We start from the raw sequence: 144179 nt of genomic DNA, 5'->3' as shown, positions 1-144179 counted from the left end.
AAACCAAGGGTTTAGTTGGGGTGTATACTTTCTGTTAGGTTGGGTCTGATCATTACTGTAAGTGTTAAAAAAATGGCCCCTGGGTCAGGGATTTAGACCCACCCTAAAGCAGAGTAAATATTAGTATATACATGTACTAGTAAAAATGTACAATGTACATGTAAGTGATTTAATGAAAGATTCAAAATTTTAAAGGTAACCATAAACCCTGGATTTACAGTAAGTGCAGAAAAAAAAATGAAAATGGATGTTTTTTTAATTACTTTAAAACCTAAATTATATTGAGAATATTCTGTATATACACTGTGGCATAATGCCAGGAATTCTTTTGAGGCATTTTAAACACTACTGTGTACAGGGTTATTTCACTCTAGTAGATATATGATTATCAGATTTTTCAGCGGTGCAGTGTTGACATATATAGGTAGTATATAAGTAATGCATGTCTAGATAAGAATCTTAAAATACATGTACATTGAATATATTGATTTTTCAATAGAAGTCTTTGGACTGAATTTTTAGTCTACAATGTATGTTCTAGATATTAACAGGGAAGTGTGCATGTTGGTTTATAGCTCATGAAAGGTAATTTCTTAGAAATTCAACAGTTTAGGTAATTAAGACTTTTGTTTTAATCCCTAAAAAATGGTAATGAAAATAAGGAATATGAACTGAATTGGAATTAAATTAAAACAAAAGTTAAGTGTTAATCCTAATGTTTGTTAAACTTTATTGTCTTTTAATTAATTACATGTTAAATTCAATTTTTAAGTTATCTTTAAATTTGTCAGTTAAAAAAAATTATGAATCTAAAATGAAATTTAAACTATATAGTGACTACAAATGCTTGAAACTTATCAAAATGTTTTTTTCCCTTTTCAGATTTTCTTTTCATTTGGTATGGCCAAGTTAATATTGAAGAATATGTTAATCATGTTAAAGCCAATTCTTACATAGCTTACTAAAATGGAATACCTTTATGGAAAATGTTTAATGTATCCAGCTGGACTACCGCAAAGTGTCTTAACGCGCCACTGGATGGGAATTACTTATTTCCTGTACACCCAAGGAAGACCAAAGGGATGAATTTGATAAAGAGTGACCTACGGTACTCTTAAATTACATGGAATACAAAAAAAATATCAGTCTTGGATATATTTGAGTTGGAAATGAAGGAATGGTAAGTCTATTATTCATACATTCAAGGTCAATTGATTTTTTTTAAAGAATGGAGATTAATTGGTTTTCACTCAACACAATTACAAATCTCAAAAACCCGTACTTATCTAAATTGAGACTGCTTTTTTGTACACAATATTCTTCGAAAAGGCTTTGTGATCACAAGTTGTTTGCAACTTATCAGAACTTTATTGTTCCATCAACACAGAAAGTTTTGAAAGAAAATCAGTACATGGTATATTGAATGATACAATTCTCGTCCATTGTACCAGTTGGAATGAACAGAGAGATTATATAAAGCAAAGCCCAGACTCTGAACCTTACTAAAAATATTAAAAACTTACGAACTGGCATTTAGATATATTTCATGTCCATACTTGATAATTTAAAAGGTGTACATTATTTTCAATAGGAATCTTTTTTGTGCCATTTACGCTTAATTTGTTTTCAGGTATTGATCTCATAAAAAATTTGATCATGTGATCTAGCTGATGTCTTCATGACGTCACTGTTTTACCTAAAGGAAGTAAATTGGTGTTCACACTGATCAGCACGCTGATATCTGCCAGTTTACTTTATCAGTTGAGTTTAAAGGTATGATCAAAGTTTCCATGTAACCTTTTTGACTTACATATACAAATTTAAATATCTTGTATGCCAAGTTATACATGTAAGAGAAACTATGCAAGCACCAATTTCCCTATATATTGAAGTATGTGACGCCTCAGTCTAGAACAAACACATACACTTTTGTTATGATAGGGAAGCAATATAATGAATTAGAACTTAATTAAGCTCAAAGCATACTAAGTGTATATACCTGAGTAGAGATGAACTTTAATTTTAGCAGTATATATTTTGATGGACTTTCCTGTACCAGGAAACTGAGACCATATTAAGGCATGGAAATGAAAAGTTGGCAAGGAACATATAATGCCATTAGTTGTAAATTCATTTGGTCATTTTGTTCAGGCAAAGTGAATGTACCAATCATTTTGATTAGAGATTATCAAGAAAACAGTTGGTTTAATTTCCATTTATAAAAGTTTATCTCTTGTTGGCGGCCATTTTATTATACCTTGCCGTGATTCCTTCATTATTCACCATGGCAAGTAAATTTTGTTTTTATGATAAAAAGTTTGGATTGATTTTCCTGCATATATTTCTGCGCAAAACTTATTTCGAGTTTGTTGTTCTGAGAGGAAAATTTACCTCCTTAGCCCAGAAGATAATGGCTAAGGGAAATAACTCGGAGTGAAAATAGATCATTAGGAAAACTATCTACTGTGAAAATAAAAAAAAAATTACAGCTGCATGCATGAGTTGGGGGCATGGATTACATCTTGCAGACTTACTGAGGACAGAGCAGTATATAACTACACATATATGTACAGTACAGTACCCGCAACGTTATTTTTTACAATCCTATCGTATTATGTATCAATCCTATCGTATTGTACGTGTATACTGTCCTATCGTGCGTTAATGCTATCCTATCGTGCGTTAATCATATCAGTTTAATTGCTCAATTTTAACAGTTTTTAGCTCATCTGAGCTGAAAGCTCAAGCGGGCTTTTCTGATCACATTTTATCTATTGTCTGTCTGTCTGTCTGTCTGTCCGTCTCTAATCATTAAATCCAAATTAAAACCAAATGAAGATCAAAGAGATTAATTGGTTTATGCATAAGGTGAACTCCTGGCGAGGCTGGCCTTATTACAATTAAAAAAGGACATGTGCTATTAATACCGCCAAAACACTCTTAACTAACTATGACATATAAGCAATTGACCAAATGCTTCATTAAGAGTGTCGGGTTCTAATAAGTTTAAGACATGTCTGGATGTTAGGATGCCGTCATTTTTTTGCACGTAAACTTTTCGCATTTTCAACATCTTCTCAAGAACTACTGGGCCAATTTCACATAAACTTGGCACAAATCCTCTTTAGGCAAAGGTGATTTAAAGTTGTGAAAATTAAGGGCCACACCCTTTTCAAGGGGAGATAATTAGAAATTAATGAAAAAATTTGAGAAAATTTAAAAAATCTCCTTCTCAAGAACAATTAAGCCAGGAAAGCTGACACTTGTGTGGTAGCATCTTCAGGTAGTGTAGATTCAAAGTTGTGAAAATCATGACCCCCAAGGGTAGGGTGGGGCCACAATGGGGGGGTCGAAGTTTTACATCAGAATATAAAGAGTAAATCTTTAAAAATCTTCTCCTCAGAAACTAATCAGCCAGGAAAGCTGAAACTTGTCTGGAAGCATTCTCATGTAGTGTAGATTCAAAGTTGTGAAAATCATGACCCCCGGATGTAGGATGGGGCCACAATGGGGGATCTGAGTTTTACATAGGAATATATTGTGTAAATCTCTAAAAATCTTCTTCTCAGAAACTAATCAGCCAGGAAAGCTGAAACTTGTGTGGAAGTATCCTCATATCCTCAAGTAGTATAGATTCAAAATTGTGAAATTAGAAAGAGCCATTAAGCCAGGAAAGCTGAAACTTGTGTGGTAGCATCTTCAGGTAGTGTAGATTCAAAGTTGTGAAAATCATGACCCCCGGGGATAGGGTGGGGCCACAATGAAGGGGGTCAAAGTTTCACATAGGAATATGTAGAGTAAAACTTTAAAAATCTTCTTCTCAGAAACTAATCAGCCAGGAAAGCTGAAACTTGTGTGGAAGCATCCTCAGGTAGTAATTAAGATTCAAAGTTGTGAAAATCATGATCCCTGTGGGTTGGATGGGGCCACATTGGTTGGGGGGTGTTGTGTTGTGTTAAAGTTTTACATAGGAACATATAGAGTAAATCATTTAAACACATCAGAATATAAAGAGTAAATCTTTAAAAATCTTCTTCTCAAAAACTTATCAGCCAGGAAAGCTGAAACTTGTGTGGAAGCATCCTCAGGTAGTGTAGATTCAAAGTTGTGAAAATAATGACACCCCTGGGAGCAGGGACGGGCCACAATGGAGGGGGGGGGGTCAAAGTTTTACATAGGAATATGTAGAGTAAATCTTTAAAAATCTTCTTCTCAGAAACTAATCAGCCAGATGATTCTTTGTAATTGTTAAGACTTTGGCCCCAGGACAATTCTTCGGCCTCACAAGAAGGTTCAGAGTTTGATGTAGGTTTATATCCCATATATAAACAATTGTTAAGGATCTTTTTGAGAACTGCAATACTCAACATGTGATATGACTATAAAATCATCCTGTTAGAAAAAGGACTAATGATTATATAACATAAGAATATCCAGGGGGGAAAATGGATTTTATTTATTGTACATTGTCCAGATAGTTTGTATTATGACTCCATTAAGCTTATTGTTCCTCAGGTGAGCGATGTGGCCCATGGGCCTCTTGTTTAACTTCTTCTTGAAAACTACAAGGCCAATTATTACCATTTTTCGTGCAAAGCAAGGAGTCTTAATTGTGAAATTTATGGCTCTACCTCCCCTGGGGGCCACAGATGGGGCAAAAACAAAAGCCAGACAGGGTCAGGCTCTAGAGTCACTTTAGCCATATAGTGAAAATGTTGTAAATCTTAGAAAATCTTCTATATACATGTATATTTAAATAAAACTGAGTTCATGGTTGTGATGTCTACAGACTCCTGTACCTAAATTGTGAAATTCATGGCCCTGGGACAGGGCTTTAGGCCCTAGGGCTGGGCCATTATAGCCATATAGTGAAAATGTATTAAATCATAGAAAACCTTCTTTACTCCCACACATGTGGGGAAAAACTGAATGCATGGTTATGCCCATGAACTCCTCTACCTGAATTGTGGAATTAATGGCCCCTAAGTCAGGGGTTCAGGTCGTAGGGGTTGGGGTACAATATAGCCATATAGTGTTATTGCATATAATGTTTAAAAATCTTATTCTCCACAGACACAGTATAAAAACTAACTGCATATGTAGAAAAAAATCATCCTGTCATCTTTATTAATATTTTACAATTAAACAAGTCACTGAATTAACTATGATGGGTAGTGGCGGGAAAACTTTTATTGTTTCTATGAATTAGTGGTCATTATCTGCGCATGAGCTCGAGGACGAAGGATAATTCATGTCGCCTGCATGTAAGGCAAGGGTTATGGATGGAAAAGGGGGATATGTACTATTTCTCTTATTATTTTATTTTGCTCAGGAATTTCAATGAAAGAAATGGGTTAATTCACATGTTTAGAAAAGAAAAAAAAATGAAGCTGTCCATCAAAGTTATCATAAGATATTGTGAAGCATTTGAAAAGAGTTCAGGGAAGAGGATTATGAAAGTTAATGGAGTTATCTTTCCTTGCTTCTTTATAAGGGAGTTATCTTCCTTTGCTTGTTCATATTTAGTAATTAATCATTAAATATAATGTAATTAAGAAGTTGTATGATCAAAATAGTTATGCAAGTATTTTATCATTTGAAACAAAAACAGAATTTAAATTTTTTGAAATAAACAAGTAGACTGTTAAAAGTAATGTAATAAATAGTATACAGTGGAAGATTGTATTTGCTGACAAGGTCGTTGTATCAACCATAGAACTTACAAAAAGATGACTTCAAACGAGACTGTTGATAGTTGATTGGATAAATTAGATTTTTAACTGGGTTTTCCAACAGAAAAATCCAGTTATTAAAATGGTGAAAATGGCGGGCGGGTGGGTAGGCGGCTGCCAAAAGGGTACCCTCATTGTACGGATAACTCCTCCTACAGTTTTCAAGATAGGAAGTTGTTCTTTTGCAGATTAATTGCACATATATCAGAGGTGTGCATATTGCTAGGATTTTGATTTCTGATAATTTATGAAAAAATACCAGCTTTTGAACTTAGTCATTTTTTAGCTCACCTGAGCTGAAAGCTCAAGTAGCTTTTCTGATCACCTTTTGTCTGTCGTCCGTCTGTCTGTCCGTCCGTCCGTCCATCTGTAAACTTTTTACATTTTAAACTTCTCTAGAACTGCTTATCCAATTTCAACCAAATTTGTCACAAAGCATCCTTATGGGATGGCGAATATAAATTGCAGAAATAAAAGTCCGATCTGTATTCAAAGCGGAGAAAACCTTGAAACTGGAGAAAAAGGGGGGTGCATTTTTAAAAATCTTCTTCTCAAGAACTACTGTGTTCAATTCAACGTAGTTTAGCATAAATTATCCTTATGGGAAGGAAAATATAAACTGCAAAAATTAAGGTCCAACTCTGTTTCAAATCTGTGTTATTACGCAAATAATAATAAAGAAAAGGCGTGTTTCAGCTTGGGTTTGGCATCCGGTAAAATGGGTAGGCAAGACTTGGCCTGGGCAAATCAAAAGATTGGCAGTTATTAATCTGCCAATCTCATTAAACTTTCAGGATATTTGATGGACCAGTAATATTTGTATTCGCTGTAAATATTGCCGCAAAATAATGCGTATTTGGAATTGATGATTGCCGATCTGCCCCAGCTTTTATTTTGCCCCGGCCCGGGTTTGCATACCCATTTTACCAAGACTCGTATTCCATACTTCTAAAACGAGGTTCTTTGTTTAAAGCAGCCATGACATTATACGAAAAAGGGTCAATCTTACTATGATGAATTTGCTTGTTATGCAACAGTTCGCGTATAAAGGGAAATTTTTGAAACATGCAAAATATATTGGTGCCGATTTTGTGAAGTAAATTGAGGCAAAATATTTCAATGCGTTGACAGTTTTCACAGATGACGTTGGTGTTAGCTTGTTCTGATTTTCGTTTCGTTTTCATTAATTATGCTTTGTAACCTGGGAACTCTCGTCTGTATTTCGTGATTTTTACGTATCAATTCAAACAGAGACTTCAGTAAATCAAACAGTTAACTGTTTACCTGCGCAAATTAAGCAAAATCTGATGCATCAAGAAAGTACTGAAATACAATTCATTCTATCGGTAATTCGGCATTATCTTTTGCGTAATGGTAGATTAATGCAATAGGTTTTGTTGAGATGCTCGGCATTTTCTCGAGTTTATTCAGTTTAAATAGAGTTTGATATCGCTGACGGAAATATATAGGTATATACATGCATGTATATATATGATTCATTTCGAAAAAATAAATTGTGTTCTTTATTTTTTATAGTGCATGTTTCTTGTGTTTAATTGCTTACAATTTCTATTTACTATCCATATTTGAGTGTTAAGCATCGAATTATAAGCAAGATACAGAGATTTGCTCACAATTCTATGTTTGTACACAGATCTTAAAAACTAAAGATTAAAAAAGTTAAAAAAAATTGTCAATATTTATTAAGAAAATTTTCAAACACTGTTCTTCCAGAAACCAACTTTAACAACTTATTGTATTGTAAACTTAACCTTTTTTTGTCATTATTACTCCTACTGTACATGTGATCCTTGACTGTGTTTGTGTACATTTGTATAAACTGATTTTGAATCTCAAATACCAGTGAACTGGTCTTGAGTGAATAAAAGAATTGAAAATCTAAGGCCCTTCTTTTTTTCCATTTTAAATTCTGAATAGGAAATACCAAGTTAAAAATCTTAAGCTGAATGTAATAAACTCATGTGAACAAAATATGACTCAAACCTAGGGGAACTGTGAGCTCTGTATCTTGCTTATAATAATTCTACGATTGACGCTGAAATTTTGGTTGAACATTAGAAATTCTATATGAATTAGAGTATGATAAATACTTGTACAAACAAAATAAAAGAATGATATTCTGTATATACCTACTCTCTGGGGCCCCCTCTTTATACAATAAATAATGTGAAATCTACATCAATTTTGAAAGTTTTTCAGACACGAGTAAATAAAAATCTTTAAAACAGTTTCCATAGTTCTGACACATTTCTGTTGCAGGGATGAAGTAATTATCGCTATTCCTAAGAAAATATCACAGCGGAAAATTATCCTGGTTTTTACGCGAGGTAAATAACATTCATTTAATTATAATGGAGAAGACATTAAATTTTTGAATGTTTTTAATTTGAGGAATTGAGCACATTGAGGTACAATTTTCTTGTTCACATCTATACATGTAGGATTTTTAAAATAAAATACAATAACTATTATATTTTTTTAAAAATACAATAACAAGTAAGTAGTTGATGAAAAAAATGTACCTATATGCTCTCATATATTTTTGATCGCTTTACAAAGTGGGGGGGGGGGGGGGGGGGCGAACGAAAATATAGGGAATTGGAAGTTAACAACTTAACAGTGTACCCGTACCAAATGTTTAGTTTTATATCTTGCGTAGGATTTTCTTATTCTGGTAAAAAATAGTATTTCATGAAGGTACAGTGTCAAAGATTATGTGTATGCAAAAATAAGTGTAAAATTTGAATACTTGACAATATTTATTTTTTGTTATTCTACCGAGGGACCATATGGCACAATATCTTTTGAACGCCCATTGTTGCTCAGGTGAGCTATGTGGCCCCATGGGCCTCATGTTTGGCAAAAATATTGCATATAGGATACTCCATTTCACTGAAAACGGTAGGTAGTGTTTATCAATTCAGGGTTGACATGGATTATGGATACAGTTCACATAAAAGAAAACCCGGTTTGCTGTCACATTGACAGCTTTTCACTTGTTTTTCAAAAGATTTCAGGTAGGGAGGTGGATGTCATTACAATATTATAATTTTCTACTTTGTAATGAAACTCAACTAAATGCATTTATGAGACTCATCCACAATTTTGTGTATGGGCTATGGTACTCGGGTGACCGTTAAGGCATATTGGCCTCTTGTTTTTTTTTTTATGGGGGGGGGGGGGCAAGTGAAAGGCAGTATACCTCATGTAGTCCTTTTGTCACATCATAGTATATGTTCATATGGAGCAAATATCAGACAGAAATTTCAGTGTGTTTGCTATTGCACCTGACCATTTTATAAGCAATATAATTCATTGCTATAATAGCATGTCATTGTATAATTTCTTTTTTAATTGGTTTTCTTTGGTATAGAATGGAGAATAGCAATGGAATAAGCATAGTGGGAGAAAAAAATGGTACAACTGGCCAAGGATACAATGTCACAGAAATAACCCCAGTGGTTATGAATGTGGCTATCCAGCTGTCGCCACAGTGGTTGTGGTGGGGATGCCAACTTCTTCTTTTTCTGTTTAAGAAGGTCAATATAAAGATATCTTTTGAAAGCAAAGTAGAAGAAAAAATTAATTTGTACATGTATTGACATGAATAAATTGCTATTAAATATTTATTTGATAATAAAAAAAACAATTAATGGTTCACTCTATGCCTATAGATCAAACTATAATATTATTATGTGACTAGATTGTATGATTATGCATTCATCACCAATAGTATGCATGTATGAAAAGTACATTCTGTGGTTTCATCAATTTTTGTTAAACATCAATTTTTGTTTGTTTTAGTGTTAATTTAGTCCACAAAATTAAATAATAATTCTTTGTTCAGAAGTGAATTTTCTACCAACACTTTGTAATGATAGGATGATTGGCCACAGATTTATGAATTAGCCTTGCCACTGTGATTTTCATAGAATCCAGTAAAGTTAATACCCACGAATATTAATGAAGTCACTGTACTAATAAATAATAACTATCATGTATTTCTTTCTATCAGATGATTGGCTAGGGACCTAAGAGGCTGACCGGATGCTAAAACAATACAGTCCACTTCATCATCTTCAAACTTATTGACTTTACGCAACTTATGCTTATAACTTTTGGACACAGAAATTCTTTGTAATCTGTTGAATTACCGGTATTGCATGTGCATGGTCAATGGCAACTAAAATGTGTAAGGTCAGGTTTTTATCAATTTTATTGTTTAATTCAAAAGAAAGAATGTCAAAAAACCGAGGTGACCAATACCTACTTATTTTAAATAAGATCTTTGGATTTCGACATTTTGTATAGAATGCAGTTGGTTTTCATCATTTTCAAGTCATAATGCTCAAAACAGAGATGAATTTCTCTTCTGCTGTATATTTTAGGTTATATCATTTAAGATTTAATAATCTTATGAAGTTTAGCACTATAATCTAAACAGTTTATAGTTTGCTCTTAATTTATTTAAACAAATATAAAAAGGGTCAATGAGAGATACAATGCTTTTTCAATCACCTGACCTACCCCTCCCTCCCCCTCTCTCTCTCTCTCTCTCTCTCTCTCTCTCTCTCTCTCTCTCTCTCTCTCTCTCTCTTCTCTCTCTCTCTCTCTCCATGTATGTACATCCAGAAAATTTTTCTGCATGTTGTAAAGGACAGACTTTGAAGTTTAATTAAATTTGCATGCAAGATAGTTTGATAACATATCATCATGTTCTGTAATATTGTAAAATTACTAAACTGTTCTTTTTCTTAGTATGAAAATTATAAAAAGCTACAAGTTGTTAAATACATGTAGCTTACTGGTAAATGTCATATACAGTAATACACGGTTATAACGAAGCGCCAAGGATAGGTGATTTTGCTTCTTTATAAGCGTAATTTATTATATCCGTCAAGTTTACACAATGTGATATAGTCACAGGGAATGAAAATCACTTCGCTGTAAGCGTCAATTCATTATAAGCGTGTTCTCTTTAACGGTGTTTTACTGTACTGGTACTGGAACATATGTATTGTCTCTGAATTATTGCTGGAAAAAACCCAAGAAGGGCCAATTGCTAGCTAAATTATTAATAGTGCCATTGTGTTGAGTAAACTTTATGTGAAACCTAGACCTGCAGTGTTTTGTTAATTAAACATAGATAATTATACGTACTGTATTTACATTCTGTATATAGTATCTGGTATGAATACAAACCTGAAAAGAGACGCCATTAATCTGAGTCAGTACAATGTACTGTATATGTACTTAAATTGATTTAGCAGAAATTATAAATTAATGCATTTCATGTTAATTCCTCTTTGAAGTAATTCAAATTCTAATTAACATATGATTTAATCAAATGTACCGGTATAAAGAAAATTAGATTCATATGCATTAACTTGTGATTATGTGATAATCCTTTTCAGGAAGTTGATAGAAACTGCTATTTTATGAACATTAACAGTACCTGTTATCTGAATTTGTAGTTTAGTTAATCATTGTGAAGTTGCGCTTGTTGTTCTTGAAAATTGTGATATATTTTACAAGATAGGGGAAGCAATCGTGCTAAAAATTCAAGAAAAAAACCTTAAGGAAGCTTGTTTGTCAACAAATTCAGATCTGTTTTAAAATTTTACATCTGATGATACTGGCCAAAAATTATTTATTGACTAGGCCAGCATTTTTTTATTTTTAGGTTTACAAACCCGCCGCTCGGTTTTCTGAGTTTTTAGAAAAAAAATAAAATTACAAAAAAGATCTTTTTTTTCTCCCCGACAGCAATTTTTTCCTAGTAGGAAAAGTGTATCGTCATAGTTATCACAGAGGCATAAAATCTGCTCTTTTTGTGTCATGATAGCCTAAAAATTTCTTACGCATCTTTTTCTCGTGCTACATTCTTCAGAGAAGCTTCTACAAACACTCTGTTGTAAGTTTCATACTTTGAAGTTTTACCGACAGTGTTGACCAGTGGCTAGACGAGATAGTCACACCTCACTGAACATGGCTTCGATAGTTACCTGTGCAGCTGTTTTCAAGTACATCACTGTAACACCCCTGCGAATGTGTTTGGGATGTTTTCTTTATCGTTGCTAAGTAAGTAATAAATCCAGAGGTGCTCGATTGAAAGTTCACGAGACTTCACCGAGATTTGTTTAGTTTCTGTGATATTTCAAGCGGAAGTATAAGTGTTCGGATAATATTCTCAAAATACGTAAGTACCGGTCGTTTTTCATATTATATCCTACTTTGATTTATGTTTAAGCGAGAAAAGCTTTCAAGATGTATGTCTTATTTCACCATCTAGCAGTTATTTATATTAAACGATAATATTCAGAACAGAGTTATCGTTCGGCTTCAACCACGTGTAGAGTGGTTGAAAATATAAACACTGGGTTGCTTAATAAAATCATAGCCATGCTTGATGCTTGTGGTGTGCAATACCATGTTTTAAAAAAGAATAATGGGTGTCTGTTTTGCATTAAAACTTAGTATATCGAGCCATTTTCAAGGAACATTCTGCATAAAATGGTAAAGTCTGTTTCACTATTGATGTTATTACTAGGTCAGGCGCGGATCGAAAATTAATCCTCAGGAGGGATCTCTTTTAAGCATGTTAGTTGTTGCAACAGCAGACAAAAACTTATTTTTGTATAGTCACATTTATTTCTAGAACACATTCAATTCACCAATTAATGAAGATAAAGTTTAAAATCAATAAACCTCTAGATTTTATATTTGACTACAAGAACGTAAATACTGTGAAATAGATTTTATACACGAGGTACGATTTTTTCTGCGAAACTGAAAGGGTCAAATAAAACCACGTGGTCTAAAATTTGAATGACAATAACATTCGCAGGGGTGTGTAAAATGATTCCCTTTCTTTTTGTGTTGAATTGGCATATGTATTCATTGGCTTTTTTAAACATTTATTGTACAGAGAGAGAGAGAGAGAGAGAGAGAGAGAGAGAGAGAGAGAGAGAGAGAGAGAGAGAGAGAGATGTATTAGAGATATTATAAATTTCTGCAGTAACTATTCTCATGAACACATTTTAAAGTGACCTGCCTTGTGAATTAAAAAAAAAATCATATTTTGCATATTATTGTTTGTGCATTTTCCGTTATTTTCAATTAAAATTTACCATTTCATAATTCATTGCATAGTTGTACTTTGTACATGGAAATTCAACAGGATAAAATACATGCACACATATAGTTGCAGTGATTTTATAGAGTCTGTTCACATTCACAATGTTATGTTTGAGTTTTCTCACATATAAACACCCAAACGAATTTTGTAAATAAAATGTGAGAGATCAATGAAGTTGAATATTTTTTAACTAGTCTACTGCAGAAAACATGAAAGTAATAAATATTTTGTATAGTAATAATTATATACTAGTATCATACAGGAGAAAACATTATGACTTTATGTACATGAAATTTACCGGTAGGTTTTTTTTTATAAAATGAAATGTTGACATGTTCGACAATAGTCTGACTAGTAACTTTGAATCTTGGGCTAGTAACTTTGTGGCCAAATTTTGTAATTGCACACCCCTGACATTGCTATAAGTACATGTAATTCCAAAGCTGTATGTCTAATATTCTATTGTACTATTTCAGTGATATGTTACACAGATGACATACTTTTCACATGCTACACTTGATGCAGTTACACATCACTATCATGAAGTTGTCATTCATCATATTATTAGAATAAAGATGATGTCATAAAAGGGTTTTTTTCTCCTTCAGAACTTTACAATTTTGTGGTTCGTAAACCTAAAAATAAGAAAATTGTGGGTCAAAAGAGATTTTTATTTTTATTTTATTTCCTCCTCCTACGGAACTTTATCATTTTGTTGTTTGTAAACCTAAAAATAAAAAAATGCTGGCCCTAGTAGTAATTTTAAAAAAAATATCAAAATAATTTTTGAATAAAATTTGAATATTTTTCATTTTCTTTATAGTTTACAGAGCTCTTTATCTATGAGAAGATTAATATAGCCTATAAATGGCCATTGTCATGCAACCTTCTTAATTTTGTATCAACTCTTTGTCAAGTTGGAGCTAGATTATCTATGGTTTTCACAGATCCTTCATTTCCTGTAAAACATTATTTGTAATTGTTACTAAAAGATAGCTTTCTGGTTGTAATTGGAGTGGATTTGATTATTTGTAAATTAACTGGAATAAATGATGTCTTTTGTATGTGTGTTTATTTTTTATTTTAATTTTAAAAGAGACGAAAGAATTCTGTTAGCTTATCTGATGTACAGTGCGTGAGCATTTTCAATCACCTGACTCTCTCTCTCTCTCTCTCTCTCTGGGTTACACGTACCTCTATACATTCAAAGTTGAGCCAATATCATAGATCAAGGCATCTTTGGCAAATTACAGCCAGCTTTATAAGTAAAGGGCTTATAAAGTTGAAATGAATCCATAATGAAATCATTAAAAAAGACATTTTTAAAAAAGCTATTTTTTTTAATTACTAAAACAAGGGATATTAAAAATTTTACAGAAGCTTCTCTAATTTTTTTTTATATTCAAATATTTTTTCACTTAAATCCCTGATCCACCAAAAATTTGGCCCCAAGTGGAGTGAAAATGTTGAAATATATAATTTTATTTGGAAAAAAAAATGAATGAATTTATCGAAGAATAATATGATGGCTACAATTTTTTTTAAGGAATGTAAACGTTTAAAAAGAGGAGGCAGCAACATGTATTTAGATTCCTTAGAATACAACTTTTTTGTTAAAACAAGACAACAAACACCGATTTCTGCATCTTAAATTTCTTAACACATGGTGTATGTTATTACATGTATGCTAATCGTTATGATTTTTGATTGAATATTTTTAGGGCTTGAGCCTTGTAGGTATAAAATTGAAAAAATAACCAGTGATGCTTTGTTGATGCATACATCTGTATGTGTGTTTTGTTGGGGGGGGGGGGGGGTCACTCTATACAAAAGCGAGATACTGTTTATACTGTCACATAAGTGTAAGTTATGGCCTCTTGGACAGACATCCTCCTAAGATTTACACCTCCACCTGATGCCTTTATTACGGAGTGTTGGTCCACTGAGAGTAAGCTGACCCACTGAAATATGGAGTACATGTATATCACTCTCGTAAAAACGCTGGCCGAGATTTTTTTTCGCAAATCTCCCAATGCGGCCAGACGCCATATAAATCACCTGCTAAATTGGAATTCTGTCATATCACTGAGGCACGGTGTCAACGAGGAGGGTGTCAAGATTTGTTATTGAAGCAAGAATCCATTTCTTAGCCTTGTAACAAGGGCTGCCCCCCCCCCTTTTCTCGCAGCAAACTTTCTATTAAAGGCTAAGCTATATATGCTATGATTTACGTCAATTTTGAATGACAGTGAAAACGCATGTGTTTGTCTACTTATAAAAGTTATCCTTAATCTGTAAATTACAAGGGTGAATTCCATCTCGTTACAAAGATATAGATTTTTAATTGTTTATTTTCCTGCCAGGAAAATATACCTTTTCATGAATATTGATGAAGGAAGAGCAAACCGACCTCATTGCGCATGTCCGCGGAGAACTAGGTGGTCGTTATTGTTTGCCTAATTAAATATCCAATTTGATTTTTAATATGCTTAACAGTTGTTAATTTGAAATACATACATGTATAATGAGTAAAATACGCTTGCCATTTACGATACCCTTACTTCTGCATTAACACTTATAGGATCTATAAATAGCACATAGGGGAAAAACACAGGTCTACGTCATTTTTTTAAAGGAAGTATTGATATCTACTCACAGGCTTGTATTTTTTTCTTTTGTTTGTACTCGTATATCTGACAAATTTATGCTTTACTGAAAATATCCTTTCCTTTGTGAAACTATCACAATTATGAAGATGTTGACCCTTCACCAGTTTTGGTATGATAGGCTAAATTTAGCTGTCGATATCACGTGATAGATTGATATTCACGAGGAGGCATTACTTTACTGGCAGGAAAATAAATATTTTTTATTGTTTAATATTTGATATATTTGTTACTTGATCGAATTGAGCATTATAATTAACAGAATAAAGGTAACTTTTATTAGTAATCAAACACATACATTTTCCCCTTTATTCAAAATTGACGCAAATTATAGCGTGTATAGCTTTAAAATTTACACATTAAAAAGTAAACATAAATGGTAAAATTGAATTGAAAAGAATGAATTTAACAGTGAAATTGATATAATATGAAGTTATGACACCCCTCCCTCTTTTCATGATTTTGAGAAATTGCCAATTGTTATGTTAAGATATTTTGGAATCAGATGAGTTTGCGCCCCCTCCCCCAACTATCAAAAGATGCTGCGTGCCTGCATATATATACCCCCCTGGAAAATTAAATAATGTTAATGGCTGAAAATCTAATCGAATAATTAAAAGCAGTGCAGTTGATTAAAAATGGCAAGGAACTTGTAAAAGGCGGGAAAGAGGAATGCAGAATTTCTAGATGTACATGTAATGGGTTAGTTATTTTTTTTCTGTCCCATATTAATCGTGTAAGGTTATTACAAGGGTTGGATGTCGTTATGTGAACCTGTTAATTTTCATCTGGGTGTACTGAAGAATAGTAAACAGTATACAGTGTCCTCAAAAATGTTACTGGACACATTAACAGGTTCACACAACGTATATATCCAATCCTTGCAATGACTTTTCACGGTTGAATCCGGTGAAGGTTTTTTAGGGGGTGGAGTAAAAGGAAAAGGATATCTTTAATCTTTGTTACAAATTGCTTCTCAGACGAAAGAAATTAATTTAAACATGTGATTAAATTGTTCATACATTTTCAAGGGCGAAATAATAAATTATTTTTCCATTCTTTAATGCAGGTGTGTAATAAAATTATAACAGCGACATTTTTCATCACGCAGGGATACAGAAAAAATGTTAAAGAGAGAGTGGGGGGGGGGGGGGGGGTCCGAGAATTATTTTCAATAATTTACTATGTAAATACCAGAAATTTAATATTATATTCTAGTGTGTGTTTGGGAGGGGGGGGGGAGGGGGGCTCACACTAGATCGGTGCATGCTGATGTATAAAACTAAATACATTATGTACATGTACCATTTAATAGGTATTTTGTCTACCTGATACATGTGTCAAGATGGTAGTCATGGTACTTATTATAGGGAAACGCAATTTTAATTGATATTAGAGAATCAGATACCAAAATGGGCATTTTTCTCAGTATTCTAATCAAAGTCAAGAAAGTACTGATAGGAAGTTTCAAACTGAGAAGACATCCGATTATAGCTTTCAGTCTCTGTGAAGGATTTTTAAAATTTAAAGTAAATTAGTAAATTAAGAGTGATCTGTAGCACAAGGTATTTCATAATCAATAAAAGAACAACTTTCTGTTTAAATTTACAGAATTGTATCATTGACAAGTTATTATTTTTTTTTTTATCTCAGATGTTCTTATGCCAACAGAAAAAAAATACACCAGCGGGCAAGAACTCTTATATAACGCATAAAATGATTGAATAATTAAAAACAATTTGATTTATTGTAAAACTGACTTTTATGAATATATAGCAAAATAAACGCCGATAATTTCAAAGCAATGTAATCGATTTAAAAAATGGCAAGGAACTTAATTGCATTGTACGAGGCGGTAAACAGGAATGCAGAATCGGCGTGGCCTTGGAATTTAGGCAGTTGGAGCAAGTGTTAGGGAATAAAAGTAAATATTTATGTTGACATTCTTGTTCTAGACAGAAAGGTGCGCATCCAGCCGTAGAAGTTTAACTGGTGAGCGGGCTTCTTTTTCAGGAGCGTTTGAGAAATGAAGGTGAAAGTTTTATGGGGAACAGCTTTGTCATCTAATTCATATCTAACCTTCGCCACTCAAAACAGCGGCTATATTTAGACATCAAAAACAAGGTTCGCTCTTTCTCTGGTTAAACATACTTTATATATCCTTGTATAAAAGTTTCAAGAAACAATTTTCATAATAAATTACAGGCATACAAAGAAAGTATAACAAATCTAGGTAACTAATAGAAACGTCATCATCACATTTCAACTTGTCATTTCTTGCCGTAAGATTTTCAGTGTCTGTGCATTAACTGATCATGTATACTTGTATGGCCTTAATTTTGATGATTATAAATGTTTAAAAATACAAAGAATTGGTAAAATGGAAATGTCTGTTTTTTGTGACATGAGGGAGTATTTTTTAGAAAGTGCAAGAAGTTAGTAAGTTGATAATGAGAATGTGGGATAATGAAATTAAGCAAAAATGAAATTAAACCAAAGGCTTTCATAGTATCTTTTTTCGTGTGTTGTATATACATTTTAAGAAGAGAAAATAATTATGTACATGCTAAATTGTTTGTGAGTTTTAAAATTTTCTCGTTGCAGCTATTTGCTCTTCTATAGATCTAACGCAAAATATAAAAGTTTTTACCCAATCACAATCTCTGTTTATCACACGTGATATAATTTAAAGCGCTTCTATCCCTCTCACGCGAGTTCAATAAATTAAACTAAACACAAAACTCTTTTTTCGTGAGCTTCTCTAACTAAAATAACAATATGTTCATTCTCCATGCGTGATCACTTCTTTTTACCAAATACTTCAGATATACTGAACCCTTTACGGTGAGCATTACTAAATTCTTTGTATTGTATCGTGTTTTCGATTGGCTGGCGTCTGGGATTCTGCGCCTGCGCACTGAAGCCAAACCCTTCTGTTGCAGCGGGGTTTGTTACTCCATCACCGTAGAATGAACTCTGGTAATTGTAATCCGGGGAATTCTGTTGAGCGTTGGGCTGATAGTAATCAACCTGCTGTTGTTGTTGTTGTTGTTGGTGTTGACGCGGATGTTGTTGAAAACTGTCATAGTAAGGCGCCGTCGATATTACACTTGGAACCGTTGTTGTGATTGGCTGCGGTTGATAGGGCGGCATTGTGGGATAGGGTTGTTGATAATGGGGTCGAATGTTGTAAGCCTCTGTCACTATCTGTGGATGCTGATAAACCGGCGGAGTGGCTATTCTCTCGTGACGGAATCCTTTTTTATTATCGAAATGATGGATTTTCGGAGGCACTTGTGTGGGATAGTTATTGTTATCGGGAATGAGTTTCGGGGGAACTTGAGTTGGATAATCTGTTGTTAATTTTGGTTTAGAGTTCATTCCCCTACCATTTAAATTAGAATTCTTCCCCATATTCTGTGTGGGCACATTATTTGGCTTGAGATTTTGTATCTCAAAGATTCCATGTTTTCTTACAGTATTGGGATGACTTCTTTGCGACGTTGACTGAGGTCTCTGAGCTGGTTTTGGAGGTTTTTGAATGCGGGGTTGCACCACTTGATTCAAACGCGTTTCACCTCGCCGTGCATTTCCTGTGTTTTGATGACCGACATTTTGGTGAAATCCACCCTCGTTCTGAGGTTGGTCCTGAGGGGGAGTGGGTGGTAGACGGATCCCCGGTCCAGTGTTAGATGATTGTCGAATCTCTTGCTGTCCTTGCGGTGGCGTCGGTGGAAGACGTCGGTTCTGGAATCCCTGTCTTTCTCTTTCCATTTGTTGCCTCTGAAGTCGCTCTCGTTCTTGTCTTTCTTGTTGTTGTCTGTTATTTTGTTGCTGCTGTTGCGAATTTTGTGGTGGAGTCGGAGGCAATCTATTTTGTTGTTGTTGTTGTTGCGAATTGTGTGGTGGAGTCGGAGGCAATCTATTTTGTTGCTGCTGTTGCGAATTTTGTGGTGAAGTCGGAGGCAATCTATTTTGTTGTTGTTGTTGTTGTGAATTGTGTGGTGGAGTCGGTGGCAATCTATTTTGTTGTTGTTGTCGTTGCATAGTTTGTGGCGGAGTTGGGGGCAGTCTCTTTTGTTGTTGCTGCTGTAAATTTTGTGCTTTAGTCGGGGGCAATGTCTGTCGTGGTGTTTGTCCAACACTGCCTGCAGGAGAAGGTTTAGAGACCACTGATTTTTTTTTATTTACGGTAACAGAAACTTTATCGATGTTGGTCTGTCCGGACTGAGATTTATCAACCTTCGTCACAGAGATGTTTGCAAGAACCTCTGTCGTTGAATTTGAAGCATTTGTATTTATAGCAACAGGAGCACTAGTATTTGCGTTCATTGTGGTATTAGAGACAGGCGTAGTCGTGTTGGTTTGTGGTGCTACTGGGATTGGATTGGGTGAAGTTGGTGCAGCGGTCGTGGTTGTGGTAGATGGTTCGTGAACGAGAAGTTTCACCAGATTCATCAGTTTTGCGAGTGTTTTTGCAGAATGTCGCACAGGAGATGGTGTGGTTATCGGCATGGGCGGAGTAGTAGTGAGCTGAATCATGTCAAATATTCGGAAATCATACAGACTCTGAGTTGTTGGAGGTTTATGTGACGTGAAAGAATCATGTAGGACTTTAGCAATTTTGGACGCCACGGTTTTCACGGGTTTCGTCGTTTTGGCAGACGAATGTCGAATCATATCCACAAGGTTAATTATACCTCGCGCAACTGACATAGGAATATTGCCTACCGAATCATGGAAACCTTGGTAAAACCTAGGCGCAGAGTTCTTGATGGACATAAACACGTCATACGGAATGTTCGGCATCCAGTATTGAATTCCATGAAGTACATTAGATGGAATTCGTGAAAGCGAAAACTGCAAGTGGTGCATCAATTCGTAAGCTTGGTGAGACACAGCGTCAAATAAAGATGGATCCCGGAAGTGCTTCATGTCCATCACGTTTGTTCCAAGTCCGATCGTTGTGTCAATGTATCCGGGCTGAGAAGCAGTAAAGAACATTTCTTCAGGTTCCTCTGGCGGTGGTGCTGGTCTGTTGTAGCTTGCCTGAACATTGTGTTGGGCGGCTCCTCCACTTGCAGTGACACCGTGGACCAAATAATCCAAAGGATGGTGAATATTCATTCCGTTTCTGTCGGCGGGACTGTCCAAGGATTGTCCATTTACTTCTATTTCCTCTGGAATGTCCGTAGTGTTAAGACGATCTTTCCTGTCCATTTTATGCAATGATTCGTTCTTTCGGGTTCCATATCCCATTCCGAAAGCTGTTGCAGGGGTGACTGGACGAGTTCCCATGTTATTGTGACCGTGTACACCGTGTACATAACTGTCCAGTGGATGAGGTGTTCCAACTCCGTTTCGATCAGCAGGACTATCTAGAGACATTCCGTTAACTTCAATCTCCTCAGGAATATCCGTTGTGTTCAGTCTATCGGTTCTATCCATACTTCGCAGAGTGGCGTTCTTGGAATTTCTATACTGAGGCAACACTTCAGGATCATACGTTGGTTTAACGACGTAGGATTTGTTAGCGACTACCCTAACAACAGCTGGAGACGAGTTTTTGACAGTTCCGCTTACTGACGGTGAGAGAGTGACCCCGACTGCTGACCTATTGAACGGGCTCACGGTATTAGCGGCGCGAAGGCTGATCACTTTAACTCCCCCTGGCGACCGAGAACCGTGAACCACACGCCTGATTCCATCGTTTGATTTATTGACAGCTGTGCCCTCCCGCCAGTTAAATGCAACAGCGGCTGGTTGTATGTTTGTATTGCTGGGAATAGCGAAAGAGTTGGACGGGGTAGTCTGATTAGCAGTAGGAGGGAGACTTGTTGTGTTCACACCATGACTGTTTAGAACTTGTTCAATCAATAACTGTTGAAGCAATTGATTCTGCATCTCAATCTGGGCATTGTGCTCTACTAATTGTTTGGCCTGGGATGTTAGGTTTGATATTTTCGCGCTTGGTCCTGATTTGCTGGCAAAAAGTCCAAACGAAAACGGAACCCTTGTCGGTGTCTGTGGGTTTTGGGCCCTTCGGACTCCATTTGCTAAGTTTGTTTCGAACGCTGACATTTGAACCTGTCCGCTTGGTATTGCTTGCTGTTGTGATTGTCCAGGTGGAACAGTCTGACCTGTTGGAAACAATTGGAAAGACTGTTGAACAGGCACCAGCTGTCCGTTGATGACCTGGTATGTGTTTTGACTCGACGGTTGGAGATTGAATATTTGTCCTTGAGCATTCACAAATTGTCCTGGTGTTTGGGATGCAGATAAACCAAGGTTTTGTTGCCCTGTCATTGTTTGGGATTGGCTCGGAGAAGGATTAAAGGACATCTGTATTACAGACTGCGGTGATTGGAAAGGTCTTCCAGCGCCGTTGATAATTGTTTGTCCGTTAGTTTGAATAGCTTGTGTCATTACTGGTGCCGGTGTCGGTAAAACAGGTCTTCTGACATTCGTACTCTGCTGATTTCCAATCAATTGGAATGTGTTGGTGTTTGTCATAGGGACCTGCATCGGCTGAGCAATAGTTCCACTGGACTGAATGGCTTGCTGTTGCATCAACATATTTTGATTACCATTAAGTTGGAATGGTTGTTGATTTTGCTGAAAGGGTGAAATGACCTGCTGACCAAGGAATGATTGAATTTGTTGAGGAGCTTGTTGCACAACAACGTTTGGTGAGATTTGCGGTTGCGGTATCATACTTTGAACTGGTGCTTGTGGTGGCGTTAAACGGAATGAATTCACTTGATTGTTTACCAGTTGCTGTTGCTGGTGCAGCTGTTGCAATTGTTGAATATGTTGTTGTTGCTGTTGTAACTGTTGATGATGGTGTTGCTGATGATGCTGAATTTGCTGATGTTGCTGTTGGAGTGAAAATGTAGGTGGCTGTTGATTGACAACATTTTGTTGCGGAAACCCAAATGAAGGTTGTGGCACCACCTGTGGTTGGTGTACAACTGGTTGGGGAATTGGATTGACATTCACAGTATTCATTGGATTTGGTTGTGCTTGCGGGAAACCAGAGTTAAAGAGACTGGGGTTACCCTGTACATTTGGGACGACAACAGTATCTGGTGGTAATTGGTTGGAGGCCAAAAATTGTGATGATGGACGATTTGGTGGCTGTGATGGTGGTTGCCATTGGTCTGTCATGATTTCATGACCTCTGACATTTGAACCCACTGAAATATCATTAGAAGACTGAGAGTTTGATCGTGAAGATGTTGAAGGAGATGGATTGGAAGGGGGAGAATTGCGTCTTCTATTGAATAAACTTCCAAGTTGACCAATGGTGTCCATGACTGATCCGGAACTGGATCGAGAAGAACTTCGCGACCTTGACCTTGAAGACGACGAACTTGATCGTTGTGAATTTCCCTCGGGATCTTGAATATGAACACCGAGCCCGAGTCCAATATTTGGAATTCTTTCCTTTAGTTTATTGATAAATTGATTGATTGACGAAGGGAATAGGTCAAGGTTCCCTCTGTTGTTGAGCTGTTTATTTGCATCCGCGTTCTCCATTGGTCGGACGCGTCCATTGGTATCACTTCCGGGACGCAGGCGCCCTCTAGAGGACACTCTGTTGCTGATGTTGCGTACATTGAGTGTTCTTCTACTGTCACGTGATGACGATCTTGATCTTTGACCCTGCAAAAAATATTATCGTTGTAGAATTCCGTATTATGATTCATGATAGTGTTCATTATTTTGAGAATCATTTTTAAGGATTAGGTAAATTTTACATCAAGGATACATTGTTACTTTTATTAAAACTTACGGCTTCAAAAAATCTAACTTTTATTTTTAGATACATATGTTATAGATAGTATTATTTCGTAAAACACCTTTTTTATATTTTAGCTTTGAAATTTGAAACATTTTCTGTGTCTTTATAAAAAATTCTTCTTTTAAGGGAGATGAATAAACCGGTAAAAGACGTATTAAATCTAACAATAGCCATTCCGTTCAGCTCCTTTAAACTTATGTAGTTAAACGCATTTATTATATGATATAAAGAAGACAAAACTATGCATCTAATCAAAAATTTTAGAAATTAGCATTAAGAAATTATTGAATTACACCAGATGATAATTAAAAATTTAACCTTTCTCTTCGATTTTGTTAATGAAAATAGGGAAATACGATTGGACAATTATAAAGCAGCGAGAATACACCGCGCAACATTCCGAACCGCGTGACGCAGAAAACCGCACTCGTTATTTGGTGACCATAATAACCAGAAATTGCTCTATATATCGAGCTGACCCACTAACTGTGACCACAGTATTAGTTATCCTCATAAATGTAATCACTCCTACTTTGGGGGCAGCGGATGCGGTGGTGCTTTAAGCGGTCGCACGCACGCACGCGCACTCCAAATTTGTGGTCAGTCAGGAAAAGAAAAAAAGAAATCAGAAGAGACAAGAAAATAACGGGGTTGGTGGTCAACAAAGGAGATCTACTTTACATATACAGATATGATTTTTCTTAAATCTAAAAAAGCTTAAATCTACTTTTTACTGAAGAAAAAAGTTTCATATATATTAAAAATAGATGGTCAAACGTTCTTCAATTTTTAGTGTAAAAAAAAAAAAATAACTAGAGCAAAGCTCGTTGCAAAGCAACGAGTGGGTCTTCCGTTAATGTCGGAAGTAAAGCTGGAAGTTCCTGTAAGAAGCAAAGCTCTTAAACCAATAACAAAGGTAACTAAAATAAAAAAATGAAAGAAATCGAATTATTCCTGGTACGACTTCACAAAATACGAATGATTTTAAGTAAGACTTAACAAAAACCTTTCCGATTTCAAGAACGACTTAACAAAAAAATCCGAATGTGTTCAAGTACGACTTAGCAATTATTTTTGGTACGAGTTAATATTACTTTGAACATTACGCTATTTTTTAAACCAAGGACGCGGAATCAAAATTTCCGGAAAAATCAATTTTTAAACCCCGATATCTCTGTAATGCATCGTCCGATTTTAAAACGGATTTCAGTGTTAGATTCAGCTTAATAAGCTCTACAAAACACATATACATTTTTGATTAAATCAGAAAATTCATTTTTTCGAAAAATTTGTTTTACTTCCGGTTTCGACCGGAAGTGATAGATTTTCATTTCCAGCCTTATTACAGAGGTAAATCGATCAAATCATTACCATTGAAAATTTCAAGCCTCTATCTTAAAGCGTTTTTGAGAAAAGTCCGGGACAAAATGACTTTTTGAAATTTTTAAAAATGACGTCACGTCAAAACGGAGGTGACGTTCTCTTTAAAACTTTTACATTTTTTAGGGACGCTAACTTGCAAAAAGCTCTGAAAATTTCATCAAAATCGGTTAAAAACCTTTTGAGTTATGAGGCAAAAAAGGAGTCAGAAGAAAAGAAAAAGAATAATAATAATAATAAAAAGAAACCGAAGAATAACAAGAGGGTCTTCCGTTGGAAACGGAAGACCCTAATAATGCATCTAAAAATATCGAATTCTCGGTATTTCATAAAAAAAGTAAAGAAATCACTTGGTAACTTCTTTGTGTCATATAATCAAGTTATTAACTTTTATAAACTTGCGCCATGGAGCAAAATTATTTCTGGTTCTCTCAAATTTTAAAGCTGAATAGCTTATGTTTTATTGTATAGGGATGAAGTTAACAACCGCGACATGTAGTACATGTAGTAGTTTGAAGGTCCAAGGCGTGGGTTGTGCGTGTGTGTGTGTGTGTGTGTGGGGGGGGGGGGTTAGGATACGTTGTAGAATGATGTGGAACGGCTTAATTAATTATACCTGTACGTTTCTCTGATAATGCAATGTAATCATTGTTGTCACTAAAGATTGAGTCATGATAAATCATCAGAGCTTTTTGCAGTGAGTGGGATTTGATTGGAATATTGCAATAAGGAAGCTTTTGGGGGACAATAACAGTTTCTATAGTCATCAGTAATATGCTTATTACTCAAGGAAATTACCGTATAAGTAAAGTATATAAATAAGTTTATATTGACATTTGACGTAATATCAACAGTTTAAATATGTCTTTATTTTCATGTTCAATACCCCCTTCCCCCTTACCTACATGGAAAAAAATTAAAAACTTATAAATTGAAGAATAAGCAGAGAGAGAGAGAGAGAGAGAGAGAGAGAGAGAGAGAGAGAGAGAGAGAGAGAATAAAGGAATGGTTGTATTCATGTAAATTAATATATAATATACTTTTGCTTTTCTTTTTTAGTCTTCCATATCACAGGCTTTCGATAGATGGGCATTATCTTTTTCAGTCTAAAACTTTAAGTATGTAATAATTATGGAATTCAAATATAACATTTTACTTTAAAAGCATTTTTGTATATTTTGCAGTGCATTTTAATGCGTTTTGTAAAAACTGCATGAGGGTCAACCACCCTTTGTGGCTGTAAAAAGAAACCAATATTTCCGGAACATTTGGTCCTCGATTCGTAATGCATAGCAAGAATATTTTTATTGTCAATAAAACATATTAAAATGCTTTTAGAGGAAACATCGGTTGTCTCGGTTCAAGTTTTTTTGTGTTTTATGATAGAGTGGAAAAAGTACCATCGTGCAATTCTTCAATTAAAAGCAGGCTTGGCAAACCGCGCTATATTTTGACGAAAATAGATTTGCAAATATTGTCATAATATATATATATATATATATAATATGATCATGTTGATTTACATTTATTTGTGACCACTCAGTGTTTCTAGCGTGTTGGTCAGTATTCTTTTCACGGAATGCAGTGCTGCGCACACTAGTGACATTTGTACCATTGCGTCGATTAGTCGTAACACCCAATAAATCACGACATCGTCAAGATTTATGGCAAACATCGTCGGGCGGGCTAAATAACGAATAGAGGTGATCAGTGCAAGTAATTTGTGTGTATCGTTTTATACCTTTGTGTGTATACTTATAGCAGAATATAATATGAAAACCAACAAATATGCCTAAAACAAGAGAAGAAATATTGAAGGACAATAAAAGGTATATAAGTACTTCATATTAGTTAATAAATAAATAAAATAAACTGCATTATAAATAAATATGCACTACTTAATTATCAAATTTAAAACATTTCATATACAAAGATGTGAAAATACATGCAGAAAAATAAATTAAGAAACAAATAAATAAATATCAAATAAATTAATATCAAATAAATAAATGAATATATTGATAGACAAATAAAAAGATTAATAATTAAATATTTGATAAGCAAAATGGTATGAATTCTAAGGCCACATTTCCTTGTTATGTTGAAGATATTTTGGTGTACACATTTTTTTAAAAGTCCATTTAATCAAGCACTGAACATTGTCGGTCCTATAATACACCAGGCCGTGCAGTAAAATTAAATACTACGCGTTAACGTTTGACGATATAAAAAAATAAGCATTCAGTGGTTATATCTATATTTATTTTGATGTTATGAAATATTATGAAATATTTGTGTATCGACGCTTTAAAGCCATTTTATACACTCTTTGTCATGGATATGATTAATAAATGGAACAGCAATAAAATTCGTTATTTAGTGCTCTGTTGCGGCTAAACATATAGAGCCGTAAACTTTACCGGGAAACACTTTTTATGAAATCGAATATAGATATGATATAACGATTGATTTTAAAAAGTACATAACAAACTCGTTATGTTTGAACGTTTTATTTAATCGTACAATAATAAATCTATTTAAAACGCCTGGTAACGTTACTTGTGCTCATACGCCGTGATCAGTTTGACGTGTGTTATTGAAAAATTGAACGTCACATATTTCTAATGCAAACATAGTGGGACTAGAATTATGAGGACTTGCAATCATCCGTAAAAATAGGTGAAATCGGCCGAATAGAGTTTGAGGAATCGTGTTCACAAATTTGTGAGATCTTCCTTAGAAACGGAAAACCTTGAATTTACACCGAATGTAAATATTACTATTTATTATGATCACGTATTCCTTGCAATAATATAATAATCCGTTTGATTACTGCTCTATTCAATATAATTTAAAAACCAAATAAACTGTGGACCAAAATAGCTGATTGTGGGAGGCTCGTTTAACCCCCCCCCTCCCCCCCACCCCCTTCCCTGTCACACCTAACTTTTATACAATATACGTAAGTTTTCTCCCATGTACAAAGTCACTTTATAAAGAAGTCATTTATCTTACACAATGCATATATAACAAAAAGCGACAGTATTATTAGATATTTGACAGGGTTATAATTAATGAGTTATTGAGTTTTTTGTCCACGAAGATCCCCTGACTAATCACATGGTGTTCTGCTATATATGGTAAAGCTGGGCTTCTGTTTTTGACCATGGACCTATATAAGTAAACACCTCTTAATATGTGAGCGTAAATATAAAGAGGGGAGGTATTTTAAACTACATGCACATCAAACGAAAGTGCACTTTTTCTCGGTTTACATTAACATGTAATACTGGTTAACGGTGTATTGCGGGTAATTAACACCAGGAAGTGATAATCTGACCGACCAATCTGTAACAAATAAAAAATATTAACACGACCGAGTCATGCGCGCGCAGTATTGTCTAATGACTTGTGTGTTGTGTATGAGTAAGCATTTTTTTTTTACCCCATCCACGAATCTAAAGGAAAGGTCAGGGGTCCGGTCCCCCTGAAAATTTTAAGTTTATTAAATTTATAGTAAAGTTACCAAAAATGGCCTCAGAACCGCCCCCCCCCCCCGCCAAACACAATTGTCCCTCGGATCCCTGTGGGAAATTCTTCTGGATTCGCGCAGGTAACCCCCCCCCCCTTTCCCACCACTGACTGTTATGGCTATAAACAATGTCTCCGTTCTCTTTCCTGCATTATCAGAGTTTAACTAACGTTCTTTGATACACTTTTTATTTTGCCCGTGCTTTTTTTCCTAAAAAAAATATTATCAGAACAAATATATATATATATATATATATATATATATATATATATATATATATATATATATATATATATATATATATATATATATATATATATAAAAAGGACCCCCCCCCCCCCCGTTTTTATTATGTTTTTGTGTGTGTGTTGAACATCGCTTATTAACAAGTGCTAAATATAGTATAGTATTTACAATATATAAATATAAAATTTGAAATCTACAATTTATAGGGTAAAAAAAAATATAAATGTATATGTATGCTTTTATAAAACATCTTTCACTTATCTTTAACCATATATCAAAACTTGAAAAAAAATCAGATGCTTGCCCCAGATGTTCATACTGCAGGTATAAGAGTTCAATACAGAGCGCTCAATATATGCATTATCGTTATGGCTACTGATCATTCTAGCATAATGAATACTAGCAGCGTAAAGCCATGACCATGCGGAATCAGTATAAAAGACATCAACATGTCGCCTTTCATTATTGTGTACGGCTAGGATTACTTATAAAAAGATAAAACAGCAATAGGAGGTGATAGAATGCAGATAAAATCTTTACTTTTACATGGACCTTGTGTGTTGTTTAGGAATATGCAGTACGCACGAGAATGTGCGTTTAGCGTGTAGAATTCCACGTGCATGACAAAAAATTGTTGATGAAAAATTATGAATCTGTATATCTTGATTCTGGGATACGTAACGCTTTGTTATTAACGAACAAGGCCTTAACGGTTGTCCCTGTCTAATACCACAATGAAAAATTAATACAATTTTATTTCAGACGTTTCCAGAGAAAATTACAAGTACGTGTTGATATGTCAAGTTGACTATTCTTACGATGCAAGTATTGTTCATTACATAATTGATTGATCGTCTGCGTCGAGAAATACATTGCGCTACAATGATAAAAATTGATCATTCCAGTCAAGTTGAACATTCATGCTTTACTAAATGTACAAATTATGTTAAGTCTGCAAAATGAAAGAGGCCTAGGAGTTTCAAATATTGCAATGTTTTGAAACTGGGTTTGAATATGAAGGCTGTTGTGTTTGCATATTTCGGTGGGTTGACATGCTACATCTTGAGCTAAAAATATGTATATTAAGGTATTTGTCACTCATGTCACGGCGAGTTTCTATCTATGGTGAACATTATTGTGGTAGAATCTCCTGGTCCAGCTTTCAAGGTAAACATTTCTCATCAAACCGTCGGTTTAAGCGTGGGGGCAGTATCCATACTTAAGATACATTTACATTAAAAGCCTTTCTAGGGGCTATAAAACGTTACAGAGGGCCAGAATTGTCTCCCCCTCTGACAAATTTATTAAGGGACATGAATTAAAGTCTAAAAGCTTGTGTCAGAAACAATGTATGCCGGTCATTAATCAAGAGAGAAGAATCCTTCAAGGTAGTCGATGAACTCGCAAAACAAAAACAACAACTGTTTCTTTTGAACTTTAATTACAGGTCGAGATTAAAGAGTTTTGTGAAATATTTGAATTAACGGGTACATCATGCTAAACAGACTTTACTTTGAAAGTTTGCAAACATCGACATTGTTTATTATTGGGTTGACAACACGAAGACATGGAAAATTTCCGCTCCGTGAAAATCACTTCGACAAAAGTTAGAAAAATCAAATAGAAATTCGTCTTTGTTTTAACTTCTAATATCGGCCGTACAATGCTTTTGATAAGGGGAAAGAAAACAAAGAGGCGCGTTCGAATGGACATTTTAGTTTCAAAAGCAAAATTGTCATCAGTAGAGAATTAAATTACAGAAAATGCATTGATCTTTAGTTATTAATATTTGAAAAATAGAACGAAAATAAAAGACTACATTGTATATATATAGACGTATATAAATTTGTTTGTTCCTGGTTCCTGTTTCCATTACACTTTGCTTGATATTTTGATTTTCATAAATAAATTGATGTGCAAACACATTCATTCACTAGATTGTAAGTCAAAGAGTTCTATTTTGAAATTGCCCCATATATCGCTTCAGGTATCAATATACATGTATAACGGTAATAGGTTAACATTAAAAAATAATGAAAGGGAATTCTGCAAAGCGAATCCCAAAAAAAGAATCTGGATGATATAATTTGTTGAAAACTTTGTTTAAGGCATGTAAGAGGTGCTATGATAATTTCCTTATGGATTAGAGCCGTCCGAGTTTTTCTTTTATAAACCCAGTAAAAATATACATTTTCATTCGGGTGACAGTTGGGCACTCACTAAAGATAAATCCTGAATTGTTTCCGTATATTGATTTCAATTGTATATGTATTGTAGTATGAAACAGAGGATAATTCATTTACCCCCTAATTGTACCCCTTATACCCACCTGTCTTGTCCGGGAGCTAGGCTCCCCTCGCTGATTAGTTCGTCTAGATGCAGATGCTCTCTGTTGTGTTGCAGCACGTGCATTTTGTTGCACAGAAAATCTCCTGCTACTAGATGCAGCACGAGATGGTGCTTGTTGCTGAGGAGAGCCACGCCTGCGCTGTGGCGTCGTTCGAACTTCCGGTCTTATATTTCTTCCTCTGGTTGGATTCGCGTTTCTTGAGCCTGGTTGTGGCACATGGTTGCCGTGCACGGATTGAGGTATACATGAAATAGCCAGCACTACAATCACAGCACACAAAGTAAAAGTAACACAGTAATTCCTTGGAAAACACTCAACTCCAAAATTCTTGGCCATCTGTGTTGGAAAAAATGAGCGTTTTTTGTCGTTTGATAAATAAAAATTATTAGAAAAAGTGGGAAAATATGATCACAAAAATGCAGAAGTTTGCGGAAATGGACTCTTTTACATGGCAGTCAAGGTCCTGCTACAATCCAGATTAATCCGAAGAAATTCCGGGTATCAGTAATTCCGCCATGTCGGCTTTTCCTGGAGCCGAAAAAGAAAAAAGTGTTCAGTCGATCCAGATCCTGCAGACCGTCTCCATGTCCTCTCAGCGCGGGGCTGTTGGTCAGAGTGATTGATTGCAAAAATATCATTTACGTTGATGATTGTTTTATGTGTAATAAAACCCCGAGAAAGTCAATCGTTTGGTGTTCCCCGACGCGTGACGCTGGACTGTGGCCACTGAAGCGTGACTGTGACTGTGGTCCGTTAAGCGTGACCGCTACAACGCTGAGTGACGCACTAACGGTCATCACTATATATATCACATGTACCAGCACCGCACGAGGCAGTGTAAGACTGCACACGCGAACTGTCATGTACTTCATGCATTTAATTCTGTCAGTTGTAAGTCAACATTACCAAATAGGCATGAGGTCTTCGTAATGGTATTTCGCTCAGTAGTAAGTGAACTATGTACATCGTACGTTTCATGCATGTGGTCATCTTCAGTTAATGATATTCAAATCTTTAGCTGCTGGTTTGTTAAAAAAAATATGTATGGTAATTTTATAGTGTCATATGAGAGGAATCATAAAGATATTTACACTGATGACCGCCAGCGTAAACTACTGACCTGGCTTTGTGGCCTATACGAAGATTATATTATTGACGTACTGCAATGATAAAAGCAAAAATACAACAAAAAATCATTATTATATACGTACACAGGTAGAAATTTTATTTGCAAATGTTTTGATTTTTTTATTTATAAGAAATATGGGGAGTTCGGGATGTTAAGTACAATGTCGTTTGAAGAAGGACTTTAGGTGGTGTTCGAAATGAGTTATTTTAAAATAACTTGTGCTTGAAATTTCTGCACAACCAGAAACACTGTTCACAAATTGACAAAATATTGACCATTATTAATATGAAATATGATAGATTTCACCAATCATAAAACAACCAGACAACTAAAGGCTTAGCAACGATCAAATACAAGCAAACATGCATGTGCAATGAACTCTGTGTGCAATTTACAAAAACAGCCATCATATTTGTTATGACAGATATGTGACATAAAGAGAAATATATGCACATATATATGAGATTACTGAAATATGATTTGTTAGTTGTTGTTACATGTCAAAAACATGTACGAAAGAAATTTATTCCCATCAAACATAATATTATGTGATCGTGAGAGATATGCGTTGAGATCTCCATGGTTTTTCCGTCATTTTACTGGTATGCATATATAAATATTATGGTAAATTTTGTTTAGTTTCACGTTTTCTTGGCAGATGACCCCGCGTTGACATTGGATGAAATTATTTTAAAAAATAATCGTCACATTAAAATTTGGATTAATGAGGAACAAAAAATAAAATTAGGTCTACTTGCAATTTTATTATTTTGAGATACTAAATATAGAGATTTTAAGATAATTTTAGGTCAGTGCAGATCCAATTGGGAGGGGGCGTGATTTTTTTTCTTTAGCTAGGGGAAGGGGTCGGAGGGCTACAGTGGGAAGTCCGTTAAAAACCTCCGAAAGATCCTCAATTTTAAAGATGTTAAGAGCAAAAAGAATTAACCATGTCAACGTAGAAGAATCAATATATAGTGGTGGGATTATTTTAGGAAATACACACCCATTCATACTTAACAAATGGAATTTAGCTCCCTACATGCATATGTAAATAATCAAGATGTATGCAGAAGATGTTGTGTTCAAATTTCAAAAGTCTATATCTATTATGAAAATGATTTCCAAATTGAAAGACCGAATTGATTTGCGTCCTGACCTGTATATATATGCATGTACCAGCCAAGGCCCCACATTTTTGCAACATTTGAAATTATTTTGTCCTTCGATTCAGTTCCGCGAACCAGTTGGGGATGTCAAACCCATTGCACGCCCCTATCCTATTGGAAAAATGATGCATTTACAAAGAAATTGAAATTAAGAAAAATTACGAATTTATTGTATTTACGAGGGTTGTCCCAAAATAACGTAGACAAGTGGCGTTATTCAGTTTATCGAAGGGGTTCAAGTAATTTGCATTCAGATTATATTTTGAAATTAAATATGGTTTAAAATTAAATCAGTGAAATGAAAGCATGTTAGATCACAAATTCGACACCCGGCGCAATGTCAAAAACGAAAATTTAAAATAAACAAAATAAAATAAATTTTACGAGGAAAATACTTTTTAAATGAAAAAAAAAGATAAAAAAAAAAAGGATACATTTATATTTTGTAAATAGTTCTATTACCAAGTTAACTCAGAAAATGTTTTGGCTACAACAAAACTTTTAAATATTTTATAACGCTTTTTGTGACAAGTTGAAGTGTACGTTAACTCGTAATAAATGACGACTTTAGCGTTTAAGGGGTGTATGAATAAGACTGATGATCATATCACCTAATTACTTGCTCAAGACATCACTGTATCTGCCTTCATTAAGTTATATTTAATGACTTAATTATTACATTGACTTAAATTTACCCAATAGGTAGGATTTTTCTTCATGGATGGGGAGATGTTGGGTTTGTTTAAGTCTATCTCAAGTTACTATGCGAATATACTGTATATATCTGTAAGTAAGTGTTTGGATCAGTTTCACATGGGAGGGGGGTGGGGTAATCTCCCCTCCCCTTTCGGCAGATTAGCCCTAGATTAGATAAAGTAAATTAAAAGACGGACTGGCTTCCCAGCATTGAGAATAGTAGGCCTGATACAATCTTTCTTTCTTCTTCTTTATTTTTTATGGGGATAATCCTCTATTCTTCAACGTTCGTCAAATGATTTTATTCTATTCTATAAATAAGCATTAAAAAGGATTCAATAAATTATGCCCATTCTCTTTTTTTTATTTAAACATATATCTGAATCAATAGCAGCCATGCAGTGAGTTTGTGAATATCATTTCTCGTGGAGCTACATGTACAGCAACAGCAACATTTCAGGTATCACACCGGTAATCGGCCAATATATACTTCAGAATTATTTTTTTTCCTTGACTGCATTTTTTACATTTTCCTTTACTCAGTTTTAAAACTTTTTGTACCACTGAGTAGGATATTTCATGTATTTTGTTAGGTGATGATCTTTTTTCACAGGGACTACTTCTTTCAGGGCACATGCAGCAGCTTCCTGGGGAGTGTGCAGTCTGTTTACATACAAATGGAAAACACGTGGTTTTGAGGGTAGACCTGTTTGGAGCTAGATATTTTGAGAAAATGCAGTATCGCTTGCCCTTTTTATGGTGTTAGCTGATGAGATAGGTAACAAATAACATTTCCTCCGAATATTTTGTCATGAGGAATACAAACTGATTTTTAAGAATGTTTCCCCTCTATAGTGCTATATAGTGAAAACAATTACCTGTGTGATACCTTGAATTCAGTGTGTGTGAATGTGAGCAAGAAATTATATGAGCATCAGAAAGAGATAGAAAATTTTATTATACTAAAGAATTTAAACTCATTTTCCAAATTATTAAATAAAGGTTTAAGGATAAATAAGAAAGATGAATACCCCCCCCCCTCCCCCTCCCCCAACATACACACATCTTTTCCGGGAATAGTTTGACTTATCTGACAATTCATGATTTAGGTGATATTTAACAGCCAATCAAATCCATGTTTACAAAGCTTGTGCGAAATTGAATGTTGTTTACAAAACATGGTGGCACACAGCAGCGGCTCACGAAACTCTGAATTAATGGAATAATCCTGTGTATTGATTGCATTCTTAATTCTGATAATTTTTATTCGATACTCATCAGGTAAATGCAACTGAACTTTGTGTTTCTAGAAATTATGGTTTATTTTATACAGAAGGGGGAATTTAACGAAGCACTGCAGCGTGTTAAAACATGTTCACAACAGTGGTTCACCAATACTTTATTGTCTCTCAAAAATGAAAAGAATTTGAATGGTTAAATTTTTTAAAATAAAAGTGCACATTTTATAAAAAAAAAGTACATTCTCCTGCCAGGATCCATACTTTATACAGCTCTATGCATGGAGTATTCAGCAGTGTACACATCTGTACACAAATTATAGTCTGTTCACAGGGGCTCGTCACGAAGTGTTTTCAACCTTTTATATATACCACCTCTATACTATAAAATACACTTTATAGTATAGAGGTGGTATATAAAAAAGGTTGAAAAAACTTCGTGACGAGCCCCTGTGGTCTGTTATGCCTATAGTCTGTCCCAAGATATTTATGCAGCACATTTGGACGATTTTTGATAAAAATATACATAACTGTAAAAGAAGTGCAATTGAATTTGATGAAAGGGATATATCTTCATTGACACATCATTATTCACACGAAAAACCAAAAGAACGAAAACAGATTTCTTACGGAGATTTATAATCGGGAATGTTTACATCTTTTCTCCATTCAAAAGTCACTCGAAATACCTTGCACAATTTTTCATTGTCATCATCTGGGCTTGCTGTATTAAATACAAAATCCTCGTAGACTTCACAATTTTTAGTTATGTGTTGAAACCTGGTAAGCTGACGGGCGTTTTATCTTTGAAATTTTTCATACTTTTGAATGAACATCGCTTGAACCCTGAGCCAGGTGTTTACAAACATCAAATTATTATGCAAAAATGTGAATAAGGATATCTTGGGACAGAGTATAGTTGGGAGAACAGAAATTTTTAAAAAGAATTTTATTCGAGTTTACTTTTTTAAAGTGATAGTGCATTGTTTCATTGATTAATCTTGGGTCTACCATCAAGTATTGGCATATGTAATGATTTATACATTAATGGTGAAGTTTATTTGTTCAACTGTTTTCAGATTTTTACACTCTATTAATTGACTATTTTGAAAATTATTTTGAAGACAAGTGGTCATTACTCATCATTTACATTTATGATGTTCTTAATCTCTGGTGATTTTTGGCAGACCCAGTAGTAACATGTCATCAGTGGATGAAGACAGTGTTCCGGAACTTCCTCCAGATTCCCCGGGAAGCTCCGTTTCCAGTAGATTGATGGTAGGTTTCCAAATAATCACAGCATACTGCCCAATACATTGTGGGAATTTCAAATGAGATGGTTTTATGCTACTATAAAAATAGCTTCGTGCTACCTGAAGTGAATTGTTTCAAATGAATTTCATGGTTATATTATGATGGTTTGCTAGCTACATTTCATGTAAATGCATTTTGTTTGAACAAATTTGAGAAAGATTTAAATGAAATGCAACTGTACCTATAAGATTTAAAAATCTCAGAGGTCTGAAAATTCATTTGTAAGATTCATGTATTTTTGAATTGCTTATAATCACTTTTTATCAGTGATTTGAACTTGACATTCTAAATTTTAACAAGAATTGTATTAATTGCATTATTTTAACAGCACTTATCCTGTTAAATTGAATTAATTGTCTGGAAACTGTTATGTTCATAATTATAAAATATGAAATGCTGACAGATCTGAAAACTGACAGTTTGATGCTTTGTTGCTCCCTGCATGTTTTGATTTAAATTTGTTCCTACTTCTGACATCAGGAGGAATATGAGGAACTGCTCAAGCACGCAGTGGTCATCCCGAACTATGACCCCAAACGAATCCCACACACAATGACGGAGGTCAGAGGGTCGTTTCCACAGGCAACGAGAGAGAAGCTTGTACAGATTCATAGAGAAGAAGGTATTGTTTCATGAGACCTCTTCCTTCCCTTGCACCTATTAAGATAGCTCGCGGGTTTACATGCTTGTGAGAAAACCTACCTTGAAAATTTGTCCGCGTGATCCATCGGTTTCAGAGTCTTATTTCTAAAATTTATTTGAGATTCGTCTGCGCGGTAATAATGTTACCATGTTTTAAATACAGTGTCATTAATAAAATCAAGCAACGCCATTTCAATCGTAAAATGCACATCAGAGTCGAGAAACGCATTACAAAACTATGCTCCAAACTTTTAAACGATTCAGACGAAATTAATTATACTCAACACAATAACAGAGGAGATAATTTAAAATCAATTCATAACAAATAATCAGTATGTGTTCTCAGCCAATTTTTGGCAAAACAACTTTTAAGATTTAAAAGATTTCTCAAAACCTTATATTTTCATTACGACGTTAGCCCGACGTCATTATTTCCTTACGTCTGCGAACCCAAAAATTGAAATGCATTTATTGACAAGACTAGCTGATTAACATATTTTAGAACATGTAAATACTAATTATACATTATTGTAAATGTTATCAAATGCACAAATGCAATAAATGTAAGGCTGTAAAGATACAGAAAATTGCTATTTTTGTTTTTATGAAACTCTGAGTCAATCAATGCAAAAAATTTCCAGGCAACTACTGACATAAAAGTTTGTAATCGTATACAATAATACAAACGAATTTCAATAATTTGATCGGTAGTTAAAATTACGGAAGTTATAATTGTAAAAAAAAAAATAGCAAAGTTAATGCATACGGTTCAATTAATTTACTTGTCTATTTTAAAACATGATTTTAAATGGAGGAGTTCCAACGCACACTCATACTTTATAGAACAAAATGTGACAATGTATGTGACATCTTTAAATTTTCAGCACTTGATCATAATAAATGTTTGTATAAACAGTAATAAACTGCATTTAAGCTTTTTGAAATATTTCCCTTTATACTTCTAAATATCTAATTTGTCATTTTAAAAAAAAAATGTAGCCTATGAGTTTACTATGACGGTCAACTCTTTACGTCGAATCCTACTGTGATGTCAGCAAACCCGCGAGCTACGTTAAAAATATTGTAAATTCTTTATTTTACTGGTTTTAGTACATGTACTTTATTCCACTATTTCTCTTTTTTTTTGTTTCTGGGGCATTTTGCAATTTGCTTTTTTTTAACCTGAAGATTAAAAAATAAGTACCGGTATCGCTTTTTAAAAAAAGCAATGAATTTTTAACAAAAGCAGCAGCATTTGACACAGTAGACAAAATATTAAGATGCCTAGTAACCTAATCATAACATTGAATTATTTGTTAAGCCATGTTGACTTAATATCGTTCAGAACAAAATGTTCACTGTTTTTTCTCTAATCACAGAATCAGAAGATGATGCAGACACAACACCGGTGGTTGTCAAGGTAACCAGGGAAGCACAACTTCCTGACTTTGGTCAAAGTCCGATCGGTTCCCAGCATTCCGAGCAGTCAGATCAAGAGACGCCGCGTAATGCCATGTCTGCTGGTAAGGCCAAAAAAGTAAATGTGTCAGTTCTCAGGCACCGCCATGTCAGGCAAAATGCTGCTGCATTGATTAACTGTTTTGCAATTTTGAATTGGAGAATTACTAAATTTTCAATCAGAACTTAAAATATGAAAACTGAGTTATTCCCATTTGCAAATCTTGCAAAAAAAAATGAAGTACCTGCCTGTTGCATTTTTATTATTTTGAAACAACATGTTTGATTTTTTATTCCAAATAATTATATTGCAGAAAGTTTGATGAAGTAGATGACTTCTGAATAATTAAAACTTTCTTTTTAAAAAATATAAAAACACCAATGTACCATCAAGAGCATATTGTTAGTGGAAACTCTTATTGAAAATAAAATAAAATCAGAGACGAAGGAATAAAAATCTTTTTAAAGAGAGAGATATATTGTAACGTAGGCAATCACTGGTATGCATGTTAATGAACTAATGATATACAGTCAATACATGTCCGACCTGTTTGAATTGTTGTATTTAATGAACTTGATAATATACATTTCGTGTGTAATATGTATATAATACAAAGATATAAAGTGTATCTGGGAATATGTAATGTTTTAATACTTTTCATTCATTTACCCATTTTTTCAAAGAAATAGTACTCCCTTCCATGAAACACATACTAGTTGATCAGAATCAAAATGGCAAAAGAGACTGATTATTTATTAGTAAATACTTGTTTAATTTTCAGATGAAGAGCAGCACAGAGTCCCGCCTCCTCTCTTTCAAACAAAGAACACCAGCCAATCAGAGAACCAGGAGCAAGGTCAAAGGTCATTCCATAGCGAAGGTCAAAGGTCGTTTAGGAGCGAGGGTCAAAGGTCGTTCCAGAGAGAGCAGAACACAATAGAGACAGAATACATGTCGTCCATTGACCCAGACGTCACAAAGATGGAGGGACTGCTGGACCAATGGACTGTAGATCTGAAAAGAAATGTTTTGGTAAATTATGTACAATGTACTGTTTTTCTAACATGTGACAATTGTTCTTGCTTATGTTTTTTTTCTGTGGATCGAGGTAGTGTCAGAAAACTTAGATGAAAATATGCATCAGTGTACATTGCTTTTTGATGCAAAAGAACTCCGTAGGAGGATAACTCTTTTCTCTGGGGCCATGGAATTTAGGCAACCTCACTTTTGATCTCAGTTGCACTGTTAAGCTATTCATTCAATATGATCAAATGAGATCAAAATCGAAATCGAAATCGAATGGGCCGAGAGTCAAACTATGGAATGAAAGAACAAGGTACACTTAGGATATAATTATGAAAATCATAAGAAATAAAACAGCAGCTAAAAATCGCAAAAAACAGTAATAAAGTGGTCGTTAATTAAGTATATATTTTAACCTTTGTTACAAGGGAGGAGGGAAGATTTATCATAAATCTATTTACGATGAACATCATGTTTGACATTTGAAAGGAAAATTTATATTAATTCAATGTTTTCATATTTATTCAATCTTTCCAATTCTTTTGAATTTATTTCTTTTTTGTAGGCGGAGTTTAGTCAGGCCAAGATTCGTATTGTGGAGAGGAGTAAACAGACACTAATCAGGGAGCAAGAATGGCAAGTACCTCGCGGCTTCAGATCAGGCCCCGGTGCCATAAAACTTAGACAAGCTCACTTTTGATCTCAGTCTCACTTTTCCACTATATAATCCTTTGTAAAAATAAGACTAAGATCAAAAGTGAGCCCATCTAAGTTTTATGACCACAGATGTTGTAGATTGTGTTGCTATTTCAAAAAGTGGAGTAATCGAAGTTTTCCAACTTTAAGTTGAAATAGGAAAATCAACATTTTCTCCTTTAAAATCTTGCAATGAACATAAAATAACTCACTTCACACTAAATATTGAATTCTTGGACTGAGAAACTAAATCTTTTTTTTTCCAATTCAGAAATATAGGATATTAGATGGCATGAGATGTATGATTTTTGTCCCAAGTGTCCCAAGTGCATACCTGTTAACCCTCCCGCATTGCGCGGGAGACTCCCGCAAAACGACCTAAAAATATATTATCTTCCACATCCAACCTATCTCCCGCGCGGGAGACAAATTTCTTCATTATAGACATTACAACAGAGATCATTTTTAAATGATACTGGAGAAATACATGTTCAAATTGTTTTGTGAATTAAAAATCTATCCTATATATAAAGCAAAAAATAATTTTACTGAATATTATTTTCTGGTATTTTCTTAACTGGGTTTCATTGCAAATTCAAAATAGGCAAAATAAATTTTCTGTGTTTACCCTAGATGTCAGCATGCAGTGATGGTTCAATACTGAACAATAGAAAGACTTAATATAAAAAGTGGCACTATTGACTTCTTGCATTGTACCATGCAAACAAAATAATAGTTTTCTGAACTTGTACAGCAACACAAGTTGTAATTGCACACTGGTAGTCATAGAAATAATAAAATTTAAAATGATTGCAAATGCATTAATTACAATGGTAAAATAAGGTATATTTTTAATATATATTTGCATTTCACGTCGCAAAATCTCCCCCTTAGCCAAGTTGGTAAGGGGGAGATTCTCCCATATAGCAGCTTTGAAAGGTTAACAGGTATGCAAGTGTTTTCTCTCCCCAGTCTTTCACAAATGGATAGAAAACACTAGACGGGGGTAGATGAAAATCATTCATAGTAATCTTGAGGAAATCTCCTATATCACATACCCTGCCACTATATAAATTTCGATGATTGATTTTACAGTCAAGCTTATTTATCTTGAATGCCATAGGCATATAAAATGGATATATAGAATTAAATTTGATATTCCAACCATTTTAGATATTTGGGTTTTTTGGCAGCCCAGTCCTGTTTGACTGTATTTTTCTTCTGTTTACTTCCATAAATGTTACGAGCGTCTTTCCTTGTCTTTATGCAGTTCTGCATCAGAACGCGCGAACCTTCAGAATGAGATAGAGAGAATGAAGGAACTGATGCACACGTACGAGACGTCGATTCAGCGCAAAGACCAGGTGATATCCAACCTGACGCAGGCGCTCAGTAAACAAAAGGACAAACAGGACGCCATGAAAACGTTCTCCGAGTGGAAGGTCCAACATGTAGACCTCAAAAGGGAGGTAAGTCTGTATTAAAAAACACTGCTGGGGCTGTATTAAGACGGCTCGATGGTTGTGTCCAATTGTAGACTGTTTTGATCTCCTTTAATTAAAAGGAGAGTTCTAAATAGGAATATAGGAAAATCACCAAACTTAAAAGTTATAATATGTAGATTTGTTCTTTAATAAATGATACATTATAGCTAAAGACATTATATTTGAAAATTAAGGAGGATTTAATTTGTAGACCACACTGCCTCCTTAAAGGATCTGTGTAAAAAATAAAAGCTTGAATAAACTGGTCTTTAATGCTCAAGAAGTAAAAATATCTTTACTCTTTGTAAATATGAATAAAATGGTGGATTAAATATTGCTCTCTCACTATATTGACCAGAAAAGGCTTTATATGAAGCTAAATATTCAAGTATTTTTTAACTCTTTCTAGTTCTTTAATAAATGATTATTATTGATCAATAGAAAGAATGGGGGATAACTCTGTAAAATACTCCCAATAAGACAATGGTGAAACCATAGATATTTAACTCAAACGGGGAAATGATAAGAATTGATTGAATTTTTAAATAGTGAGAACTTTTAATTAGTAAATATGAATATAATAAAAGAATTTGACATTTTTAAACTAACATATCATGATCCTAATTTAAGCCTGTACATCAATTTTTCATGTAGAAATTTGCCGAAAAGCTTGCGAGTCGCTACCATGAGAGGCGGCTTCAACAGAAGGTGTGGGAGGCGTGGCATTCGGTCATCGAAAATAAATGGCGGTCCCGCGTAGAGAAGGCGTGTCAGGCCAAGGCACAGGAAGTCTGTTTACAGCTGACAAACGACTACGAGGCAAAAGTGGCAGCGGTAAGCGAGATACAAACGATAAGATTTAAGGCCAAGGGGGCTGGATAGTTGTTGCCATTTCTAGACTATTCAACCTCCTCTAAGGCCACACCAATATGATTTCTTGTTTTATAGGACTCAGCATGCATGTATTAAAATAAAACTATACAAATAATATTATAATTAATTTCTCGCATCCAGGAAATTCTGCGCTGTTTTCTGTTCAATTTCCGCTTTATTTTTTTGCATTTTAAATAGTTTTAAACTATAAATCAGAAACAAGTAAACTGAATCAGAAACTGAGTTAAGGTGGCCGATTAAATAATAAAGATATCAATTTTTGTAGCCAGAATTTTTAGGCGGTAAATAAATAAATCTGTGCGGATGGTTGTTTTTTTTCTATTGTGTTTCTTTATGTAAACTACGGAAGAAAAAGTTGTCAGAGAAATTTTTTTTCCAAAGGTACAATTATTATTAATCAATTTTTAAAAGCCTTAGGGATGATATTTTGAATATGACATACTTTCATTTTCATTGATATCTCTAAGCCCCTTATCACCTTTAAAATACTAATTGTAAATTTAAGATTGATGATGAAATTTTGAAGAAAAGGTAGATAATATTTTAATTGCATTGTACTTCTATCCACATTGATATCTCAATGTGTCCCATGCCAAGTTCAAGTTTCTTGAGTGATTTTCTATAAACAGCAAATAAATTTTGAATACGATGTTGAATGTTATTTCAAAAAGTTGTCTGATAAATTGATATCTCAAGGCATTCTATACCACTTTGTAAGAGAAAGGTTAATTGAAGTTTTTCTCTTTTGCTCTTTAGTTGAGTGAGGAACTGAGTGCAGCCCGCGAGGAGATATGTGATCTACACAAACAGCGAGACCAATATGAGGAGGCCATGAAGAAAGCGTTCATGCGCGGCGTGTGTGCACTCAACCTTGAGGCCATGACCATATTCAACAAGGACGACCAGAAAGGTATTTTTTTCTTAGACCAGCTTTAAAAATATGGCTGCACACCCCATCTTTTATACTGTTAGCCAACTTTTATTCATTACAACTTTAATTTACTGTAAATTCCTTAAGGATTAATATCTGCGTAAAATCGTGAGAATTTTAAATTCTCGCTTTTAATTTTCGGACATATGTAAATTACATGAAACTGTGATAAAATTTCAGCTTTTGCAATTTTATGTTCTCCCGATTTGATGTAAAAACTGTGAAATTGCGAAATTAAGTACTCGCGTAAAGTAAGGAATCTAAAGTACCCGAGATAAACTTGTTTGCGGAGACGACTGTAATTTTCTTGCTTAAGATGTGGGTTATCTTGGAAATAAAAAATCACTAGCATTTAAGGACTGTTTCTGGATATGCTCCAGAAATCTTTTGAAATACCAAATGAGGAATGTACACAGTGATCACACTTTCTATTCATTAAACTGAAAAAATCATCGTCAACATCATTTTTCAAAAAAAAATTTTTATTTCGCATCTGCAGAAAACAGGCCCTCTGGAGACCTCTCTGACAATTTGGAGAGCAGTTTGCCGGACAAAGACTTCAGCGCCCCAAAAACCATCCCCCAGGAGGCAGTGTTTACCTCAAGACCTGAGCATGAGGCCCATGCCCCCAAGGTCATTACAAGTCAAGGATCAAGGTCATCCACACTTTCTAGTATGGCCCAGTCCAAGGCAAACATGGTGAGTGCACAAGTACTTATTCTTAAATTTTTGAAAATCTGCAAACCTTGATGATTTATTAAGGACCTTCCTTCATATCTTGTAATCTTGTATACAAGAGCCTGTACATAGTAAAAAAAAATCTTTTCCTTTATGTTCAAATTAGAGTTCTATTATGTATAATTTCTTCTCATTTTCAGGCGGCTTCAAGGGTAACAAGTTCTCAGAAAGGGAAACTGATTCCAGCCAAAGTGACCAGCAAGATTGACAGCCACCGACCCAGTTCTGCCACGGTGGGTGGAGTCAGAACTCCTCGCCCTGCCTCCTCAGGGGGGTCACGACCCGGTGACCTTGGGGTCAATGGTGTGGCTCCGCCCATGAGTTCTGTTATTGTAGAGAGACATCAACCTGTTTCTAAGGTATCAGCCTTGCGTAGAACATGGTACATAGGCCCTTGTTTCTGTAATAAAAGTTTGTCCTAGCCATGTTTGGATGCTGCTAATGCAGGTAGAGGTAAATAGAAGCAAGCATGCCATATAATGATTATGTAGGTCAATCCTTGTATAAGAAAAAAGTCAGCCATTAAATGCAATACATGTAATAATTGCAATTAACAGCAGGGGACACTTCACGTAATTGAGAGTTAGACACCTTTTGATGTATTTATTATTATATTACAAGGTAAATCTTTATGTTGCATGTGATATAAGAATAAAATCGAACGAGTTTTGTAAATCCAAAAAAAATCCATAGCTTCATCATAAATTATATTCCCTATTTGGAATTTGAATAAAAGTCTTTGATTTTAGATATATGATATAAACAACATCACGCTGTTGTTAACTCATGAAAATCCTAATCCGTGGGGGGGGGGGGGGGGGATTCAAAAGTCTGTGAAGTAACTGATGGGTCGATATTTTGTGTGTAGAACATGATTTATCTTCACATATAAACTTTTTAAAGATAAAATATATTCTTTATTACAATAAATGTGTTTGGAAAGGCATTCCTCAGGCTTAACATCCTCATAATTAGACAAATCAGAAGGTTCAAAAGTTTTGATTTCTGTATTAAACCAAATAAAAATTTAAATATGAACAAAATGTTTGCCAATTTTATAATAAAAAGTCATTTTAATACTTAAAAAAAAGAAAAGTTAATTTTGAAAAAATACATTTTAAATTATTGCAGTGAATCTACACGGTGTATTTATTGCAGGAAACAATCGGAAAAGCCACCGCAGTGAAGTACCCCAGCAAAAAGAGCACCACCCTAGCAGATTATTCACAAGGGGGTGTGTCCCACAGAAAGATTGCTGGACAGACGTCATCAGGCCCCGCCCACTTACAAACTGTAAAAGTAGTGGACTAAGCTTACGTTGTGTTATTCATAACTAAATATATACACAAATATTTTATGCACTTAAATTATTTCTAGACTAGAATGATTCATTGTTATCAGTTTCAAATGGAAATTAAATTATTTTTTTGATTTTTTTCCCCACATGACATTTTTACACACATCTATGAAAGGATTTTTTAAAAATAAAACAAGGCATATGTAGAATTTTTAACATATTACGAATTTCACTGTAAAAGGTGATATTTGATTATCTTTAGAAGAAAATATGTCTAAATGTTTATTATTGGTTGTACATAAATGAATTACTCTTTTACTGGTATTGATTTTTTTTTGGCTAAAATATACATAAAGTTAACTTGGGGCAGTTTACGCTTTATAAACAGCGAAGCGGTTTATAAAAAAGCGTAAACTGTTCCAAGTTATGATATACTCGTATAACATAGGTAGAAATTAAATTTATTCCTTATAATTTAATTTTCTACTATTTAAATTAGACAATAAGGCTCATTAATTAGTTAAAATATGTAAATTTGTTTCACACGCGCGTCTTATTGTGACGTAGGCAAGTTATGTTATACGATATATATGAATTTGTTTAGCTAATCAAATGAGGCGTTACAATCAAAAATAATTTAATTCTGGTTGTACGATTTTACGTCATTTTAAAGGTCAAATGACCGTTTTTATCTACAATCAAGAGTAGAAAATTAAATTATAAGCAATGAATTCAATATTTATTAGTTTTATACGATATAAAATGGTTTGAAACAGTTTACGCTTTTATATAAACCGCTTCGCGGTTTATAATGCGTAAACTGCCCCAAACTATTTTATATCGTATAAAACAAATAAATATTGAATTCATTCCTTAAATAATTTAATTCTGGTTGTAACACGCTTTCTGATTGGCTAAAAAATTATTTTATATTGTATAAAGAATGTTGCCTATGTCATAGTAAGACTAACGTTAAAAACATATCAATACGCCTGGCGTTGCGTTTGAATTTTGTACAATTTTTCGTCATTTTAAAGGTCAAATGACCGTTTTTATCTACATGAAGAGTAAAAAAATAAATTTACATTTGCAAAATGAACCTATAATTCTAAAATTTCATGACGTCACAATAATAACTGCACGCGCTTATCGCTTGACGGTTGCTATAGCATTGAATGATTTATTTTAAACGTCGCCGTGCTAATATTTACATTCTACGGTGTTTTTCAATTAAATTCTGTGATCTTTAAATGCCTCTAAATGCAACAACTAATCACTGGGTACTCAACGGTTAAAATGACGTGTTTTATTATGACGTCACAAACGTTAAACGCTGTAAACTGCAACGTCACAAGCGAAAATCAAAGTTCACGCTTGGGGCTGTTATTGTGGCTCTTCCATACCCTTAGGAAAAGATAGGAATTTTAAGGCATAAATCAAATTTGCAGATAAGTCAAGAATTAAATAAAAAATTAAATATAAGCATTAAATCCTGATTTTTTGAAGTATACTATTACCTCGTCTTCTATGGAATTTACCGACCCCAGACAGCGCTGAAGTTATGAGACTGTATACTTCAAAAAATCATTATTCAATGCCATAATAATTACCGTCATGTGAGCAGACAATAAGAATAGCGCGCATTAACGCGTTATGATAATTTGTCAACTGACGGTATTTATTGGCACGACGACGTCAAGAATTGATGATTTGGCTGTAAAGAAAATTAAGTTAGGAGTTTTGGGAACCATTTTTTAATTTTGAATAAAATGACGTCATTTTTTACCCATTGTTTGAGTCCGTTAGGAAAATTAAATTTCCGAAACTTTATTGCGCATCTTCAAGACATCACTATTCATATTTCAAAGATAATTTAAATATTGTGCACATTGTACGACGAGTTCTAGGACGCAGGTTTTTTTTTCTTGTATAAAACGTCATTTTTGCAACGTTAAACCAAAATTTCAAAACCTTATTAAACAGGAACAGAATATGTTTAATAATATTCCAAGAGTTGATTTGGCTAATGCATAATGTAATAACGTTATGGGAACTAGGTTTATCCATACTGCAAAATGCACTGGCAAGTATGATAAGTCTGCATTTAACTTAAACTTTTATGATATTTAAGAGTTGGAAAAATCACTAAAAAGATTTAAAATACCTGCACTTTCTAAAGAAAGATTTATTTGTTATCATGTTCCGTCCTTCCAGCCCGCTGTTTGTCGGTGCAGTATTCTTTTCAGGTGGTTGCTATGGACAAGTTGCGCCCCTTTACCCAGCACAGTCAGACCTGACCTCTGGGAGTCTGGTAGCGGCTGGGTCTATCGGTATTGTGGCCCTCAAAGGTAGGACATTTACAATTGTTAAGAATTTTCATTTTCATAAATCATATAAAGTTGATGGCGTTTTTTTGTAAGCAAGTGCAGCAATTGTGGCAAGAGCTGAACTGACTAAAAAATTATAACTGCGGAAAAAAAGTTCAAGAACAGAAACAGTCTTGCGATATTGATAAAGAAGGTAGTTATATTTTTCGTCTATTTATTTCGGAAAAAAATTAATAAAAAACAATTTATAGAAACGGGAGGGTTATAAAAAGATCGCCAAATTGATAGATAACTTTATAAGGCAACTTAAAACAACAAGGGTTTAAAATATGGAAAGGTATGATGCATTGAGTAAATTGATTTTGCGAAAAATAATACAATGAATGGTTTCATTTAACGGTTAAAATATGAAAAAAAATTAGTACGTACATGTAAAGACGAGCTTAATGAACATATACAGTGTTTTGTTGTTTCTTTATACACAAAGCTTCATCCGGCTCGTGCTACACCATACTTCCGTTTCCTTGTCTTTTATTTATCAGCTACAATATACACTTTTGACTTTTATAACCCCAACTCTGTGGAAGCAAACTTTTCGTTTTAAAACCCCTACGTCTGTGGACAGACACCACATCACACTTTGCCACTGTAAATCGCGGTTGTTATAAAATTATCAAATGTATGCACCTAAATGCGCCAGAGTGAAGTTACAACAAATGCACGTGTCAACAAAATATGTCTTAAAGCATCGAAATAATACGCAAACATCAATGACACGCAATAAATTCAAAATGTTGGCCAAGATTCAATTGGCTATTTTTTTAATTAGCTGTTTAACGAATGACAAGGTAAAAATATACACGTATACTGACAGGTGAAGGTTAACGTCTATAGCGTATTGCCATTGGCGAGTCATGCTCATCTAAATTATTTGTTTAAGGTTTTTAACAGGGACAAATCTAATTTTATTTGGCAACAAATTCATTATACGTTCTTTCGTTCATGAAATTAATAATCAAAATTTAACGATTTTTTAATGAACAAGTTTTAATTTTACTGTTTGAAATTTAATGAGAATGAATACCATATCTTTATTGTTTATAAATCAACCATGATTTGGTCTACTTATTTCATATGAGGTAATTTCAAAGGACTACGCAAGCACACGTGCTTTCTTAAAAGATTACTAACATCTTCAAGGTATACGTTTCAGCTTAAACTTTGATTTCTTTTTAGAGGTTAAAAATCAAATGAAAGAGGGTAAAGAAGAGCTTCAACTGATTAAGAAAAAAATATCGGGTGTGTAGTAATGTTTTAGTTATATTTATACAAGTCTTGTTAAAAATATAGATTATGCAACTTCATAGTAAAATTTGGCTGTTGAATTACGAAGCGGAGGAAGTGTAAGGAGACTTATTGTATAAAATAAAAAATACCACGGTGTGATGTCAGCTTTTGAAAAAATTGTATGTGCCATAATAATTATTACAAAAATCAACAATTCATCGACTATCACGGCTATTTTTAAAGGCTTTTCTCTGCCCTTATTGACACTTTAAAAGCATCAATACGTGTCTTTACAATTTTAGTCATAGCCTAATCTGTTAAGTGCTCTCCAGTTATCAACATATACAAGTCGTAAGTTTGTACAAGTATTTGTAGAATTGAGATTTGGTTTTGCTACCTTATACACAAAAGAAAAAGATTTAAACAGTCTTATCCCTTTGTTATTTGATGCAGATATTGTATTTATGAGTGTGCTATTCGATTACTTCCATACAAATTAAAAAAATAAACACAACAAAGAACAGATACAAACAGCTTTACGATCTGTTCATCTTTTAAAGGGACTTAGTCATCATTTGAGATCAAAAGTTTGGATGATTGAACAAAATTTAAATATTAGAAGTCATAAGAAAAATACAAAGCTAAGAATTCAGAAGAAATTATGTACATAAAGCCCGAGTATTATATTTGTTAACAAATAAGGTTAAGTAAGGAATAATAATTTCTTTGACAAAATGAGTCAAGGCAAACAAGATAAACTGATTCAATGTGTTCATAAATAACATTACCAACAAAAGAAAACAACATTCGAAGAAAACTTATACCAATGTAACACAAATGTAGAGAATAACAAGACTCAATATTTGTTTACAAAACAAAGAATTTCAAACTCTGCATTTGAATGTAACTCATTATTTTACTTTCACATTTTGACTTAGCATTAAAATTACCCATATTAACCATTTTAAACATTAAAATATTGTGAACTCGAATTGTGTCCAATTAGCTTTAAAAGCACTGATTTTTCGTCTTTAACTACATTTTCATTTTTTTAATGATTGATTTTTATGGGAAGTCTAAAAAGTAATTCCATATTGAGTAATGTCGCCCTTTCTAACAAGAGTCAAGAGGCGACTATTAGTATACTGCTTTAAAACATTTTATTTTTTTAAGCTTGTAAAACCCTTGGATATAGCTTCCGGTTTTTGGCTGCATTCGCTGCTTCGAGACGTCTAATGGCCTCACTGTCAAGCCGTGGTCCAACCGTTGTGCTGAAGAGGATGCGAAACTTCTATTGATAAAATCAGCGGACTCAGACCAGTCCATTGCTAGTTTGATAATTAAGTAAGTTGTCTTCAAATATCATTATTATTATGTAGTCAAATGAAAACCTTGATTATATATATCAGAGTGACTTGCATCATAATCAGTAGGAATAAAAATTCCTAGCCCTATGAGTTCATGTTATTTTTCGGAGAAATATTGTTATTGTTTTTTGATAGAAGACACACATATGCATGGTAAAAAAAAATCAGGAAATGGCATTTCCACTATGGGGCTTTGTGAAGAAGTCAATGTTTCTTGAAAAGCAAATGTAGAAAAATTCTAAAATGCTATGAATATATTAGGATCAAAGTGGGCCACTATAGAAAATGAAACAGACATGTTTTCCCCTTTATGCTTTATGCAGGAAATTTTACTGCTTATGTGGTTAGTCAAAATGTGATCAGAATAGCTCACTTTAGCTTTCAGCTCAGGTGAGCTAATAAGTCAGAAAAACAAAAGAAAAACAAACCGAAACAGAAGATTGAATCTAGATATTAATTATAATTATATACAAAACGATAAATTGTTGTAGTAAAACAAATCAGCTATTTGATTGACACTGTGTAGAGTATATTAAAACTTTTGGTAGCTAATATCTAATCATGTTCAATCTTAAATATAGCAACATTTTTTTGTTTGTTTGGTTTTTTTGTTGTTTTTTTGGGTTTTTTTTGGGGGGGGGGTAATCTACTGACCATTCAACCTCCTTAAATAATAGTTGTATATGCAAAATGTATATGCAAAATTAATGTACTGACGCAGTAAATTCATAGTTAATAAATAAAAACAACACACATCCTTCAACAACTAATCAAATCATGTAAATATATATTACATTCACCAAGTTTGATTCCCTTTATAATTTTTGGAAATTGATTGATTACTAATAACTCAACTCTAAAGTAGAAATTGATTGGACTGATATCTACACGCCCTGTGTATCGATTGGTCGAATCCTTTATCGACCGAAGAAAAATCACGGACTGCACGAAGTATTCGTGACACCAATTCCCATAGAAAAGAAATTGGCTGTTTCTTTTATATACCATAACGATGTACATCAGCAATAATTTAGTTAATTTTTCTTACTCTGTTAATTTGTTAAAAGAATATTGAAACAATAAACAAAAAATTGCTTTCTTTAATGAAAGTATGCAATCAAGGCAGCGATCATTACAGATAAAAATTTAACAGCCTGCGTAAGCATTTTAATGTTGAAGTAACTTGTTTATTGGCCTAACGGTATTCAATATGCGAAAATGTCGATTAGAACACAAAAGAAACAAAATATACAGTTCTCTTTTACATCTTTTGATACGCACTTTGTAATTATTCACGTATTCATATCTAGCCCTAATCCATGCTGTTTGTGTATTTGTATTCTATGATAATAACACGCTGCATCGGAATAGGCATTGAATTGGGTATACAAACCCTCTACATCTTTTTTCCGAATTTCATACTTGTTGTTTTACGTAAAATCCGCAGATATTTCTAAGGTATACCTCACTCTTTTACATGTATTCAGTAGAAAACAGTTAAAAGAAGTGCCAGTGACAGGCGATGTTGATTTGTTATAAGCGTAATTTTTTTTATATCCGTCAAGTTTACAACATGTAATAAAGTCACGGGGAATAGAAATCACTTCGCTGTAAGCGTTAATTCATTACATGTATAAGTGTGTTCGCTATAACCGTATTTTACTATATCTGACATACACATTTTTTTTTTACCTTGCAGGGTTTATTCAAGTTACAAAATGTCTGCTTTTTTGCTCCCGATGCCCGTGTGTAATTAAGCTGCTTACAAGCTATATTTTTCAAGTGTCATGAAATTATAACGGTAATAGAGTGGATTCAATGGCATGAATTTGTCTTAAGAGATACAGCAGATGTTAGATAGAAAAACAGTTCCTAGTCTGCCACTATTGTATACGTGTACGTATTGAAAATGTTTATTCATAAAGAGCACTCTTCATAAGCTCTTCACATGCTCTTTCCTATGATACTCTTACGACGAGTCATCCAACTGTCAGAAGACTAGTAAATACATTTATAGGATAGAATATCTTATGAAACTGGAAATTATATGACTATTTACTAGCCATGGAGACCATAACAAGTTTATTCCCCCCCACTCCCCCGGAAAGAGCAAATATTTCATGAGGCGAACTGATGAAAATAGTTGCAGGATCGGAGGACAATAAAACTGCTATTGGTTGAATAGTCTGTGAATGGGTATTTTATTATACAGAAGAAAACGTTTTTCGTTGGAAATTCAGAATTTTTTTAAGTTACATGTATATAAATCAGAGATATCGAACATTGATTGAACATAGCTACTCGGATTTCACCTGAGGTGTTCCAAATCTTAAATCGAAGGAAATCGAATGCCGCCGGTGAACACTGACTATATATTCAAAATAGGCGGCTAACACGGAAACTTTAATTTTCTACGGTTAAATAAAAAAAAGCATATTTATTAGTTGTAATTTTATATAGAAATTTTCCACAGAGGTATAATAAAATAGATCAATTCAATCAAAACACACAATAAAACTTTAAATTATTTGTTATATATTTTTGCACTTTCAGGAAAAATGGAATTCACTTTCCACATTTTGGGAGAATGGAAAATGTCCCATTTTGAGTCTCATACCGGTATTTCACATACAGCATTGGGAAATACATTTGTAGGGTTGACACTGGCCCATTTCCCAGAGGAGGTGAAGATGATACGTAGGGTACCGGCAAGGTTTGAGATCCCTTGGAACTCGCCGACGAAGGGGAGCGGCTGTCCGTCGTCCGTCGTCCACGGGCTGCTAACGCTCACCCTGTTACCTTGGATGACCACATCCTTGGGGTCACTCTCTACAAACAGCGAACAATAATTCAAAGAGGCTGATTGAAAAGTTGTAAAGAAATAAGCCATGCAAAATACCATGAAATTATTGTTGATGACTTTTTTATGCTTAAAATATCAATATGTGGAAACAAATATTTCTTGTATTTAAGCGTTATCATATTTTCTGTATCTTAATGCGAAGGAGTCTACTTTTTAAGGATGTCAATTGAATCTAAATATGGTTCAAACCATCAAGCTCTCTCAAAGTTAAAGAAGTCGTTAAGGTCAGAGTCAGCATTTTTTAAAGATTATTCAAACATCTCAGAAGGAGAGCTCCTAACAAATAACTATTTGTAAGAATACTCAATCCCAAAACAGTAATCATCCGTAACAGTCATCCGCAGGGAAATCAATACCTGTCTTAAAAAATTACACGTAATAGTACCTAACGGTAAGAAACATTGCCCAAATATTATAATGATTCACAACCTACTTACTAAGAAAATCAACCAGTGCCTGATTTTCCGTTGCCGAGTTAATTAGAATGAGTTTACCGCCGTCTTCAGCACACTTAGCCACCCACTGTTCCGGGGTGAGAGCTGTAGTCGATGTGGACAACTTGATGCAACCCAGAACAGGATGTAGACTGTATCCAGGGGCAGTGCAGGAGGAGGAGTCCGCTGTAAAGAGCAAATTCTGTATGTTGCAGAAAATTCTTACTTTAGCAAATACGAAATTAGCAGTTAGCGCAAAGCCAACACGATTTTTCTCCCATTCAGACAACTAAAATGTGAGTGAAAGGAATTGAAGATGTGGCTATATGAAATTCTATTCCATAGAGTCACCTTTCAAGACCTTTCAGGTGATATTTAGTTGACATAAAGTCACAAGTTCGTCTTGTAAGATTCCTTGTCGAATTCACAAGATGAAACTGTGACGTTTAGTCAACTGAAAAGTGACTGAAAGGTAACTGAAAAGTGACTGAATGGCATATTAATTATAGACCTTTCAGTTAACACTGAGTGGACTGAAAGATAAAGGCTTTAATACCTTACATTGGGTAATGGGTAATTGGGTATTATATTAAAAAGAAAATCAGGCAATTTACTTTGATTAAAAAACTGAATACAATCAGAAGTAAGTAGGGCCGTTTGCAATGGCCAAGGTGTACATATTGATATGGTAACTATTGAGTTAATGCCTTTAACCATCTACGATAAAATCCAACCATTGTATTCATTTAGGTACGAAGCTACTCCACACTTTATGGAAAGATATTAATTCTGGACATATTAAATTTTTGTGTATTCAGAGTGTGATGTTCTTCATTTTTTAAGTAAAATTAGACAAACTGCAAGCAGAGTCTAATCGACTAATGTATTCTTAACACTTTGTGATTGCAAGAATCAAGTATTGTCTTAAATGTATCACTTTTCATTCAAATAATGAAAAGGTTATATCATCGTTTCCCGTCCTTTTATTGCATTTTTAATTCTGTTTTTGTCTAAAAGGATACCGGCATTTACATTGAAATTGATCAACTTCATTTGATCCAATTTTTTTAAAAGAAGTCAACTCTCCTCATTTAAAATAAAATAAAAAATCCTTTTAAAAAAGTTCTTCCAAATAAAAATATGAAACAAGTACTTTTTGGTAAAAATTCAACTATTAATTTGAATCAACGAGAGTTGTTATTTTTCAATAATTTAGCACTTCATGTTTTATTTTCATTTGTTTTAAAGAGTCTGAACAATAATTATGAGATGTGTCATTGTACTCACTATAAGTATTTTCTAATCGGCCAGAGAGCGCTTGCGCAGTTGGAACCAACGGTGATTGAAAAGCAATGTCTACAATTTATATATATGTACTTAAGTATAGAAGCAGGGCTAATATTTATCAAGTTTTAAATTTTGACTCGGTATTGGAACTTGCAAGTAAGCCACTTGGCTTGTTTAATCAATGCCATTAAATATTAGTGCAGCGTGTAATTATACTTTTGTAATTCTGAGAATTATTTGAATACTTTAAGCATAGCTACATGACATTTCGAACTAACTTAGTCATTTCTGCTGCAGACCACATTGCTATACCAATGAAATTACAGTAACTAGTGTATGCATGAGGTTTGCTTATTTAAAGATAACCACCTACATGTAACAAAGATATGTAAATCTCCAAACAATTAATAGTCAAAATGCTTAACAAAACACCGATTCTTTATTATATAATTTACTTGTAAAAAACCATTTGCCTGCTGTATCTTTGTCAAAACATGTGAAATAAAAATACCCGACGTTTTACCAATGAAACCCGTTCTGATTGCTCCAATGATATTCTACACTCTTAACATATTACATGTACATAAGAGACTGTCAAAAATTCCAATCTAAGTATATTTACTCATTTTTCTGAAAATAGTATGAATATTTTAATCGTAAATTTCATATTAGCAAAACTGGCGGTTGAACATCAACGTCTTGACAAGACCCGCTTCCAAAAATATGAATTGTTTTTTGCATACCTTTATTGATCGCGGTTGGCAGCAAGGTTACGAGGATAATGGCGGTGAGCACAGCTAGGGTACTTGGTGACCAATCATAGCTTCCATCTAAGAAAGAAAATCATTCTATTTTTAAACCGACTACTGATGTGATTGAGTTATTTAAAAAGAAACCCATTGAAAATGAGATATAAGAATAGATTCCTACTTTTGTTAATCTAATTAAAAAAAGAACTTGCATCCGCTCCCCGGTTTTAATAGGAACGAATGGAAATTCTAATTTTAAATAGATTGTACTTTTGTATAATTCAGCTGCAAAATACGCATTTGTCACAATCTAATATTTACCCGGATATAAGGGGTTTATTGTATGTTAATATTTGTTAATAAAGCGTAAATAATAGTATGACAATGCACACTATTTTCAAAACTGAGTCTGAACAATTTCATTAAATTTGTATGAAACACTTTTCTTACAAAACTTGTAAGATATATATATATAAATATATATTGGGAACAAGTAATAAAAGAAAAAAGGTTTAATCACGTGACCTCAGGAAAAAATAAGTGTTTTTCTTCGTTTATTATAAAAGAACATACATTTGAAATGAAAATAGAAACACCATGCGACTTACTATAAGAAGACAATATTGCACCCGTAGCTAGTCCGACAGCCAGTAGAAGTCTGTTATTAGTCACCACTGCTGACGTCATAATAAACTGGTGGGAGAGTAGTAGGAACAACACCACGTGTTTCAGCCGTACCTTTACCATTTGAATCTTAAGATATGTATTTTAATATATTGTTGAGGTAAGACTGACTGTTTATGCGCAGACGAAGCTTATACATACATTAAGCAAATGCAAGAACAAAATAGGGGGAAAATGATTTTTGTTTTCATTTTATCAAAACCTTTTTATAGTTTTTTCTATTCAGAAAAAGATAATAACACGGTTAACATGGCAAAATATAACATTGTCATTATAAGACAATGACCAATTAGATATTTTATATGATATTAAGGTACAACATTTTTATGGAGTAAATATAAGTAACTATTCAATTTGAAAATAAGAAATGATTTTAAAAATCATTTTTTAGATTAGCAAACAATAAAGTTTAAACGATTATAATTTAAAAAACCAAACGCAGATCAAAGATGTAAGAACTAATAATTTGATAATGCAATTATAAGCTTAAATTAGTTTTTTGTTAGCTTGAAAACGTATGTGTCGTTACTCACCATTAGGCTCAAACCTCTTCTACACAGTCACACAATCCACAAAGCAGCCATACCCACTCATCACATTGTTAACTAATAAACTGGTGGCGGGGACACGTTACTTAACCCTCAATAAGCATCTTCTTCCAGGGAGGCCGGCGATTTGACCATCAATCAACAGATATATACATACCTTTATAGTAGAACAAATAATGTATATAGAAATATATATTTTTTCCACCTTGTATGAATAGCGTTAATTCTGCTATGTTATTTAGGACAGATCTATCTATATACTTGTATTTGTTATGTAGTAAAATGTCCAATGTAAATATTAATTAAATTTTTCAATATTCGACATCAAAACGGTAACAATTTAAATTTTATTTTGTTATTACACGTATATAGTAAAAAGGCAGAAAAACGTATTTTACACTTTTGTTTGATAAGCCGTCAAATATGTCCTCCAAGAAATCTGTGAGGTGTGCACTTGAAATTAGGGCAAAAAAAATATTTTTTCATAAACATACATTAAATACATAAATCTTTTAAACATAAATCGATTTTTTTATACATAAATTGGATTTTAAAAAAAATAGCTGAAATAACCTATATGTTCGGATTGAATCCTTTTGTTTTATTACATTGTGCATTTTCATACTTTATAATATTGCAGTAGTCTTTGCCTTATAAATTAGTTACCCTTATGAATAATACTGATGTTTGTCATTCAAAAGCCATATTGTACGTTTTGCTCTCTTAATTTTTGTGAAAATTGCATCGAAGTTAGCTCTCAAGAAAAATAGATAAGTATTACATTCAGTCGACGGCATGGCGATTCAGTCATTCGATACATCCCCATTACAGTCCGTTAGATCAAGCTATGGTGATCAGGTTGCGTTATGTTATTTAACCATTTCCTTTTTTACCTTTACCGTACACCATTAATCACAACAAGTTTTACCGACTGTCGCTACAAATCCCTTACGTTATGCCATCAGATCACCGTATTGGTGAAGAAAGAACTTTAAAAATAAGGCTCTCAATACAGGCAGTGTTTGTATTCCTCGTTAATCTGAATATTCACACTCTCAAATCGTCCTTCTTATTGGTTAAGTTACATCTAGTTGTATAAGGCGTGGATGTTTTGATCTTATCATTAACACTATGAAAAAAAACCCAGCACATTTATGAGGCACGTTAATGTCAATAGTTAACACCTTTAATTACGTTGCTATACTGTGGTTTCATCGATATTCGTTGAATACCAATTTTCGTGGATTTCGTTATTAAGTTGATCCACGAAATTAAATGTTAATGAAAGTGCAATTTCTATTAACATTTTGCATTAATGGGATCATTGGCCACGAATTTACGTATCTTTGAAACTATGATTTTCACTTTATCCACGAAAATCGATGCCCTTTAAAAGTAAAAAAACTACAGTAATTTTGAAATGATGATATTAAATTTTATTGAAACTACTGAACGAACAACAGGAAGCAATGCCTCACTCGCCTTGACCACGTCCTCCTGCATTTGTATCTATGCAAACAATAACATAAGTGTAAATTTGTATAGTAAATTTACTATTTTTAGAAACCAGTGTGCGTTTGATAGGCCATGTACATCTTTGTGTCATAATATGGTGTATTGTGTTTGAATTTGTTTTATGCAATACATTTGCGTGTAATGTGTGTAATAAAAAAACTCTTATGAAGAAATTTTACTTAATATTGATATTTGTAACAAGCATGCTTTATGTAAGATACAGTTGTCATTCATTAAAATAGGTTAATATGTGATGCTTTTATCAAACAGAATAACGATCTTGTTAGGACTTATTAGAATAAACTTGTTTTGTTATCTTTTAAAAACCCTTTATCCAATTTGTCCCCTACAATAGTTAGTACACAATAAGGTATAATACAGGGCAAAAATATTTGCTAATGTATTTTATTTTTTCATGTACATGTAAACATACCGTTGAAATAAACTAATATTATTACACGTAATTCGTATTTGTTTTGTTTGGCTTATACCTTGTTTCTTTCACTTGATAAAGAAGAATTAGATTAAAGAAGTAAAAAATGAAGGAAGTTGATTTGTTGATTCAATAATAGTATCGTATGACCAATTTTAATGAACTGCGAACGCTAACGCCTATTCCCCGCCTACATTTTGCATCAAAATATTTCGGAATTTTTATCAGATATAATAAAAAATAAAGTTATTTACTAAAAGTATCATCAATTCCCAATCAAATTTTATAAGAATAAAATTTGTAGCCTTATAATTATTTTTAAACGAAAGTTTTGCTTACGAGGGGTCTTAACTTTTCTTCATTGAAATCGATCTCTATTAGAGAGAATAATATTATAAAACGGCCAATATGTGCATAAAAACCTAATAATCACATGTTAACATTAGATATTAAAGTAAATTTTCACTTTAACTCATATTCATTAATTATTTTTTTAAAACGTTACAAAGCTTTTAGTTAGGCGGCTAGACAATGCTACCGTTCGCAGTTCTTTCGGCTGATTAAATGCACCTCAAGTTGAATGCCTTAAGTCTTCGTATAAAGCATTTAATCAAATGAATGATAAATCTTTAAAAAAAAAAGCAAATGCTCTTGGAAAACTATTTGATTTTTGATCGATTATTATTATTAAGATATAGGTATTAAATTAACTGTGGTAAACGGTCTTCTTCCTAACACAACTGATATTTATTTAAAATGTATGATGCAAGTTTCATCTTTCCGGAAAATCTATGGTCGATAAAACGACCTTGTCAGCAAATACAATCTTTCACTGGGTTGCATAATGACTGACTTTTCATACTTATTACTAGTACTACCTAATTGTCTACGGACTTTTCCATTTTTTCCCGATTATGACAAAGAGCACACGGTGGGTGTATAACCGGTCAGCAGAGTATGCTCACTCTTCCATGGCACCTGACCTTTACTGATTTCTGAAGAGGTCCGTGTTTGCTCTGCTTATGTTTTTTTTCCCCTTTGGACTTTTGATTTTGAGTGCTGTTCTTTATCACCACATGCTATTTTAAAGTACTACTGTGGTTTCGTTAATATTCAAGGGCATCAATTTCCGTGGATAAATTGAAAATCACAGTTTCAATGATCGTAAATTCGTGGCCAATGACCCCATCAATACAAAATGTTAATAAAAATTGCACTTCAATGAACATTTGATTTCGTGGATCAACTAAACAACGAAATCTACGAAAATTGGTATTCAACGAATATTGATGAAACCACAGTACCTTTTTAAAGAATCTGATAGATATTGTTGTGTGTCTAAAATCGAGAATCTAATAATTCCATTTAGATTAATTTTACGCAACAGTATCATATAAAAAATAGATAAAGTCTTGATGCCTATTGATTTTCAATGAATTCAGGAGCGATCTTCTCCTTTCGGTTTTTAAAAAATTTTTGCTACGAATTTATTGTTCTAATTTAATTGTTTATTTTTTTTAACCTTTTAGTTTAAACATATGTTTACAGCGACTGGGTTTTTATTATTAAAGTTAACTTTAAATACATAAATAAATAAAGTTTGGACAATACTAAAATTTTTTACGATAAAAGTTAATTGATAATTAAATGTGTTTGATTTTGTACAAGAAATAGGAAAATTCAATTGCATAATTCAAAATTTTAGGTATTTATACATGTATGCATTTCATTTGGTAATGGAAATCAAATATCAACGTAACCAAACGATTTTTTTTTATATAAGCGATATCTACCTCTATAATTTCATCAGAAAATCATTAACCGATTTATTGGAAGCCTGGTTGAAAATTATTCGCAAAAAAGCCAAAAAATAATTAGAAGAATTAGAAAATTAAGATTTTTTTATTCGTAAGATGCATGTAAGAATTGCAATGGTTGTGCAAACATATTATTTAATGCAATATTTCAAAGGATTTATATGAATAAGTTCAGAGATTGGAAAGAACATGAATATATCAACAAATTGAGCGAGTCGTCATGTAAATAGCTATAGGTGAGTCTGCAAACAAAGGACAGTCTTATTGGTTAAAACATAAATCATCATATTTGTATGTTCTAAAGAGAGGAAAACAACAACATTGCTGTGGTATAAACTCATACCTCAATACTTCATCATGATATACCAATAAGGTTAATGCAATCACTCATCCATACTTGTTTGTTTTTTTTTAACTTGCATAATATGTTTAATAAAATTTAAAATTCTAATTTCTCAGGATAGCCTTTCAAAACCATATTTCACAAAGACATTTTATTCATGATCTTAAACCTAACTTATATATCATAATTTGTTTTTAATATGTTTTATAGTTTACTAGAGATGCATCAACAATTTGTCAAATTATGATAAATTAACCAATGGTAAAACTGAAAAAAGATTCGTTCATCATGTGAATCAGACACTCCATAACAACTGTAACAAGGACAGCCAAATGAAAGAACAGAGAATGGACGGTGAATGATGAATGGTTAAAACATTAACTATGCATGGGAACGTCAGGTGTTACGAAAGCAAGACTCGAAATCTGTTTATGTAATGTGAATATCAGCAATTTGATGAGAATAGGAGGACACTCTGTGTAGTATCAGGGCTTCATTGTTTGTCGAGGACCGAGGATATCATAAAAGACAAATGGAAGGAAGCTTGTGATTCATAAAGATTATGATTCACAGGATTTTGTATTTGGAGGCGGTGAAATCATAATTTTTTTTTTTTTAACTGCGTAGAAAATATGAACAGGATAGGTTCAAGTTTCGTTTGCAATAATTTTGAATGAAATGGCGGGATAGTAGAAGAGGAAGAAAGAAAATAAATTACTGGAGAACAGATATTTAAGACTAGACCTTACATTTGAGAGACATAAGAGACTAGAAAAAAGAATTTACTGACAATTGTTATATTTGTTTCAAAGATCTTAATTCTAAAGGACCTAACAATTTGTTGAACATCAAATTAGACTATGACTTCTACATTTTCATCGGAAGTTTTGGTTTTACTTTTGGCTGCTAGCTTTTCAGTTGTTCGAGGTAAGGTTTTTTAACACGATCATAATAATATTATATTTAAATAATGATATGCACAATTTAATGCATTTAATACAAATGGATTACATGTTAAGAAAAATGACTGTTAGGTTGGAAGTAAGATACTGTATATAAATCGATAAAATGTCAAACATTTTAAAATCAAAATCTGTAAAATAAAGATTTGTGGTAATTTCTTACTATATTATATTATATAAAAGTTGCGAACAAAAACTCATACATTTTTTCCCCGTTAAAAAATCCAATCAGTAAAGATGTTTTCTATTCAAATTTTAAACCATGCACAAATAACCTTTCAACATGCAATTATGCAAACATTTTCTAAATGTAAGAATTTATTACCAACATTTTCAAAATATTCATAAAATACCTGTTTTAAACATGTAAATACCGTTTGTGATAATATAGACTGGCGGTAATCAACTTAATAAGAAATTGTACTTTTCATTGTTTCAGCTGCTCTTATTTTTGAGAAGTGCACGCGCCACTCCCAATGTCCGGCAAATTCAGGGTGTCGCCCGAGCGGATGTGACGGCTACACTTGTCGTTGTGACGTCAATTTTGTGTACAGTGACGACAGAAGCCATTGTATACCAGGTATGACGTACATTATTTATGTTTATTTATCATCTTCTGTGTAATCTCATCCATTTTGTATTTTTGTTTCAACCCGCAATGTCAAAGTGCTGTCTATAGGGTTTATAGTTTGTATAAATCCTGATATAGAAATCTGACAAAAATGTATAAAGCTAAAGTACAAAGGCGTTCACTTGAAAATATTTGAATATATTCCTGTTTACTTAAGAAGTCGCGACTTGGGAATCATTTATTTTTTGTATTAACATATGTATCAGTACTAGTATTCCCATGATTGGGGAAAAAAAGATACTTATTATTTCAATTAAGTTAAGATGCGTGAATTTTACTTCAGGTATTCTAAATATTTTGGCTAATTTGAAACAAAATGAATGATGGAGTGAGATGTATTTGATAATTCCTGCTCGTACCATGTCCTTTAAGGTTTTGTTTCAATGCTGCATAATGCATGCACATGTAGAGCAGAGGTCGGGACGATTACAAGACGAATTGAACTTTTTTAAAGAACAACTTTAGTGTAAACTGCTTTATCTAAGGGATTTCTTTTAAATTTCTTCTGCACAGACTGTTAAAGCCATATCGACGCTATTGTATTTGCGGGAGTAAAGAATTTTTAAAAAAGATCAATTTAAACAGTTCAATACAAAACATTTTGTATATGACTTTTTATTGTAAAGTAATCAAGTTGCGTTTATTTTTGAACGAAAAACAATTTACTAAAAGTTAACTTATAGAAAGTCTTACTTAATAGTTAGCTGAAAATGTGAAAAAAACGATTTTGACTATTTTCTTTTTATTGCCAGAGTCTTTATCCTGTTTATGTAATGAACAACTAGAAGCTGTTCCAAAATACAAGATTGTATTAGACATAAGAGTGACATAAATAAAAAAATATGTATGTTAATAGCAAAGGTATATTTGTGCCTCTAGTTAAGAAAGAGTAATATTGTTTAATACAAACTCTCCATTTTATTTGACATACTGATTAATCAATCTTACCAATCAATAATACGCATTGGTGAATTAGCCCGCTAACCTATTTTAGAAATTTTGTATTTTTAGAAATGGTAATGCAGACCAAAAATGGGGAGAGATAGGTGGTTAAATTGTTAAGTGGAGATCATAATTTGTACATGAAATATGGGATTTATTACATGATATCCAGGGTTTCTTATTTCCATATAATGAATTTACAAACTATGTAAATTTTTTACTTTAAAGACGATTCTAGTCGTTCTAATTTTTTTAACATATAATATATGATTTTGCCTAAATACATAGAAGAAACTGTATTAAAGAACCAAAAGCAGATTAATTGACTTTTTTAACCCATGACATTGAAGTATATTTAAACAATCAAATGTTTTCTTTGGTGATTAATGCGGGATATAAAGATGGCGACATTGAAGAACAAATGTAAAATGTCGAATTTTTCTGCAATGATCGCTACCTTCATAACCCGCATGAATCATCAAAGAAAGCACTTTATTGTTTATATTTACATCTTTCTTTTAACAGATTAATAAATTGATTGTAAAAAGTAAGTAAAATTCACTAAAATAATGTTAATGTACATCAGTTCGTTCGCTTAAAGAAACAGCTAAATCGTCTCTGTGGAAAATTGAGTATGACATCATTATTATTTTTTCGTGCAGTCCGTTATTTTTTCTTAGGTCGCTGTAGGTTTCGACCAATCGATAAACGGGGCGTGTAGATTTCAGTCTTGTCAGTTTCCTGTCAGTTTCAGTCGCTGTAGGGTTCGACCAATCGATAGTCGGGGCGTGTACATTTCCGTCTCATTCAAAAAGAAACAGAATCATACTTGGTAGATGTAAATATAGTACAATAAAAAGAAATACAATTTTAAACTAAATGATGATCAGGAAAAAAAACAACTTTAGTTGGATATATTCAAAATATATTTGTTAATTTAATTTGAATTTCAGCAAATATTAATAATCATTTTTCTAATCTTAAATATCAGTCAACTGCCAGTTTGATTCGTCCATAAAAATTAAAACAAATATCGAAATTTTTTTTTCCAAAAAAGAATTTCAACAAACATACATTATTGTTGTTCCAAAAGGATTTTAATCCAGTATAATTGTTTGTTTTTCTCCTCGCCCCAAGAAGAAACCAATAAATTCATTAATTATTCATTAATTAATTTATTTCCAACAAGAATATCAATCTACTGAATTGCTTGTGATTTTTGTTATAACAGGTAAACTAGTGGGGCAAACCTGTGACGCTAACCTGAACAAATGTCTTTCTCCGTTCGCCCTTTGTACGGACGGTGTCTGTCAGTGTAACGAATTGATGGAACCAACGTCAGATGGTCTATGCAAGGCCCCGTATGAGGCGGAAATACACCAATCCTGTGAGGAAAAATTCTGCGTCCTCTCTACATCGTGCATCAATGACGTCTGCAATTGCCCGGATGATAAAAGGGAGATAACTTCCAACGAATACTGGCTGGATCCGTTCAAGGCTCGAAGATGTGTCGATAAAAATTTTTCTCTTGGTATGTGTAAAGCGGAAAATAGGGGCGTTAAAGTAATTGTTTCAGTAAAAAGCATTTTATTTAATTTTAAAGGTTTAACAATAAAAGATTTAATTGGTCTCTTGTCCAGATTCTGGATTTTATAGTGTTTGTTCTCGTGTATTTTGTGTACCTCAATAAAATGATATTTTATCTTTCGCAATTTAAACATATAGTTTTCATCTTCGATCTTTTCGAAATATGCATTAAATTCATGAGTTTAGTTTCTTCTATACTAAATTACATCGTCTTACATCATTTCAGATTCTTGTAAAGGTGTCAAGCTACCTTTATTATCTGATCTGCCTGAGAAAAATGATGTTTCCCTCACATACGATAAACAGCAAGAATCTAATGACAAAACAAACGAAGAAATGCCCAAGGACAAACAGAAACCACAAAGCAACCCTGGAATTGTGACGTTAGTCAGTAGAGCATCCCAAACAGAGTCGGGTATTAGCAAGGTAAAGATTACAGGAAATTCGTTCACTTTGGACACAATAAAACCATCAACGGCGGAATATAAAGAACAAGGTCCTATTGCCGTTAGAATTAAGCCTCGGGGATTCAAAAACTCGCAGGATAATGAACTATTCGAAACAACAGATAAAAAAGGAACGAGGTATGATGATGATGCTTTAAATGACGCGGGAAAAGATTATGTAGGTTCGCCTGCTAGTAAGACTGACCTAAATACTGTGACGGATTCTGTCATGTCTAATGCAGCCAATGCTCGCTCAACAACACATTTATTTGAGTCTGCATCCGGTCTTGTAAACGATAATATCGTTACACCACAAACAACTGACTTTACTTCACCAACTGAGGACGATACGCTGGCTGCCAGCATACAAACTCCAGATAATCTGGATTCGGGTGAGATGGAGAAATATGTTCCAGGCGAGAACTTCCTGGCTCCTGGTAATTTTGATTCGAGTGAGATAGCGAAAGATAACGTTGTTACGGTTAAAGCCGAAACAAAAAGTCAAGAACAAGTTACAACGGCCTTTGATACTGGCATTCAAAATCAAAACGGTTCTGACACTGGACGTCTGCAAGCTCTACTGAAATCAATCCTCGGCAACATGTTGCAGAGTAAGAACAAAGTCAACATTTATCATGGCTGTAGTGCAGATCTCCAATGCCCTGCGCATGCGTTTTGCACCATTCGAGGTTGCAATCAGCGTAAACAATGCTTGTGTTCAGAGGGGTTCATGGTGAATAGAAATGGAACTCAATGTATACCAGGTAAGTAGCAGTTGTGTTTTTTTATCCATATTATTGATTATATGATGTATTTTTTCGTATGAAACAGCACCTATATTTTGAATAAGCTTTTATTTCATAATTTTATTTTTTAATGAGTATTTGTTCTCATTGGGCGATTTTTGAAACAGGAGAAATGTTTTACATTAAGACACATTAAAGACAACGTAAATTCTCGTGCATTTATTAACAATTATCATAAAGTGTAAACAGAGACCTACAGATGTCCAATAAGATAGATGTTGAATTTCTGTTTTTTGTTATGCATGTACTAGTGCTTCATTGGAAACAATATCCACAGGTAAATATAATATAATATTTTTACTCACTTACTTACTCACTTACTACCTTACTTACCTACTTACTTACTTACCAACCAGACGCCTCCCGCCCATGTGTGGTCAGTGAGTTTCGCTGTGACAACGGCCGCTGTATCCCCCTGTCCTGGGTCTGTGACGGAGTGAAGGACTGTCCCAACAATGTGGACGAAGGAACACAATGTAACTATAGGATAACATTCTGTAGAGGACTCTATGGTCGTTTTTATACTTTATTAACCTCCTTGAATTGAAGAGCTCTGTATTAGATTTAGTAAATATAGAATATTAACAACACAATGTAACTAGGATAACATTTGCATATCGCTGGGTGGCCGTGGCCATTTTTTAACTATATTTATCCTCTTGAATTGCAGGGCTTTGTAAAAATATATGGAAAGATGTAAAAATTCCAAAATGATAACTGGAGTAATTGAATGTATTGCTAACTAAATTATTCTTTATGGCCAGGAAATTCATACAAACAATTTTAACGTAGATCTAATAGGTAATTTGTTGACCATTCAGCCTACTTAAGATAATTGTATATGTTTCGTTAACGTTCCTGATATCAATACATATAATTATGTTCAGTTTTCTGTATTATTTTAAACCGTCCGTCAACATACAGTACACAGGGAAATATTTGCCTCAGTTTTATTTTTAACAACAACAACAACAAAAATTAAAACAACGGGGCGAATAAGTAGTATAAGAAAATAGGGTGTAGTTTTTGATTAAGTACTAAAATTGAGGCACCCGGTAAATAAACTGCATTTACTAATTACATGAATAAGGAAAGCCACATGGAACAAAAAAAAACCCCAAAACAAATTGAAATATGGTGTAAATTATATTAATGTTGATTATTTGGCAATTGCAGGTTTTAATTTCACCAAATGTGTTTTTTTCTTTTAAGGCTTGGGTGTTGATTCTTCAATTCAAAAAGCTAATTTGAGAGTGACTGACCGACTGGAGGATAAAATAAACCACGAGGCAGCCATGAGGATACACCTAGAGAAGGGGATCCAGGACCTCCGACAGGAGATATCCCGACTCAGAGAGGAGTATACAGAAAAGTAGGTCATCTGTTCCTTTAGAAATAAAGATACTTGGCCATGGAACAAAGTGGTAGTTGATGAATATAAAATAATAAATGAAATGTCCATAAAATATGTAGAAGACAATCTATCTATCTCTCTCTGTATCTATCTATCTATCTATCTATCTATCTATCTATCTATCTATCTATCTATCTATCTATCTATCTATCTATCTATCTATCTATCTATCTATCTATCTATCTATCTATCCATCCAGCCATCCATCTATCCATCTATCTATCTATCTATCTATCTATCTATCTATCTATCTATCTATCTATCAGAATGACACCTAGCCCCCAAAACCAGGATCTCCCGACAGGGTTTTCACCAGAACACTTTTCAATGATGGCTGAAAAGCAAAATCCTTGGCCAAATCATGATGACGATGTATTCTACGAAGGTTACACAGAAACTATTCAAAACTTGCTGAAAAAGTATGGTAAGCAACGTTTTGCATTCATAAATTCAGAACTGAACTGTGAATGTTTAAAGGCAATAACAATATAATTTAATAAATAAAGCTAAATTGTGTACAAATATTCTACACATTCTGGTGCATGTACGTTTTAGAATTAGTAATACATTTATCTTTCTTTTAATGTTTTCTTAATGCATTCTTCGTTGGATATTTGTAAAAAAAAAAAACCACAACATCGTATTCAAATAATCGAATAGAATAGGCTTGCAAAATTCATGAAAATATAATGTGATTTTCTTTTCTCTGTTTTTAGGAGTGTATACATTATGGGGAAGCAAGCTTTGTCCACGAGATAAAAACACAAAAACAATGTATACAGGTAACTGTGATCTAAAAGCCACATACAAACTAATCTTTACTTTGAAGATATCCCCAAACTGAATTTCTTGAATATCAAAGAAAGAACTAAAAGCACAAATGTCAATTAATTTTTTTAATTTACCCGAATATATATGAATGGTTAAAAAAACATATTTTCAGCATTTACCTCTGTTTTAATGATTATAAAAATATGAATATTCAAATGTGTTATTTTTCAAGGTATGATGTCCTCTAATCCTCCCAGTGGTAAAAATAAGGGATCCGGAGATGTTCTTTGTCTCCCAGAAGTTCCGGAATTCGACAACTTGACCGCGTCAGGTTCCACCAAACAAACAACAAACCACAAAATTATTATTTCCGGTTTTAGTCGCCATTTGACCTGTGCTGTCTGCCAAGTGCAACTGATATCCTCAGTTGTTATGATTCCCGCCAAAACGAGCTGCCCAAAAGATTGGAAATTGGAATACGCCGGTGTATTAGTTTCCGCCGGAAGTAAAGACACTTCGCCATCTCGCTACGTTTGTGTGGAAAAGGGCGCTATATATAACGGCGGATTAGAGGACAGCAGAGGTCACGGGCCTTTCTTGACCCCTGTTACTGCGGAGTGTGGGAGGATACCCTGCCCTCCATACTCACAAGACCAGTATCTCCCCTGTGTAGTGTGTTCAATTTGAAAAAAAATACCACACAGTTTACTAGAAGATATTACGTTATGAGAATTTATGAATATATCTTTAAGCGCTTTCCCTCATAACGTTTGACGTAAAGACCAATCTAAGTCTGGTTAAACCATGCACCCCCCCCCCCCCCGAAATATTTTTTCCAGATCTCCGCATGTTAACACTCGTAAAAAAAATCATGTATAAACTATTGATATGAAAAATGGTTCATTTTGAGGGTTAGCGTTTACTTATTGATGTGTTTGCTTGTACTGTGTTTGTCTTTAGTCTACTCTTGACACGACCGACAAAATCCCACTTCAATATTTTATATTAACAATTGTTGACTATTTTTATTGTGTTTTTTTTTTGTATTTTATTGTTTTCGAAATTCACCTGTTTGAGATCTTTGAATTTAAATAAATCAAACATTGAACAGTATACCTTTTTATTTTATTTCATATGCTTTACTGTCAGTTATGTGTCAAATTAAATTGATGATTGAACCTCATACTTATCTGCCTGTTAAAGATTACCATGTATGAAATTAACTTCATAGATAACTTCTTGTTTTGTTCTGAATCATACGCTAAACTTTGAAATCTCAAGTTTTCAAAAACACATTATACTCGTTCAGATTTTTTTTTCATTTCGGTATAAAACATTTATTTTTTATTTTATATATTGTATATATATCTGTGAACCCGCCTTAAAACTTAAACGAACTCGCGTTGATTTCAGACGTACATGTACTTGTCCACTTCATTTCTTTTTGTATAAGTATGACTTGGATCTAAAGTGGCTCGTCTTTTGCATTAAATATTACGTGTTTATTCAATGAAATAGGTCCAATTCAATTATTGAAAATCTGTTAATTAAACTTCAAGCGATACTTGATAAAAGAGAGATAACTCTGCATTTTGGCTAAACCAATTTACAAAAAAACAGTTGTTAAAACAAAATCACCCACGAATAAAAAATTATATATAATTATGTATATATATACACAGGTGTTTGAGTTTGTTATCTAAAAATGTGGATGGAGGGTTTCAAGGCTTTTTTCATAACTTTTATTTAAAAAAATCATCAGAACTCTAAAAATTAATTAGAACATAATCCACTTTTTCATCCAATCAGCGGTTGCTTCTAGTAAATAATGCATTAGGTGATAAGTTTTATCGGTAAGAATTTTTGTAATTTCACAGCGACGTTACATTTTCGATCAACAGCTTACAGAAACAAAACGTAAACAAAAGAGAGATACTATTTGATTAGAACAGAACTTTTGATCAGCCAATGAAAATAGGAGTCACGTTAACAACCTCGTGTGTAAATTTATCAGCGATACGTCGTATGCACAACAAGTGATGACGTATCGCTGATGACGTTCTCTGCTTGTTCATTGGTTAAGCTGTATTAGAGGTGTGTGCGAGGGGAATGAATGACAGTGGGGAGCTAGGCAACAATTGTAATTATGTTTTATTTGTTCAAATAAACTTGTATATATATAATATGTGGTTGTTCACTGTGACGTATGTTTCCATAAAAGTGAGTTACATTGTATGTTTAAAGTAAGTTAAATCATACCGGTATTAAATAAAATTTACGCGATTAAGAAGGGGCTCGGTCGATTCGCTCCGTCCGCCCCTTCTTAATCGCATAAATTTTACTTAATAAAATCTAACTATTACTTATGAATTAAAAATATCTATGAATATAATAGTTGTAAAGTGTATGTGGGGATAAAATAGTTATATAAAAATATTCTGAAATAAATTCAATTCCTTTTCGAAGTTTATTCTGTATGATTTATATGTCGAAAGTCAAGAAAATTGCTTCGTAAATAGTTGCTTAAAATTAAATATGTTTTATAAACTTATAAACTTCTTCATCATTTGACGAAAAGGGTAAAAAAAAATGTGGGCAGTTATACGCATTTTTTTATAATCATGCAACTTTTCAATCTTGCTCAAAACGAAAATGCGCAGATCACTAGGTTGTTCAATAGTAAATGTAAGGAAAATGTACAAGTCATTCGTCAGGTCTCTCTTTAAACTATCCTAATATTATAATTTTCAATCATGTTTTATGAGTATGGGGGTAATTAACTGGTTTTTCTTGTCTATATGTGCATGTCTGGCGCGAAAATGCTTTTGCCTGTATGCCCAACTGCGATGTTGAAATTTACAACATAAATTCTTTCTTTACGGAGAAAAGGAGATACTGTAATAGGTTTGCAAGTTAATACCATTCTATCCCTTTTTTCAAAGAAGATATTAAGAAGAAAGCTTTACTCTATTTTGACGGTAAGAAGTTTTATTTAATATTTGGTATCCATATGGTTTGAAAAGAAGTTTACAAATATATGTATCACATCCAACCCCCCCCCCCCCCCCCCCCAAAGAAGTTTGTTTGTTGTTGGGTTATTTTAAAGGGAGGGAGGCAAAATTGAATATTAACAAATTTCCTGTTTATGAAAAGTTTTTTTTTCTTCTTTTTCATCATTAATATTAATACACTGCTAGTAGTTAATAATCAAAATAGATGTCAAAAGTAGAAAAAAATGTTTTCTGGAGTTATCTCTCTTGAAATGATCTTCAATTCATAAATATACATTTGGCGTCTTATAGGAACACCATTAAAACCTGCATTATTCGATGACGCTAGTTGATGCATTTGATTCAGCTTGTCAAAAAAAGGATCCTTGCTAAGACAGTAAAGAAAAAAATTTTTCATTCTATTACATCCACCAGTATGGAATACAAATTGTATGTTATATTTGAAAGGGTATCATCCCTGAATTTAAGAAATTAACAATACAACAGTTACAAATGGAGAATGATAAATTAAGAACAGAATCAGTTCTACAGAAACGTGAAACGTGAAGAGCATAACATCAATGGAGAACTGTACTTTTATTGTATAATGTCATAAACCCACAACATATTAAAAGTGCAAGCATCTTAAAATTATACCAGCTGTAGATAATTAATAGATTAATTAGATACAGATAGCAGGTGGGGAAGAGAGTTTTGGAATAATATATTCTATTGCACACATGATATGCAAATAAAGAAGTAGTTGCATTACCTGTTTTTTGCATAAATTAACAACTCTCTCTCTCTCTCTCTCTCTCTCTCTCTCTCTCTCTCTCTCTCTCTCTCTCTCTCTCTCTCTCTCTCTCTCTCTCTCATCGCATCCAATTGATCGGGATCGGTATTTGATTAATAAATATTTTGGTGTTTTTCGCCTCGTGAAAGTCCGTTCTAAACCCATCGTCAACTTATCTTATTCAGAAAGAGATTTTTTTAAAAAGTCTTACTCTAATTAAAATTTGAAATCAAATATACATACTGAACGAAGAGCCTACACAACCTTATCGCTCTTAAACCAGGTTTGGATTCATTGGCGGTATTTTTTTCTAGAACACATGTAAATAAGGTATTTGCAACGATTTATAAAATTATAAGTTCGTGAAACCTCATAATATATATTTTTTTTTTTCATAATAATATCATGTTGTAAATTTGAATTTTACCGGGTAGCAGTAAATACAAAATTCATAACATGTCAACTTTTATTCTTTTATGCAAAACAGATCAGTTTAGAAAGGTACAGAGTGCATGTTAGGACACTTTTATAGATTAATGACTTTATATTATATATTTTATCAAAATTATTTAATATTTCGTTTTTTAAGGGTTGTACAAATTCGATTAAAAATACAACTCATCCTTAAATGTTTTTTTTTTTAATTTGTAACAGCGTTTTCCAGCGTCGCCCCAATCGAAGGCAATTTGAGAGCTGAGACCCCCCCTCCTCCCCCTCCCGCACACACTAAATAGAGACCAGTAGCTCTGCTTGTCATCTTTAGAATAAATTGTCATAAAGACTGAATGTCAAGTTAATATCTATGCCGTTAATTAACTTATCCTATAAATAATTAGAGAGAAGAAAAACACCCACGTTAATACCGCTACCTTAAAACGACCTTTGACCTTTGGCCTCTCTCTCGGTGTGACCTCCAGCTGTCGTCAACCGATCGATTTGACAGGTCGATTGACAGCTCGCTGTTTTACAGGTGTGATTTACACCTTTTACTTACCTGCCTATTGTGTATTGTCTACAGGGCCAGTTACATGGAATAGAAGACGTTTCGTTCGTTACTTTTCTCGTGCAAGAAATATTTCTCAACAAGGGTTGCATTTTTTTCGCGCGTATTTTTGAGATGAAACAAGTGAAATTCATAATTTTGCTGTATAGTTTTTAACAGAGAAATTTCTGGCAGTATGTAGATTTAAGGAAAATATTTTACTTTGTGGATAAATGAACTGTGGATTGAATCGAGGCTAACTTTACGGAATAAGTGATGTAGAATCAAGAGGAAGATCAAATCTTTTGCTGTGATATTTGATATAGAGCGACCCAAGATGAAGGTAATTGACTGTGTAACTGAACGATATTTCTTTTTTTTTATGACAGTTTATCAATTTAAACAGTTTAATTTCGCTTTGAAAAATTATATTTTTATGATTGAATGTAGGTCTTGTAAGATATTATGATTCATTATCGTATAAAATTTAAGATGTTCTTATTGATATGATATGAATCTTAAAAAGGTGTTAACTTTCCTTTTTACTTAAGTGTAATTAAATCTAAATCAGATTTAATAACTTTAAATTTACAGGTTTTTGTAATAAGGTTAAATGTGACAAAATAACCCCCAACAAAAAATTCTTTTTCGATATAGAAAGGTTCCGACATACATAGGTTAATAAACATAAAAACCACCTGGGTTATAAATGTTACCTGAGTTAATACTTACATTGTTTCTATGTTCTTTATTGCCTGTTCTTAGAGCCCTCAGTCTAATTAATGGCCAGGTAGTAATGTTCTGGTCATGAAACATACACTAGTCTGTCCCTTATACAGAAGGCATATATTATTAGTCTGTTTCATATGTTTGCATAGCAACCATGTGGCGGAAAAAATACAGTTTTTCAGTTTTTGTGTTTAGAATATTAAGAAGTCTTTAATAGCATATAAGAAAATAAGTATTGATATCGAAGCAGATAACAAAATATCTTTTTTTTTTATTCTTCCTATATTTTGATTTTGGAATTTTTACTCAGTTATGAACTTAACATTTGTATCGGATAATTTTACGATATGAATTAGAGATAGCTTATATATATACAAAACCATTCCAAACCTGTTGGCATCGTATGTTGCAACGTAAAAAGGAGTGTTTTCTTTCTCCCTCGTCACTGCTGTTTTCATTGATTTGCATAACTTGAATAAGATTTCTAATGCACATTTATGCAAATAGAAAATAATTGCATTTATAATTAATTTTTTTTATTAATACGAACATAGTCAGTAAATCATCCCAAGGTTGAAGGTAAAATATTACTATATAGATCAGTATTTATAATGATCGAAGGTGAGTCAAGCTACTGACAAACAAGTTGATAAAACAGGACTATCAACAGTCCCGATTGAAGTAATCTTTTCGTCATTTCTATGGTCGATACAACAACCTTGTCAGCAAACACAATCTTCCGCTGGGTCGCATGCTGACTGACGTTTTTCATACTTATTGTTAGACCATTATCAATCACCTAATTGTCTACAGATTTTTCCGTTTTCCCCGATTACGACAAAGAGCACACGGCGGGTGTGACTGGTCAGCAGAGGATGCTAACTCCTCCATGGCACCTGATCCTACCTCTAGTTTTTTTAAGAGGCCCGTGTTTGCTCTACTCCTGTTTTGTATTTTTCTTTTGAACGTTTGATTTTGAACACTGTTCGTTATCAGAACAATTTTTTTACACTAAAAAGTTCATTAAAAGGGCTGATTTGTATTTGATTTCCTAAAAACAAATGATTTATAATGTATTTTAAAAATCAGATTTTGTTTTTGAAATTATGAACAGTCACAGTTACAAAAGAATCCATGTGTTTCGAAAGATAAATTTAAAAGAAACGCAATATATAAAGAGAAACAGAAGAAAATCCAAAACGTTTGAAATACTCTCTCTCTCTCTCTCTTTCTCTCTCTCTTTCTCTCTCTCTCAACACAACTAACCCAACACTCAGATGCTGAACATGAAAAAGGAAAAAGAAAATGTGAAAAAGTTCATAACTGATCGATGGATCTTAATTTTACGGTCGATTTTATCAATAATGCATTGATTTCAATCATCGAACTGATAACTTTGTGCACATCCTTGATATATAATGCCTGTCAATTTCCTGTCAATGGAACAGACGCCCTTGTGACTCCCAGACCACAAAGACGTTTATTTTCAAACATCGGAGAGCAAAAACTGTACATCTATGAAAAGGTCGGCTTTGACAATATATATGAAAATAAAGGAATGTGTTTTGTAAAATCAGGAAAGAAAAAAAATTGATAATGAATCGTTGCATTTTGCGTACATTCAAATACGTAGTGGGTTGCTTATTTTTTTCTACACAGAATAGAATACAAATAAACCATTTTTACAATTTCCTCGGTGTAATGACCGAAAAGAACTTTTGAACTTAATAGCAAGTATATTTCTTCTATATATACATGTTATTTGTATAAAAAAAAAAAGAAGAAAATATTACGATTTTCGTTTTGTTTTGTTTTGTTTTTTTGTTTTTTTTTTCACGCGCTATATTATTGGCGAAGTAAAAAATGTACACTTGTATAATTTCTTTTGCTGCCATACTAAATGGCTTGCACCAATAGAAAAAAAAGAAGAAAATATTACGATTTTTGTTTTGTTTTGTTTTTTTGTTTTTTTTTTCACGCGCTTATTATTGGCGAAGTAAAAAATGTACACTTGTATAATTTCTTTTGCTGCCATACTAAATGGCTTGCACCAAGAGAAAAAACTACATCAAACGGAATGACTTGTCATGTGTATGTTTAAATTCTTTGCAAATTATTGTAATATATACAATTATTTTCAATTCTTTAAGTTTGATGCTTTAAAATTGATTTATAATAATGAAATAGATATAGACACATTATTCAAATTCTTATTAACAGTTTACGGCCTCTCGGTTTATATATAGAGTAAACTGTCCTGTATGCTTGTATAAGTTCAATATCAGTTGAACTCAATCCTATGATAATACACACACAAACACGATTGCAACTCAAAGTTTGTGAAATAAAAACAATTTTTAACCATACTAATAGGTTTGGATTCAGACCTCCTGTAATGAAGAAAAATTTCAATTAACCCTATCAAGTAACCCCATTTCAGTTCTTCTGACAAATATTTTGCAAATGTTGTGTTTTTTGAAAAGATGGTGAAGTCTTACCGGAAATCAAAGTATAAAGTTGTAAATTGTTGAACATTTTTTTTCTGCATGTTTCACATGTTTCTTGCTTATTAGCCCCGTCCCTCCCCCATATTCACAATCACTAGCACACACAAAATCGAGAGCATTAACATAATCGTATATTCGTTTTATCTTTTTTCATTTCTTGCAATTTCCTTTTCTCGACCTATTTTTGTTTTGAGTTATTTTTCTCTACTAAAAAACCCAGGGAACTACATGTACATGTAGGGGTCACAACAAACAACCATGCCATGCGTCACGCATGAGCGATCGCGCTTTTGTGCATGTATTGTATTTGGCCCTGCCCGTCCGAGACCTCATTATATCGGTCATGTGATCCACGCCCTGTCATAAACGTCCTGACCGGTCTATGTTGTCAAATCTCCAACTCTCAATGGACTTATTTTATACCTACCTATAGGTACGGGGAACGGGTTTCTTTATGCATCGGGTTTGAAAAACCGCGGATATTAAAATTTTGATTTGGCGGGATTTTCAAACACGAAAAATTCAAATAATTAATACTTCACATAAATATAAAGATTGCAGATGATTTGCTTTGGTTTCGTTTATTCAGCATTGGGAATCTGAGAGATTGGGATTTTTTTTGTAGCAGAATAAGTTCTAAAAATGGCTTTTAATTGAATTTCGAGCGGGCAGAATTTTCAAACCAGAAAAAAAATAATTTATAAAGTTGTGACTGAAATTAATTTGCTTTTTTCTGTTTATTTGAGGTTTAAAAATGAGTCCCGTTATAAGAGATTTCTTAACACAACATTTTAAGCTTATTTGTGTTTTATAGCGAAAATACAAAAATAGCTATAATGTTGTTTTGTTTTTTAAACGAAATTGTTTTGTCAGAATCATGAAAAGGACATCACACCTTTTCTTCCTTGAGACAAACGTCGTCAGGTCATAAATGGACATCCATTTCTCATGATTCACAGCTGAACAGCGGACATAAAATGGCCGTCAAAATGTCGGAGCCTCGTTTGGATCACGGTCTGACGAATTGGCGGTAATTAACGCTAGCGCCGCCATTTTGCGTTAATTACTTTCCCTATCGGTAACCATTTTACGACCAAACAGTTTATTTAAAGAAATAAAGTATGCAACATTCAATCCTTTCCCATGGTAAAAAAGGTAAAGATTCATGTAGAGTATACTGAGCAACATTATATGAATTCAGCGATCAATGTGATTAAAGAAACCTTGGGGCTTATAGCAGGTTTAGTAATTACTTTAATAAGAATCGATATATTAGAATACACTGGTTATGTCTGTGACTAGAAAAATGACTTGGAATTAAACGAAATGTAAAAAGAATAATTACCGTCTTCCTTGGAAGACGGTATACAGAGTTGAAATAATTTACAGTCTCCGGGTTGTGCACTTCTTTTCCTTTGTGATTGGTTGAAAATACATGATGTGAAAATTTACTTTTATTTCATTGGTTGAAATACTGTTCGGCGCAAGAGAGATAATTTTCTGATGATATTTTTGACGTACGACTTAACAAATTTCGTAGATTTCAAATCTTTAAAAGTGAGAAAACGAAAAAGCAATACATATTGCTATGAATGAAATTCAGCCTTTGGTTTTCAGGTCCAACTAGTTGAAAGTAACATTCTACAATATCTATTGAAATTATTTGTTTTTCTTTTAGCATTATTTATTCAAATATTTATACCAAAATGTAAAAACAAAAAAAAATTGATGCGGTCTGCCTAATATCGGTAAAGTTATTTGCACCTTAGATAGATGCAGTGGTATAACTTTGATTTTATCAAAATAATACGAGTCTACAACTCTACATAAGATCTCCTTCACCCTATAGTCGATCTCAACTTACAAGCTCGGGTACACAGTTCTCAATTTTAGACACGCAGGCTTAAACAACACATGACACAAAAATGTTTGGATAAATCCACTCGCCATGCTATGTAGAGGAAGGTGACATTTATATTTAAAAAAGAATTAAACTGTCTTTGATAACTAATTGCTGTTTAGGGTTTGTTCTAAAGACGGTAAGCTTTTTAAAAAAAGCCAAACTTGTATTTTTAATGATTTTGTGTACAAATGCAACCAATCGCAACTTCTCGGGCCTTTCCGATATCTACCGGAAAGGCCCGAGAAGCTGCGATTGCAAATACATTTGAAGATTAACATATCCGGTTCTTAAGTCGATATAAAATCAAACATGGTCATATTTAAGAACGATTTTGAATGTCAGCACCCAACTATGCATTTTTAGAAATGTCATCAAGCAATTACCTCAAAATAAACATGCTTGTTTTCATTTTTTACAACTTCAACTCTCTCTCTCTCTCTCTCTCTCTCTCTCTCTCTCTCTCTCTCTCTCTCTCTCTCTCTCTCTCTCTCTCTCTCTCTCTCTCTTATCATAATGCAGAAACAAATTCTTTAGCTTAAAAAGAATGATAGTTCGCACTTCATGCTTTTATTGTATTACTGAGTCACATAGACACACACCCCCCTTTTCATTTCTACTGAAGCATGAGTTGTCATTCATCACACTAAGGGACGACTCTCATTGACCATAGGTCACAGGATGAAAGCAAGATCCGCGATGTTTGTCAACTAAAACACGTGTAACTTCTTGTTCACTGTCATTAAAGTGATTCCGAGAAGATTGATTCCTCGGCCATATGTCATTTACATTGCTCCGACTTAATCAAGGTACAAACTACTTTATTGCGAATTGAGATCTGAAAGGCGCTTAATTCTTTGATTTGTGTAATGGTGGGGACGAAATATTTGCAGAATGTGCATAAATTAACGTTTTTGTCAATTGGTCTAAAGTCTCTATTAGGAGATTGACAAAGAATTGTTTGTTTTGTATGGGGTGATTTTCCCATAGGTAGAACATACTTATATTCTAGCCTAATCAGTTTTGTGACACCTCAAGTTTTGAATCATGAAAATTTTGAACTTTTTTTCTGAATATCGATCTGTTCTTTTCTGATATTGAAAAGATTAAAATAATCACATTGTGTACATTGTAATAAAAATCGCCTAAATCACTTCTTTTAGAGTGCGAACAGGGGTTAAAGACATTGCGAATTAATCAAAGGTCATTTGTCATAATTAATCTTGTGCGGTAAGTGATTCGTATTCATTTCGAAACAAATGTTGACCTTGCGTTAATTGTTAAATGCTTTTGAAGCTCTGTTAAACTTTTTTCTTTATGTATTAAGCATTTATGTTAAGCATGGAAATAATTGAATGATCACAAAATACCATACATTTCTTTCTATCCAAAGAGTGAGTGAGAGAGAGAGAGAGAGAGAGAGAGAGAGAGAGAGAGAGAGAGAGAGAGAGAGAGAGAGAGAGAGAGAGAGGTAGGGGATATATTTTGTTTCTGTAAAGTCTTGTTTACTTAATTTAAGTAGCGGCTTTAAAATAGTGCTAATAGTGGATATTCATATGTTGCTTACGGTATTTTTCTTAATCTAATATCTGTTACTAATGAAAATTCAAATATGAATTAAGTGTGTACGGTTGAGCTGTTGGAACTTCACACGATAGTGCCCTCTAGTGGGACAGATACGTATTTATTATGTAGTACATCATGGCTACAACAGTTTTCAGTATAACTTTACAACTCTTAGAAAATTTAAAATATCACTAATACTTACAATAAAAAAGGATATAATGTTAGTTAAACAGATGAAGCTTTTACCTATCGGAATTACTATAGAGATGATATTCTATTATTTGAAGAAAACACACTTTAATTAAAGCAAGCAGTTGTGCATGGAATGAATCTGTAATTAAGAAAAACAACCGTAAATCAATTAATATAAGAGAAAACAAAATAAAAGCTACGCAAGTGACGAAAAGCATTCTAATTATCCATTCACACCTTCAAGCCATCACAAAACAGAGAGTTTTTCTAAACATTGCAGACTGGTTTTAAGATTTCTGCATAGAGCTGTCAATCAAACAACCACAGCTTGCTTTCCTGAGAGGCATTGCTAACACGCATTTTATATTAATAACAACCATGTCAATGCCATGATAACAGTTATAAAATTCCGACATGAGTTCGAAAGGCACGTCTTGTAACAACCTCTCTGTGCGCAAGCACTTCGTACAATGTACAAAAAAAATCATGTGTTTGTTTTTTGTACTTCACTACGTCACCAGTTCCATTACGAAGGTTGCCAATGGTTACGTTGTTAATGGGAATATTTTCATGAGAAAAATGTATTGTGTGCATTTTTGTACCATACAGGTTCTCGTGTTGAAAAAAAAATTAATATCGAACGTAATTAATGAGGCCGATCGGGTTTTTTTTTTTGCGAAAAACTATCATAGCAAAACTCTTCTATTTTGAACCATATGTAATAAACACTAACTCTAGTTTATTTGCGAATTTTCAAGAACATCAACCTCTGGTTCTCTTTAGGGGCCAGCTCAAAACACAGATACATTTACAACAGGAATATATAGGAAATCGTCTTTTTCTGCAATTTGAAGCAGATTAATACTACAATAGCCTTTTTTCTCAGTTTTAATATGTGATTAGTAATATTAATTTCTACCTTATTTGTAAAAAATATTAAATTCTACAGTCTGGTTTTCAGTGGGGCCATCTCAAAATATTAAATGCTCTATATTTAGAGTATTACTTTAGATTGTTATAATGGATTCATTCAAAAGTAAAGAAAGATACCCCCAAGGATGGCATTACTCTGTGTATAGATTTTCAACGGCGTACAATTTTTACTTTTTCTTTAATTTCTTAAAACGGATTTTTACCAAACTTCATTTTAATATCATAGTGTAAAATTGACCCTCTCATATATTTCTGTGTTTAGTATAAATTTATTATCAATTTTAAATTATTTTCTTTATAAAGTTGTATTTACCAGTTGGTATACTTTTATTTAACCAAATCATATTTAGATCTGATAGGTACATGTAATTTGTTGACTATTCAGCCTCTAACTATTTATGTCACCAAATTGTCGTAAAAATATCCATAAAAAAACAACAAAGCGGTGCCTTACCGTTTTTCGGCCGATTAAACACAAATTGTCAAGTAAATAATTGTGCTGCACATTCATGCGCTGATCTTGGAGGGGGTTTAGGATGGGTAGTCCGAGCTTAATAAATTCACAATTAGTAAAATTACAAACTTGAACTTTAAAACACCCCAACTCTGCCGAAAAAAATATCTCTTGGTTTCCCCACCCGCACCTGCATGGGGAAATAGAACTGATCTCTGCTTAGCATTGCTAAGATTTTACACCTTGTGATGTTTATCATGCACCAAAACAAAATAATGAAAAAAATAACACGAGCTTATTATTAAATAAACATTTTGTATTTACATTTGAATTACGGATGTTTGTGGATTCCTGGGGATACTCGTTACCTACTTAAATCATCTCCAACAAATCACGAAGCTATTTATTCAAACATGAAAACTCCACGAAATAAGATCATGAAAAATCTTTTGACTTTTTTTATACAATCTACGAAAGCTTACCTCACGATTTTTTTTCTATTATTTCATACATGTTTAATTTATTGGAAATATTTTTTCTGAGACGTATTGCATGTCTACCAGAACAAAAACTGTTACATATAGAACATCTACAATTGAAGCAAATGTTTATTTTGTATTTTATAGAAAATGACACAAATCCACACCGCGGCCATTATCTTAGGCTGTTACTTTGCCATAGCTCATGGTAAGTTTAGATTTAACAACCCATTGTGTACTTTTACACACCAGAGATATATTTGTAAACAATTAGAACCATTTTAACAAGAGCTTGGGCTTTGGGTAGTTTTGTCAAACAGCATTGTGATGTAGGCCTGTCTATTTCATTGCTGGCCATTCAGCCATGGCTCTTTGAAATCAACAAGATGTGTCTGTCGTTTGAACTAAGACTACGCAGTTTGTGTATATATCGTTTGAAATCAGCGTCATTTTTAACTTGTTTTGACGCAAGAAATAGATAGTTACGTAGTATTGAAAGTCCAAGGCCTCGTTAAAATGGTTCTATATCACGTTCTGAAATTATAAGTACTCTCTTTATTGAATGGGATAGAAAAGTCTGTTAAATTGAAATTGGATTTTAAAAACCAGATGAAACAAATAAACATTTTTTAATGTATTTTATTTGAATGTTAACCATTCGACATACTTTACTATACACAACTTTAAATCCACAGCCAATTGTGAATTCACGTGAGGCACAATGGTCTTTTTACTATTATAGCAAAAATGTCCTGGGTTGGTTGGTACCTCAAGGCCCTCTGTTTTGAAAGCTTTTATGTAATTTATATGTAAAATCAGATATAACCAATTAATATGGAATGCTTTATGACATTTTATGCATTATCACATAAGCTTGACGTATACATATCTAATATTAATAATTTCAATAGCAGCAGTACTAGAAGAAAACAAGTTGTATCGCGGAATGTTTTTAAATTAATTATACTTTTCGACATCATTTGGATTTGTGCTGCAACATTTGAATTATTACAATGAATAACAAGCGGTTTGTGATTATCATCTGATCGACTACAGAAATCAAATCTGTCTCTATTTTTTACCAGCTCTAGTTTTTGACAAATGTACAAGACACGACCAGTGTCCTCAAAATTCAAGATGTCGGCCAACCGGATGCGACGGTTACACGTGTCGCTGTGACCCCAACTATGTCCATAGTCACGACAGAGCCAGCTGTTTACCAGGTAAGTGTTAGGATTTTTTGGTTCTCTTTTAAATTTAGTTTAATGGAGTACCGTATATATAAATCCGGTGTTCTCCGCGTGTCACAAAATTTGCAAAAATAGGGAAAACATGTTATTTGAATTTGCTGTAGTCAATTTTTTGCGTATAAAACGTTTCTTATATCAAGCAATGTCGGGTACATGTATAATTTCTGCGCATTTAATATTCTGCAATGTAAAAGAGATCGCGAAAAAAGCGGAAATTAAATCATTCAAAAATCCAGGCATAAGGTACAGTGTATTTCTTGTTACCTGACAACACTTAGAACCATTTTAACAAGATCTTGGACTTTGGGTAGTTGAGTCAAACGGCAATGTGACGTAGGCTTGTCAATTTCATTGTAGGCCAAACAGCCATGGCTCTTTGAAATCAACAAGATTTGTCTGGCTTTTGAGCGAAGACTACTCAATCAGTGTAAATTTCACTTGAAATCAGCGTCATTTTAAGAAATAGATCGTAACATCATACTGAAAAGTCCAAGGTCTTGTTTAAACGTTTCTATCATAATTGCAAACGCGAGAATTTTCTTTTAATATAGAAGTAAAAATTCTGCTGTGACATCATGAATTATTTTTGTTCTTTTCAGTATAGAATAAATTCAATTGAATAAATAGTGCATACACCTGCTGCTTACAAAATCGATATATAAGAAATACAATAGAAGATTTAGAAAAACGCCAATACATATTGCTTGTGATATTTTAAATCAAATATTTTTTGTATTTATGTAATTTATCAAAAATAAGTACACAATCTTTACAAAACTCATAGAGCAATAATGATAAAACTGACAACATTACAATTTAAAAAAACCCAGTTTTTTGCTTTATTTTAAAGCCAGAAAAATAGGATATTCATGCAACGCCAAAACCAGCAAATGCCTATCAAACTTCGCCATCTGTGAGGATAACGTTTGCCGCTGTAACGACCTGATGGAACCGACCCCCGAGGGTCGCTGTAAGGACCCAGAGTTCAGCGTGCTGGAAGAGTCGTGTCTGACCAAGCCCTGTAGCGGGGGGACGGTCTGTGAGGGGGACACCTGCGTGTGCCCCGAAGATATGAGACGACTGACCGACGAGGAGTTCTGGATCGACGCGATGAATACTGATTACTGTATTGACAAAGACTTCTCCGTCGGTGAGTCGAACTTGTTTCTTTGACCGAGGACAGATTGGCTATTTCTAAGCAGGTGTCCTTTACAGCACCCTAGCTTCTTTAACATCATGATTTGTTCGTAATTTACAGATTTTGATTTTTATACCGTTGTTATTGGTTAAGGACATAACTTGTAGATATAAAAATTATATTAAATAAATAAACAGTCCACAAGTCCGTGAGATTAAAATATGTCAAGAAAGCTTTTCCATTCATAGTGTACCTGTACGTTTATGAATAATTTAATACATTTTGTCATAAAACTTTTTTACTATTTTTTTCATTATACCTGCAATGTTTATTATATTTTCTAGAAATCGTTCCATAATTAAAGCTTTATGACGTTGACTGATATTTATAAACTATACAGTCAAAAGATTTTGAATTAAAAAAAAAAGATGATGAAATTCAATTTCAATAATAAATAATCCAAAATTTATTGGCCATACATGGTACTAAATAAATCAAGACTCATGGCATGCATATGCAAATACGTGTGATACTATAATTGATAATAATTATTTTATTTAGATTTTTGTAACGGGACACGGTTACCTATACCTATACCTATGCTGACAACATCACCCCCGTCAGTTAATCCGCCAGGTGGGTCCCTCTCGGATTCTACCCCGTCCTTTCCCAGATCGTTCACAAAGATCGTGTCCCTTGTTGAACAAGACGCCGACATTTACGATCTCTGTTCCCGTCACGAGCAATGTCCTGCGCATGCGCAGTGTCGTCCAGAAGGCTGCAAGGGTTTTAGCTGTTTGTGTGACAAGGGATACATGGCAACGACGGACCGGAAATCTTGTGTGAAAGGTGAGATGCTTTCTATACTAAAGTCACTTTCTGTAACCTCTCTTGTATAAAACATGCTTAATACAAGTAGATACAATGTAATTTTGTGGTTGCATTGGTCTTCGTGAGCATCAGTTTTCGAAGATTTAAAGAAACCAAGGATGCTGCAAGGATACTTAAAGTGAGCACTGATCCATTTAATACAATGCGCTGTTAAAAAAATCGAAGAAAAACTAATCTAACTTCACTGATGACGAGAATTAAAATTTACAGCCAAGCTGTGGTCTACATTTTGGCGCCTGCTTTTCTTTGTACATTCATTTCAGTAAAGACTTTTTCCATAGTTTCAATTTACTGTGATATAATAAAAAGTTAATCTAGATATTATAACATTTTTAACACGATGTTCATAAGATATATTGTTATACTTTCATGTTAAATACTGAAATCTGATTGGTTAAGACGCAGTTAATAATATTTACTATTACCCTCAGCGTTAGCAACGCACTTGGCAACGGGTAACATTAAAAAATGTTACATGCGCGAAAATTATGCGCGTACGGTTCGCTGTAGAATTCACGTTATTCCTATATAAAAGCAGTAAAATTTTCTTAAAATTTTTAAAAAAGACATTCAGTATAACAAAATAAATAGTGCCTGTTTGGGAGGATAACAGTTGAAATTGACACCCCTCGAAAACCATTGTCAACCTCCTCTTCGCGTCGGTTGACAATGGTTTTCTCGGGGTGTCAATTTCAACTGTTACCCTTCCAAACAGGCACTATTTATTTATTTAATGTCACATAGCTTTTATTAATTGTTTTCATGGCAATATAATACTCGATGTTCACATGGTTTAACTTTTTTAAATATTCCTATTTACGTATTTGCCAAAGAACTAGGTACGGTTTCTTTAGGAATTTGCACGGATTTTATGAGAAAAAAAATATCTTGCGTTTCCCTTAAGTTGTCCGCATATAATTTAAAAGGATGTCAATGGGATTTAAATCTATATTTCTACAAGTAATAGCTTTCCAAAAAGCTTGCCTGACTAAACAAAATTATTCAATGGAAGCATGCATGCATTTATCAATTAGGCTATCATATCAGAAATGAATTTTAATTTTCGCTGCTGATCATAAATTTATAAATGGAACATGCAGATTTAAGACGAAATGTTAGTCTTTTTTTTCGATCTAGAACATGTACATATATATCACTTGAAATTCATTTATTTTATTAATTCAATTTTTTAGGAATGCACACATATCATATAAGTACATGTAAGTTTGAAAGCTCGAGAGTAAATAGTCGTTTTTTCAAATTGTATTTGTTATATTAATTGCAAAATCAACTAAAAGGCATTTTTTAAAACTTCCAACCTTATTAAAAATGAGAGGGTATACAAACACGTTTTGTTTTTGAATGTGTGTGGACAGCTTCATTAAAATTATCTTGACAAGCAATTAAAAAAGGATGAATTCTCAAATTCATGAAAAAAACCCTAACTGTAACTTCAATTCAATTAGAATTCCTTATCTGCAGAACTTTTCATTATTGCATGCTCCTACAAAAGTGGAGGAGGGGGGGGGGGGGCAAATCCTTGATATTTCCATTTATCCTATAAAGTTAAGAAAGTGCCAGCTGTCAAAAAAGAGGGGAGGGGGAAGCAGCCTACCTCACCCCAACCCCCGATGCTACGTGCCTGTGATGTAAACACATGGTGTGCTCTGGGGTATTTGCATGATCCCAACAGACTCGTCAACTAATCGACGCACAAAAACTATGAATGAGACATTTTGGCGCGAAATCCTGCTTTACCCTTCACGCAACGAATGGACTCATCCATTGGCAGAGATCCAGGGGGGGGGGGGGGGGGTTAGATGACTTTTTTGACATATGTTTTGTAACAGCTACATATATGTATATTATACTTTGGATCGGATGTTTTAGAAGAAATCTATCGAATTAAGAAACACACTTGATTAGTAATTTTTAAATGTGGTAATGTAAGACAAGCGAGTGCGATGATACTTCAACGAGTCCTTCACTTTATTGGAAGAAGAAGAAAGAAGAAGAGTTATGTTCCCTTTTCAAGATTAATGAAATCGCCCAACTAATCGAAAATGGGGTCACACCCCGCTTTGGCGATTTAGTTCCTCCAGTAAACATTCCAGCTGTATAAATATATATTTGTTTTAATCCAAACTGATGACTCTCTTGTAATAATGATAATCCAACACCAATTATTTCTTACATTGTACCGTAATAGACAATATGTTACAACTTGTTGCGATGACCCCCTCCCCCTTTTTAACCGTTCAAATATGGTGGAATGCTGATCTATTTCTAAAGCAGGATTACACACGTGCTCTGCATGGTGACCGTCCCTTTTACTTGAAAACTCTTGCTCGCTGTTGTTATTTCATGCCATATAACATTTTCATCAATTATGAACGTATATACTGACATTTTAAACATCCATCGGTTAATCTATTTGTGAAATATCATGATATTGCTTGTCCCATTGTCTGCACTGTTTCGGAGATTGCAACTTTTAAACCTTAGATATGCCTGACGTCATGACGTCAGGCAATAAAGTAGAGATGTCCATTTAACATCTGATGCATTTTCATCAAATTTCAAAACCGGGCAGATTTCAACCAAAACTGTACCTAGTTCTTTCATAGCCTAGTTTACACAGCCTTTGATTACACTTAGTTTACAAAGTTTACTTTTACACCCACAGCTGTGAAGGTTAACGAGGCCTGTGACACAAACACCAGCTGTATCTCCCCGTTCGCTCTCTGTGACGGAGTGTGCCGCTGCCTCGACATCTTCGTACCGACCAAAGACGGGCGATGCAAGCTCCCCGACATCAGCTTCGTGGGGGAGGAGTGTAGTCTAGACGAATGTGAATACCCGGCAACATGTGTGGACGGGATTTGCCGATGTGTAGGAGAGTACAGAGAGATAACGTCCGAGGAGTTCTGGGTGGATCCAACAAATATTTGGCAATGTGCCAAAAATAATACGTCACTGGGTAATATGAATAAGTTTTGCTAGTTAAAGTTTAATCTTTAAAGACATTAAATACAATATCAGCTAGGAGCATTTGGTGTTTGTTAACAATTTCAAAAAAAGGCTCTTATTTTAAATAATTCTATTTAAAATTTTAGCTACTTGCAATGGATTGAACGTTACTTTGCCGACAGCAATGACACCTCCACTTCCTAAAATTAACAAAGAAACAACGCCATCCAACATCATCTCAACAACAACTGGAGGCAAAGAAACAACACCATTTAACATATTAACAACAACAACAACAGCTATAGCTGATATAACAACCAAAACAATCGATGAGATATCATCACAATCAACAAAAACAACGACAGCTACAAATAGACAGAAAACAACATTGAATGTGCTGGACAACGGTGAACACGCATCGGAGTCAACAACATCGTCAAGTTCGATTGTATCAACTAAACCTTTAAATATGGAGTCCAGTACTAAAAGCACAACAATGCAAGCAAAGGTATCGGAAAAATTGCAAACGACGACACCGACGTCAGTTTCTGGGACAGAAACAACTGTAGATAAAAATGAGATGTCAGCAGCGACAACGACAACAACAACTGCTGAGATGTCAACAAAAACAACAACAAAAATAACAACAACAACAAGTGAAAACATACAGACAGCATCGATAACTACACCCACAGAGAAAACAGTCACAGACCACCCAATAAGTGATTCCCCTACTAACAGTACAACATCACATACTAGTACATTCCCGACCGATGATAATTCAGTGATATTAACAAAAATCAAACTCAAACCAACTGTCAACACGAACGTAGGCCCGTCGGTGGGAGACTTCTCAACAACACAGCGATCAGAAAGCACGCAAGTGACTTCCGATATAACAACAACAACAGTGAATGAGGAAAATAATGTTGAATCCTCTGTATCACCATCTGCCGACTCTTCACTTGCAACGAAGAAAGAAAGTAGCCTCGATAGCAATAGAAATGTGATAAATAGAAGCGATTCTAATTTAGAAGCATCGCCGTCTTCAGAATTCCCAACAGAGGCATTATCTTCGACAAGGTCGGGAACAGATTTCGGATTGGATGAAATCAAAATGACATCTACTAAGAAAACAGCTACTACAACAACAGAAAAAACAACACAAATGGCGACGTCGTCGTACACAACCTCTGACACAGGAAAGGTTGTTGCTCAATCTACAACAACAACTTCATCGGTTCACCCCAACTCCGAGTCTCCAAACCCAGACGATAGGAACCTTAGCAGAGACAGTCAAACTGGTTCGACAACCACAAGACAACCGACAACCTCGACTCAATCTATCTCAACAGACGACAGGAATCTCAGCAGGGACACCCAAACTAGTTCTCCTACGAACAAACCGAAAACGTCAACGAATTTTTCTTTTGGACCAACCATTAATAGTAAGACTGATAAAAACATGTTTTTCTTGATTGTTTTTTTGGTAGTTATATCATTATCAACTAGGAATAAATTTTTTTAAAAAGCTCAACGATGATTTGTATTATTCTGCAAATGATCTACTCGACAACAAATCCACTGAATTTCATGTTGTTTTTTTTACAAAAAAAAAAATATAGAAAAATGGCATAACGATGTAAAATTCAGTGCATGTAAATACAATATAACTAAAGAACGCAACTAAATATATCTAAGCAATACAAAATCGTTATTTACATTTGAAGACTGATATATAATTTTGTTAGTTCAAATAAGTAAAAGGGATTTGTATAATAAATGTTTGCATTATTCATCTTTAATAAATATGATTTATATTTACACAGGCTACCTGTGTGAGTCCCTTGCCTTTCATTGCTCTGAAATCCTGTGTATCCCGTCCAACTGGGTATGTAACGGAGAGAAGGACTGTCCGGACGGCCGGGACGAGGATCGATCCATTTGCAGTAAGTCGCTGTCTGGTTCTTCATACTTTTTAAGTCGTAAAAATACTTACGACTTAGTCGTAAAAAGCTTACGACATAGTCATGAAAAACTTCCGACTAAAACGACAGGCTTTTCTGTGAAGTAGGAAATTCTTCTTATGCAAACTGTAAACAAAGTGTAAGAGATTATTTGATTGCCACCTTTAGTTAATATTCACTTTGCGACCGTCTCGTATTGTGTGAAATAAGCTCGCAAATGCGTCCCACTAAAAGTTACGATTTGTAAACAAAGACGCCAAGGCAGCACGAACCTGCGATTCACTAGGACTTCATATCTACGAATTACATCTAAAGCTGATGGAAAGTTTACGAGGAATAACGACCGATGCTAAAAAACGACTTACACGTAAAAAAATGGCCGCTAAATTTTCTTTTCCAATATTGCAATATTTAGTAATGAATCTACAACCCCCAAGTCTGGAACAACTTACAACAATGTATCTTATCTTTTCGGTATCGTAGAATGTTGTAAATATACGCAGATTATATTTGAAACTACTGTAAACCAAATTTACGTGCGAGAAATTTTCGCAAGGTTCGCAAGAGCCTCATTGTCGCGAATAATTCTCGCTGCAAACCATTGTTTGCCATATACTTGTAATAAAATAAAACAGGTGTGGAAAAGGTTTGGTCGTGAAAATTTGTCGCCGCAAACCAGTTCATCTTAGGTCAATCGTGAAGTAAAATCGTCGCGAACAAAAGCTGGTTAACAGTATTTACCTCACACTACTTTGACACTTAATTTTGATGTAGAGCTATGTTTGTCCAGTTTCTTTAGTTAAAAAATAATGCCGCCAAAATTAGTTCAACTGCTCAAATGAGAAAAACACAATAAGTTTAGTTTTTTGTTTAGAAGTCTGGGTAAATTGAAACCGAGGTCAATTCATATAATAAGGGAATAAGCGAGGAACGGCGTTGTTTTCCGGTAGAAGAGTCAAGTTTCTGCGAGAAAAATAACCAGAGTGGCTTTATTTGCAGATAAAGACCGTGTCTGTCCGCCGGATGAGTACAGGTGCTCCAACTTCAGGTGTATTCCTGGATCCTGGCTGTGTGACACACAAGAAGATTGTCCTAATAAAGAGGACGAGTCCAAAGCAGCGGGATGTTGTAAGTATTCATCATCATCATCATAATAATAATCATCATCGTCGTCATTGTCGTCGTCGTAATCATCATCATCATCATCATCATCATCATCAAATGTTATCAAAAGAAAAGTCAACGTCGCGATTATCATTGACATTAGAATAAACATTATAAAAGCGTCGTCGTCGTCGTCGACGTCATCATCATCATCATGATCAATTGCATTTGCATTAAATACATTATCATTATGATCATTAATATCTTTAGTACTTATTATTTTATCACTAATAATAAAATAAAACCTTGGTAATGTTTCAGAGTTACAAAGTATAACCTTTTTGTCAATTACTGAATACTCTGGAAAACATAAAATGAAGAAGTTTTTAGTTACATAGCCAAAGCATTTATATCAACTGGTATGTACGAAGATGAATTAAAACATTTTCATGTCACAAGAGTCGCAAAGTGTGTCAGTTTGTGGATTCTAGAATTACAGAAGATTCAATCACTGAAAGCATTGAATCTACGGACAGATAATAGTAATAGGTATTTGATAAAAATCTTCCACAGTTGTACCTGACCTTGACCCCGGTACGGAGACCGTGACCTTTGAGACCATGATCTCCAGTATGTTTAACTCGTCCACAATGATTCTGTTCAAAGCAATCAACGATATTCGTGTACACATTCCAAATGCACTCATGCCACCTGGTAATTTTCGCGTTTTCAGTGGTAGCTAGTAGAACCTGTGTCCGTGTGTTAGCGATCCGAATTATCTGATGTCTGGTAATTGTTTCGCCCTTAGCGTTTGTCAGTGAAAGCCATGTATTAGTGTTGTATAGTCTGGTAATTGTCGCGTCTTTAGCAGTAGTTAGTAGAATCTATATACGATCCGTGTTTTAACCAATCCGAGTCCTTTCAAGTGTGATAATGATACGTCCTTAGCCGTAGTTTAATTTTAGAGTCACTGTATACGTATGTTAATTTCCAAATACTCAATAGTGTGGCGATTTTTGCGTCTTTAGCGGTAGTTAGTAATACCTGTATCCAAGTGTTTTCCTTTCGCATCTTTAGCGGTAGATAGTAAAACCCTTGTATTCGTGAGTACACGTTTCCATGTCACTCTCATACCTTAGTCAGTAGATCCTACAGTTAGTTGTCTTTGTCCTTAAGTCCTTAAGATAGATCTAGGCCCCTTATAGTGGAAGATTAATTAGTATTTGGAATTTTCTGATTGGTTTTTTATCAGGCTGTAACTTAGACTGTATTTGTGTATAACATATGTTACTGATGAAATGTGTTTCTGACGTCATTAGCGACACAGCTGTTATGGTTTAACAATAAAATCTATGCTCAGGGTGTTTTGATTTTATTCTGCAAATTCTTTAAATAGCAGTCAAGCTGAAATATTTATACAAGAAAATTCTCGTTGGTTCCTATGTGTTCTTGGCTACTCTTGTCCACCAATGAAACACTAATATAATAAACTAAGAATTGTTGACGTTGATTGTAGTTGATTAAACAAGTCATGTTATACCTGTTTGTCTCACGCATGCGCATAAGTACGGTCATAATGGTCGATCTATTGACTTTGTTTGAATTGGCAATGAAAGAAATGTCAAATAAATATGTCAACTATAGAAAATCCTGTTTGATTTTACCCATCGATCAGTTTTCTCTTTCTGTTTATAAATTAAAACAAAAATATTGCCAAGAATTTAATAAAAAAAATTGTGTATGTAACAATAAATTCTACAACCGACTTTTGTCATATTACATTATCTTTGCACAAAACTATCTCTACCTTAGTGTCTCCAAATACCACTGCAACCAGCGTTAACACGACTGCGCATGTTCCGGAAGTTCCGGAAGTGAAGGAAAAAGAACCAGCCGAGAAAAGTTACACAGGAACAGCAGGGCTGGGAAGTTTAGGTCGGTAAAAAATATAATGGACGCTCGTCATTCAACAACCTTTTTTAGTTATGCTGCACATCATTGTAGGATGTGTCTTATGTCAGCTTTTTATATACATATATACTAGTAAGCTACATCTGCATTTTAACATAAGTTTGACTCAAGAAAAAAGAAGAAAATAATTTGTTTTGATTTTAGAATTATGTTGAAAAATATTGTGTTTCAATAATAAAAATCAGTCTAAAGTTAAGTTATTTACTCTTATTTTTTTTTTTTACCTAGAGAGTATCGCAATAGCCGCAGCTGCAGGTCTTGTTTTTCTGATCAATGTGATAGGTATCATCCTGGCGCTAACCCGACGCAACCGACGCCGGTAAGTTAAGCGCCACTGGTGCGAGAAAGATAATTTTTATTTCAGTTACTTATTTCTCTGCTCTTGCAACCCATTTTTCCAATATAAAGATATTAAGAGAAACGTCCACCCAATAGGGTCAGTTGTTAGCTAGTTCTATGAAGCATATCTTAGGGTTTATTTTAAGGGGGTTTGGTAGTCGTGCCCAATATATAATGATATGGAAAAACATGCAAACTTAACGCTAAATTCATTTTTTACTTTTTTGTAAAAATTTTCAATGACTGTACAATGTATGACTAAATATATAATATCTAAAATTTTAAGAATGATCTGGTCATTGTCATGTCCATATAGGTTGAATCGTTGAATGAAGTATTTTTACCTAAGTGTTTAATCAAGAGCAAAAAAAAATGGCATATAAGACATGTTTATCTTTGTTATATTCAAATATCCGATAAATGTGGGTTCTAGGTAAACGGGTAACATTTTTTCTATTTTTGTACATCGACAGCCCGGGCAGGAATATCCCAATGCCAACAAAAGATATGCTCTCCTATTTTTAGGTAAACAGTAGGCAATATACATTTAGTAGATAAAAGGCATTGGTAGAAATAGGGTAGGGAAATGTATTAGAGTAAAGTAGAAAAAATATGTATCACGAACATTAGTGTAGCGTATTAAAAATATGAGTTACATGTTATACATGCATTTCATTATCTTTGAAAAACCAGGTCAATTGTAAGAATAATTTTGATTTTCTATCAAAGAAACCAATTCCCTTTCTAGCTTTTCTTAATTTGCATGCTCGTTGTTATATAAAAAATGCAGCCCTGGATCTTGCAAAAATAAAAAATTGTAATGGGATATTTGATAAATATCATTTTTTAAAATAACCTTATTAAAAAATAAACAAAAATAAAATATCGAAAAGAGCTTCCTTTATAGTATTTAGAACATTTTTAACGAAGCGCATCACCGTTCAAAAAAATAAACATTAACATAGAGAAAATTGCCATTTATTATGCAATATGTTTTGATATGCCGCCATCTTTCGAATTTCATTTTTAACAGAAAATTGGACAAAAAACCACCAAGCACAATGAATACGTCTATGACGTCATCAGACGACACGGAGAGCGGGAACTTCAAAATTCCTCGCCCGAATGTCCTCTATCCTCCGTATTACGTGAAAGAGGACTGGAATACATGGAACAGCACGCACTTCACGCAGTACGCTGAACAGATGTACGCCATGGATGAACACAGTGATTTCTATCCAGGCTCGCTTAAAACACTTTAACATGCTTTATCTGATATCATCGCTTTCATTCGTATATACAGCATAGTTTGATTTCGGGTATGGCGAATTATAACCCGATGTGTTTTGTCAAATGGAAAAAACGGTGAAAAAAGTTTTGGATTAAGTGTTTTGTTTGCCCTTTTGGGCCAAAAGTAATTAGTTCTATAAAATCTGTGATGAGAGTCGTGGAAATATGGCAAAACGATAAAACGATAGATATTTATTCGCAGAACAAACTAAAGCGTGATATTGGGTTCAGTGAATCATTTGGTGAAACCACACTTGTCATGAGAAAGAGGGCCTTGACATGAGGGAGGCTTTTAAAAATAACCATGGGGTTTGAATATTGAAGAGTAACTATTATTTATGGAATTAAAAAGGTCTGGTTTGCTCCAGGAAAAATTGTTGACAATTACAGAGTGATCCAGTTTTTGTATCTCGAGTTCATCGATATTATGCAATTTGTTAATAGTTTGGTTTGTCTTTTGAATCACATCAGTATATGCATTTTTTCGCATGCTTTTTTTTTTAGTAAATACATGTATGCACAATGAGGACATGTGTAATTTTTAAACATCTCTGAAAATTTTTGTGTCTAAGTAAAACAAATCAAATGGGTAGTATTCAAATCCTTACCTTTATTTTTATTTTTCACTGAAATTGTATTTAGTTGTTCTCTGTAATATCAATAAAAGTTTTTTTTCCCTAATGTAACAGAAACCTAGACATCATTTGAGCCGAACATTTTCAAATTTATTTTTTAATATTTAATGGATATTATACCATCTTTTTTTTAAAAGTAAAAACAGATTACATAGCGTTAAAAGTCACATTTAGCGCGACGTTAATAAAACATGATTGATTTTATTTTACTCGTGGATTTTGTAATATGCAAAATATTGTGTTACCTAAAAAGTAAAACTGTTTACAAACAGTAAACTAGCAATTTTCTTTTTCTTTATCTAATTTAAATTTTTTTCTCGTAGAACGATTTTTTTTACATCGCTTCTAACATTTTACCTAGCTGAACAAAATATTTATAGTCATCAGGAGAAATTCAGATTTTAGTTTTATGTTCCAAGAATTCCATATTTGTATGTCTCAAACTAGTCACATGTAAATTAGATGGGTTTTTTGTGGATCTAAGATCAACATTGTTTGCTTTTTTTCATGTCTTGTTCATGTAAAATGTACCAAAAGGGAGATACCTATTTCATATTTGTTTAAAATGTTTTCTATTTATATTCAATAAAAAGTGAAAAAAATTCTTCTTTTGTGACTGATTAAAACATGGGATGTTTCTTCTTTTTGTCTTAAACTTTTAAGACATAAACGTTTCATGCTTAATCAGTCTAAAATAAAAATGACAATAAAAAACTGTCAACCATCTTAAAAACCATAAAGCGAAATACGAATTTAAAGCAGAGCACAACGGACCTCTAAAGATAGAGGTGGGATCATGTAACTAGGAGGAGTAAGCATCGCCTGCTGACCGGTTTAGTATGATAAAAGTCCATCGAGCGAACTGAACTTCTAAAAAGCTTTTCTCTGTGTCAAAAGCTAGTATTAACAGAAATTAATACATGTAATATTCAGCTGCTTTATTCTGAATAGACTGAGGCAGTTGTCATGTATAAAGGTTTATCATTTAGAAGTATCATCATATTAAACGCTTTTTTTTGAAAAGTATATACTGATTATTAAGGCCACGGCAAAAAAAAATGAGAGCAATGTCTGCTTCCTTCATACTTATTGATATAATATAACTTACTTAGAACACTGTCCGCTTTATTATTGTCCGATTAGTATTTCTGCGCCAAATATTTATAGCGACTGTTTGTTGGAGAAGAAAGTGGGCTATATTCTAAATCTCATCTTAAATAACGATAAGCAGCCAAAAAAAAATAAATGAAAAAATTAAAAGGTAGATATGGTAGGAAGGAAACGCAGAATATAAAATTGTTTAATTATAATCATTAGCGAATAAAACATTTGAATAAATCAACCATGAACTACTGAAAGTATAACTTAATACTTATGATAAATTAAGCATTGTTCATTCTAAACATAACATTCAATAACCTATTAATGCATAGAGGGTACAGGTACATTATGCTTCAACAATTTAATTTAGCTTTTTTCTAATATAGAACACAAATAATTACGTTTAAATAAACATTTCAGCAATAAATTTACAAAATAAATAAAGATCACAAAATAGGAAGGAAAAGCCCATGATAAGTTAGGCAATAACACATAAGTCACCGATTCCAATAAAAAACATTTACAAGCGAAAACAAACATTAAACATGGACGTTAAAATGTAGGGACGGGAGTGGATATTATTGGCACAGAAACAAATAAAAACAAAGAACACTTGGTGGGCTACATCACAACAAATCAACAGTACGTTGTTGTTTGCAAGTAAACATGGTCATATAAGTCAAAGCAATGACTGAACAATTTTTTTAAAAATATTCTTATTATTCAGACATAGGCATCGGACTTGTAATACAAATATTAATGAAGACATAAAAAAATAACATCATTTAAGTTCTAAGGAATGATGAACGTACGTAATATTGTTGCTCCCTCGGACCGTCAAATATCAAATATGAACATATAACACTCAAGATAATATTCATTTGTACAAATATTGACTGAGGGTTTATAGGGCTTTTAGCAAGAAATACCAATAACTGACTTAAACGATACAAACAAAACTAAAAAAATAGAAAACAAATCTTATTCCTGAATGCTAAATGCTATAACAATGGATATATGTGCGATTTAAATTTTTTTTATGTCAGACGATGAATAATTTCGTATGTGATCTATGGCAATTATCTTTGTTCATTTGTTTGTTGTCTCGTTGTGGGTTTTTTTTTGCCAAAAACCTTAAACAATTGTGTAAAACACCACAATGTAGTACACTACATCTTTTCAAATATATTGAAGGATATATTTTTGGAAACAACATCTATTGCATAAACATTATTAAAGCAACATTTTCTTATAATTAACAATAGAAACAGCCACACGCTATGTACAAGTTGGTCAACTTTTTAAACAATTAAAAATGTTATAATTATGCAAGCATATACAATAAACAATAAATATAAGGCTTGAGAAAAAACGATATTAACCTCTATCTTTAAAATAGCACGAACTGCAGCACACATTATACTTGGTCAAAAATATGCAAATATTTTATATCAACTTGCTGCTTTATGAACGTTACAATGGGTAAATAAAAACCCCATAAAAGCCTATTCAGTGGCTTAATACTAGAAAAAAGATATAGAAACCGTCAGATGAGCAGTTAATAATATCTACAGTCAAATAATCACCTACATAACTACAACACACAAAACAATAAAAGTCAAAGTCCTGAACACGGCCATACAGTATAGCTGCCTTTGGAAGCTTTTCCCACTATCAAGAAGGATAGTGCAACACATGTGTGGTTAAAACCTGAAGTAAGAGTTGTTCCCATAATTAAAACGTTTAGGAGACGTCAGTGTATCAGCCTCGTTTTCGATATCGTTCTCCCAAGGCGGAGGCTCAGCAAAACTTTTGCGTTTTGGTGACGTTGATGATGGCGTCAAGGTCAGATCGAAGTTGAAAACACGGCGTAGGGTAGGGGATGACGGGAATTGCCTTCAAAAGAGGATAATACAATGAAACATTGTCACATCTACTTATTTTTATTGCACAATGTCTTAAATTAGACGAAGTTAATATTTAAGATAAGAACAAAACATAAATTTGCGAACATGTATATGCCATTACAATTCTTGGAATGCCCTGCGTGGTGACTGTTCCCCGGCAACCGGATAAGAAAACTTCCGATCACGTGGGGAAAATGGTGAGCAGACATAACTAGGGCTATTGGACGGAGAGTGGGTATGGTGAGTAGGTTCCGAGCTACTGCGCATGTGCACAACGGTCAAATTCTTGATGGTTTTTCTTCGGTAGGGAGAGGAAATGTTTTCTTTGGAGCAGCTGCCGATAGACATTATCTCTGTGTCGCTTTTAGAGAAAGAGGACTCTAGGGCGTTGGACTCCGCTATAGACGGAAAGATGGATGTATCAAGGAAAACAATTCTTAATTTCTGTATTGTTAAGAAGAAAGCCTTGTTTTGTAATTTCTTAATTATGTGATTTGTCACATATAGTTCTCTGTACACAAAATATCATAATACATGTAAATATATTTTCTCATTTTTTTTTATTTCATTCTTATTATTTTAATGATGTAATTGTAAAAATTAACTTATAATTTACCTAATCGTTTCCTACAACGTATATACTGTTCCTTAGAGATTTCAACCCTCAATCTGACGTCATAAGCTTGGTGTTTCGTCCGAATACTGTCCGTCAGAAACCCATCATTCACGAGCCGACACAAATCTCCTGTCACGTACATCCTCCATAACTCATCTAGTGACGTCACCGACGGACAGGAAATGACGAAAATAATACTTCCGGGATAAATATCGTCGATTGTTCTGCCGTGCTTACATATAGCTTTAATGGCGCTGAGAATTTTCATTGCATCAAGAATTCTGTTGTTTGTTTGACATAATTCACCCTGAAACCTATTAAAGGATTTCGGGCTGTCATCTGCACGACGTATTTTTGCATAAGCATCAACAGCCATCTGTAGAATTTCTTCTTCAACTGAAGCGCATTTACATTTTCTTCCTAGCGCTGGCGCATGCTCCAATGACCGTAACGTTTCTGTCACATGATCGGATTCCTCGGCAATTGATTCACAGGCTATCCTCATCTCCACTTGTTCTGTTAAAAGACAAGAATATATTGAAAATATTGCTACAACCAACTTGCTTCATTCTCATACATCTTGTTTGTATGTATACTGTCACATTGACACGGATCTAAAACTGGCCAATGGTAATTAACATGTTTTTTTTATTATAAATAATCGAAGATTATTTGCACCATATCAGAGTAAATTAAACGGAAAATTAAAATATAAAATAAATGTTTGTACCTCGTTTCCGTTTTCTCGGTGTTGTCGGTGTCCATGGCGAGGACCCCTGACCCGGTCCGCTAGAAGCACACGGGGATGGCGATGGCGCCGACATCCTTGCTGACGGCGAGGGTTGGCGTTGTCGCGGCGACGCAGTCGGTGGAGGCAGGAACTGTTGAACCGGACTCTTGTCTTGTCGATGTTTACAGTACGCCGAGGTACAGGCCGCGGCGGCAGAGCCATCCACTCTATCTCCATACTGACCTCGCCCTCTGTCGGCGGCCCCTGGGTTTTCGTACATGGGCTGACGTTGAGCGGACATTGTGCGAAGCTCTTCTACAATCCAACGAGCGAACTCTTCCGGATTGTCTTGCTGTTGATACGTGTTGCTGGAACGGGAACCTAAAAGAAACAAATTTGATATAACATGCATATACAATGAGATATAAAATGAATATTATGTCGGTAAGATAGTTGAAATCATATCTAAACTGTTTAGGGATACTTGATTAAAAAAAAGGATATAGAAGAGTGTTACCACTAGATAACAGAACATGTAAGCATGGGATTTTCTTTCCCTGAAAATATTAAGTCATTTAATAGGATAAAATCTTCCTATTTTTCGTTGTAATGGATTTTTTTTTCATCATCATGATTTACAAGAACTCTCACAAGCGTTTTACTTTGTACGTAAGGCCATTCTTCTAGAATAACTTATGCATCTTGTGTGCTCGGAATATTAGACATTTGCGTTGTGTCTGCTATGAACCACAAGCTTGTGTACTTCCTACCTTCGCTGGAGAGAGGTGAAAAGAGCTGTCGCTTAGCATGATGCTTTTTCATGGCTTCTAACTGACTCTTCATGTACGAATTCATCCGCCGAAGCTCAACGTTGATTTGAGCATGCTCCTCCACGTGATCAAATGAGTCAGGCGGTGATTCCTCCTCCGATAAATCGTTTGACGGGAAAAACCCCCGCACGAGTCGCTCCTCACGAAGCATCGCTTTCTGACTGGGCGAGGTAAAGGTCGGGTCTGATAGACATCGTTTCAACTCGCGCAAGATAGCCTGAATTTCCTCTGTTTCAGATTTAGACGGCGAGCGTTCGATGTCACTAAAGCTTCTGAGGGCCTTGTGTCTCAACAGTCCTATGTAGTTTTGTCTGTATTCTGGAGGCGAGGCGCTGCTGCCAAAGACACTATCGCTACTGACGTCATCAAGGCTAGGGGGTTTTTCCAACTCAGATTTTATGTATTCCAATACATTCTTAGGAGGAGGATTTCTAGCTTTGAACTGAGGGGGGTTTCCGACTATCCGTGGACTAAATGGTATGGGGTCGGATACACTGGGAACCTTGGGAAAGACAAAGCCTCGTTCGGTGACCATGGGGTTATTAGATTTTGTAGTTGTACCAGTAGTGGTAGGATCTCTACCTCTTCCTTGGAATCCCCCCATCATTTCCTGGTGGAAGTCCTTTGACGAAAACGAGTCATTTCTTTCTCGGCTCTGGTGCTCAGTATTGGGGGTACTAGTCGTCATAACTGTTTTTTCGGGCTGTTGATTCTGTATTATTTTCGAAGCCGGAATAAAATCTTCCTCCGTGCTCGGGTTCGGATCTTCCTGTTTTAGTACCCATTGAATAGTAGCGGTGTATGGCGGAGGGGATATTTGTGTTTTGGCAGGACTACACAGTTTAAGCGGGTCCAGTTTCTGTAACAGTTTGTTGTCGTTTTCTTCCGGTCTGATATGTTCTCGCTTTGGTGAGGTATTTAGTCGTTTCGTGGGACCTTTGCTGGAAAACTTGATGTCAGCGGAGTCGGAACTTTCAGTAGATATTTGCCTTTTAAGCCGAAAGTTTGCAGGATCTTGCAAGGGAAATGGTTGAGGACTGGACACGGCAGTCTCGGGTGCAATTGGCAGTGTTGAATTTTCTGTAATTAAAAAAGAAAAAAAGAGAGAATTAAAAGACCAAAAATTTGAAAAATATGGCTGAGAAAAGAACACAGCTAACTACCGGCGGAGAGAGAGATTGAGAGAGAGAGAGAGAGAGAGGGACAGACAGAAAGAGAGAGAGAGAGCTTGAGTTGAGATCTTTTACCGGTACTAAGTCGATGAACAATATCCCGGATGTATCCCTTTTGTTGGTCGGTGAGCTCTGCAGTAGTGGGAATAAAGAACCCAGGGGAGGGAGGGGGTTCTGAGGGCTGACCCTCGGTGAATGACTCACTTCTGATTGGTACCTGGTTGGGTGTGTTACCATAGCTGGTGTCGATCTGTAAGGGTGACATGCGTTTTGGCGGGAAGAAAGGAGGCATTAGATGTCCCTGGTATCTGCTCTGTAACTCCTTGTAAAAAAACGTATGTGTTAGATTAGGTATGCTGAGCTTGTATTTGAACTACATGAGTATGTCAAACATCATATGAAACCGAAATTTTATGGCGCATTAGCCACTGTGACACTGAAAAATAGGATAAATGCGACATAAATGGAATTTCCAATACCTAAGCGGGTAGAATATCTCTGAAAAAACGACATGCATATCAAACGAGAAAAATATAATGGTGTTTGGTATACATAACGACAACCATTAACCATCTTCATGTATTGCAAGTAGATGGCTGCTGAAATAGATTATTTGTGCAAAGCCAAAACAGACGGATATTTTGTGTGTATTAAATTATCAACACGCCACAAATTTTAATGTTATTTATGAACACGGCTTATACATAAACCGTGTCATGGTACATGTATGACCGGTATTCGAGATAACTCAATCATCTTGGGGAATAAATACGTGATACATAAGATTTGAGATCCGGACCACGTACCATTATACAATGTACATCTTTGTATGTACAATTGAATAAATAATAATTTGATGATAAATAATTAATTTGTATACTTTTGACCATGTACCTGTTTATCCACAAGAGACGAGTGTTTCCGGTCCTTGTGCGGAGTTCCGGGCGGAGTGGGCGGGGAATACGGCTCACTCTTACTTCCGGTCTTTCTATACATAACTAGAATGAAAGAGAAATGAAATGATTTTAAAAGCTATACAAACACGTATTTATTTGAGTATTTCAACTACATATAACAATTTGCATTATTGATATTGTCAGTGCTTTTTTTTTTTACCTTTAATTTGTATTGCATATTGTGCTTTGATCGACTCCCCCCTCCTCCCCCCCCCCCCCCCCCAATAAATTCAAATTGTATATTTATTAAATATACATAAGAACGTTACCAAAAATATTCCTTCAACTTCCGGAATCAGACAAAACAATTATCCCTCTGACCCCCCTACCCTCCTCGAAAAATTTCTGGATTCGTGCATGTCAAATCGTAAGGTTATAATCATAAATTTCATGTTTCTTTTAAGTTTTGAACTTTTTGAAATGATGTTTAAATAAAGGTTTTAAATTTTCCACGATTACATTTTAGGCTACAAATCTAGTGTTAGTTTCACATCCTGTTCAACAGAATAAAACTTCGGCATGGATTGACAGTTTTATCAGCCAGCTCTCTAGATAACCGGGTAATCTGAGATATCTTCTGTTGACACACCCCAGCCTTATCTCTGATTGCCTTACAATGATTGAATTGTAGCCAAATGTAAATTACAGAAACAGATAACGAGGCAATATCCTTAACTAAATAACGATTGTAAGCGTTATACGTGCAATCTACTCAATGCATGCGTTATTGCTACATGTATATACTGTAAACCTTGTGCAATAAAGCATTGTATATTTCTACTCCAATTATTTCCTTTATCACCTCGTATCTCCGATATGTTTTATATTGTTCTAGGTTAAATAAGATGCAACTATGAGCTGCATAACAATAAATTCAACAGCATTTGACCTGTTCAATACCGACATGCACGGGAGTGAACGGGGATAGAGGATAGGGGTGTGTCGGAGATAGATGGGCACAATGCACCGTGTATGAAATAGAAATACACCTGTAAAGACGGTATGAGAGGGTCAGTATAATAGTAGGTTAAACTCAAAAAAGGGCAACTACCCGGGACAACCCCCCCCCCCCCCCCCGGAAAAGAATGACCCCCTCTACACTCATACACAAAACCAACAAAGAGGCAAACTATCCAGGAATTACATGTATGACATGGCGATTTAAGTTAGTTTTATTTTTTAAATCTTTTTATCTGGCTTTTACTTGTGCATTTTAACTTTCTTGCGATAAAATACAAGTACACTCCTTTATCTTTTCTTTCTAGCTCTCATAAACTACATTACATTCATCCTACATTCATCCTCATGTTGACAAGAATATTGCTCAATTTCCGGTTAACATTTGAGAAAAAAAAACACCTGTCGCGTGTCTGTTACTATAGTGTTTCAAGGCGATATAAAAAGGCAAATTGTCAGTGTTTTTTCCTCAATGAACCTTTCTCATTGGCTTATTAAAGGTCTGTTTAAAACCAAATTACTGCATAATGATAATCGCATCGACGGATCATGCATAAGGATGTGCAAAAGACTAACCCAAAAGTGCGCAAATAATCCGGATTAATGGATGAATGTCTTCAAGATATGATTTGTGAGACCATTTCCTCTTTTTTGCATTGCATATAGGTACGACGTGCTTCTTAAATGAACACAACAACTGTAAAACTCAGATGTAAAATTTATGTTAATTCATGATGTTCCATGTTGCATAATGATTTGATTTTTGGATCTATAGAATATTTTACTGGAGAAGTTCACTATGTAGCAGTGAATTTGAAAGTCAATTAAATTAAGGCTCTTCAAAACAGACTTTAACGTCGACAACGGCTGAACATTTCTATGTTAATTTTACGACATGTAATGATAATTTTATATGTACCCGTAGATAGTATCATTTTTATGATCTTTTTAATGACGTACTTTTTTCATGCTAGTAAAAAAAGACGCATACAAGATAGAAACAGTTTTATGTTAATCTAGAAAACCTTTCTTAATAAGTCTTTTTATCAAACGTCGTTTAACTACGTTTATGTTTTTAAGAGTGAATTTTGCACCTTGCGATATCCATACCAAATTGTTGCACCTGAAAATAATAATCGGTAAAGTAGGTACCCCGGGCTAAAATCGTTTAAAAATCGGTCGTGCAGAAAATCGCCTCTAATTACAAGGACGATTTATTTTATCAGAAAGTCGTAGATTATCGGGGTCGAGGCTGTGTTATCCGGATAACTCTGCATTACCAGTTTGAATACTAACTATTCTGTGTATTGTACTTACGCAATATAGACTCTATATAGTAATATTTACATTTCCCAGTGTCTTTGCCTGTGATAACACTACGTATCGATTTTGTACTATAAAACCCATAACTACAAACTGGGGCGCCAGCGGGGTTTTCTTAGTTATATTTAAACAGTTAATCGTACAATGGCTTAAAATTATATAAATATTAGTAATAAGGAATCATTCTTTGAATATTATGAAATGATAATTCCGGCTTTATTGGATTTGATCACGCCCTGACCGAAATTATCACCTCATAATACTCAAAGAATGATTCCTTATTCCTTATATAAGCACAAACTATGAAACATATACATATACAGTAGTGTATAATAATAATGTTGTGATCATTTTGTACATGCAGGCGATACTGATTAATTTATGGGCGGCGGAATGGGTAAACGACGTTAGTGCGTTCGAACATCTTTAGTTACTTTTAAAAACACGCTAAAAACGAAACAGACCAGTTTAAAACTAAATCAACAGCCTCTTTCGCAAAATCAATAGATATTGATGCAAAACAAACGATCACCAATGCAAAACCAACAGTCGTGCATTGAATTAACGCTAGATGGCGTGCAAAGAGGTATCAGGGGTGAAGAAAAGTACCTTAACGTGCATTAACTTTTTTTTTCACCTTTTCCGCCGCCCATCCTAATTGTTAGTCCTGGGTAGATATGCTTTAAACATACTTTTCGTTTTAATGAGTAAAATGGCAAAAGTGTAATTATTCCGGTAGCTTTATAATTTAGTATTAAAAAAGAAATGTCTCTATTACACACTTGTGATGTAAAGACAAAAACAGTCTACGATTATTCTCTATGAATTTTATGGAGACGTGATCAATTCCTGTAAGACGTGGATTAAGATTTTTATCGAGAGAGAGAGAGAGAGAGAGAGAGAGAGAGAGAGAGAGTTAACATAAACTTTAAAATTCAGTGACGGACGGAACCGAAGTAGTGGGGGTAGGGTTAAGTGGGAATTGGCCCCCTCTTCTTTTACTATTTGTGTAAAATGCATACGGTATAACAAGTCTGGGTGACATGTTTTTAATCTGATATTCCGCCAATGTTCCTCTTGATTGCCATGATGGGATAGAAATCTGATTCAGTCTATTGTAAAACGTAACTTTGTATGCAGTCATGATGATATTTCATTAAAATGTAACGGTATTGAGTTTACAAAAGTAAGACGATCTTTAATATTAATTTAAATATTTCATCAGAAAATCTCAGGGCAATCATTATCCCAATTGTGTAATTATAGCCGAGATTGCAACCATTTTTGTGGCCTCTATGAAACAGTTGCGACACGCGAATGTCGTTTCATTTTACATGTAATGGCACGTGCCCGCGCAGGCGCGTACAAATACAGGTGGATGTACAATTTGTAGATACACCTGTTTCATTGATGGAGTTTGCCGAAATAAGATACATTGTAATAGAGTCAGTTAAGCGTTTGATGAACGTAATATAAATGCTAATGAATCAATTGTGGACATGAATAGGAAATGGGGAAACATCAGAACGATAACATTAAGCCGGAAGAATTGGGGGTGGGGTGGTTGCTGATCAACTTTTTAAAAAAAGCACATGAAGATAAGGACAGATCCTTGTTGATTAAAAGCAGTTTTCAATATTTTGAGAGAGAGAGAGAGAGAGAGAGAGAGAGAGAGAGAGAGGGGGGAGAGAGACAGAGACAGAGAGAGAGAGAGATACATTGTTCAACTTAACCTGTGTAAATATATACAGATAGAAAGAAAGATAAACGCGTACATGTATATGGTAACAAAAGGCAAATTAATAATCGTCTTAGTGTGTATAGATGTTTTATGATTAGAGAGTTAGAGAAAATAAGAAAGAAGGAAGAAAGAAAGAAATCACAGGTACAAACCAATTTTGGTGAAATAATTTCGAGGGCTTAATTTCAGTTAAATTATAAAGTATGAAACAATATTGAGAAGAGAGTAATAATAAAGAGGGTATAGAAATTGAGACAGAGAAAATTAGCCTGTTTTCGTTGACTAACTTGTTTTCACTAAAAACCTGAGTGTAAATTTAATGAGAGAGAGAGAGAGAGAGAGAGAGAGAGAGAGAGAGAGAGACTGTCCTGGTTGTTCATTTAGGCGTAGTTAGAACACATCGAGTTGTTTGTATTTCGAAGGAAGGAATGAATCCGATGAAACCCTTCAAAACAGTTTAGAACACTTGATCCGCCCATGACACCAAATAAATCAAAATCCCAAACAACCACCCGTTCTTAAGTGGGTTGACTTGGGGGGAGACTGCAATATTTGTTTACCTGGGCCTGGCCCGTTCTACCTGTTGTATTTCTAATTCATAGCGTTTCCCAGGTGTTTAAGTATTTGTCAAAATATGATAAACGAGTAGTGCACTTGTAAAATCAAACGCAGGGCCAAAGACATGCTAGATGTAACTGTAGGTGACCGCTCGGATCTAGAGTATACTATCTGCTGCAGTGTTGCCAGGGAGAATATAGTATGCTTACTCTAGGGGGTTAGGGGCAGAAGATTGCGTTGCGTGCGTTGCATACGTTTATCAAGACGTGTGATATGCAGAACTCCTTTACCATTCAAAAGGGGTTTTTATTTGGGTCATTTAATTCATGGGCTTGCGTCACGTTTGAATGAAGAATTAATGTGTTCATTTAAAATGCTTTAGCCGAAAAATTCAGACTGAATATTTGAAAGCTAGTGTACGATTTGCGAAAAAAAAACCAGACACAAGAAATCTTTAAAAAGTAAAATTTCTAAACTGGATATATTAATAACTTCATATCTCTCTCTCTCTCTCTCTCTCTCTCTCTCTCTCTCTCTCTCTCTCTCTCTCTCATCAGGATTTTTATTTTCATAAACTCACAAATTACAAATTTCCAAGAACTGTCAGTTTTATTCTGATTTTTGTTTTCCATTTCAACCGTACAATTCTCATTTAAATGCATGTAACTGCATTGATGAATCTGTAGATAATTTTTTTACTCATAGGAAATCGGCATCTTTATTTAAATTGGATCGGAATGAATTTACAAATAATTATATACACGGGATTAAATTAAGTGAAGACAGTGTTATCACAATTTTTAAAAATGCTTTTCTCTCTCCCACACTCTCTCTTTCTCTCTCACTTTCTTTCTCTCTCTCCTCACACGAGTACTTTCTGATCATATCATGCTCAATTAAATTTTCACGACAAGAACAAAATTTAAATGAAGTGCTTGCACTTCGTCACTCGGTGCATTAAATATGGAAAAATTATTGATTTTAGACTCAATACATTCCATCTACTGGGGTCCACCTTGAGGGAAAACGCGTGCGTCAAATTCTTTTCTGAACGAATAAAATTGATTCAAATTGTAAATCTGTCTTTATTTGCTTTACTATTTCAAATGGATAATTAAAAAAAAAAAAGTTTGAAACGTCTTGCGAGGCAAATCACACGAGTCGTACAATTATGCAATGCTTGCACCCCTTTCTAACCAAACATAATTTTACCTTACCGTTATGCTTGAACTCTGGGGCCATGCGCAAAATAATAAAATATGTTCCTGTCTCGGTTTCAATATCGACGCGCCGATTTTAAAAATTGAATCAGCTATTGCGTAACCCATATACAGTTAAAATCGAATTTTTTTTTATTTTAACTGACAATTCACCTTGATATTTTCACTATTTTCAAAATGTTATCAGCTAAATGCGAGAGATTTACAAAAATACAGATAACAAATCTAATAAAAATGCAAGCATGAATTGTTGAATCACCTTACCTTCAACGTAAGTATACAGTTACTTACATCCTGTTACATGTATACATACAAAGGTAAAACATCCAAAAAAGGTAAGTTCACCTACCTGGGCTGACACCTGAATAAGATTCCTCTCTTGATGAATATTATACCACAGAAATGTAGCGGTGTTATTTATGAAAATCAGATTGCCTCAAAACAGGTGCTTTATGAATCCCCATTACACAAAAACTAACGGTAAACACAGGTAACCGTATATCGGGATGTTTGACAGTCTTAACACCTGTGCACGGGCGAATGTATAGCGTGTATTACTACAACACAGCTAGGAAATAGACGCGGTTGAGTTTAAGTCTTTTGACAGCTGTTTGAATTGCCCTCCCTTTCGGTCAGTAGATAAAAAAAATCTTATAAATATGTTTTTTTTATGCACACAGATTTAAAAAACCTAAATTATCTCTCGCCGGTAAAACACGTGGAGAAAAAGGCGGCCCTTAGATATTAGTTGCGATGCTTCTATATTTAGATCTGTCGATCAGGGGCCAGGTAGACAGAAAGATTGAGTGGGCAATTTCCAATACGGTGATAAGACATTTAAACGGTCTGAAATATTCTTCTTTAAGGAATTCTTTTTAAAAATTGCAATAAAATTGTTAACGATTACGCGTCTGGGTGAAATTTATCAATTGCTTCAGTCTCTGCTGTAATCAGTAAAAAAAAAAAAAAAAGAAAAAGAAAGTTAGATAAGGACGATAAAGTAAAGCAATTTGAAATTGTATTATCAATTAATTTATTAATTAATTACTTAACAAAAATACTGGATAAAGTATCAAAACACTTGGCTGTTGATTAAAAAAGGGGCAAAAAAGTTCGATTTATTACCCCAAAGAAAAAGGTAAAATTCTAAAGATAACCAAGTGTGCGGATATTTTATGCATTTTTTCATATGTCGGTTTTTAATGAAACGCAATGACTGCTTAACATTCCCTACTCAAACAGTTTGGTAATTGTTTATAAAATAAATTTATAGTAAATGTACATTTTTGTAGATTTATAGATTTGTTCCGTTTTCCTAAATTCCTATGAGGTCACACCCTACCCCTCTTAAAAACCAGTGGCTGTGCTAACGATCATGTACATGTACTAATATTGACAAAACGCCTTATGCGGCCCCCAAAATAAAGAAATAGTGAATTAAATATTCGTCTGCTCCTCACAGTGCCGAGATCGAGATGAAAGGAGGACAATTTTTGTTTGAGATAAAAATGTACGGTTATAGAATTTAAATGTCTTACGTCACTGGGAATCACAGACCGTGGGAATGATTATTGATTTTCATTTTCCATTCAGAGCACAACAAAAGGGGGGGAGATTAAAAAAACTGTCTGGAGAGAGAGCGAGAGAGAGAGAGAGAGAGAGAGAAAGCACAAGTAAAGTCTGCCATAATATATTACAAGATGATAAGAATAGTATGTGTATATTAAAAAAATACGTTAAGATAAATATTACATATTATGCATTTTTTGGAGAGAGAGAGAGAGAGAGAGAGAGAGAGAGAGAGAGAGAGAGAGAGAGAGAGAGAGCGCAAGCATAAGTCTACCATAATATTCTACAAGATGATAGAAATAGAATGTGTATGTTTAAAAAAAACGCTACGATAAATATTACATATTATGCATTTTTTTGGAGAGAGAGAGAGAGAGAGAGAGAGAGAGAGAGAGGGAGAGAGAGAGAGAGAGAGAGAATAAAAACACGTATATAATCCTCCTTTTTTGGTCCATTTTATTACCAGCATGTTCCTCAATCGCAAATAAAAATAGAACCTGTTCCAATTTCTTCATAATACCTTTAAAAAACTTTCTTTTTTTTATCATTTAATGCTCGGTGCCAAAACACCAAGGTTTACCTGGGATCTCCAAAAGTCGTAAAAAGGAAAAACCCAGTGAAAAAAAAAAAAATCAAATTACATAAATTACAAGAACATTCTGTGTAAGGGATAGGGAGGTTTTAATCTCTTAGCAATATGAGATCTCTATCTAAATGTTTGTTTAACATTGAAATCGAGATATTTTATCAAGGTTTACACCCTGTCTCTCGATGGATAGAGTGCATGCGATTTATGAATGGAGAGACCGCCTAGCGTAAGTCAGCGCACGATCACGGTTTTTCAATTCAAAATTTTAAATTTCATTGATTATTTTTACGATACTAATGTTAGGACGAGTACATGTACATGTTCAGGTGACTTCCTCAATGACATTCCCGTCCTTTATTTGGTCCACATTTGATCAATATGTTCAAAATTTACGTAAATTATACTACTACATGTAATCCTCTACAAAACTACTGACCGTCTCCCCCCAACTCCCCCCCCCCCACCCCCAAAAAAGAAAACAATGCACATGCGCGGATCTAGGGGGTAGGGTTCGGACGGGGAGTCCCGATAAACTTTTTGAAAAACTCAAACTTGTTAATCAAAACTTGTTAATCACATGGTTAAGTTGCCGAAAATAGAGGTAAGCCTTGGACCCCTCTGGCAAACAAAATCACCTCACCTTCAGGAAAAAAAAATCCTTGCGCCGCGCATGATCCCCAGGGATTGGCAACCTGTTGATACCGCCGTCATGCTTCCTGTATTTTGAGACAAAGCAGTCGATCTGATATAAGAACGTTAGATGGTTTTGGCCATTTTTAGACTACTTTTAATCTCTTTTAGAAAGAAAGCTTTGTATTTAATGTATGTAACAAATATTCAAACCTTAAATTCAAAATATTATATAGGCATTTGTATTTCCTAAAAGACGTTTATGGCTAAAACATCGTATTTTATTAAAAAATGATTTTGATGGTTGATTTTTCACCTTTCAGCCTGCTTAAAATGATTCCAGTACTGATATATAACTCATTAATATTGGACTTATACTTAAAAACTAGATATAATATTTTAGCCATAACTATGCCAGTTTGGAAAGAAAAATGCCTAACATTTTGACTTTAAGGTTTGAATATTACTTACACATAAATACAAAGCCCTCTTTCTAAAGGAGATTGAAATAGTCTTAAGGTGGCCACGACCATCTCATTCGCAGCTTCCCGGAAGAGCTCGGTCTTTTTTCCGAACTCTGCCGGAAAGGCCCGAGAAACTGCGATTGCAACCATCCATCCATCTTAAATTGGACTGTCTCAGGTGAATCAACAACTCAAACATAGAACCATTTTAACAAGAGCTTGGACTTTTTGTAGTTGAGTCAAACGGCAATATGACGTAGGCCTGTCTATTTCATTGTAGGCCACACAACCATGTCTCTTTGAAATCAACAGGATTTGTCTGGCTTTTGAGCGAAAACTACGCAATAGGTGTATATTTCGCTTGAAACCAGCGTCATTTTAAAGCTGCTTGGTCCGATTTTATATCAAATTTTATGCACGCTTTCAAACGATGGCTTTGCTTAGTATATGTATAATAATAGACATTGCAGTAGTTTTACCCGTCAATTATGCTTTCCAATGAAGAAAAATACGTACACATTTTGCTAACAAAACAAACGACATTAAAAGGTACCGCGTTATTTCGCCTCATGTTAAAATTCACCCCTGACGACAAGACGGGTATGGTTGTATTACGAATTTGACATCGCTTTAAATAAAGGTCGAAATGATCAGACAAATTACAAATAAACACGTGTACCTTTTGTTCGCTAATATTTCCAAACTCTGCTTTTTTTACAATCGATGCATAACATGCGAGTTGAATAACCCCAATCATTCGGGGGACGAAACCAAACGGTCTCCTTTTCTAAAAATTTCCGTGATGCACTTTGGTTTGTTTTTTCGTTTGCCCAAAGAGAAATTATTTTCATTTACTTTCATTATTTCTAACTTGAAAGGAGACTGATTCTGCTGGTGTAAATAGGAGAAAGTCCATAACTTTCTAAGATAAATGATTTGTATGAAAAAAATGTTGATACTGTAACTACAAAAAAATCGGACCAAGCAGCATTAACTTGTTTTGACGCAATAAATAGATCGCTACATCCTACTGAAAGTCCAAGAAATTGTTAAAGCGATTCTATGATGAAATATAATGACAGACTATGAGTGCTTAAAATACAATATTTAACTGATGCATTTCTGTCTGTGTTCGGCAAATATACAATGCTTGGAAAAAGACAATGTCAAAAAATCAGCACTTTTATCCCGTGTGAGATAATGACGCCACCAAGATAAATAGATATTAATACACAAGGGTAGAAGTCTCAGCTCCTGTCCTAGTGGTTGTCTTTAAAGTGTTCCTTGTAAAACAAACAACGGTAAATTCTATAGATCTATCCATAAGGGTGTTATGTGTATCCATTGTGTGAAGAAGATGAATCCGGTTCATTCAACATTTAACGTGCTTTTACAGTTTAAAATTATTTACATAAACGTTTTAATCATACAAATACCTATATTGGTTTATACATGTATACTGTTTTGTGTAATGATTTTTCAGATAATTGCTGATCTATATTTCACCAAAAAAAAATGGTTATTATTATTTATTTTTTCTGACTATCATGTTATAAGCAAAATTAAATGCTATTTGTTTATTTGTTTTGAACAAACTAATCTCAGGTAATTGATAACAAACACATTAACATGTAAAGACAGACTATAGCCTCCGTAGACAATACATATTTTTAGCCTTGTATTGAAACCTGATAAGCTACGGGGGTGTTTAAACTGAGAAATCTTCGAAATTTTTCATACTTTTGAATGAATATTGTTTGGATCCTGGATTATTTATAACAATCGAGTACTTGAGCAAAATTTGAATCGATGAATCCTTGGACAGAGTATAGTGCCATTAAAATCTTTATGAAATTTACTACTGATATCGTTGTTATATTTTTATTTCATATTTATTCATTTTCCGACTTATAGTATCGATATTTGCTTCAAAGAATTAAACTTATTAACATATTATTAATTTAGTATCATATTTTATTGTAATTTCAATTGTTTAAACAGACTGAAGCATTGTGCAATTTAGGGTTCGCACGTATGAAATTGTGTTTAGAAGTTTAATTCTTTGAAGCAAATATCGATACTATAAGTCGGAAAATGAATAAATATGAAATAAAAAGTCGATCTTTTCATTAGGGCTGTAAATTATTTTAAAAATTGAAAAATAAATTATTTTTTTGTCCGGATAGAAATTCATTTTGGAAATTCACGAAGTACAATGTACATATATAAAGACCAACGCATTGGCACCGTATTATTTAGAGGCAAGTGCACTCCCGATATTACTATAAATATAAGATATAATGAATAATCGTAAACTATGGTACAAGTAACTTACCTCATATAACATTGTTGATTATATTCAGATACCCTATGGGCGTGGTCATAACGACACTCGGGAGCTACGCTCCCTCGTGTCCTTATGACCACGCCCGTCGGGTATCTGCACATAACCAACAATATTATAAGGGGTAACTACTACTTAACGCTCTAATAAGTCCACGCCTTAATAGCACTGGCAGAAATAGGTTAGAGACCCAATGAATATCCTTTGATATATGCAAATTTTGTGAAAATAATTAATATCTGTCCCATGATATTTATGCAGCACATTTGGACGATATTTAATAAACAAAATTATGCATATCTGTGAAAGAAGTGCTATTTAGATCGATTAAAGGGAAAATTCCCAAGATAACTTCATTGACTTATTATCATTTTTCACTCTAAAAAATCACAGGATGGAAAACATATTTTTAACGGAGATTTATAATGGAGGATGTTTATATCTTTTCTCCATTCGAAAGTCAATTGGAATATCTCGCGTAATTTTTCAACGTTATCACCCGGGCTTACTGCAATACGTAGACAATACATTTTTTTAGCCTTGTATTGAAACCTGATACGATAACGGGGGTGTTTAAACTGAGAAATCTTTGAAATTTTTCATAATTTTGAATGAACATCGTTTGAACACTGGAGTATTTATAAAATTTAATATTTAGTAATTAAGCAAAATGTGAATCGATGCTATCTTTAGACAGAGTATAGTACCATTGAATTCTTTATGAAATTTACTGCCGATATCGTCTCTTTACTTGGTTCAGTCTTTCTCTAGAACAATCTACCGACCTAAAAAAAAATAAGTATGTTAATTTTACATTGAGAGTCGCCATTTTTAAACAAAGTACACCACTTCATTTTACGGGGCTGGTGATGGCGGTTAAAAGACTTTCAGATGCAAGTAAAGACATCAGTATTAAGTTTCATGAAGAATTTAATGGTACTAATTGTTTTCACTGAGTTTGTGTATAAATAAGATTAATCGGTCCAAAACTAGCGCAAGAAAAATTATTCAAAGTGCGTTAATTTTTGGAGCAAGTCAACGCACTTTGAAAAAAAATTGTTCAGGGTTTAGTCAAAATGTTTGATACTTTTATATTCAACGAATGATTTTTTTTACCTTGTGTAGCTTAATTTAAAAAAGAACCCATTGCATTCTCAGCTAACTTGATAAACAGTTTTTATCTGAGAATTTTTTTCTCATAAGACAATATCGACAATTTACACACAAAGAACAATTTGGGAGATTTGAATTATCCAAATATGTCAAAAACTTCATCCTTAGCAACTGTATTTTCCTATTTTGAGTATGCAGATAATTTACTTCTTATCTTGTATATTGAGCTATGCAAGAACGAATATGATTTGTATATATTGATAATGGAGATCAATGTATAACATACTTCAACTGGATTATTGCATGTGATTGTAAACAAACAAAATGTAATAAAAGGATACGTTAGTTATGTTTATCAAAAACAATATGATCTTTTAGAAGATAAGTGCGAGAAAAAAAAAACCCAACATCCTAATGCTTATTTTAAGTTTATAATACTTTGATGTTTGTTAATGTAATTTCTTTTTATTTTGGAGTGATTTATTTGATTAGAAAATAAAAACAATGTTGAAACTCTGATAAATTCTTTAACATACCAATGGAGATACATGTATTATTCTTTGGCCAGCTCGTTTTTATCAATATCACTCCATGTAATTAGTTTTAAACAGAGTATATTTCTTTTCCGCTCTTTAGTGTTTTAGTTGTTGAATATCATATGTTTTGGAAGAAAAACTGAGGAGTAGGGGTCCTTCTTCCTGTAATCAAGTAAATGATGCACTGGCAATTGACCGGTATCTTTGGTGAACCCCAACCCCACCCCCATCCCCGTTCTGAATTACGGTAAATTATAGATTCACCAGTGTTAACAGATCATCAAACTAATAACAAATTAGAAATTCAATTCCAGAATTCCACCGATGATTTGGTCCCAAATTTAACGCACTTTGAAAAAACTTTTTAAAGTGCGTAATTTTTTTAATGTGCGTTGCCACACTGCAGCTATATAGACGCAGATTGCAATTCAACAGGAATAAATTAAAAGTTGGTTTACAAGACCTGTTTAACCCGGCATACAGGGCGATATCCTCCCGAATAAATCATAATAGTGATCTTGATATTTTAATAACATTGGAACAAAATCATAATTAGCAGAAAATCAATATACCTTGGCTCAACAATGCGATGCTGAAAAATGGAGAAAATATAAATAGTAAAACAACCTTCACACACTTTTAATAAAACGATAAAATCTACTTGTTGATAGAAGCAAAAATCAAACGTGTATAGTTGTAACATGGATTTTTTTCTGCTTCCTAAGGTGGAATAACACAAAAAGGTCAACATTCCACAATGATTTAATGAAATACATTTGAACCATATATGATCTTCATCACATTCATGAAAATGAATTATAATCTTGCATGAAGGATTATTACCCCATTTTAAAAGGTTTTTTTTGTTTCAAACTAGTGTTAGGTACATACATGTATCTATATAAACCAATAAATATAAAGCCTGTTAAGTACTAACACAAGTCAACAATTAGTCAGAAGAATACAGTTTTTTATTCTGTATATTCTATACCGTGTGATACCTATAACTAAATGCAAAATTGTTTTCAGATACTTTTGATGCTGTCGTTTGAAAAAAAATATACTGTAGACGTGGAAACATTGCGGTGTTTTTAATTTCGCTATGTTCACGGTCAGACAATTGTACCGTGAACATTAAACCACCGTGAATATTTAACTGTATATCATCCGTATTTGCAACCATTACATATGCTATTGCTAGATGCATATATGGCCGAAGTTACCACCTGCTTATCGTAATCATAGAATTTTTTAAATCAGTTAAAATTAGCAAGCACGAGTATTATGTATGGATAATACAGTTAATATTATAATGAAACAGCTACATATAATTATAAGGGAAGATTTGTTTCACCTTTTCTTTTACCCTTCTGCGGCCGTATCGAAGCCAATTTGTTTTGTTTTGTACAGATTACGTTTTCCCCCTAGTTTTTCTGTAAAAAATGTATGCAAAAAACTTATATTTTTTTCTTTACCATTGATCACGATTAAGACTTTATCTTTTTCTTTATTTAAAAGAGAAATTAAGTAAAGCATGATTGCATGTTCATTACTCATCAGAGTTTTTTTAAAATCAGGGTTAACTTTTGTATGATGGAGAAATCGAGTAGCAGTGAAGTAAAACACCGTGAGAGGTACTAACACAGGAAATTTTGAAATTTTAGACACGTGGAATTAAGGACATTTACAGTTATTAACATTATTTTAGCCTATCTGTTGATGCCAATGAAGTTTAAAGTGGCGATTTTGTTTTTCGAAAATGCTCGAAAAAAGAAAAGAAAATGCTTTTTCAATATTTTATTGTTTCATTTATAATTTTTTTTATCCCTTTCTTAAGCAAGAGGCCCAGGGGCCACATCGCTCACCTGAGCAATAATTGCCTTAATACTGATCAAATTTGCATTACAGTATCAAAATATCTTGACAACTAAATACAGTAGATCTTGCTAAAAAAAATTTGAAAATCTGCCAATTTTTATCCACCTCTTTTTTTTTGGTAAACACCAAGCCCCTTTTGTTGTTGTACCTGTAAGAAGATTTTTCTCTATTCCTATATACCCCCCCCCCCCATTTCGTGGCCCCACTTGTCTCTAGGGAATCATGGTTTCATCAAACTAAAATCTGCATAACCTGTGCTTCCACACTAAGTACTGAGTTTTGGACTAAAACTTTCCAAGAATATTTTTAAAGATTTTCTCTATATATTCCTATGTAAAAATTCAAACCGCCATCACGGCCCCGCCCTACCACTAGGAACTTCGATTTTGCAAACTTGAATTTGCACTACCCGAGGATGCCTCAACACAAGTTTAAGCTTTTCTTGCCAAATAGTCTTTAAAAAGAAGATTTTTAAAGACTTTCTCCATATATTCATATGTAAAAATTCATCCCCCATCGTTGCCTCTCCCTGCCCCTGGACTATTATTTAAACAAACTTGAATCTATACGACCTGGGGATGCTTCCACTCAAATTTGGGGCTTTCATGGCCCAATAGTTTTGAGAAGAAGATTTTTAAAGATTATCTCTATATATAAAAAGTTATCCCCATTGTGGCCCCGCCCTACCCCCAGGGACCATGATTTGAACAAACTTGAATCTTCATTATATGAGGATAGTTACACGCCAATTTGAGCTTTCTTGGCCAAATAGTTATTAAAAGAAATTTTTTAAAAAGATTTTCTCTATATTTTCCTGTATAAAAATTTATCCCCACATTGAGGCCCCACCCTACCTCCGGGGTCCATGATTTGAACAAACTTGAATATACACTATCTGAGGATGCTTCCACTCAAATTTGAGCTTTCCTGGCCTAATAATTTTTGAGGAGAAGATTTTTAAAGATATTCTCTATTTATTCCTATGTAAAACTTGATCCCCCATTGTGGCCCCACCCTACCCCCAGGGACTATAATTTGACCAAACTTGAATCTACACTACCTGGGGATGACGCCACACAAGTTTAAGCTTTTCAGGCTGAAAAGTTTTTGAGAAGAAGATTTTTGACAAATACCAACAAATTTTCAATAATTCTCAATTATCTCCCCTTTAAAAACGGCGTGGCCCTTCATTTGAACAAATCTGAATTCCCTTTACCAAGTGGTGCTTTGTGCCAAATTTGGTTGAAATCTGCCCAGTGTTTCTTGAGAAGAAGATGAAAATGATAAAAGTTTACAACAGCGACGACAACGACACAATGGACAAATTGTGATCAGAAAAGCTCACTTGAACCTTTGGCTCAGGTGAACTAAAAACCCCTAATAAGTCTCTTGAATGGAAAATAGAACTCCTTTTTATATGCATCTATAGACTATAACTAAAATTGTTATCACGAACAGTCTATAATATACTGTAAACCAACTTATTCGGCGACAACTTCATATCTTATTTCATGTCGACTAATTTGTGTGATCAAGATGATGTAAATTACATGGAAAACATTTGAGGACTTTTTCCCAGCGCGCGAGAAGAAATTCGTGACTTTGAGGCTCTTTGGAACTTCGCGAAAAGTTCTATATTCTATATATTTCTATTTCCATATATAAAAGTCAGTTTACAGTATTTTATTTCAGCGTGCATCTATGTCGATTTAATCATCATTCTGACTTCCGCTACGTTGCTGAGACTTGTTATGGTCGGGGACCAGGGGTCGGCCCAATATTGCGGGGGCCACGGTCCATTGAGGAAGGCGTTATGGCAGAAGTTGAACCACCATCCTCCATTCCACGCTACGGCACAGTTACCACTGTTCCACTGATCGTTGTCTCGGTCCACGGTACTGAACGACATACCGGTCAGATTGTAGTCAGAGTCGCCAGCGTTGATCATACTGTCTCCTGAAATGAAAAAAAATGTACTATTGTATACGGATACTGTAATCTATCATTAATTAAAATTAATCTGCTATTAAATAGAGATAAAATGGGAACGTTTAACTAATTTTTCCACTCAAACTTAAGGTATCTTAATAGTCATGGCCAATTGAGACTATATCGATTTACTGATCTTTGTAAGCCTTCTGTCTTACGGATCCAAATGAGGGTCAGTTCAAACTTAGTGATGACAAGTCCAGTATTTCTTTCTCAAGCGGTTTTATTAAGCGTGATCTTAAGTTACAACAATTAAAAGCAGCCCAAATCAAGAGTCTACTCAACCTCTATAAGCGGAATCTATCTCTCTATATGCGGGATCTATCTATATCTGTTCAACATCATTTCACATGGGTATATATAACATTTTACTTATGATGGACAGTTCTGACTAGTTCGGCCCATTTACGACGATCATGAGTGAACATTTAGTGTTCAAAATTAAGATTAATAGTTTATTCCTAAATAAAGTAACAAAACCGTCAAAACTGCCAATCAAAGAGTCTGGATGCAGGATTTGAGTCTCCGAGTCCTGGGTCTCGGAGTCCCCCACCTAGTATGAGGCATCACTTACTCATAATACGTTCATTCATACATTGCATAAAAGGTTACAAAGGTTAATATATGGAATACACAATACATGACTCAATATAGAGTACCAGAGCTATCGTCGCAGACACAGAATCGCCAAATATGACACTTGATTTAAACTCTCAATTTGGATATTATTATGCCCATTTTATTCACTTAGTTTCATAACATCATTTAGGAATACTACGCATTGCTACAAGAGTCACATAGTTCATTCTGATAATTATCATTAACACCATTCAGTGCGCAGTATTTAGGTACACATAAATATCATAGTGACCAATATGTAATACTAGCAATTCAAGGTCATAGCATGGCTATCTGTTTACATACGTCCCCCAAACAAAAGAAATATCCTTGATCTACCCTTGATCAGACGAACTTCCTAGTGACATACCAGTCAGAACATCTATGTTAAGAGATAGTAACAAGTGACATGTTTCCACCTCCGGAACATCATTCATCCACAAAAACAAATCTATAACCAGGATGTATACATGTACATAAAATCATATAGCTTGATTATATCGTATTACAATCATAAAAACAATAATGAATAATGTATGACAATAATGACCAAGATGAAATAACCATAGTTGAATATAATCGTAATTCATCATCAAAGTAATACTAAGTATGGTAAGCTTGATGTCACATATATATACAAAGTCAGTGCATGCTTGTAAGTTCACAAAAATATATCTTCCTTCTTAGGGGCGAGGTTACCGTCATAGGTTCGGAGTCCATCGGTTTCTTCCTGAATTTCTCCAGAGTGAAACACCAAATACAAGATTTATAATAGCACAAGATAACGCACAATTCTACTTTAACACATTTTACACAATTCACACTTTTAATTTTCACTAACTTTCACAATTCCTTTATAAGGAATTACGAATACACAACTTCTTCACGGCTGCAGCTAAATCATTCATCCATCAAGGGCACCCGTGGATAGAGGGTCGGCGCGGATCGATGGCGAGGCGACTTCTCGCGGAGCGTCTCCTGCGTTCCTCTGTTGCGTAGACATCGCGGCCTTCTCTTCCAGGTATTTACGTGCCAGCTCTGGGTCCGGTCTATAGTATTTGGTCCATGGAGATTCTTCATTTTTCTCCTCTCCAAGTAATTGTTGTGCTAGTTTGGTCGATATTGTCCCCGTGTTACTGGTCAATTTGCGAGTTTTGAGTCTTCCGCTCCGTCGGGGTTTCTCTTGGATCCTAGCGTCTTTCAGGATTGGTTCAAGTTCAATAATGCCACTAGAGGTCCCTTTCTCTGGATTCACACAACAAAATACAGTGTCTTTGGAAGAACCTTTCTTATCTCCGTCCCCTTTTTCGACAACCTGACCAGCAACCACGACGACATATACCACCCCACTTTTTAATAGTTTTCCGTTCCTTAATACAAAGTACTATCGTTATTGTTACTGCCAAAGTTAAACACACATAAAACCAGGGGCTTCCCACCCAAGACGAGGATTTCATGGGTTGCAAATTAATTACTGGCAATTCCGCCATAAGTGTATTCATAGGAAAACTTTTAAATTAATATCTTTTGTCGTAAGACATTAAACCATGAAAACCTGACCAACCTTCTTGGCTTCCTTCATATTACGATGTACTAGCAGGAAAGCTTTATGTTGTTCTTGAAGGGCGATCTTGTGTTGATCTTCTCCCGCATATCTCCTTCGAGGTTTCATCAACGTATCAAGAGGTAATACGACATCTCTGTTGTACATAAGGTAATATGGAGAAAATTTTGACGAATCGTTAGGATGGAAACGAATGGCTGCCAACGTCTGATTAAGATGAATATCCCATGTTTGAGCGTTGTCTGTTATTTTCTTTGCCATCACGTCATGAAGAGTTCTATGAAATCTCTCTACTTTACCACTACTTTGAGGATTGTAATAAGATGTTTTGATATGGTTGATGTTCAATTCTTTCAAGGTTTCTTCCACTTTCTTGTTCACATTTTCTGTTCCGTTGCATGTGAGGATTTGAAGAGGACAGTCATATCTTGGATATATTTCTTCTAAGATAAGATGTATTATGTTGTCAGCTGACTTATCAGGAACGGGAAAAGCTTCTGGCCAACCAGAGTAAATGTCAATAAAAGAAACTATGTACTTGTTTCCCGACAAGGATGTTGGATATGGTCCGGATAGATCAAGCCCTACTTTAGCCATAGGAAAAGGTGGTATATCTGTCTCTTGAAGACGAGGTTGTTTTTTCTTATTGCTCCTCGTTTGGCATACTACACATCCTTCTATATAAGAGTATAACCTTTTGTAAAAATTTGGTATGTAGTACTTTTGTCTGATTACGTCATATGTTTTGTCCACTCCCATATGTCCAAGTCCGTCATGATACTGCTGCACTACTAAAAGTTCTAACTCACGTGGCACATACAGGCGAAGTCTTGGGCCTTCTGAGTCTCCATCTGAAAGATAGTACATTAAACCATCAATTTCCAGAAACTTCTTTTCTTCGGTTGCCGTTGCTGTCCCTTTATTTAACCGATTCTTCAGTTTCTTGATCTGCTCATCGTGCTGTTGACTTTCTTTGATGTTGATTTCTTCTGGTAGATCAATAAAGGGTTTGACCAATTCGTCGTGTTGATTAACTTCACATCTGGCCAATCTCTTAGGCGAAGAAAAGAAATTGTCCTTAACATCTAATTCATCATGCTCCGATTGTTCTTCCTCTTCACACTCGAGGTTGACTGTCGGTAATCTGGATAAGAGATCTGCACACTGCCACAGCAGTTAAATCTTCCTTCTATGTACTCTACCTTACAGTTATATCCTGCAATACTTAATGCCCATAGTTGAATTTTCTTATTTTGCATTGGAGATTCTAAGATATGCTTGAGCGGCTTATGGTCTGTTCTTATAGTAAACTGAGCACCGTGTAAATATTGGTCTAACTTCTGAAGGGCGTAATGGATTGCAAATGCCTCCTTTTCTATGGTTGACCACTTTTCTTGAGTTTTACTCAGCTTGTGGGATAAGTAATATATTGGCTTATCTTCTCCCTCCTCTGTCTTTTGAGTAAGGCACGCTCCAATACAATTGTGGCTGGCATCGGTGTACCGGATGAACGGCTTATTAGTATCTGAATATGCTAGTAAAGGTACTACCGTTAAACTTTCTTTAATAAAGTCAAACGCTTTTTGGCAACATGGTGCCCATTTAAACCTTGCATATTTTCTGGTTAAGTCAATCAATGGTTCTGCAAATTTAGAGAAGTTCGGTATAATTCTTCTGTAATAACTACACATACCTATAAAGCCACGAACTTCTCGGACTGTAGTGGGCGCTGGTAACTTTCTTATGGCTTCGACTTTCTCTGGGTCAGGTGTAACGCCATGTTCATCAATTGACACTCTGCAATCTTAGAGAAGTTCGGTATAATTCTCCTGTAATAACTACACATACCCATAAAGCCACGAACTTCTCGGACTGTAGTGGGCGCTGGTAACTTTCTTATAGCTTCGACTTTCTCTGGGTCAGGTGTAACGCCATGTTCATCAATGATGAAACCAAGATATTCAGTCTGTTCCTTGAAGAAACTACATATCTTTAGCTTCATTTTAAGTCCATGCTTTCTTAGGCGGTTGAAAACGTCTTGAATATGACGAAGATGATCTTCCGGTGTCTCTGAGAATATAAGAATGTCATCCAGGTATGCGATAGCAAACTCTTCTTGTCCTTGAAGAACTATGTTCATCAGCTCTTGAAAAACTGCTGGTGCATTACTCAACCCAAATGGCATACGGTTGAATTGAAATAGTCCTTTCTTACCTAGTAAACATAGGATGTCATCAATTAACGGTAGCGGGAATGATACTGGTTTCACTATCTTATTCAAGCTTCTAAAGTCAACGCACATCCGGTCTGATCCGTCCTTTTTCTTCACCACTACTATGGGAATTGACCAAGGCGATTGTGATCTCTCAATAATCTTTGCGTCCATCATTTCCAGTATGGCCTTGTCAATTATCTGTCTTTTATTTAAGGGTACACGGTAGGGTCTGTTCTTTATTGGGTGGTGATCTCCAGTTTCTATTTTCATTTTAACAGTATTAGTCACTCCAAGATCACTGTCTTTCTTTGCAAATAAATCATTGTTTTTGCTCACAAGTCTTTTGATTGAGTGTTCAAATCTTTTAGGTACATCAATTTCTTCTTTTGTGTCTTGAGTAGTCTGTTTTTCTGAGATTTCCTTCTGTTTTAATGCGGTCATTCGTCCTTCTATGTAGCCTCTTGGAATTTTATAATTTTTGTTAGTTTGGTTAACGAAGATCATTGGAACTTTCTTATCTTTCCGAACTATACAAACGGCGTCTTTTAAATATAGTCCTGGTCTTCCATAATGCAGTTATTGTCTATGCTGTTCACTTCAACCAAGTCACTTTTTTCCAGAGGAAAATTATTATTTATTTTTCCATAGAATACAGTCACCGTGTTTGGTCTCATAATAAGTTTCTTAGGAGTTCTTACAATAGTTGAGATGTGTAAATCTTCTTTAAGTTCCGCGTATACTTTGCCATCAATACGCATGAGTCCAAGATCAAAGTATAAACGGACATTGTTTTTCTTGAGCCAATCACGATCGAGAATCATGTTTCGGTTGTGTCCCTTTGTCACATAAAGTTTGTGGTCTAAAGTTAATCCTGAAATCTTAAAGGAAATATTTACATACCCTATCGCAATTAAAGAATTGCCATTTGCTGCTTGTAAAGAGGGTATATCATTATTAAACAACCTGGGGCGGGGAAATAGATTTTCATACATTTTCTTACTAATTAGAGATACGGCTGCACCTGTATCTACCAAAGCTCTAAATTTATTTTTTCCTACTTTTAATAAACAGCTACTGGGGTTGTTAGTAAAATAAATTTCATATGTAGGTCTTTGCTTAAAGTTCTTTCTTCGGGCTTCAACGAAGGAAGAACGTCTTAGTTTTCCTGTTTTTGTTTGTCAAAATAAGAGCGAGGTTTGAAATTTTGAGATGATCCCCTATTTACTTGGTCGCTAGATTCATATGTTCGGCCTTGACGATTTGATGGTCTGCCCCGATTTTGCTGCGCTCTTTGATACATATGCGAGCTCCAACAATCTGCACGCACATGGCCTACTTTACCACAATTCCAACATTCCACAGGCGAACGGGGTTTCTGCTCTATATTATGGACGGGTTTGTTTTGACTGGGTCGTTTATTTATTTGAGGACGGGACTTGACTTAAGGTTTATTTTGAGTACAAAATCGAGCCCTATGACCCTTCCGTTTGCATTTAAAACACCTACTATTACGCGCATGGTCAATTTCCATAGGTTTTACATGCCTTGTTTCTACTGAGGTAAGATTATCTGCTCTATCCTTTAATAAGGGAAGAGTAGTATCAAAATTTGAAGGAGTTCGTCTGTTGTCATTACTTTGTACAATTTCTGTCATATTTGACCCTCTTATCGCTAGCCTCTGTCTCAGATTTTGTTCTCGCATTGCTATTTGAATTGCGGATTCTAAGTCTTTCGGGTTTTCTCGCCAAATTTTCATTCTGAGGTAGTCGAATGTCAACCCGTCACAAAGTATATCTACTAACTGTTGTTGTATCAAAGGATCTTTTAGTCTCTCATTACTGTAGGCGTCTTCCGCGATTTGCAATAGTCTCTCGGCGAACAACTGTTCACTTTCATTTGAATTTTGTCGAGTCCTACGCATTACTGCTAACGCGTGTTGGGGATCTGTTATTTCTGCAAATCTTTTATAAGGGATTCCTTAAGATCGTTCCAAGATGGGATTTCTTCAGACGCATCCGTATCATATAGATACCTTTTAATATAATCCCCAACTGAACCCTTACTCGTTATGTATGCAAGCATGGGGATCTAATGACCTTGTTTCCCAGACATAACACTGTACTTTTCAACTTCCTTTATCCACTGTTTAAATTTTTGAGCATCTCCCTCAAAAGGAGTTATCACAGAAGATAGGGGCACTGAGAGTGCGGCTGTTATAGCTTTAACTTGACCAATGAAAAAATCTTTATCATCATCCTGATTTGGGACTCGGTGTCGAGGTTCACGAGTTTCATACGGCGTAGCATCATGATATGTTTCAAAAGTATTTTGTTTAATCTGTTCTTTTTCTGAAGATATTTGACCTGTTTCTTGCCCTTTATGTTCTTTGTTGTGACCCAACCCCGCGAATTGTTTTTCTAATTGCTCCAATTGATTTCTAAGTTCTTTTTCATAAAACCCATCACCTGTCGCCATATTGGTTGCTTAGACAAAGTTGTTAACTTCGAGATAGCTTTAGGAGACATATGGAAATGGTTCTTACCTTATTCTGTTTAGAACTTCGCTCAATCCTGGTCATGGCACCAAGAAAGTTCATGTAAGCCTTATGTCTTACGGATCCAATTGAGGGTCAGTTCAAACTTAGTGATGACAAGTCCAGTATTTCTTTCTCAAGCGGTTTTATTAAGCGTGATCGTATAGTTACAACAATTAAAAGCAGCCCAAATCAAGAGTCTACTCAACCTCTATAAGCGGAATCTATCTCTCTATATGCGGGATCTATCTATATCTGTTCAACATCATTTCACATGGGTATATATAACATTTTACTTATGATGGACAGTTCTGACTAGTTCGGCCCATTTACGACGATCATGAGTGAACATTTAGTGTTCAAAATTAAGATTAATAGTTTATTCCTAAATAAAGTAACAAACCCGTCAAAACTGCCAATCAAAGAGTCTGGATGCAGGATTTGAGTCTCCGAGTCCTGGGTCTCGGAGTCCCCCACCTAGTATGAGGCATCACTTACTCATAATACGTTCATTCATACATTGCATAAAAGGTTACAAAGGTTAATATATGGAATACACAATACAAAACTCAATATAGAGTACCAGAGCTATCGTTGCAGACACAGAATCGCCAAATATGACACTTGTTTTTAAACTCTCAATTTGGATATTATTATGCCCATTTTATTCACTTAGTTTCATAACATCATTTAGGAATACTACGCATTGCTACAAGAGTCACAGAGTTCATTCTGATAATTATTATTAACACCATTCAGTGCGCAGTATTTAGGTACACATAAATATCATAGTGACCATTATGTAATACTAGCAATTCAAGGTCATAGCATGGCTATCTGTTTACATCTTCTTTGAAAGGGGAGCCTAGGATAAAGAAGTAATAGGAAATTCATATTCTAAAAGTAAAAACAAAACTATGCTTTTACTATACTTTTTAGCAGTGACGAAAGAAATCATTTTTTGAAATTTTGAAGTAAATCCTATTAAATTCTGCCCACAGTTTTTGCTTCCACCACTCTTTGTTTGATATTTCGATAATCATAAATACCTTTGTGCTCAAATTACATTCATCCACTAATTTGAAAAATGTCCAGATTATCTGTTTTGAAACGCCCCCCTCTACCGCTTAAGGGTTCAATACACATCCAACAATAAAAAGTCTACTGGGATTTTGCATTGCATCAGCCATTAATAAGCCCGAATGATAACGTTGAAAAATTGTGCAAGGTATCCCGAGTACTTCCGAACGGAGAAAAAGATGTAAACAATCTCCTTAAGAAATTTATTTTCGTTCCTGTGAAAAATGATAATTGTTCAATGAAGTTGGACGTATTACCTTTTATCGATTTCAGCTGTATTTCTTTCACAGGTATGTGTATTTTTATTTAAAATCACCAAAAGGGGATGGAAACAATAACTTAGGACAGACTATAGTCATTTATTGGCAATCCAGCTACTTTAACGGGATAACTTTTCACAATTATAAAATTCGTTTAACGATTATGAACAAATTTCATGAAATAAATAGAAATATTTACAATGACGCGCATTTCACTATTTCATTGCAGACAATTAAGAAATTAAAATAAGTAACTGCAGATCTGTAGCTTGCGTTCTGGAAAAAATGATGGGCGAGCTGGCAGCTACAGTTCCGTACGTGTTAAACAGGTTGAACGAAGTTACACGGGAACTATAATTACTCTTTTCAGTATTAAAAATATTCCCGAAAATGCAGAATTTTGACACCTTCTTTCATTCTCATCTTGTTTTCGTTAAACAGAAGAATATCTGCGAGAATAGTTTTGCGTTTTATAAAAAATAAGGCCTTATTACAATATACCAGCTTCAACCTTTGAGATGCATATATCTGTTTTAGTGAAATCTAGTAACATACAAAATCTATTCAGCAAATTTCTTATGGTAGCCTCCATTGATAATAATGTGATAATTTTGTAAATACATGTATATTAAGTCGTACATAGAAGTATTTGGTCAAAATTTCATTCCTTTTTTTTGAATTGTAAAATAATACAATGATTTCTTTTGATCATTGTTTGATTTGCACTGAAGAGTTTTTCCTTTAAAGAAACTTTTTTTTATCAAATGATAGTTAACGATGTGTGTTAAAATCAATCTTGTACAAGCTTCCGTATGGTTTTCATGGTCCTCCCGAAATCAAAATATTGAAGTAAAAAAAAAAAATAATTTTTGCACTTAAAATGATTTATCTTGCATAGTCAAGTGGTATCAACTCATTGAACACAAGCTCTGAAATGTATGGTTTTTAGGAAGAAAAAACACACAATGTGAATTGATGAAAAAAGAATATTGAATGTAAACAGAAAATCAATGTACACGACAACAAGCTTTTTGAGAAACTAATGTTCTCTTGTACGAACGAAAAATTAAATTTTATGATTTGAATTTGATGCGAAATAAGTAGTTTTAATTGGCATTTTTGACTACGTACCTAGATTTCCGGCGGTCGCTCCCGCCAGGTGGAGCTGGTAGTTTGTAGATTCGTCACCGACAGAAAAATCGGCGTATTTCTGGTGAAATATGCTTCCATTATTCAATTTAAAAATCACATACATGGAATACGGCTGTCGATTCGTTAGATGATGAATAACGTCGTTTCCTTTTTGAAAAATGAAAACAAGGTATTTTCATTTCCGACATAGTCATTATGAAATAAAATAATTAATCTACTGTTTTGTTCTGAAAGTTGTTTGTTTACAATATGTTTTTTTTATCATAAAAAATATCAAATTCAGTGAATCATACATTTTTAAATCTAAAAATAGAAATGATGTGTGACGAAGTTGCTTATCTATGTCATTTACATAATTGTTTTTATCTATTTAGAGTGGAAAGCGCAGTTCACTTCATTAAAAAAGTACAAACTACTTTGAATTGTCTCATCTTGATCAATCATTTGATGTGGCGCTATCTATTTACAATTTTTTGAAAGGAGTGGCGCCAGCTACATGTATTTACAATTACGTGTATCTTAAACCAATCCAGTATCGTATACTGACGGTGGGGGTCTTTCCAACTGTCTCAATGATTATGTCATGCAGTATGACATTTTCGTGAATAAAATCTTTTCAATTGACGAACGCAGTGACTCAGTCTTTTTTTTAGTGTTTATATTTTTCTGATGGGAATGAGGATTATTGGATGTTTACGGAGAAAGTATAAGTCTGCTGTGTTTGACCAAAGTAAGGATGCCGTAGTGTTTGCGAAACTGCGCGGGAATTTCCGAACAAATCCGCATGTGTAATAAAAAAATTTAACTTTTCGACAGCTCAACCTGAGGTCCAAGCAAAAAATATATTGATGTATTGTTTTATTTACTGAGAGAAAATAAGATGATAATATTACTGACCAATCCAGTAAGCGTTCTGAGGATCACCAAACCCGTTCCTGAACTCTGTCCAGGTTTTGTCAAAGTTCATGGTACCACTTAGGCGTCGCTGAATGGACTGTAGGAAATAAAACTGAATATCAATTGTTTAGTTCAAAGTTAGAAAATACAACTCAAACGCATTCGATGGAACTTGAAGGTTACTTTTAAAAATCACATTTAGTAGGTTTATTTGTTATAGTATATTATTTATATATAGTAATATGTTATTTGGTATAGTTACGATGAAGCGGAGAGAGTTAACAATGTCTAATTTACCAATGCTTGCATGTATTACATTAATGAAAGGGCATTTTATGTTATAATTATGCTGTAAAACAATTAACTTAAAAGAATGTTTTTAGAAGTTTATACTTTTATTATTCTTTTGATTTATTCTCAATGTTATTGAATGACAATACACAATATTTTTTTTGGTAATTGGTTATCCTATCTTCATTGAATTCAAAACTTTTTTTAAATAAGTAATCAGCAATATAAACAAAAATGTTATCGGCTTTCCTTTAAAGATATCAGCGAGCGATTGAAGATTTAAGAATAATAAAGACAAACTAGATCGTTGTCGTTGCGAGCAACGAGTGGGTCTTCCGTCCGACTTATAAACAGATAAGATAAAACTCAATTCAAAGATAAAATCGTAAATCTAAGCGAAAAATAAATAAAATAAATTTCGGCACTCGGGGCTTGAACCCATGTCGCCTGGGCCATGTCCACGACTCTATCGACTCAGCTACTCGGACTCTCGCTTCAGGACTTTGATGCTTTTTTTTCAAGAATGCCTTGATCGATTTTAAAACCAATTACATATTTTGAATCAGTGAAAAGGTCGGTATAAGGTGTAAACATTTCAAAGAAAAATTTTAAAAAATAAAAAGTCGAAAAAATTATATTTTTTAATTTCCTTCCGGTGTGTACCAGAAGTGACGGCGGACATTTCCTTGATCGAGGTACACCAGAAAAATGGTAGATCTATCATCTCTGAAAATTTCAGCCCTCTTTCTTTTCTTGCTTTTGAGAAACGTTGCAGACAAAATAGACTTTTAAAAATCGTAAAATGACGATAACTTCCGACCGGAAGTAAATTTTCAACAATTGTCTCGGCGGTATAAAACTAAGAGAATGAGGCATCATCAGTGAAAATTTGGAGAAAATTGAAAGAGCCATCTATGAAAAATTGCCTGCACAAAATGTGTAAGGAAAAAGAGAATAATAAAATTGAAAAAGAAACAATAAAATAATAGAATAATTGATACAAAAGAGCTAAACATTTAAACTTACATGTAAATCTAATGCATTGACAAACACAAAGAAAGAAAGAAAGCGAATGAAATAAAACAAGAAAAAGAAACACGAGTTGGCGGACGGAAGGATGGATAGAACGAAGGGGAGAGAGAAAGAGAGGAAGAAAAAGAGATAAAGATTGATAGATAATGCAATATTTACCGTCCAGCCTCCATTTTCTGTTTCCATATCACAATAAACAGTGATCAGCCGCTGTCGATCTCCAAAAGGATCAATGACGTAATATCCCGACGTGCTCTCTCCGGACTCCATGACACCCTTACAGTCTGGGGGTGCTGAAAGTTTTATATGATAGAAATAAATACAATGTTTATACGATCATCATATGTCATCAAGTTTTGAAAATAGAAATGAATCCAATGTATTTATACGTCATAATGATTGACATAACTTTGTAAAGTTCAAACTTCAAACAAGATCGTAAAATGTCATAAGTACAATTTTTTAAAATACAAGAGCAATATTGGTAAAATAAATGTTTCTTTATAAATTAATTTACCCCCCCCCCCAAAAAAAATGATAGTTCATATATATTTTAACATTATATTTTGATTTTAAAATATGATGTTTCTCATATTTTTATTATATAATATAATGTAACTAATCTAAACACTAAAACAAATGACAAAGACTGAGAAAAAAAATCAAAGTCATAAAATTAAAAATGATGTCTATCTTGTTAAATTTCAACATAATGTACATTGACGAGTGTTGTCCCAAAATAGCGTAGACAAGAAGTCGTATTTTTTTTTAATTGAAGACACAGAAAATGGAAATTGTATCACAGGGTTCAGGTAATTTGCATTCAACTTACTTTGAAACCAAATATTGTTTGAGATAAAATAAGTGAAATGAAAGCGCTGGCATGCTAGATCATAACTTTCACATGAGGTGCAATGTCTAGAACGAAAAGGTAAAACTAACATAATAAAATGAAAAAAGTAATTTTCGAATGAAAAAAATAAGATGAAAAACTAATTTGCATTTGTTGATGATTGTATTTTTTTGTTATTGAGAACATGTTTGGCTATAACAAAGCTTTTAAAGGTTTTATAACGTGTTCTCTGACAAGTTGAAGTGTTAACTCATGATAAAATAACGACTGGCGTTTTAGGCGTCGGATTGATAACTAATCTAATTTGCAAAAAGACCGTGAAACACACCATAGGAGGCTTTTGAAGTAAAGCATATTCACAAAATTGCCTAAAAATGAGTATGATGTCAGTAAGTGAAAAAAATAAACACCAACCAATAGATTTGATTACTAAATATTACATGCAAATCACTTAACCTTGTACTTGATTGCAAACTATGTCATGCTGTGTATTACATTGTTTTGTTTCATCCTTTAAGACAGATTACTTTAAACTCACAGAATATCCCGTTTCGGTATAGAATGAACAGAATACCTTGTTTGCTCAAAATTCAAAGGTTGTTTTAGACGGATTTATACTATTGGCATCCTGATTACCTCATCTATTTTAAGGCTTTATAACTTAAACTCGTTAAAACTTTTGTATCCCACTACATGCCGATCTTTTCATTATAATTACATTCTAAAACCATCAGCCCACAAATCCAAGATTATTCAAAGTTTGGCCTATACTTGTTAAAGTACTTACGGTCAATTTGGTAATACTTCCAGCCATCTTCTGTCATGGTCATATTAACAAGGTCACATGACCGATGGATCCGACATTTTTCTACCAGTGAGTTGAACCCAAAACATCCACAGTTAATGTCACACATAGCAGCGCAGGTACAGCGCGATGGAACCTGATATTCTGCTACAAACTTTATGTTGGAGATTCTATCATCACAGCTCGGTGTCGCTAAAAAGGACCGCTTCTTAACCGATTGTAGAGTTACTGGCATCCAAAGAATGGCGAAAAGAACAAAAAAGAGAAACATTCTTCCAGCACGGGTCTATCAGCAAAGAGTAATGGGCTACAATCACAATATTTTATGCTTTTGGAAATTGTAGTTTTTTCTAGTCTATATTCAATACGATATCACAAGTATTGGAAAGCAATTGTTTTCTTGATTTTTCATAAAGAAATTTCGGTTAGTACTTAAAAAGAGGATACAACAATCACTCTTCTAAAATAAAACCTTAGCCACATATAAACGTCTTGTGTTTCGAAAAATATAAAGGGATTTGAAATGATAAATAGATAATCATTGATTAACAACGGATGCGCCGTAATGACACTTATCGAAAGTTTTCACTAACTGATTAATGTTTAATGATATATAAACACTTTAAGTAATCATGTGTGCTGTGAAACGTGTGCGTTTTGTTGTCAAATGTTGATAAAACCAAGCAGGATTGAAATGTTCGCTAATTTACTCCAATCAATCATAAAAATGTGACATTGTATATACATTATTGATAATACAATGAACCGGCTATCGACATTTACAGATTAATTTTTTGCAAAAATCAATTTTTAACCAAAAACAGACGGAGAGAATTGAAAATAAAGTTAAAGCCAAATAACAAATTTTGATAAATATTCAAGCCTTTTGGAAAGTATTATAATAAGTTTTATTCAAAGGCTAAAAAATAATAATTCTATTTACAGAGCAATATATTCTGCAATGTAAAATAAACACATCATGGCTTAATGTAAATATCATTAAGAATTCAAAAACCAAACACTGGTCGTAGACCAAAAAATTGCATCTTAAAAACTGTATTAATCATTTTTTAAAGTGTTTGATTAATATTGATTTGTCGTTGGAAGGATAAACTTAACAACGAACTCAACAAAAATTGTTATTTAACGAATATTGATGAAACCACAGTATATGGTTCACCTTTTTTAAAGTGTAGAAATTTTATTTGAATGCAACAATATCGTGGATACGCTTGAACGTATAATTAAAGGGAAGGAAATACTTGGATGAGGAGAACCCAAGAATCCCGCGAAATAAAAAGCCTGCAAATAGTATAACTGTATTATACATACCGTGTGTCAGTTGATTCAAAAGATAACGTATTTCTGAAAATGTGGCTGTGTATTCATATACATGATAAACTCAAAGTAGCAAACAAATATTGTGGTGTTTAAAATTGCAACCATTTGTTACAGACAACATTCCATATAATTGAAAGATGAGAGCACTAGAAAGTTGCGATTTGCTGGTAACTTAACTTTAAGGATTGGATTTAAATTCATAATACATATATTTTGCATTAGACGTGTTTTTTTTTTTTTTTTTTTAAACTATATAGAACTTTTGGTGTTGTACCTAAATTGTCGGTGGTTGGCCCCGCCAGATGTAGCTGTTAGTTTGTAGATTTTTTCACCAATGCAGACGTTTTAGTATTTTTGATAAAACCTGATATCGTTGTTAAATTGAAAACACATACAGCAAACTCAATTGTAGTTTTTGCCATTTATGAAGCACGTTGTTTTCGGTAAGATTTAACCAAAAAAGTTGAGAAATCGTACACTATTTTGATTTTTATGAGAATCATTTTCACAACTTTATTAAAAGTATGAAATAGAACGTTTAAACAACAAATGCAAATCGGTTTAATTTTGTTACTTTTTATAAAGACTATCTTATTACCGTTAAAAAAATGAAATAAAATATATCAATCTTGCATTAGGTTTTTCATGAAATGATGTTAAAATATGGTATTTGACATATTTCTATCTATTTTCACAAATTAAAAGCTAAACTAAAAGGACATCCTTGCACGTATTCTCTCTTGGTGCAGAAATCAACCCATTACTTTTCCGTTTTATCAAGGCCGAGTACAGATCGAGTACGCACGCATTCTCGCAGCGTTTCATTTGTATTGTGACGTCAACATTTTGCTGGGTTGACGCCATGGCGTGATAGTTTTGACTGCAGTTATTCAGCGAAATTTGTTAAAAATATTTCGTTTGATGCGTTAAATCGATATTATATTGTGAAATAAATATAAATATCTCGAAGTATAAGCTATATTTGGGCTCTTCACGAAAACATGAAGAAGGTTCAGCAAGCGTAGCCCTCTGTTACGTTTTCTTAACCCGCCTAAATATAGCTTAATTTATATATTTCAAGACAGAAACCATGTATTTTATATTATAACCCTTAATATGACTTAAATATATCTGAATGTTTTAATAATACTATAAAGATCACCATTTCCGCATTTGTCAAATACAAAAAAGCCATTATCTGACATATCTGGGAAAGTGGGAATACAAAAACAACTTTGATGAGACCCCTGGAACAAACCAGGAGGTAAATTGTTTTGTTTTGTTTGACCATTTGATGCCTTTTGGAATTAACTTTAATATGTAGAACAGAAAAAGAAATCCCTAGGGCAGAAGTTTTTAAAAAAAATTAAAAATGTGCAAAATTGATACATTTCAAACAAAATCCCGTAGGGTCCTATGTTAAAAATGAACAAACTTTGATAAGCCCTTAAACTAACGGTGTGGTAAACGTCTTATTTTTTAATCTTAAAATAATAATTTTATCAATAGAAATTCATGTAAAGAATGTTATTCAAAAATCTAGGGCAGAGCAAATTAGACCCGGCCTCGTTAATTCGTTAAATAACCTGTGTAACAGTAATACCATGTGCGATTGTATGGGTTGTGCTGATTCTTTTAAATTTGGTTGTATAACATTACTAATCAATAGGTGTTAAATGCCAAACCCCTTCTTAAAATCCGTTCAAGTTTTGTAGAATGTCATGCTACAGCCAAAGCCTCCCTGAATAGCATAGCCAGAAAATAAAATAAAAGAAATAAAACCCCAACAATTTCAAATTCAGATTGTGTAATAGTTTTCTGGTAGAAATTGAATTGCAAAAAAAAAAGACTTCTCTATTGTTTAACTTTAGTAGACAGTTCCTTGTACGTTTTTGCATGTTTAAACATAATAAAATCATATTGTTTTAATAAAATAATTAACTAACACTCTAACAACCATATGGTTTTACAGACAACCGATACGTGTACGGAGACATAATATTCAACAGATATGTTTTACCAACCTGTGCCATATCAGCATCTCCCACAGCTGACAGGCCTTTGTGTTGTCAACGGACAACTCTTCTGCCATAAAGAAAAGGTACAGACTGTTGGAATTGAGACTTGTCTCAATGACTTTAAAGAATAGTTGCAGAAATTTAGTAAACCAATTTTTGTGTGTCACAATAGAAAAGTGTTTGATTCCAAGATTTTAGTTAAAACACTAATGAATAGCCCTCTCTGTGGAGCATTACACATTGAGGGATTTGTTGATTCGCTCCATGTTTATAAAGAAATTTACCAAACAGGAATTCATATAAATTAGAATCTCTGTTGTTAGATACCATGTCTTATAATGAACACTTAGCTGTTGAAGATGTCAAAATAATGCAGTCTTTGGTTTTACATCATAACTTTTCTTCGGAAGATCTTTTGAAACATAGCTTTAGTTTAGATAATGTTACATCTTCTCTTGCACATACATTCAAAACATCTGAATGTTTAAATTCTTTACAGCCTTTAGTTGGATGCATATCCAGTTACATAATGAAAAAGAAGTCAACTATTGCCAAACTTGCCATTTCGTTGAAGAGATTTTGTTTTCCATCTTCCTATTTTAATTTGAATGTAAAAACTGTTAAGCAATGTTCTTTTTTTATGATTTTATGGCAGGAAAAGAAAAAAATGTAAGTCTTGGATATTTTTTTTTAAATCAAAGATGCTCTTATGAGGTATGTGACTGAATGAATGTTTCTTGTACCTTTACAAATTAGGGTTTAATTAATTAGTTTTTTTGGTAAATTGGTATTAAAGATTCTGTGTGAAAGTAGTGTTTGTGTATTATTTGTACAATGATAGTTTTTCATTTTTTAATTTATTACAATTTGAAAAATTAAATGATTATAAACAGTTTATATTTTTCATATAACCTTTTATTAAATTAATTTATATTAATTACACCATTTCTTTTTAATTTCATTTTTGTGTGTTTTTGCCCTTGTGTGTCTTTGTCCTTGTGTGTCGTTGTCATTGTGTTTGCATGCATGCTATCTAACTGTATTCAGCCTCACTTAATAATTATTTAAATGCATATAAATGTATATATTGCCTGTGTTTTGTTTGTGTACACTGTTACAAGTACTTTCATGTATGCATTTTCTTTTACTGCTTAATTGTTTCTCTTAGTTTTCAGATGTAGTGTGCTCTTTCTTGCACAAAAAATATTAGCCGAAGATAATCATACTATCAGTATACTCTTCTTTTTTACAGAATTAAATGTCTTGCTTGAGACAGTAAATTTTATGCTTTTTGGGCCCTGGTATATCAAGAAAGGTAACTCTTCCACCCGGACATTCCAAGCAAGAGATTTTGAATTTTTTTGGAAAATTTTCCATGAAAATGTTTTCAATTTAACGTCTTCAATTTATTGTTGTTAACATGTACTTTCTATTGATAGATTTTGGTACGGATCTAACCACCAGTTTTGAAGATATTGAAATTGTATATTTTTTATCCTCATTTTTTATAGATTATTTAAAAATTGTTTGAGACAAAACAATTTCTGCGTCGTTTTTTTAATCAGCAGTAGTAAATACATTGATCTGAAAAAAAACCCACAATTTAATTCAATACATTTAAATTAAAGAAATTCAAAATATAACTTTATAAATGTTAGACAAATTGATACTGAAAATATTGTTTGGTGTGTTATTCCACCTTAAAAGTTATCAACTTTAGGACTTCGTTTTGTTATTTGGTATCAAAATATTTAACATGAAAAACATCTAAACGTGCTATGATAATCTGAGCTTAAACTGCATCAAAAAGTTGTTGTTCAATTCGTTTGTTAAACATTCCCTAAATAGCAAAAATGAAATGCCTAAATAGTCAAATAAAATGTAGCCGTAATTCATTTAAAACATTAAAAAAAATATCAGACATATATATGTCTATATACATATTTATATGTTTACAATTATTAATGTTTATGCATAAATTATGAAAAAAACTGTTATAAAACTTTGTGCTTTCACACGTCATATCAAATATCAGCTCTCAGAGAAGAAGAGTTCTTGTTTTATATGAAGCTAAAAAAGTGGTTATTTACCCGTGGGGAAATTTGCCCTAGATAACTTAAAACGCGGTCTTAACCACCAGCCTAAATAACCATATTTACTGTGATTTACCAATAGACATACAAATAAATGTATATACATCAATGTTTTTCTACATTTTTCTAAACCAACAGTGCCTCAGAATATGAACATTTTCATTGTTTTCTATGTTTGCAGTTGGTTCAAATTCTTGTTAAATTACATTGTACATAAGACATAAACGTTGCATATGGAGCATTTTTTCAATAATTTTGATAAACCCAAAAACTCCGGTGAAAAGAAAAAAAGATAAGCTCTGAACTCTGTGACAATAAATGATGACGAATAAACGAAATGAAAATTGAAAACGTTTTCGAAACAGAAATATTCGACGTCTAATTTTGTCCACACTTGTCCTAGTCTGACCTTTCAACGCTGTAATCATCACTTCTTTTGGTAATTTGCGATTGTGGAGAACCTTGGGTGAAAATGAAAGGAATATTCTTCAGTTAATCAGTCATACAACTATTTCGGTTTAATCATTAGATGAACTTTCAACACGTTGCCAGCGTCTGCCATAGAAGGGCGCCAGAGATCGTATAGTAAATACAACTCATTTTAGATTTTAAACTAGGAAAAAAAATTATACCTTCTTTGAGAATCATCATTTTTGCATGAAATATTGTTTTTAAATTTAATTTCTCACCATTAGGTGACCAAAATCAAAAGTGGTGAAATACTCTTAACAATTGTTTAAGATTTTGTATAATTGGTCTTTTATAAAACTAGATTTTAAGCGGCACTGACACATTGTTATTGCATTAAAAAATGGACAGGCATCTAATGCACTCAATTTAGTAAACGTCGTAGGCAACAATTTGTCTCCAATAGAGAGTAATAGTATTGAGGGTATACATGTAGATCGAAATGAAAATTATGAAAAAAATGAATGTATATCTATACAATTAAATATACAAATCATATCGAAAGTAAAAAAAAACTAGATGCTGTCATTAGACAGTAATACCCGCAACAAGTGTTTGCCCCTATATAACACTGCTTTGTACCAGTTTAATTAAAAAAAGAAGGCCACATGCAAGCTCCGGTAATACATTTAAAAATTGTAATTTTCATAACTGAAGGATGAGATCTCTTCCCAATATGATAATACACATGAGCAGCACTTTATGTGCAATTTGGGGTTGAACTGTTTGCAGTGAATTTTCAGTTAATCAATAATCTTCACATTTCAAGTCAAGTATAATGGTCTATATACTTATTACAAACAAAATTAAAAATTAAATTATGCCCCCTCCCCGTGGCGGTTGCCGGTTTTAGATTTACTTCTGTGTGCCTACGTGTACATCATCCTGTGCACAGATTTAGAGAAGGGGTGGGAGTGAAGGGTCCAGACCCCCCCCCCCCCCATGAAAATTCATTCATATCAATAGTAAAATTACCAAAAATACACCTTGGACCCCAATGCTCTTACAGACATGTAAACGCTCTAACCCATTGCGCTTCAATGTTAGGTAACATTCTTTGGGGGTAAAAGTCTAATTAATATTAAACATACTTCATTGTTTATATCAACAGGAAGTATACATATCACAATATGCAGGTGTCCTGCACCACCTTAAAGCTGTCATTTACCTAATAAAATAGTGCAAGTGGATTTGAAGAATAGGTCATAAAAATACATCCATGTTACAAATAACTGATCTTTGTCTGAAGTTACGTACACAACACAGGTCTGCAGGTCCCATTAGCGGTTACTAGTTTTACCCAGCTCTTCGATTAGATGGGTTCACGTGTATACATACATGTATGTGTTTTCCATATGCAGAAAAGGATTAGTTAAGATCAGCTAAAGGAATTCATTATTGTGTTATAATTGGATTATCATTATGGTGTTGAACAACATAGGTAAGCATAATACATGTAGTAGCAGTATAGCACAATATAATGAGATGCCAGCATACAAAAGTTCTACTTTCACTTTCTAAATGTGATCTCCCTTTGACAGCATACTGTATTATCATCTTTTAATATTTAAATAAGCTTATCATTGTTTCCTATCCTATCACATTTGTAAAGGTTCTGTCATTTTAATTGCAAAAGTTATTTTTTTTTTCATTTGTCGGACTTGCACTATTGAGTTGACCCCATATTGACCCTGTATAAACAATTTTGTATCAAATTTGTGACAGTGTATTACATGTATGCAAGTGTAGACACTTATCATTTTTATATGAGTTATAATAGGAAGGAAGGAGTATTTCTTTCTTAATGTATTATAATGCATCAAATACAATGTAGGTCATGACCTTATGGGACTGTTCTGACCCCACGGGACAGGAAAATAGAAAATATCTTCTATTCTAATGTCATTATGATGCATCAAATGGTGTAAAGTACATTAATGACCCCCAGGTGCTGTCTTTAACAACCCCCCCCCCCCCCGCCTTTATGAAATAGGAAATGATGATACACTGTATATTTTGTTAACTTCTGAGATCTAAGATCCTCATTCCTAAACCATATAATTTATTCTTGCTCTTCGTGTCACTGCACGTAAAATTGTATATATGTTATGCCCCCTTGGATACACTCTGACATTCTAGAACTAGAAATAATAAAGTATTTTATCTTATTCATATGTAGTGTTTGATCCATGTGGGTAATTCCTAGCCTAATGATGACACTGCTTTGTTTAGGAGACTTTACAATTGCCCCAAATAGGCAAATACACATGCATATAACATTTTGTTTATAAATCTTAAAAATTGAATTAAGCAATTTCCAAAATGTTAATGTGCATCAGGAGAGAAAAAGCAATCAAGAAATGATTTAAAATTTGCTACTGTACACATGTTTAAGAATGTATTAAGAAGACTGAATCTTTAGAACCAGGTTATATTGGGGGGGGGGGTGAATGTGGAGTATAAACATTTATAATTTGAATCATTTATTGTTATTAATTTTAACTTGTCAATGACTACTAGTTATTGATCCCAAGGTAGAAATATGACCTCTGATCATATCTCAATAGATCATATGTCAATTATACAAGATGTAATTTAATTTTTTTTAAGAATAACATTTTTACCAGTTTATAAAAGTTATTAGACACCCAAATTATCTTTTGATTTTAACATTCGACAATTAAGGGAGGGGGGGGGGGAGAACAGTTTATATTTGAGTTTGTTTGGGGGTGGGGGTTCCAAGTCATATATTTTCAATTTTTAAATGTAATTTAAAATAAGACTAAGCCATACTACAGTCATGAACATGAATAGTATAGAACAAAACACAAACTAATACATGTATATATACATAGGAAGTATTACAAAACATAGATGATTGATCTATAAATGTATCTGGGTTCTTAAATTGAATCATATATCATGTACATATTATATTGTTGTTTCTTTGTTCAAGGTATTTCAGATGGTATGTGGGTCATGATCCCAAGTGCTTTTCCTGAAATTATCAAATATCATAAAAACCATTGAGACCCCCACCTTGATCCAAAGATAGTATTCCTCCTTAGGTCATGCAGGCGCATCAGATCATTATGGCATGTAAGGCATGACCCTAAGGGGTCATCCTGACCCCCTTAGCATCAGCTATTGTCAATTATCGTTAAATTATTGATGTTTGATGATCATATCTCTAGTTAATCTTTATTATTAAGTCTCTCGAATGAAATTTGGAGACTTGTTGTTTTTGTACGGTTCTAAATACATGTATTATTATTCGTCGTCTTCTTTCCCGCTCTGAACTTGTTTCTCAGAAATGGCTAAACAGAATTGTACAAAACTCTAGGATATGATAGGCTTGCATATCTAGTTGTGCACCCTGGTTTGATTTTTCTCTTTTTGGGTATGATGTGTCTATCCATTAAATCATAAGAGGAGCTCTTGGATCTATGGGGTTTTTTTAATTGATAAACGTCAATTTTCTGCTACTTTTTGACTCCCTGGATGAAATTTAAATTTTTAAAACCTTATTGCACATCTATAGGACAGCCCAAATTATACCCCAAGAGATGACGAAGTTACTCCAAAAGTTGTAAGAGAAGTTCTGGGAACCACACTTTTTTTTGCCAAAAAACGTCATTTTTTGTTGCCCACTGATCCCCCTAATTAAAAAAAAATTTCTAGAACCTGATCACACCTCAATATGACACCCCCAATCATATTCTAGAAGATCATTTGGCTAGTGCCAAAACAAAAATGACGTTTTTGAAACCAGTTTTTTTGTAAAAAATCGTCTTTTTTCAGCCATTAAATGACCCCCAGGACAATATTGAAAATTCCAAAACCTTATTGCGCATCTATAGGATACCCTAAAATATATTCCAAAAGATGATTTGCCTACTGCTGAAAATGTAGGAGGAGTTTGAGGAAGAAGGTTTTTTGTGAAAAAACGTCATTTTTTAACAATTATTTGACCCCCAGGACTAACAGAGAATTTTTGAAACCTTTTTATAAAACAACCTGATACCCCAAATCAAACTCCAAGAGTTCAGTTTGCTGGTTTATAAGATGTAAGAGCAGTTTGAGAAAGTAAAACGTGACAGACGGACGGACGGACGGACGGAACAGGGTAACAACAATATACCCGAACTTTCTTTAGAAAGTGCGGGTATTAAGATAATGATATTAATGGTAAAAAGAAAATTATTATATTGATATAAGGTAGCCGTATTCGCTCCTTATCATATATATTTCATTAATAAAGTCGGTTTATATACATGCATGCATGCAACAGAGATTGGTACATTTTGTGTTTTATAACGCAAATCAAAAATAAAAGATACTTAAGACAATTTGATAACATCTAAAGCCATCTTCAGCTGATGTCATATTAGATAAGTCGGAAGTCCAGTGGATTTGACACTTCTTCATTCGTAGATTCAACACAAAACATCCACAATTAACGTATAACATGCCACAAAGCCGAGCATGGGCAGAACGAAGCAGCTTAAAGTTCCGCTAAAAGGTGTATGCTGGAGATTCTATTGTCACAATCAATTCTGGCTGAAAAAGACCGAGCCATAACGTATGGTAAATGTATGGTGAGTAGCAGAAAAATAATGGCAAATACGATAAATTACAAATTCATTTCTCTGGCACAGGAACAGAATTTGAAAAATTAGACAAAAAAGTTAAAGCCAAAACGATTTAAGTGTTTCAGAGATTGTAGTTTTTAATCTTCTTATTTGTACCAAAGAAATGTTGCGGAAAATATTCCAGGTGTTTGCCTTTTCGGTGATTGTACAAGACTGAAAAAACAAAAACTAATCATAACTCTACTCGTTAGAGGTGTTGGCGCATTTGACAG

General features: G+C 33.9%; 6 protein-coding genes and 1 long non-coding RNA gene across 16 annotated transcripts in view; 4 read left to right on the top strand and 3 right to left on the bottom strand.

Moving 5' to 3' along the window:
* LOC117687743 (uncharacterized) overlaps positions 1-11269 on the top strand; it is a 13645-nt gene extending 2376 nt beyond the window's left edge. Inside the window, exons 4-8 of one of the 5 annotated variants that reach the window (XR_010714017.1) lie at positions 883-1180; positions 1631-1773; positions 8013-8080; positions 9127-9292; positions 9769-11269. This is a non-coding gene — a long non-coding RNA (uncharacterized lncRNA). Of the gene's footprint in view, positions 614-882; positions 1181-1630; positions 1774-8012; positions 8081-9126; positions 9293-9768 lie in introns of all 5 variants that reach the window. The other 4 variants (XR_004600586.2, XR_010714018.1, XR_004600585.2 and 1 more) reach the window with 4 other exon arrangements.
* Positions 11270-17916: 6647 nt separating this feature from the next.
* On the bottom strand, positions 17917-31511 carry LOC105319906 (uncharacterized). Its single transcript, XM_011417630.4, has 2 exons — positions 30849-31511; positions 17917-23222 (listed from the first exon to the last, which is right to left on the bottom strand). Exons 1-2 carry the CDS (start codon positions 31203-31205, stop codon positions 18357-18359), a joined length of 5223 nt encoding a protein of 1740 aa, XP_011415932.3. The 5' UTR covers positions 31206-31511; the 3' UTR covers positions 17917-18356.
* A 3498-nt stretch (positions 31512-35009) lies between these two features.
* On the top strand, positions 35010-45895 carry LOC105319905 (centrosomal protein POC5). The gene is made up of 12 exons (XM_066084732.1): positions 35010-35144; positions 36289-36379; positions 36896-37037; positions 38437-38580; positions 39298-39548; positions 40105-40175; positions 41506-41704; positions 42374-42553; positions 43370-43523; positions 44044-44243; positions 44423-44641; positions 45441-45895. Exons 2-12 carry the CDS (start codon positions 36302-36304, stop codon positions 45591-45593), a joined length of 1791 nt encoding a protein of 596 aa, XP_065940804.1. The 5' UTR covers positions 35010-35144; positions 36289-36301; the 3' UTR covers positions 45594-45895.
* A 7178-nt stretch (positions 45896-53073) lies between these two features.
* LOC105319904 (uncharacterized) lies at positions 53074-57255 on the bottom strand. 3 transcript variants are annotated; one of them, XM_011417627.4, is made up of 6 exons: positions 57111-57255; positions 56502-56646; positions 55888-55974; positions 55145-55213; positions 53861-54043; positions 53074-53389 (listed from the first exon to the last, which is right to left on the bottom strand). In XM_011417627.4, the coding sequence occupies exons 1-6, from the start codon at positions 57111-57113 to the stop codon at positions 53172-53174; spliced, it is 705 nt and encodes a 234-aa protein (XP_011415929.4). In that variant the 5' UTR covers positions 57114-57255; the 3' UTR covers positions 53074-53171. The 3 variants fall into 3 exon arrangements, with proteins under 3 accessions (XP_011415929.4, XP_034320669.2, XP_011415930.4); XM_034464778.2 differs by having other exon boundaries at positions 56502-56640; positions 57111-57224; XM_011417628.4 differs by lacking the exon at positions 55145-55213 and having other exon boundaries at positions 53078-53389.
* A 4161-nt stretch (positions 57256-61416) lies between these two features.
* LOC117687266 (uncharacterized) lies at positions 61417-69828 on the top strand. The gene is made up of 9 exons (XM_066084717.1): positions 61417-62160; positions 62635-62775; positions 65000-65299; positions 65582-66565; positions 66964-67083; positions 67820-67979; positions 68288-68445; positions 68738-68803; positions 69025-69828. The coding sequence occupies exons 1-9, from the start codon at positions 62094-62096 to the stop codon at positions 69477-69479; spliced, it is 2451 nt and encodes an 816-aa protein (XP_065940789.1). The 5' UTR covers positions 61417-62093; the 3' UTR covers positions 69480-69828.
* Positions 69829-73532: 3704 nt separating this feature from the next.
* On the top strand, positions 73533-95999 carry LOC117687741 (uncharacterized). Of its 4 annotated transcripts, XM_034464776.2 has the most exons (14): positions 73533-73900; positions 82465-82525; positions 83403-83540; positions 84418-84717; positions 85267-85554; positions 88283-88576; positions 88713-90014; positions 90396-90515; positions 91533-91661; positions 92211-92351; positions 93450-93572; positions 93837-93927; positions 94421-94472; positions 94981-95118. In XM_034464776.2, exons 1-13 carry the CDS (start codon positions 73895-73897, stop codon positions 94470-94472), a joined length of 3045 nt encoding a protein of 1014 aa, XP_034320667.2. In that variant the 5' UTR covers positions 73533-73894; the 3' UTR covers positions 94981-95118. The 4 variants fall into 4 exon arrangements, with proteins under 4 accessions (XP_034320667.2, XP_034320665.2, XP_034320666.2 ...); XM_034464774.2 differs by lacking the exon at positions 94421-94472 and having other exon boundaries at positions 73558-73900; positions 94981-95999; XM_066084707.1 differs by lacking the exons at positions 73533-73900; positions 94421-94472 and adding an exon at positions 79398-79502 and having other exon boundaries at positions 94981-95999.
* A 1221-nt stretch (positions 96000-97220) lies between these two features.
* Positions 97221-109868, bottom strand: LOC117687739 (uncharacterized). The gene is made up of 8 exons (XM_034464773.2): positions 109333-109868; positions 103123-103226; positions 102304-102550; positions 100997-102136; positions 100227-100607; positions 99497-100012; positions 99002-99278; positions 97221-98869 (listed from the first exon to the last, which is right to left on the bottom strand). The coding sequence occupies exons 2-8, from the start codon at positions 103222-103224 to the stop codon at positions 98677-98679; spliced, it is 2856 nt and encodes a 951-aa protein (XP_034320664.2). The 5' UTR covers positions 103225-103226; positions 109333-109868; the 3' UTR covers positions 97221-98676.
* Positions 109869-144179: the final 34311 nt, after the last annotated feature.

The sequence above is a fragment of the Magallana gigas genome, chromosome 1, assembly GCF_963853765.1.
Source record: "Magallana gigas chromosome 1, xbMagGiga1.1, whole genome shotgun sequence".
Taxonomy (NCBI): domain Eukaryota; kingdom Metazoa; phylum Mollusca; class Bivalvia; order Ostreida; family Ostreidae; genus Magallana; species Magallana gigas.
This window is presented reverse-complemented; position numbering and strand designations above follow the sequence as displayed.

Excerpts from the sequence above, each read along its gene's own strand:
- LOC105319906 (XM_011417630.4), bottom strand. The coding sequence starts at position 31,205 with ATGGCCAAGAATTTTGGAGTTGAGTGTTTTCCAAGGAATTACTGTGTT. Across the intron at positions 23,223-30,848 it reads CTAGCTCCCGGACAAGACAG|GGTCAAAGATCAAGATCGTC; the intron begins GTGGGTATAAGG and ends TATTTTTTGCAG.
- LOC105319905 (XM_066084732.1), top strand. The coding sequence starts at position 36,302 with ATGTCATCAGTGGATGAAGACAGTGTTCCGGAACTTCCTCCAGATTCC. Across the intron at positions 42,554-43,369 it reads ACGAGGCAAAAGTGGCAGCG|TTGAGTGAGGAACTGAGTGC; the intron begins GTAAGCGAGATA and ends TTTGCTCTTTAG. Across the intron at positions 44,642-45,440 it reads GACATCAACCTGTTTCTAAG|GAAACAATCGGAAAAGCCAC; the intron begins GTATCAGCCTTG and ends TATTTATTGCAG.
- LOC105319904 (XM_011417627.4), bottom strand. Across the intron at positions 54,044-55,144 it reads CCGATTAGAAAATACTTATA|CGGACTCCTCCTCCTGCACT; the intron begins GTGAGTACAATG and ends TGCTCTTTACAG. Across the intron at positions 53,390-53,860 it reads GGCACTGGTTGATTTTCTTA|AGAGTGACCCCAAGGATGTG; the intron begins GTAAGTAGGTTG and ends CGCTGTTTGTAG.
- LOC117687266 (XM_066084717.1), top strand. The coding sequence starts at position 62,094 with ATGACTTCTACATTTTCATCGGAAGTTTTGGTTTTACTTTTGGCTGCT. Across the intron at positions 66,566-66,963 it reads TGGAACTCAATGTATACCAG|ACGCCTCCCGCCCATGTGTG; the intron begins GTAAGTAGCAGT and ends CTTACCAACCAG. Across the intron at positions 67,084-67,819 it reads TGTGGACGAAGGAACACAAT|GCTTGGGTGTTGATTCTTCA; the intron begins GTAACTATAGGA and ends TTTTCTTTTAAG.
- LOC117687741 (XM_034464774.2), top strand. Across the intron at positions 84,718-85,266 it reads TGACAAAGACTTCTCCGTCG|ATTTTTGTAACGGGACACGG; the intron begins GTGAGTCGAACT and ends TATTTTATTTAG. Across the intron at positions 93,573-93,836 it reads AGCAGGGCTGGGAAGTTTAG|AGAGTATCGCAATAGCCGCA; the intron begins GTCGGTAAAAAA and ends TTTTTTACCTAG.
- LOC117687739 (XM_034464773.2), bottom strand. The coding sequence starts at position 103,224 with ATGTATAGAAAGACCGGAAGTAAGAGTGAGCCGTATTCCCCGCCCACT. Across the intron at positions 102,551-103,122 it reads CGTCTCTTGTGGATAAACAG|GAGTTACAGAGCAGATACCA; the intron begins GTACATGGTCAA and ends TTTTTTTACAAG. Across the intron at positions 102,137-102,303 it reads TGTTCATCGACTTAGTACCG|AAAATTCAACACTGCCAATT; the intron begins GTAAAAGATCTC and ends TTTTAATTACAG.